Source organism: Bufo bufo, chromosome 2 (assembly GCF_905171765.1).
Source record: "Bufo bufo chromosome 2, aBufBuf1.1, whole genome shotgun sequence".
Classification (NCBI taxonomy): Eukaryota; Metazoa; Chordata; class Amphibia; order Anura; family Bufonidae; genus Bufo; species Bufo bufo.
The window spans coordinates 834,536,120-834,650,654 of NC_053390.1; the positions used below are offsets into that span (position 1 = coordinate 834,536,120).

General features: G+C 49.3%; 2 protein-coding genes across 6 annotated transcripts; both read left to right on the forward strand.

The window, feature by feature from the left end:
• The first annotated feature begins 21,664 nt into the window (after positions 1–21,664).
• Positions 21,665–89,500, forward strand: DCTN1 (dynactin subunit 1). Of its 2 annotated transcripts, XM_040419402.1 has the most exons (29): positions 21,665–21,794; positions 31,529–31,777; positions 36,951–37,029; positions 45,404–45,435; positions 66,347–66,538; positions 66,616–66,813; positions 66,887–67,091; positions 68,973–69,051; positions 69,129–69,288; positions 69,395–69,499; positions 71,798–71,989; positions 72,075–72,191; positions 72,290–72,442; positions 72,664–72,824; positions 78,553–78,721; positions 78,809–78,877; positions 80,339–80,401; positions 81,074–81,223; positions 81,337–81,498; positions 81,585–81,716; positions 84,109–84,237; positions 85,144–85,286; positions 85,377–85,543; positions 85,683–85,697; positions 86,297–86,430; positions 86,840–87,023; positions 87,118–87,191; positions 87,521–87,610; positions 88,555–89,500. In XM_040419402.1, exons 2-29 carry the CDS (start codon positions 31,550–31,552, stop codon positions 88,690–88,692), a joined length of 3,720 nt encoding a protein of 1,239 aa, XP_040275336.1. In that variant the 5' UTR covers positions 21,665–21,794; positions 31,529–31,549; the 3' UTR covers positions 88,693–89,500. The 2 variants fall into 2 exon arrangements, with proteins under 2 accessions (XP_040275336.1, XP_040275337.1); XM_040419403.1 differs by lacking the exon at positions 85,683–85,697.
• LOC120990536 lies at positions 63,328–66,335 on the forward strand. Of its 4 annotated transcripts, none has more exons than XM_040419404.1 (2): positions 63,328–64,317; positions 64,360–66,335. In XM_040419404.1, exons 1-2 carry the CDS (start codon positions 63,362–63,364, stop codon positions 64,448–64,450), a joined length of 1,047 nt encoding a protein of 348 aa, XP_040275338.1. In that variant the 5' UTR covers positions 63,328–63,361; the 3' UTR covers positions 64,451–66,335. The 4 variants fall into 4 exon arrangements, with proteins under 4 accessions (XP_040275338.1, XP_040275341.1, XP_040275340.1 ...); XM_040419407.1 differs by having other exon boundaries at positions 63,328–64,252; positions 64,354–66,335; XM_040419406.1 differs by having other exon boundaries at positions 63,328–64,174; positions 64,232–66,335.
• Positions 89,501–114,535: the final 25,035 nt, after the last annotated feature.

The following is a 114,535-nucleotide window of genomic DNA, read 5'->3' on the forward strand; positions in this document are numbered from 1 at the left end:
TCTTTCATCCCAGCATTCCTGTCTCATCCCAGCTCTCCTCTTTTATCCCAGCTCTCCTGTCTCATTCCAACTCTCCTGTCTCATCCCAGCTCTCCTGTCTCATCCCAGCTCTCCTGTCTCATCCCAGCTTTCCTGCCTCATCCCAGCTTTCCTGTCTCATCCCAGCTTTCCTGCCTCATTCCAGCTCTCCTGTCTCGTCCCAGCTCTCCTGGTTCATTCCAGCTCTCCCCTTTAATCCCAGTTTTCATGTCTCATCCCAGCTCTGCTCTCTCATCCCAGCTCTCCTGGCTCATCCCAGCTCTCCTGGCTCATTCCAGCTCTCCTCTCTCATCCCAGATCTGCTCTCTCATCCCAGCTCTCCTCTCTCATCCCAGCTCTCCTCTCTCATCTCAGGTCTCCTCTCTCATCCCAGATCTCCTCTTTTATCCCAGCTCTCCTCTCTCCTCCCAGCTCTCCTCTCTCATCCCAGCTCTCCTCTCTCATCCCAGCTCTCCTCTCTCATCCCAGATCTTCTCTCTTATCCCAGATCTCCTCTCTCATCCCAGCTCTCCTCTCTCATCCCAGCGTTCCTGTCTCATCCCAGCTATCCTGTCTCATCCCAGCTATCCTGTCTCATCCCAGATCTCCTCTCTCATCCCAGCTCTCCTCTCTCATCCCAGATCTTCTCTCTCATCCCAGATCTCCTCTCTCATCCCAGCTCTCCTGTCTCATCCCAGCATTCCTGTCTCATCCCAGCTATCCTGTCTCATCCCAGCTATCCTGTCTCATCCCAGCTCTCCTCTCTTATCCCAGCGCTCCTGTCTCATCCCAGCGCTCCTGTCTCATCCCAACTCTCCTGGCTCATTCCAGCTCTCCTCTCTCATCCCAGATCTCTTCTTTCATCCCAGCATTCCTGTCTCATCCCAGGTCTCCTCTCTCATCCCAGATCTCCTCTTTTATCCCAGCTCTCCTCTCTCCTCCCAGCTCTCCTGTCTCATTCCAACTCTCCTCTCTCATCCCAACACTCCTGTCTCATCCCAGATCTCCTCTCTCATCCCAGCTCTCCTGTCTCATCCCAGCGTTCCTGTCTCATCCCAGCTATCCTGTCTCATCCCAGCTATCCTGTCTCATCCCAGATCTCCTCTCTCATCCCAGCTCTCCTCTCTCATCCCAGATCTTCTCTCTCATCCCAGATCTCCTCTCTCATCCCAGCTCTCCTGTCTCATCCCAGCGTTCCTGTCTCATCCCAGCTATCCTGTCTCATCCCAGCTATCCTGTCTCATCCCAGCTCTCCTCTCTAATCCCAGCGCTCCTGTCTCATCCCAACTCTCCTGGCTCATTCCAGCTCTCCTCTCTCATCCCAGATCTCTTCTTTCATCCCAGCATTCCTGTCTCATCCCAGGTCTCCTCTCTCATCCCAGATCTCCTCTTTTATCCCAGCTCTCCTCTCTCCTCCCAGCTCTCCTGTCTCATTCCAACTCTCCTCTCTCATCCCAACACTCCTGTCTCATCCCAGATCTCCTCTCTCATCCCAGCTCTCCTGTCTCATCCCAGCTCTCCTGTCTCATCCCAGCTTTCCTGCATCATTCCAGCTCTCCTGTCTCATCCATGCTCTCCTGGTTCATTCCAGCTCTTCCCTTTAATCCCAGTTTTCATGTCTCATGCCAGCTCTCCTGGCTCATCCCAGCTCTCCTGGCTCATTCCAGCTCTGCTCTCTCATCCCAGATCTGCTCTCTCATCCCAGATCTGCTCTGTCATCCCAGGTCTCCTCTCTCATCCCAGGTCTCCTCTCTCATCCCAGATCTCCTCTTTTATCCCAGATCTCCTCTCTCCTCCCAGCTCTCCTCTCTCATTCCAGATCTCCTCTCTCATCCCAGCTCTCCTCTCTCATCCCAGATCTTCTCTCTCATCCCAGCTCTCCTGTCTCATCCCAGCGTTCCTGTCTCATCCCAGCGTTCCTGTCTCATCCCAGCGTTCCTGTCTCATCCCAGCTATCCTGTCTCATCCCAGCTATCCTGTCTTATCCCAGCTATCCTGTCTCATCCCAGCTCTTCTCTCTCATCCCAGCTCTCCTGTCTCATCCCAGGTCTCCTCTTTTATCCCAGCTCTCCTCTCTCCTCCCAGCTCTCCTCTCTCATCCCAGCTCTTCTCTCTAATCCCAGCTCTCCTGTGTCATTCCAGCTCTTCTCTCTCATCCCTGCTCTTCTCTTTTATTCCAGCTCTCTCATCCCACCTTTCCTGTTTCATCCCAGCTCTCCTGGCTCATCCCAGATCTCCTCTCTCATCCCAGATCTCCATACTCTTATCCCAGCTCTCCTCTCTCATCCCAGCTCTCCTCTTTCATCCCAGGTCTCCTCTCTCATCACAGATCCCCTCTTTTATCCCAGCTGTCCTCTCTCCTCCCAGCTCTCCTCTCTCCACCCAGCTCTCTTCTCTACACCCAGCTCTCCTCTCTCATCCCAGCTCTCCTCTCTCATCCCAGCTCTCCTCTCTCATCCCAGATCTCCTCTCTCATCCCAGCATTCCTGTCTCATCCCAGCTATCCTGTCTCATCCCAGCTCTTCTCTCTCATCCCAGCTCTTCTCTCTCATCCCAGCTCTTCTCTCTCATCCCAGCTCTCCTGTCTCATCCCAGGTCTCCTCTCTCATCCCAGATCTCCTCTTTAATCCCGACTCTCCTCTCTCCTCCCAGCTCTCCTCTCTCATCCCAGCTTTCCTGTCTCATCCCAGCTCTTCTCTTTTATTCCAGCTCTCCTCTCTCCTCCCAGCTCTCCTGTCTCATTCCAACTCTCCTCTCTCATCCCAACACTCCTGTCTCATCCCAGATCTCCTCTCTCATCCCAGCTCTCCTGCCTCATTCCAGCTCTCCTGTCTCATCCATGCTCTCCTGGTTCATTCCAGCTCTTCCCTTTAATCCCAGTTTTCATGTCTCATCCCAGCTCTGCTCTCTGATGCCAGCTCTCCTGGCTCATCCCAGCTCTCCTGGCTCATTCCAGCTCTGCTCTCTCATCCTAGATCTGCTCTCTCATCCCAGATCTGCTCTGTCATCCCAGGTCTCCTCTCTCATCCCAGGTCTCCTCTCTCATCCCAGATCTCCTCTTTTATCCCAGCTCTCCTCTCTCCTCCCAGCTCTCCTCTCTCATTCCAGATTTCCTCTCTCATCCCAGCTCTCCTCTCTCATCCCAGATCTTCTCTCTCATCCCAGCTCTCCTGTCTCATCCCAGCGTTCCTGTCTCATCCCAGCGTTCCTGTCTCATCCCAGCGTTCCTGTCTCATCCCAGCTATCCTGTCTCATCCCAGCTATCCTGTCTCATCCCAGCTATCCTGTCTCATCCCAGCTCTTCTCTCTCATCCCAGCTCTTCTCTCTCATCCCAGCTCTTCTCTCTCATCCCAGCTCTTCTCTCTCATCCCAGCTCTCCTGTCTCATCCCAGGTCTCCTCTCTCATCCCAGATCTCCTCTTTTATCCCAGCTCTCCTCTCTCCTCCCAGCTCTCCTCTCTCATCCCAGCTCTTCTCTCTAATCCCAGCTCTCCTGTGTCATTCCAGCTCTTCTCTCTCATCCCTGCTCTTCTCTTTTATTCCAGCTCTCTCATCCCACCTTTCCTGTTTCATCCCAGCTCTCCTGGCTCATCCCAGATCTCCTCTCTCATCCCAGATCTCCATACTCTTATCCCAGCTCTCCTCTCTCATCCCAGCTCTCCTCTTTCATCCCAGGTCTCCTCTCTCATCACAGATCCCCTCTTTTATCCCAGCTGTCCTCTCTCCTCCCAGCTCTCCTCTCTCCACCCAGCTCTCCTCTCTCCACCCAGCTCTCCTCTCTACACCCAGCTCTCCTCTCTCATCCCAGCTCTCCTCTCTCATCCCAGATCTCCTCTCTCATCCCAGCATTCCTGTCTCATCCCAGCTATCCTGTCTCATCCCAGCTATCCTGTCTCATCCCAGCTCTTCTCTCTCATCCCAGCTCTCCTGTCTCATCCCAGGTCTCCTCTCTCATCCCAGATCTCCTCTTTTATCCCGGCTCTCCTCTCTCCTCCCAGCTCTCCTCTCTCATCCCAGCTTTCCTGTCTCATCCCAGCTCTTCTCTTTTATTCCAGCTCTCCTCTCTCATCCCAGCTTTCCTGTCTCATCCCAGCTCTTCTCTTTTATTCCAGATCTCCTCTCTCATCCCAGATCTCCTCTCCCATCCCAGCTCTCCTCTCTCATCCCAGCTCTCCTCTCTCATCCCAGATCTCCTGTCTCATCCCAGATCTCCTCTCTCATCCCAGATCTCCTCTCTCATCCCAGCTTTCCTGTCTCATCCCACCTTTCCTGTTTCATCCCAGCTCTCCTGGCTCATCCCAGACCTCCTCTTTTATCCCAGCTCTCCTCTCTCATCCCAGCTCTCCTCTTTTATCCCAGCTCTCCTCTCTCATCCCAGCTCTTCTCTCTCATCCCAGCTCTCCTCTCTCATCTCAGCTCTCCACTCTCATCCTTGCTCTTCTCTTTTATTCCAGCTCTCCTCTCTCATCCCACCTTTCCTGTTTCATCCCAGCTCTCCTGGCTCATACCAGATCTCCTCTCTCATCCCAGATCTCCTCTCTCATCCCAGATCTCCTCTCTTACCCCAGCTCTCCTCTCTCATCCCAGCTCTCCTCTCTCATCCCAGATCTCCTCTCTCATCCTAGCTTTCCTGTCTCATCCCAGCTCTTCTCTTTTATTCCAGCTCTCCTCTCTCATCCCAGCTTTCCTGTCTCATCCCAGCTCTTCTCTTTTATTCCAGATCTCCTCTCTCATCCCAGCTCTCCTCTCTCATCCCAGCTCTCCTCTCTCATCGCAGATCTCCTCTCTCATCCCAGATCTCCTCTCTCATCCCAGATCTCCTCTCTCATCCCAGCTTTCCTGTCTCATCCCACCTTTCCTGTTTCATCCCAGCTCTCCTGGCTCATCCCAGATCTCCTCTTTTATCCCAGCTCTCCTGGCTCATCCCAGATCTCCTCTTTTATCCCAGCTCTCCTCTTGCATCCCAGCTCGACTCTTTCATCCCAGCTCTCCTCTCTCATCCCACCTTTCCTGTTTCATCCCAGCTCTCCTGGCTCATCCCAGATCTCCTCTCCCATCCCAGCTTTCCTGTCTCATCCCAGCTCTTCTCTTTTATTCCAGATCTCCTTTCTCATCCCAGCTTTCCTGTCTCATCCCAGCTCTTCTCTTTTATTCCAGATCTCCTCTCTCATCCCAGATCTCCTCTCTCATCCCAGCTCTCCTCTCTCATCCCAGATCTCCTCTCTCATCCCAGATCTCCTCTCTCATCCCAGCTCTCCTCTCTCATCCCAGTTCTTCTCTTTTATTCCAGATCTCCTCTCTCATCCCAGCTCTCCTCTCTCATCCCAGATCTCCTCTCTCATCCCAGATCTCCTCTCTCATCCCAGATCTCCTCTCTCATCCCAGATCTCCTCTCTCATCCCAGCTCTCCTCTCTTATCCCAGCTCTCCTCTGTCATCCCAGATCTCCTCTCTCATCCCAGCTTTCCTGTCTCATCCCACCTTTCCTGTTTCATCACAGCTCTCCTGGCTCATTCCAGATCTCCTCTCTCATCCCAGATCTCCTCTCTCATCCCAGATCTCCTCTCTTACCCCAGCTCTCCTCTCTCATCCCAGATCTCCTCTCTCATCCCAGCTCTCCTCTCTCATCCCAGCTCTCCTCTCTCATCCCAGCTTTCCTGTCTCATCCCAGTTCTTCTCTTTTATTCCAGATCTCCTCTCTCATCCCAGCTCTCCTCTCTCATCCCAGATCTCCTCTCTTATCCCAGATCTCCTCTCTCATCCCAGATCTCCTCTCTCATCCCAGATCTCCTCTCTCATCCCAGCTCTCCTCTCTTATCCCAGCTCTCCTCTGTCATTCCAGATCTCCTCTCTCATCCCAGCTTTCCTGTCTCATCCCAGCTCTTCTCTTTTATTCCAGATCTCCTCTCTCATCCCAGCTCTCCTCTCTCATCCCAGATCTCCTCTCTCATCCCAGATCTCCTCTCTCATCCCAGATCTCCTCTCTCATCCCAGATCTCCTCTCTTACCCCAGCTCTCCTCTCTCATCCCAGATCTCCTGTCTCATCCCAGCTCTCCTCTCTCATCCCAGCTCTCCTCTCTCATCCCAGCTTTCCTGTCTCATCCCAGTTCTTCTCTTTTATTCCAGATCTCCTCTCTCATCCCAGCTCTCCTCTCTCATCCCAGATCTCCTCTCTCATCCCAGATCTCCTCTCTCATCCCAGATCTCCTCTCTCATCCCAGATCTCCTCTCTCATCCCAGCTCTCCTCTCTTATCCCAGCTCTCCTCTGTCATCCCAGATCTCCTCTCTCATCCCAGCTTTCCTGTCTCATCCCAGCTCTTCTCTTTTATTCCAGCTCTCCTCTCTCATCCCACCTTTCCTGTTTCATCCCAGCTCTCCTGGCTCATCCCAGATCTCCTCTCTCATCCCAGCTTTCCTGTCTCATCCCAGCTCTCCTCTCTTATCCCAGCTCTCCTCTCTCATCCCAGCTCTCCTCTCTTATCCCAGCTCTCCTCTCTCATCCCAGCTCTCCTCTGTCATCCCAGCTCTCCTCTCTCATCCCAGCTCTCCTCTCTCATCCCAGATCTCCTCTCTCATCCCAGCTCTCCTCTCTTATCCCAGCTCTCCTCTCTCATCCCAGCTCTCCTCTGTCATCCCAGATCTCCTCTCTCATCCCAGCTTTCCTGTCTCATCCCAGCTCTTCTCTTTTATTCCAGCTCTCCTCCCTCATCCCATCTTTTCATAGCTCTGTAATATACAAATAATGGTGCCACATAATGCTACTTTGCTGTAAACTGAAGAGTTACCCGCCAGCTGTGATATGTGACGTGACATCTAGACGATCCATTAATTATGGATAATCTGCACCGGGAGACTTCTCTGGTTTATCACCGCCCTGTAATCATTGTGGTAAATAAAAAGGACCATAAATCATGTGGATAAAAGTGGAGATCTCATCTCCATCCATTATGTGCCACCGCCCGACAAACTGTAATTTACCAGAGACAATTCATTATCAGAGGAAATCTGATACTTACACTGTCACTTACCTACTGCACAGTCGCCATCACTCCCTCTGCTGTGTCCACTGGGCTGACAATCTAATCTCCATTTCAACCTGTCAGTCTGTGTAAGGAGGGGGTGAGGAAACACCAGAGAACATATTAACTCCATGCAGTGTCATACATGGTCAACCCCAGGACCCAGCGCTAACAGTGCTGACCACTGAGCCACCCGTCACCGGGTCCACTAACCCATCCCCCATCAGACGCCGCGTCCCTCAGTCCATCTGTAACCTATAAACCTTCATAAATCACTGTACAACACGCAGGGACTACTCAGTGAGGAGCCGCAAGGACCCCATTATATAAAGAACACCCCCATTATACAAGGACTCCTCCATTATACAAGGACTCCCCCATTATACAAGGACTCCCCCATTATACAAGGACTCCCCCATTATACAAGAACTCCCCCGTTATACAAGGACTCCCCCATTATACAAGAACTCCTCCATTATACAAGGACCCCCATTATACAAGAACTCCCCCATTATACAAGGACTCCTCCATTATACAAGGACCCCCATTATACAAGAACTCCCCCATTATACAAGGACTCCTCCATTATACAAGGACTCCCCCATTATACAAGGACCCCCATTATACAAGGACCCCCATTATACAAGAACTCCTCCATTATACAAGAACTCCCCCATTATACAAGGACCCCCATTATACAAGAACTCCTCCATTATACAAGGACTCCTCCATTATACAAGGACTCCCCCATTATACAAGGACTCCTCCATTATACAAGGACTCCCCCATTATACAAGGACTCCTCCATTATACAAGAACTCCCCCATTATACAAGAACTCCCCAATTATACAAGGACCCCCATTATACAAGGACTCCTCCATTATACAAGGACTCCCCCATTATACAAGAACTCCCCAATTATACAAGGACCCCCATTATACAAGGACTCCCCCATTATACAAGGACTCCCCCATTATACAAGGACTCCCCCATTATACAAGAACTCCCCTGTTATACAAGGACCCCCATTATACAAGGACTCCTCCATTATACAAGGACTCCCCCATTATACAAGGACTCCCCCATTATACAAGGACCCCCATTATACAAGGACTCCCCCATTATACAAGGACTCCCCCATTATACAAGGACCCCCATTATACAAGGACTCCCCCATTATACAAGAACTCCCCCGTTATACAAGGACTCCCCCATTATACAAGGACTCCCCCATTATACAAGGACCCCCATTATACAAGGACTCCCCCATTATACAAGGACTCCCCCATTATACAAGGACCCCCATTATACAAGGACTCCCCCATTATACAAGAACTCCCCCGTTATACAAGGACTCCCCCATTATACAAGGACTCCCCCATTATACAAGAACTCCCCCATTATAAAAGAACTTCCATTATACAAGGACTCCCCCATTATACAAGGACTCCCCCATTATACAAGGACTCCCCCATTATACAAGGACCCCCATTATACAAGGACTCCTCCATTATACAAGGACTCCCCCATTATACAAGGACTCCCCCATTATACAAGGACTCCCCCATTATACAAGAACTCCCCCGTTATACAAGGACTCCCCCATTATACAAGAACTCCCCCATTATACAAGGACCCCCATTATACAAGAACTCCCCCATTATACAAGGACTCCCCCATTATACAAGGACTCCCCCATTATACAAGGACTCCCCCATTATACAAGAACTCCCCCATTATAAAAGAACTTCCATTATACAAGGACTCCCCCATTATACAAGGACTCCCCCATTATACAAGGACCCCCATTATACAAGGACCCCCATTATACAAGGACTCCCCCATTATACAAGAACTCCCCCATTATACAAGGACCCCCCATTATACAAGAACTCCCCCATTATACAAGGACTCCCCCATTATACAAGAACTCCCCCATTATACAAGGACTCCCCCATTATACAAGAACTCCCCCATTATACAAGGACTCCCCCGTTATACAAGAACTCCTCCATTATACAAGAACTCCCCCATTATACAAGAACTCCCCAATTATACAAGGACTCCCCCATTATACAAGCACCCCCATTATACAAGGACTCCCCCATTATACAAGGACTCCTCCATTATACAAGGACCCCCATTATACAAGAACTCCCCCATTATACAAGGACTCCCCCATTATACAAGAACTCCCCCATTATACAAGGACTCCCCCATTATACAAGGACCCCCAATTACACAAGAACTCCCCCATTATACAAGGACTCCCCCATTATACAAGGACTCCCCCATTATACAAGAACTCCTCCATTATACAAGGACTCCCTCATTATACAAGGACTCCCCCATTATACAAGGACCCCCAATTACACAAGAACTCCCCCATTATACAAGAACTCCCCCATTATACAAGGACTCCCCCATTATACAAGAACTCCCCCATTATACAAGGACCCCCATTATACAAGGACTCCTCCATTATACAAGGACCCCCATTATACAAGAACTCCCCCATTATACAAGGACCCCCAATTACACAAGAACTCCCCCATTATACAAGAACTCCCCCATTATACAAGGACTCCCCCATTATACAAGAACTCCCCCATTATACAAGGACCCCCATTATACAAGGGCTCCTCCATTATACAAGAACTCCTCCATTATACAAGGACTCCCATTATACAAGAACTCCCCCATTATACAAGGACTCCCCCATTATACAAGAACTCCTCCATTATACAAGGACTCCCCCGTTATACAAGGACTCCCCCATTATACAAGGACTCCTCCATTATACAAGGACTCCCATTATACAAGAACTCCCCCATTATACAAGGACTCCCCCATTATACAAGAACTCCCCCATTATACAAGGACTCCCCCATTATACAAGAACTCCCCCATTAAACAAGAACTCCTCCATTATACAAGGACTCCCATTATACAAGAACTCCCCCATTATACAAGGACCCCCATTATACAAGGACTCCCCCATTATACAAGAACGCCCCATTATACAAAGACTCCTCCATTATACAAGGACTCCCCCATTAAACAAGAACTCCTCCATTATACAAGGACTCCCATTATACAAGAACTCCCCCATTATACAAGGACCCCCAATTACACAAGGACTCCCCCATTATACAAGGACTCCCCAATTACACAAGAACTCCCCCATTATACAAGGACTCCCCCATTATACAAGGACCCCCATTATACAAGGACCCCCATTATACAAGAACTCCCCCATTATACAAGAACTCCCCCATTATACAAGAACTCCCCCATTATACAAGGACTCCCCCATTATACAAGGACCCCCAATTACACAAGAACTCCCCCATTATACAAGAACTCCCCCATTATACAAGAACTCCCCCATTATACAAGGACCCCCCATTATACAAGGACTCACCCATTATACAAGGACTCCCCCATTATACAAGCACTCCCATTATACAAGGACCCCCATTATACAAGAACTCCCCCATTATACAAGAATTCCCCCATTATACAAGGACTCCCCCATTATACAAGAACTCCCCCATTATACAAGAACTCCCCCATTATACAAGGACTCCCCATTATACAAGGACTCCCCCATTATACAAGGACCCCCAATTACACAAGGACTCCCCCATTATACAAGGACTCCCCAATTATACAAGAACTCCCCCATTATACAAGGACTCCCCCGTTATACAAGAACTCCCCCATTATACAAGAACTCCCCCATTATACAAGGACTCCCCCATTATACAAGGACCCCCAATTACACAAGAACTCCCCCATTATACAAGAACTCCCCCATTATACAAGAACTCCCCCATTATACAAGGACCCTCCATTATACAAGGACTCACCCATTATACAAGGACTCCCCCATTATACAAGCACTCCCATTATACAAGGACCCCCATTATACAAGAACTCCCCCATTATACAATAACTTCCCCATTATACAAGGACCCTCCATTATACAAGGACTCACCCATTATACAAGGACTCCCCCATTATACAAGCACTCCCATTATACAAGGACCCCCATTATACAAGAACTCCCCCATTATACAAGAACTCCCCCATTATACAAGGACTCCCCCATTATACAAGAACTCCCCCATTATACAAGAACTCCCCCATTATACAAGAACTCCCCCATTATACAAGGACTCCCCCATTATACAAGGAATCCCCCATTATACAAGGACTCCCCCATTATACAAGGATTCCCCCATTATACAAGGACTCCTCCATTATACAAGAACTCCCCCATTATACAAGGACTCCCCCATTATACAAGGACCCCCATTATACAAGGACTCCACCATTATACAAGGACTCCCCCATTATACAAGGACCCCCATTATACAAGGACTCCTCCATTATACAAGAACTCCCCCATTATACAAGGACTCCCCCATTATACAAGCACCCCCATTATACAAGGACTCCTCCATTATACAAGAACTCCCCCATTATACAAGAACTCCCCCATTATACAAGGACTCCCCCATTATACAAGGACTCCTCAATTATACAAGGACTCCCATTATACAAGAACTCCCCCATTATACAAGGACTCCCCCATTATACAAGAACTCCCATTATACAAGGACTCCCCCATTATACAAGGACTCCTCCATTATACAAGGACTCCCATTATACAAGGACTCCCCCATTATACAAGGACTCCCCCATTATACAAGGACTCCCCCATTATACAAGGACCCCCATTATACAAGAACTCCTCCATTATACAAGGACTCCCCCATTATACAAGAACTCCTCCATTATACAAGGACTCCCCCATTATACAAGGACTCCTCCATTATACAAGGACTCCCCCATCATACAAGGACTCCCCCATTATACAAGGACTCCCCCATTATACAAGGACTCCCCCATTATACAAGAACTCAACCATTATACAAGCACCCCCATTATACAAGGACTCCTCCATTATACAAGAACTCCCCCATTATACAAGAACTCCCCCATAATACAAGGACTCCCCCATAATACAAGGACTCCCCCATTATACACGCACCCCCATTATACAAGAACTCCCCCATTATACAAGGACTCCCCCATTATACAAGGACTCCCCATTATACAAGGACTCCCCCATTATACAAGAACTCAACCATTATACAAGCACCCCCATTATACAAGGACTCCTCCATTATACAAGGACTCCCCCACTATACAAGAACTCCCCCATTATACAAGGACTCCCCCATTATACAAGAACTCCCCCATTATACAAGGACTCCCCCATTATACAAGGACTCCCCCATTATACAAGGACTCCCCCATTATACAAGGACTCCCCCATTATACAAGCACCCCCATTATACAAGGACCCCATTATACAAGAACTCCCCCATTTTACAAGGACCCCCATTATACAAGGACTCCCCCATTATACAAGGAGCCCCATTATACAAGGACTCCCCCATTATACAAGGACTCCCCCATTATACAAGGACCCCCATTATACAAGGACCCCATTATACAAGAACTCCCCCATTTTACAAGGACCCCTTTTATACAAGGAGACCCCCATTATACAAGGACCCCCATTATACAAGAACTAATGTGTGTCCTCCCAGTAATACATGCCGGATCTGTGTGTTCCCCAGTAATACATGCTGGATCTGTGTGTCCCCCAGTAATACATGCTGGATCTGTGTGTCCCCCAGTAATACATGCTGGATCTGTGTGTCCCCCAGTAATACATGCTGGATCTGTGTGTCCCCCAGTAATTCATGCTGGATCTGTGTGTCCCCCAGTAATACATGCTGGATCTGTGTGTCCCCCAGTAATACATGCTGGATTTGTTTGTTCCCCAGTAATACATGCTGGATCTGTGTGTCCCCCCAGTAATAGATGTTGGATCTGTGTGTCCTCCCAGTAATAGATGCTGGATCTGTGTGTCCTCCCAGTAATCAGATGCTGGATCTGTGTGTCCCCCAGTAATACATGCTGGATCTGTGTCTTCCCCAGTTATACATGCTGGATCTGTGTGTCCTCCCAGTAAAACATGCTGGATCTGTGTGTCCCCCAGTAATACATGCTGGATCTGTGTGTCCCCCAGTAATACATACTGGATCTGTGCCCCCCAGTAATACATGCTGGATTTGTGTGTGTCCCCAGTAATACATGCTGGATCTGTGTGTCCTCCCAGTAAAACATGCTGGATCTGTGTGTCCCCCAGTAATACATGCTGGATCTGTGTGTCCTCCCAGTAATATATGCTGGATCTGTGTATCCCCCAGTAATACATGCTGGATCTGTGTGTCCCCCAGTAATACATGCTGGATCTGTGTGTCCCCCAGTAATACATGCTGGATCTGTGTGTCCCCCAGTACTACATGCTGGATCTGTGTGTCATCCAGTAATACATGCTGGATCTGTGTGTCCCCCCAGTAATACATGCTGGATCTGTGTGTCCTCCCAGTAATACATGCTGGATCTGTGTGTCCCCCCAGTAATACATGCTGGATCTGTGTCCCCCCCCCCCCCCCTAGTAATACACGCTGGATCTGTGTGTCCCCCAGTAAAACATTCTGGATCTGTGTGTCCCCCCAGTAGTACCTGATGGATCTTTGTGTTCCTCCCAGCAATACATGCTGGATCTGTGTGTCCTCCCAGTAATTCATGCTGGATCTGTGTGTCCCCCATTAATACATGCTGGATCTGTGTGTCCCCCCAGTAATACATGCTGGATCTGTGTGTGTCCCAGTAATTAATGCTGGATCTGTGTGTGTCCCAGTAATTCATGCTGGATCTGTGTGTCCCCCCCCCCTCCCCCAGTAATACATGCTGGATCTGTGTGTCCTCCCAGTAATACATGCTGGATCTGTGTGTCCTCCCAGTAATACATGCTGGATCTGTGTGTCCTCCCAGTAATACATGCTGGATCTGTGTGTTCCTCCAGTAATACATGCTGGATCTGTGTGTGTCCAAGTAATTAATGCTGGATCTGTGTGTGTCCCAGTAATTCATGCTGGATCTGTGTGTCCCCCCAGTAATACATGCTGGATCTGTTTGTCCTTCCAGTAATACATGCTGGATCTGGGTGTCCCCCAGTAAAACATTCTGGATCTGGGTGTCCCCCAGTAATACATGCTGGATCTGTGTGTCCCCCAGTAATACATGCTAGATCTGTGTGTCCCCCAGTAATGCATGCTGGATCTGTGTGTCCCCCAGTAATACATGCTGGATTTGTTTGTTCCCCAGTAATACATGCTGGATCTGTGTGTCCCCCCAGTAATAGATGCTGGATCTGTGTGTCCTCCCAGTAATAGATGCTGGATCTGTGTGTCCTCCCAGTAATCAGATGCTGGATCTGTGTGTCCCCCAGTAATACATGCTGGATCTGTGTGTTCCCCAGTAATACATGCTGGATCTGTGTGTCCTCCCAGTAAAACATGCTGGATCTGTGTGTCCCCCAGTAATACATGCTGGATCTGTGTGTCCCCCAGTAATACATACTGGATCTGTGCCCCCCAGTAATACATGCTGGATTTGTGTGTGTCCCCAGTAATACATGCTGGATCTGTGTGTACTCCCAGTAATACATGCTGGATCTGTGTATCCCCCAGTAATACATGCTGGATCTGTGTGTCCCCCAGTAATACATGCTGGATCTGTGTGTCCCCCAGTAATACATGCTGGATCTGTGTGTCCCCCAGTACTACATGCTGGATCTGTGTGTCATCCAGTAATACATGCTGGATCTGTGTGTCCCCCCAGTAATACATGCTGGATCTGTGTGTCCTCCCAGTAATAAATGCTGGATCTGTGTGTCCTCCCAGTAATTCATGCTGGATCTGTGTGTCCCCCATTAATACATGCTGGATCTGTGTGTCCTCCCAGTAATACATGCTGGATCTGTGTGTCCTCCCAGTAATACATGCTGGATCTGTGTGTTCCTCCAGTAATTTATGCTGGATCTGTGTGTGTCCCAGTAATTTATGCTGGATCTGTGTGTGTCCCAGTAATTAATGCTGGATCTGTGTGTGTCCCAGTAATTCATGCTGGATCTGTGTGTCCCCCCAGTAATACATGCTGGATCTGTTTGTCCTTCCAGTAATACATGCTGGATCTGGGTGTCCCCCAGTAAAACATTCTGGATCTGGGTGTCCCTTAGTAATACATGCTGGATCTGTGTGTCCTCCCAGTAATACATGCTGGATCTGTGTGTCCTCCCAGTAATACATGCTGGATCTGTGTGTCCACCCAGTAATACATGCTGGATCTGTGTGTCCTCCCAGTAATACATGCTGGATCTGTGAGTCCCCCAGTAATACCTGATGTATCTGTTTGTTCCTCCCAGCAATACATGCTGGATCTGTTTGTCCTTCCAGTAATACATGCTGGATCTGTTTGTCCTTCCCAGTAATACATGCTGGATCTGTGTCCCTCCCAGTAATACATGCTGGATCTGTGTGTCCCTCCCAGTAATACATGCTTGATCTGTGTGTCCTTCCAGTAATTCATGCTGGATCTGTGTGTCCCCCATTAATACATGCTGGATCTGTGTGTCCTCCCAGAAATACATGCTGGATCTGTGTGTCCTCCCAGTAATACATGCTAGATCTGTGTGTTCCTCCAGTAATTTATGCTGGATCTGTGTGTGTCCTAGTAATTCATGCTGGATCTGTGTCCCCCCCAGTAATACATGCTGGATCTGTGTGTCCTCCCAGTAATTCATGCTGGATCTATGTGTCCTCCCAGTAATACATGCTGGATCTGTGTGTTCCTCCATTAATACATGCTGGATCTGTGTGTGTCCCAGTAATTAATGCTGGATCTGTGTGTGTCCCAGTAATTCATGCTGGATCTGTGTGTGTCCCAGTAATACATGCTGGATCTGTTTGTCCTTCCAGTAATACATGCTGGATCTGTGTGTCCCCCATTAAAACATTCTGGATCTGTGTGTCCCCCAGTAAAACATTCTGGATCTGTGTGTCCCCCAGTAATACATGCTGGATCTGTGTGTCCTCCCAGTAATACATGCTGGATCTGTGTGTTCTCCCAGTAATACATGCTGGATCTGTGTGTCCTCCCAGTAATACATGCTGGATCTGTGTGTCCCCCAGTAATAGATGCTGGATCTGTGTGTCCCCCAGTAATACATGCTGGATCTGTGTGTCTCCCATGTAATACATGCTGGATCTGTGTGTCTCCCATGTAATACATGCTGGATCTGTGTGTCTCCCATGTAATACATGCTGGATCTGTGTGTCTCCCATGTAATACATGCTGGATCTGTGTGTCTCCCATGTAATACATGCAGTACCTGTGTGTCCCCCAGTAATACATGCTGGATCTGTGTGTGTCCCAGTACTACATGCTGGATCTGTGTGTCCTCCCAGTAATAGATGCTGGATCTGTGTGTCCCCCAGTAATACCTGATGTATCTGTTTGTTCCTCCCAGCAATACATGCTGGATCTGTTTGTCCTTCCAGTAATACATGCTGGATCTGTTTGTCCTTCCCAGTAATACATGCTGGATCTGTGTCCCTCCCAGTAATACATGCTGGATCTGTGTGTCCCTCCCAGTAATACATGCTTGATCTGTGTGTCCTTCCAGTAATTCATGCTGGATCTGTGTGTCCCCCATTAATACATGCTGGATCTGTGTGTCCTCCCAGAAATTCATGCTGGATCTGTGTGTCCTCCCAGTAATACATGCTGGATCTGTGTGTCCACCCAGTAATACATGCTGGATCTGTGTGTCCTCCCAGTAATACATGCTGGATCTGTGAGTCCCCCAGTAATACCTGATGTATCTGTTTGTTCCTCCCAGCAATACATGCTGGATCTGTTTGTCCTTCCAGTAATACATGCTGGATCTGTTTGTCCTTCCCAGTAATACATGCTGGATCTGTGTCCCTCCCAGTAATACATGCTGGATCTGTGTGTCCCTCCCAGTAATACATGCTGGATCTGTGTGTCTCCCATGTAATACATGCTGGATCTGTGTGTCTCCCATGTAATACATGCTGGATCTGTGTGTCTCCCATGTAATACATGCAGTACCTGTGTGTCCCCCAGTAATACATGCTGGATCTGTGTGTGTCCCAGTACTACATGCTGGATCTGTGTGTCCTCCCAGTAATAGATGCTGGATCTGTGTGTCCCCCAGTAATACATGCTGGATCTGTGTGTCTCCCAGAAATACATGCTGGATCTGTGTGTCTCCCATGTAATACATGCTGGATCTGTGTGTCTCCCATGTAATACATGCTGGATCTGTGTGTCTCCCATGTAATACATGCAGTACCTGTGTGTCCCCCAGTAATACATGCTGGATCTGTGTCCCCCCCAGTAATACAAGTTGGATCTGTGTGTCCTCCCAGTAATAGATGCTGGATCTGTGTGTCCCCCAGTAATACATGCAGGACCTGTGTGTCTCCCATGTAATACATGCTGGATCTGTGTGTCCCCCAGTAATTCATGCTGGATCTGTGTGTCTCCCATGTAATACATGCTGGATCTGTGTGTCCCCCAGTAATACATGCTGGATCTGTGTGTCTCCCATGTAATACATGCTGGATCTGTGTGTCCCCCAGTAATACATGCTGGATCTGTGTGTCTCCCATGTAATACATGCTGGATCTGTGTGTCCTCCCAGTAATAGATGCTGGATCTGTGTGTCCCCCAGTAATACATGCTGGATCTGTGTGTCTCCCATGTAATACATGCTGGATCTGTGTGTCTCCCATGTAATACATGCTGGATCTGTGTGTCCTCCCAGTAATACATGCTGGATCTGTGTGTCCTCCCAGTAATACATGCTGGATCTGTGTGTCCCCCAGTAATACATGCTGGATCTGTGTGTCCCCCAGTAATACATGCTGGATCTGTGTGTCCTCCCAGTAATTCATGCTGGATCTGTGTGTCCCCCAGTAATACATGCTGGATCTGTGTGTCCCCCAGTAATACATGCTGGATCTGTGTGTCCCCCAGTAATTCATGCTGGATCTATGTGTCCTCCCAGTAATACATGCTGGATCTGTGTGTTCCTCCATTAATACATGCTGGATCTGTGTGTGTCCCAGTAATTTATGCTGGATCTGTGTGTGTCCCAGTAATTCATGCTGGATCTGTGTGTGTCCCAGTAATACATGCTGGATCTGTTTGTCCTTCCAGTAATACATGCTGGATCTGTGTGTCCCCCAGTAAAACATTCTGGATCTGTGTGTCCCCCAGTAAAACATTCTGGATCTGTGTGTCCCCCAGTAAAACATTCTGGATCTGTGTGTCCCCCAGTAATACATGCTGGATCTGTGTGTCCTCCCAGTAATACATGCTGGATCTGTGTGTCCTCCCAGTAATACATGCTGGATCTGTGTGTGTCCCAGTACTACATGCTGCATCTGTGTGTCCCCCAGTAATAGATGCTGGATCTGTGTGTCCCCCAGTAATACATGCTGGATCTGTGTGTCTCCCATGTAATACATGCTGGATCTGTGTGTCTCCCATGTAATACATGCTGGATCTGTGTGTCTCCCATGTAATACATGCTGGATCTGTGTGTCTCCCATGTAATACATGCTGGATCTGTGTGTCTCCCATGTAATACATGCAGTACCTGTGTGTCCCCCAGTAATACATGCTGGATCTGTGTGTGTCCCAGTACTACATGCTGGATCTGTGTGTCCTCCCAGTAATAGATGCTGGATCTGTGTGTCCCCCAGTAATACATGCTGGATCTGTGTGTCTCCCAGAAATACATGCTGGATCTGTGTGTCTCCCATGTAATACATGCTGGATCTGTGTGTCTCCCATGTAATACATGCTGGATCTGTGTGTCTCCCATGTAATACATGCAGTACCTGTGTGTCCCCCAGTAATACATGCTGGATCTGTGTCCCCCCCAGTAATACATGCTGGATCTGTGTGTCCTCCCAGTAATAGATGCTGGATCTGTGTGTCCCCCAGTAATACATGCAGGACCTGTGTGTCTCCCATGTAATACATGCTGGATCTGTGTGTCCCCCAGTAATTCATGCTGGATCTGTGTGTCTCCCATGTAATACATGCTGGATCTGTGTGTCCCCCAGTAATACATGCTGGATCTGTGTGTCTCCCATGTAATACATGCTGGATCTGTGTGTCCCCCAGTAATACATGCTGGATCTGTGTGTCTCCCATGTAATACATGCTGGATCTGTGTGTCTCCCATGTAATACATGCTGGATCTGTGTGTCCTCCCAGTAATACATGCTGGATCTGTGTGTCCTCCCAGTAATACATGCTGGATCTGTGTGTCCCCCAGTAATACATGCTGGATCTGTGTGTCCCCCAGTAATACATGCTGGATCTGTGTGTCCTCCCAGTAATTCATGCTGGATCTGTGTGTCCCCCAGTAATACATGCTGGATCTGTGTGTCCCCCAGTAATACATGCTGGATCTGTGTGTCCCCCAGTAATACATGCTGGATCTGTGTGTCTCCCATGTAATACATGCTGGATCTGTGTGTCCTCCAGTAATACATGCTGGATTTGTGTGTCCCCCAGTAATACATGCTGGATCTGTGTGTCCTCCCAGTAATTCATGCTGGATCTGTGTGTCCCCCAGTAATACATGCTGGATCTGTGTGTCCCCCAGTAATACATGCTGGATCTGTGTGTCCCCCAGTAATACATGCTGGATCTGTGTGTCTCCCATGTAATACATGCTGGATCTGTGTGTCACCCAGTAATACATGCTGGATCTGTGTGTCCTCCAGTAATACATGCTGGATCTGTGTGTCCTCCAGTAATACATGCTGGATCTGTGTGTCTCCCATGTAATACATGATTGATCTGTGTCCCCCCCAGTAATACATGCTGGATCTGTGTGTCCCCCAGTAATACATGCTGGATCTGTGTGTCCCCCAGTAATACATGCTGGATCTGTGTGTCCTCCCAGTAATACATGCTGGATCTGTGTGTCTCCCAGTAATACATGCTGGATCTGTGTGTCCTCCCAGTAATACATGCTGGATCTGCGTGTCCCCCAGTAATACATGCTGGATCTGTGTGTCTCCCAGTAATACATGCTGGATCTGCGTGTCCCCCAGTAATACATGCAGGACCTGTGTGTCTCCCATGTAATACAAGATTGATCTGTGTGTCCAGGATGCTGCTGCCTTCCCTTCTGTCTGCTTTCCTTCATGTGTACAGCATGTCCCCCTCTCACACAATCTGTCATGTACAGCCTCCTGCTATCCCCAACACTGGAGAAGGGAGGGGGAGAGCAGAGAGAGTCAGGAGCAGAGCTCTGATATATAATGGAAGGTCCGGTGATGTCCGGCTGGCGCCTCAGGCTCTGCTCTCCTGGATTTAGGTCCAGCAGCTCTAGGACCTGGGTGATGGGAGAGGACCCAGAGGGCAGTGATCGCTCTCCAGCTGCGGTGGGATTATTCACTTCTGTACATAATCTGACAGAGATGTTATATTAGGAAAGGACTGTATATTGTTGTCACCTATTGGGTAGAGTGGAGCGTGATGTCATGGCTGCCTCTCTGGAGCGGCTGCTTCTGATCACCTCTGATCGGCCCACACTTTGAGCCTCCTGTGATAGGGGAGGGCACCATTAATATGGACTGGCAGCATGCCCAGAACCTAGGGCGCTTACATCAGCCATCTTTATGTGACCTGTGAACTATCTGTGACCGGACGCCGGGGGTAACTACCACTGGTCACCGCTCCCGACATGCCTGCATCCCCCAGGTAATAACCATTCTGGAGGATCTCTTCTTATCCGCCGTGTTGTGCTATTTGTTTATTATTCCTACCAGAAGATATGAATGAACTCCTAGCTGTTTGTAGGAAAGGTCCAGCTGGGTGCTACCATTTGGGGATGTGGCAGCCCTGATTGGATAGTGTCAGACTATACAGGGACACACCCCCAACTGGTGACACCCAGCTGGACTCTCCATGCAGACTGGAGGCAATTCATTGATACCTTGTAGCCGGAGTAACAGAGGAAAGACCCAACACAGAGTGATACTGATAGATGCTCCAGAGGGAGGGGGTGTCTGGAAGGTCAGGCAGAGTATCGTTATCAGCTTTGGGGTCCGTACGACTATGTGACCGCTTGTATTGCCTTTTGGGGGGTGGAGCGGTGACTACCCGAAGGATAGATGGGTCTGACTTTGGGTACCGCCAGCGATCAGCGGTCTGGGTGACCGGTGCGGCGCCATAGTGGGCACTGTTCACAGCACTGCAGTGGTCACAGATGGTGGGGCCCATGTCTGTGAGATGACATGGCTGTGATTAGAGGGGAGGTTCACATATAGAGTGTACAGTGTGGGGGACTCACAGGACCATCATACAGATGTTCTATACAAGTGTCATGTGGATATAATTCTATCTATACATTAGAATGGCCGTGTATTCCCGGCTCAGTGACCTGCATGGCATAGAAAGAATACGCATGCGCACTAGACAGCTCAGCGTCTCAAGCCTCATCTTGATTCCTTACCGTTGATTTGTGGATTTCTGTGTGAGACGACGTCTCCCGCCGTCTGATTGGTTGTTGTTTGGCGAGTGCTCTTCTCCTGCGGTGCTGATTGGAGGATGACGCAGGCGGCCCTTGTTTTCTACTCTGTGATTGGCTGCAAGAACGAGGCTTGGTTTTGCTGTCACCGGCTGATGTGAGCGGTGCCACAGCCCGTGCCCGGAACTGAGAGAGGGATAACGGCGAAGTGCGGGGGAATCCCGGGGGACAGTCTTAGGCGAGGTGAGTGTGGTGTACGGGAGAGGTGGCGGCTGTGTGCCCGGTGTGCAGACGGGAGGCGCCGGAACCCGCCCTGCCCTGTACTGTGCGCTCCTCCTCCATGTATCATGTTTTCCTATATGTGTAATGGTATCCCCCCCCCCCCTATATGTGTAATGGTATCCCCCCTATATGTGCAATAGTATCCCCCCCCCCCTATATGTGTAATGGTTGTCCCCCCCCCCACTATATGTGTAATGGTTGTTGTCCCCCCCCCCCTCTATATGTGTAATGGTTGTCCCCCCCCCCACTATATGTGTAATGGTTGTTGTCCCCCCCCCCCCTATATGTGTAATGGTTGTTGTCCCCCCCCTCTATATGTGTAATGGTTGCCCCCCCCCCCCACTATATGTGTAATGGTTATCCCCCCCCACTATATGTGTAATGGTTGTTGTCGTCCCCCCTATATGTGTAATGGTTGTTGTCCCCCCCCTCTATATGTGTAATGGTTGTTGTCCCCCCCCTCTATATGTGTAATGGTTGTCGTCCCCCCCCCCCTCTATATGTGTAATGGTTGTCGTCCCCCCCCCCTCTATATGTGTAATGGTTGTCCCCCCCCCCACCTATATGTGTAATGGTTGTCCCCCCCCCCCACCTATATGTGTAATGGTTGTCGTCCCCCCCTCTATATGTGTAATGGTTGTTGTCCCCCCCCTCTATATGTGTAATGGTTGTCGTCCCCCCCCCCTCTATATGTGTAATGGTTGTCGTCCCCCCCCCCTCTATATGTGTAATGGTTGTCCCCCCCCCCACCTATATGTGTAATGGTTGTCGTCCCCCCCTCTATATGTGTAATGGTTGTGTGTCCCCCCCCCCCCCCATATGTGTAATGGTTGTCCCCCTATATCAGGGGTAGGCAGACTGGCACTCCAGCTGTTATGAAACTACAACTCCCAGCATGCATACTTCCTCTGCTCTTCTCAGAACGCTCATAGAAATGAATGGAGCATGCTGGGAATTGTAGTTTCACAACAGCTGGAGTGCCGAATGTTGCTGATCCCTGATAGATATAATCCTCTATATTATGTCCCCTATGTATCGGAGGTGGATTGGCCATAGACCTTACAGGGAAATTTCCCGGTGGTCCGATGCCCAGGGGGCCGGCTGGATCCTCCTCACGGCCGGCAGTGGAAGGTTTTGGGGCAGTATTTTGTGATGCCCTGTGGTATATGGCTCTGTTGGGGCGGTATAATGTGCACATTATGGTATTGCTGGCCCTGACTTCCATCAATTCGGACCCACGGGGCCACTTTTAGTACTTTTTTTCCAGGGCCACTTTAAGTTCCCAGTCCGCCCCTGCTCTATATGTAATAGTGACCCCATATGTATAATGTGCCCCCTATATATCATGGTATCCTATTTATATTATATATTATATATATATATATATATATATATATATATATATATATATATATAAACCCCTATATGTGTATGTATAATAGTATCCTCCAATATATATACACTGCTCAAAAAAATAAAGAGAACACAAAAATACCACATCCTAGATCTGAGTTAATTAAATATTCTTCTGAAATACTTTGTTCTTTACATAGTTGAATGTGCTGACAACAAAATCACACAAAAGAAAAAATATGGAAATCAAATTTTTTAACCCATGGAGGTCTGGATTTGGAGTCACACTACAGGCTGATCCAACTTTGATGTAATGTCCTTAAAACAAGTCAAAATGAGGCTCAGTAGTGTGTGTGGCCTCCACGTGCCTGCATGACCTCCCTACAACGCCTGTGCATGCTCCTGATGAGGTGGCGGACGGTCTCCTGAGGGATCTCCTCCCAGACCTGGACTAAAGCATCTGCCAACTCCTGGACAGTCTGTGGTGCAACGTGACGTTGGTGGATAGAGCGAGACAGGATGTCCCAGATGTGCTCAATTGGATTCAGGTCTGGGGAACGGGCCGGCCAGTCCATAGCATCAATGCCTTCGTCTTGCAGGAACTGCTGACACACTCCAGCCACATGAGGTCTAGCATTGTCTTGCATTAGGAGGAACCCAGGGCCAACCGCACCAACATATGGTCTCACAAGGGGTCTGAGGATCTCATCTCGGTACCTAATGGCAGTCAGGCTACCTCTGGCGAGCACATGGAGGGCTGTGCGGCCCTCCAAAGAAATGCCACCCCACACCATTACTGACCCAATGCCAAACCGGTCATGCTGGAGGATGTTGCAGGCAGCAGAACGTTCTCCACGGCGTCTCAAGACTCTGTCACGTCTGTCACATGTGCTCAGTGTGAACCTGCTTTCATATGTGAAGAGCACAGGGCGCCAGTGGCGAATTTGCCAATCTTGGTGTTCTCTGGCAAATGCCAAACGTCCTGCACGGTGTTGGGCTGTAAGCACAACCCCCACCTGTGGACGTTGGGCCCTCATATCACCCTCATGGAGTCTGTTTCTGACTGTTTGAGCAGACACATGCACATTTGTGGCCTGCTGGAGGTCATTTTGCAGGGCTCTGGCAGTGCTCCTCCTGTTCCTCCTTGCACAAAGGCGGAGGTAGCGGTCCTGCTGCTGGGTTGTTGCCCTCCTACGGCCTCCTCCACGTCTCCTGATGTACTGGCCTGTCTCCTGGTAGCGCCTCCATGCTCTGGACACTACGCTGACAGACACAGCAAACCTTCTTGCCACAGCTCGCATTGATGTGCCATCCTGGATAAGCTGCACTACCTGAGCCACTTGTGTGGGTTGTAGACTCCGTCTCATGCTACCACTAGAGTGAAAGCACCGCCAGCATTCAAAAGTGACCAAAACATCAGCCAGGAAGCATAGGAACGGAGAAGTGGTCTGTGGTCACCACCTGCAGAACCACTCCTTTATTGGGGGTGTCTTGCTAATTGCCTATAATTTCCACCTGTTGTCTATCCCATTTGCACAACAACATGTGAAATTGATTGTCACTCAGTGTTGCTTCCTAAGTGGACAGTTTGATTTCACAGAAGTGTGATTGACTTGGAGTTACATTGTGTTGTTTAAGTGTTCCCTTTATTTTTTTGAGCAGTGTATTATCCCCTATATATTAAAAACCGGTATGTATATAATGTTATCTCCTGTGTGTGTTTATATATTCCCTATAAAATATCCCTTACATATAACGGTATTCCTGTATACAGACATAGTCAGGTGCATAAATATTGGGACATGGACACAATTCTCCCATTTTTGGCTCTATACACCACCACAATGGATTTGAAATTAAACGGACAAGATGTGCTTTACCTGCAGACCGTCAGCTGTAATCTGAGGGGATTTACATCCAAATCAGGTGAACGGTGCAGGAATTACAGCAGTTACATCTGTGCCTCCCACTTGTTAAGGGACCAAAAGTAATGGGACAGAATAATAATCATAAATCAAACTTTCCCTTTTTAATACTTGGTTGCAAATCCTTTGCAGTCAATTACAGCCTGAAGTCTGGAACGCATAGACATCACCAGACGCTGGTTCCATCCCTGGTGATGCTCTGCCAGGCCTCTACTGCAACTGTCTTCAGTTCCTGCTTGTTATTGGGGCATTTTCCCTTCAGTTTTGTCTTCAGCAAGTGAAATGCTCAATCGGATTCAGGTCCGGTGATTGACTCGGCCATTGCAGAACATTCCACTTCTTTCCCTTAGAAAACTCTTTGGTTGCTTTTGCAGTATGCTTTGGGTCATTGTCCACCTGCACTGTGAAGCGCCGTCCAATGAGTTCTGAAGCATTTGGCTGAATATGAGCAGATAATATTGCCTGAAACACTTCAGAATTCATCCTGCTGCTTTTGTCAGCAGTCACATCATCTATAAATACAAGAGAAGCAGTTCCATTGGCAGCCATACATGCCCAGGCCATGACACTGCCACCACCATGCTTCACTGATGAGGTGGTATGCTTAGGATCATGAGCAGATCCTTTCCTTCTCCATACTCTTCTCTTCCCATCACTCTGGTACAAGTTGATCTCAGTCTCATCTGTCCATAGGATGTTGTTCCAGAACTGTGAAGGCTTTTTTAGATGTCGTTTGGCAAACTCTAATCTGGCCTTCCTGTTTTTGAGGCTCACCAATGGTTTCCATCTTGTGGTGAACCCTCTGTATTCACTCTGGTGAAGTCTTCTCCTGATTGTTGACTTTGACACACATACACCTACCTCCTGGAGAGTGTTCTTGATCTGGCCAACTGTTGTGAAGGGGGTTTTATTCACCAGGGAAAGAATTCTTCGCTCATCCACCACAGTTGTTTTCCGTGGTCTTCCGGGTCTTTTGGTGTTGCTGAGCTCACCGGTGCGTTCCTTCTTATTAAGAATGTTCCAAACAGTTGTTTTGGCCACGCCTAATGTTTTTGTTATCTCTCTGATGGGTTTGTTGTGTTTTTCAGCCTAATGATGGCTTCACTGATAGTGACAGCTCTTTGGGTCTCATCTTGAGAGTTGACAGCAACAGATTCCAAATGCAAATAGCAGACTGGAAATGACCTCTGGACCTTTTATCTGCTCATTGTAATTGGGGTAATGAGGGAATAACACACACCGGCCATGGAACAGCTGAGAAGACAATTGTCCCATTACTTTTGGTCCCTTAACAAGTGGGAGGCACATATGGAAACTGCTGTAATTCCTGCACCGTTCACCTGATTTGGATGTAAATACCTGAAATTACAGCTGACAGTCTGCAGGTAAAGCACATCTTGTTTGTTTCATTTCACATCTATTGTGGTGGTGTATAGAGCCAAAAATGTTAGAATTGTGTCCATGTCCCAATATTTATGGACTTGACTATCTCCTCCCCCTCCTCTATCCTGTATACAGACACATCTCCCCCTCCTCTATCCTGTATACAGACACATCTCCTCCTCCTCCTCCTCCTCTATCCTGTATACAGACACATCTCCCCCTCCTCCTCCTCTATCCTGTATACAGACACATCTCCCCCTCCTCTATCCTGTATACAGACACATCTCCTCCTCCTCTATCCTGTATACAGACACATCTCCCCCTCCTCCTCTATCCTGTATACAGACACATCTCCCCCTCCTCTATCCTGTATACAGACACATCTCCTCCTCCTCTATCCTGTATACAGACACATCCCCCCCCTCCTCTATCCTGTATACAGACACATCTCCCCCTCCTCTATCCTGTATACAGACACATCTCCCCCTCCTCTATCCTGTATACAGACACATCTCCTCCTCCTCTATCCTGTATACAGACACATCCCCCCCCCCTCCTCTATCCTGTATACAGACACATCTCCCCCTCCTCTATCCTGTATACAGACACATCTCCCCCTCCTCCTCTATCCTGTATACAGACACATCTCCCCCTCCTCCTCTATCCTGTATACAGACACATCTCCCCCTCCTCTATCCTGTATACAGACACATCTCCTCCTCCTCTATCCTGTATACAGACACATCTCCCCCTCCTCTATCCTGTATACAGACACATCTCCCCCTCCTCTATCCTGTATACAGACACATCTCCCCCTCCTCCTCTATCCTGTATACAGACACATCTCCTCCTCCTCCTCTATCCTGTATACAGACACATCTCCTCCTCCTCCTCTATCCTGTATACAGACACATCTCCCCCTCCTCTATCCTGTATACAGACACATCTCCCCCTCCTCTATCCTGTATACAGACACATCTCCCCCTCCTCCTCTATCCTGTATACAGACACATCTCCCCCCTCCTCTATCCTGTATACAGACACATCTCCTCCCCCTCCTCTATCCTGTATACAGACACATCTCCCCCTCCTCCTCTATCCTGTATACAGACACATCTCCCCCTCCTCTATCCTGTATACAGACACATCTCCTCCTCCTCTATCCTGTATACAGACACATCTCCTCCTCCTCTATCCTGTATACAGACACATCTCCCCCTCCTCTATCCTGTATACAGACACATCTCCTCCTCCTCCTCTATCCTGTATACAGACACATCTCCCCCTCCTCTATCCTGTATACAGACACATCTCCCCCCTCCTCTATCCTGTATACAGACACATCTCCTCCCCCTCCTCTATCCTGTATACAGACACATCTCCCCCTCCTCTATCCTGTATACAGACACATCTCCTCCTCCTCTATCCTGTATACAGACACATCTCCCCCTCCTCTATCCTGTATACAGACACATCTCCTCCTCCTCTATCCTGTATACAGACACATCTCCCCCTCCTCTATCCTGTATACAGACACATCTCCTCCCCCTCCTCTATCCTGTATACAGACACATCTCCCCCCCCTCCTCTATCCTGTATACAGACACATCTCCTCCTCCTCCTCTATCCTGTATACAGACACATCTCCTCCCCCTCCTCTATCCTGTATACAGACACATCTCCCCCTCCTCCTCTATCCTGTATACAGACACATCTCCCTCTCCTCTATCCTGTATACAGACACATCTCCTCCCCCTCCTCTATCCTGTATACAGACACATCTCCTCCCCCTCCTCTATCCTGTATACAGACACATCTCCCCCTCCTCTATCCTGTATACAGACACATCTCCTCCTCCTCCTCCTCCTCCTCTATCCTGTATACAGACACATCTCCCCCTCCTCTATCCTGTATACAGACACATCTCCTCCTCCTCTATCCTGTATACAGACACATCTCCCCCCTCCTCTATCCTGTATACAGACACATCTCCCCCTCCTCTATCCTGTATACAGACACATCTCCTCCTCCTCTATCCTGTATACAGACACATCTCCCCCTCCTCTATCCTGTATACAGACACATCTCCTCCTCCCCCTCCTCTATCCTGTATACAGACACATCTCCTCCTCCCCCTCCTCTATCCTGTATACAGACACATCTCCTCCTCCCCCTCCTCTATCCTGTATACAGACACATCTCCTCCTCCTCTATCCTGTATACAGACACATCTCCCCCTCCTCTATCCTGTATACAGACACATCTCCCCCTCCTCTATCCTGTGTACAGACACATCTCCTCCTCCTCTATCCTGTATACAGACACATCTCCCCCTCCTCTATCCTGTATACAGACACATCTCCCCCTCCTCTATCCTGTATACAGACACATCTCCTCCTCCTCTATCCTGTATACAGACACATCTCCTCCTCCTCTATCCTGTATACAGACACATCTCCTCCTCCTCTATCCTGTATACAGACACATCTCCCCCTCCTCTATCCTGTATACAGACACATCTCCTCCTCCTCTATCCTGTATACAGACACATCTCCTCCTCCTCTATCCTGTATACAGACACATCTCCTCCTCCTCCTCTATCCTGTATACAGACACATCTCCTCCTCCTCTATCCTGTATACAGACACATCTCCTCCTCCTCTATCCTGTATACAGACACATCTCCCCCTCCTCTATCCTGTGTACAGACACATCTCCCCCTCCTCTATCCTGTGTACAGACACATCTCCCCCCTCCTCTATCCTGTATACAGACACATCTCCCCCTCCTCTATCCTGTATACAGACACATCTCCCCCTCCTCTATCCTGTATACAGACACATCTCCCCCTCCTCCTCTATCCTGTATACAGACACATCTCCCCCTCCTCTATCCTGTATACAGACACATCTCCTCCCCCTCCTCTATCCTGTATACAGACACATCTCCTCCTCCTCCTCTATCCTGTATACAGACACATCTCCTCCCCCTCCTCTATCCTGTATACAGACACATCTCCTCCTCCTCCTCTATCCTGTATACAGACACATCTCCCCCTCCTCTATCCTGTATACAGACACATCTCCCCCTCCTCTATCCTGTATACAGACACATCTCCCCCTCCTCCTCTATCCTGTATACAGACACATCTCCCCCTCCTCTATCCTGTATACAGACACATCTCCTCCTCCTCTATCCTGTATACAGACACATCTCCCCCTCCTCTATCCTGTATACAGACACATCTCCCCCTCCTCCTCTATCCTGTATACAGACACATCTCCCCCTCCTCTATCCTGTATACAGACACATCTCCCCCTCCTCTATCCTGTATACAGACACATCTCCCCCTCCTCCTCTATCCTGTATACAGACACATCTCCCCCTCCTCTATCCTGTATACAGACACATCTCCTCCTCCTCTATCCTGTATACAGACACATCTCCTCCTCCTCTATCCTGTATACAGACACATCTCCCCCTCCTCTATCCTGTATACAGACACATCTCCCCCTCCTCTATCCTGTATACAGACACATCTCCCCCTCCTCTATCCTGTATACAGACACATCTCCCCCTCCTCCTCCTCTATCCTGTATACAGACACATCTCCCCCTCCTCCTCCTCTATCCTGTATACAGACACATCTCCTCCTCCTCTATCCTGTATACAGACACATCTCCCCCTCCTCTATCCTGTATACAGACACATCTCCCTCCTCCTCTATCCTGTATACAGACACATCTCCCCCTCCTCTATCCTGTATACAGACACATCTCCCCCTCCTCCTCTATCCTGTATACAGACACATCTCCCCCTCCTCTATCCTGTATACAGACACATCTCCCCCTCCTCTATCCTGTATACAGACACATCTCCCCCTCCTCTATCCTGTATACAGACACATCTCCCCCTCCTCTATCCTGTATACAGACACATCTCCCCCTCCTCTATCCTGTATACAGACACATCTCCCCCTCCTCTATCCTGTATACAGACACATCTCCTCCTCCTCTATCCTGTATACAGACACATCTCCCCCTCCTCTATCCTGTATACAGACACATCTCCCCCTCCTCCTCTATCCTGTATACAGACACATCTCCTCCTCCTCTATCCTGTATACAGACACATCTCCCTCTCCTCTATCCTGTATACAGACACATCTCCCCCTCCTCCTCTATCCTGTATACAGACACATCTCCCCCTCCTCCTCTATCCTGTATACAGACACATCTCCCCCTCCTCTATCCTGTATACAGACACATCTCCCCCTCCTCCTCTATCCTGTATACAGACACATCTCCTCCTCCTCTATCCTGTATACAGACACATCTCCCCCTCCTCCTCTATCCTGTATACAGACACATCTCCCCCTCCTCCTCTATCCTGTATACAGACACATCTCCCCCTCCTCTATCCTGTATACAGACACATCTCCCCCCCCCCCCCCCCCTCCCTCTGGGTTGGTCGGGTGGGGTCCTGTCTCCCCCCAGGGGGTCTTGTGACCGTCATTCCCAGATATAGTTTCCCGGATCCCATAGACTTCGCCGTCTGCTCCACGTAGAAGTTCTCTTGGCGCCAGCTGCAGACGGTGCCCGGCCGCTTGTACAGGCCGTACATGTCACCAGGCAGAAGGCCACGTCCGTAAACTGGAGCACGGTGAGCTTCTATAGTAGTACACAACCCCCATCATCCTCAGTACTCCTCCTTTATAGCAGGGACCTTCCTCCAGTCTGCTGCACTGCATTGTGGGAGATAATGTATGGTGGCCAGTGTGGCCTGGTTAGGACTGGTCATGGCCGGGTGTGCAGACTGTCAGCAGAATCGTGCATGCAGCTCTGCAGGTAATTAGAGTATAGAAAATGAAGGAAGTCTGGATGTATACAAGATAAGTAAGTTGGAGGGTTGCGAGAAGCTGGGAAGAAGCAGCGATGGCGGCCATGTTGATTGTCGCTCGGCCGCGCACAGGGCCTGTATTTACTGCCAGAACTCTAATCCGTGTTGACTTACTGTGTGGTTTTTCTCCCTCAGACCCCGAGCTCCGTGGCCAGGATGAGCGTGGAGGCCACCGGCAAGCCCCTGAAGGTGGGCTCTCGAGTGGAGGTGATCGGGAAGGGACACCGCGGCACTGTGGCTTTTGTGGGGGCCACGCTGTTTGCCACAGGGAAATGGGTGGGAGTCATCCTGGACGAGGCCAAGGGGAAGAATGATGGCACGGTGCAGGGCAGGAGGTACTTCACCTGCGAAGAGAACCACGGCATATTTGTGCGTCAGTCACAGGTAGGAGACATAGAAATGTGCTAATACATCTCTCTGGGGGGCTGCGTCTGCCACTAGGGGGCGCTCACTGGATGGATATGGAAGCAGACCGAAGAGTGTCGGTGTGTTTCTTGGTCCTTGCCTCTGAACCCTAAAGACTGGACATGTCCTTTCTATCCCCGTGGTCTGCACCGCTCTGACATGTTCGTATGATTGCGGCCTTATCCTGTGATAGAGGTTAAGTTGTAATGGGACAACTCCTTTAAAGGGGTCCTCTCACTTCACAAGGGGCATTTATCATGTAGAGAAAGTTAATACAAGGCACGTCCTAATGTATTGTGATTCTCCATATTGCTTCCTTAGCTGGCTGGATTCATTTTCCCATCGCTCGTTTCCATGGTTACGACCACCCTGCAATCCTGTGTGGTCATGCTTACACACTGGAAAAAGCACCAGCGTATGTGCGTTCCCGCGGTCCTGGCCACCAGGGAGGCCAGCGCTTTTCCCTATATTGTGCAAGCGCGACCACCGCTGCTGAATTACAGGGTGGTCGTAACCATGGAAACGAGAAGTGTATAACCTTGATGCAGAAATGAATGTCCATATCACTTCCTTTGCTGGCTTCAATCACAATACATTAGTAAGTGCCTTGTATTAAAGGGGTTTTCCAGTTACCCAAAATAAATTAAAAACACCAGCATTCAACCAGATGATGGCGCTCTGAGTGACTTTACATCCCAGCGCAAGGCTGACGGCGAGTGTCTGTAGCTTCTCTGCTCTCAGCTGGAACATCACACATCCAAGCAGGGTCAGCAGCCCCATTAGTAATGCAGCCGTGTTGGATATGAGTTGGGGGAGGGGCCCTATTCTATGTGACCGGTCTCCATCAGGATTGGAACTGCTGGCTCTTCTGTATGTCAGGCAGGACAGTTACCAGTACACCACAGACCTGCTGACTCTTCTGTGTGTCAGGCAGGACAGTTACCAGTACACCACAGACCTGCTGACTCTTCTGTATGTCAGGCAGGACAGTTACCAGTACACCACAGACCTGCTGACTCTTCTGTGTGTCAGACAGGACAGTTACCAGTACACCACAGACCTGCTGACTCTTCTGTGTGTCAGGCAGGACAGTTACCAGTACACCACAGACCTGCTGACTCTTCTGTATATCAGGCAGGACAGTTACCAGTACACCACAGACCTGCTGACTCTTCTGTATATCAGGCAGGACAGTTACCAGTACACCACAGACCTGCTGACTCTTCTGTATGTCAGACAGGACAGTTACCAGTACACCACAGACCTGCTGACTCTTCTGTATATCAGGCAGGACAGTTACCAGTACACTACAGACCTGCTGACTCTTCTGTGTGTCAGACAGGACAGTTACCAGTACACCACAGACCTGCTGACTCTTCTGTGTGTCAGACAGGACAGTTACCAGTACACCACAGACCTGCTGACTTCTCTGTGTGTCAGGCAGGACAGTTACCAGTACACCACAGACCTGCTGACTTCTCTGTGTGTCAGGCAGGACAGTTACCAGTACACCACAGACCGGCTGACTCTTCTGTGTGTCAGGCAGGACAGTTACCAGTACACCACAGACCTGCAGACTCTTCTGTATGTCAGGCAGGACAGTTACCAGTACACCACAGACCTGCAGACTCTTCTGTATGTCAGACAGGACAGTTACCAGTACACCACAGACCTGTATGTCAGGCAGGACAGTTACCAGTACACCACAGACCTGCTGACTCTTCTGTATGTCAGGCAGGACAGTTACCAGTACACCACAGACCTGCTGACTTCTCTGTGTGTCAGGCAGGACAGTTACCAGTACACCACAGACCTGCAGACTCTTCTGTATGTCAGGCAGGACAGTTACCAGTACACCACAGACCTGTATGTCAGGCAGGACAGTTACCAGTACACCACAGACCTGTATGTCAGGCAGGACAGTTACCAGTACACCACAGACCTGCTGACTCTTCTGTATGTCAGGCAGGACAGTTACCAGTACACCACAGACCTGCTGACTCTTCTGTATATCAGGCAGGACAGTTACCAGTACACCACAGACCTGCTGACTCTTCTGTATGTCAGGCAGGACAGTTACCAGTACACCACAGACCTGCAGACTCTTCTGTATGTCAGGCAGGACAGTTACCAGTACACCACAGACCTGCTGACTCTTCTGTATATCAGGCAGGACAGTTACCAGTACACCACAGACCTGCTGACTTCTCTGTGTGTCAGGCAGGACAGTTACCAGTACACCACAGACCTGCAGACTCTTCTGTATGTCAGGCAGGACAGTTACCAGTACACCACAGACCTGCTGACTCTTCTGTATGTCAGGCAGGACAGTTACCAGTACACCACAGACCTGCTGACTCTTCTGTGTGTCAGGCAGGACAGTTACCAGTACACTACAGACCTGCTGACTCTTCTGTATGTCAGGCAGGACAGTTACCAGTACACCACAGACCTGCTGACTCTTCTGTATATCAGGCAGGACAGTTACCAGTACACCACAGACCTGCTGACTTCTCTGTGTGTCAGGCAGGACAGTTACCAGTACACCACAGACCTGCAGACTCTTCTGTATGTCAGGCAGGACAGTTACCAGTACACCACAGACCTGCTGACTCTTCTGTATGTCAGGCAGGACAGTTACCAGTACACCACAGACCTGCTGACTCTTCTGTGTGTCAGGCAGGACAGTTACCAGTACACTACAGACCTGCGGACTCTTCTGTGTGTCAGGCAGGACAGTTACCAGTACACCACAGACCTGCAGACTCTTCTGTATGTCAGGCAGGACAGTTACCAGTACACCACAGACCTGCTGACTCTTCTGTATGTCAGGCAGGACAGTTACCAGTACACCACAGACCTGCTGACTCTTCTGTATGTCAGACAGGACAGTTACCAGTACACCACAGACCTGCTGACTCTTCTGTATGTCAGACAGGACAGTTACCAGTACACCACAGACCTGCGGACTCTTCTGTATGTCAGGCAGGACAGTTACCAGTACACCACAGACCTGTATGTCAGACAGGACAGTTACCAGTACACTACAGACCTGCTGACTCTTCTGTGTGTCAGGCAGGACAGTTACCAGTACACCACAGACCTGCAGACTCTTCTGTATGTCAGGCAGGACAGTTACCAGTACACCACAGACCTGCTGACTCTTCTGTATGTCAGGCAGGACAGTTACCAGTACACCACAGACCTGCTGACTCTTCTGTATGTCAGACAGGACAGTTACCAGTACACCACAGACCTGCTGACTCTTCTGTGTGTCAGACAGGACAGTTACCAGTACACCACAGACCTGCTGACTCTTCTGTGTGTCAGGCAGGACAGTTACCAGTACACCACAGACCTGCTGACTCTTCTGTATGTCAGGCAGGACAGTTACCAGTACACCACAGACCTGCTGACTCTTCTGTATGTCAGACAGGACAGTTACCAGTACACCACAGACCTGCTGACTCTTCTGTATGTCAGACAGGACAGTTACCAGTACACTACAGACCTGCTGACTCTTCTGTGTGTCAGACAGGACAGTTACCAGTACACCACAGACCTGCTGACTCTTCTGTATATCAGGCAGGACAGTTACCAGTACACCACAGACCTGCTGACTCTTCTGTGTGTCAGACAGGACAGTTACCAGTACACCACAGACCTGCTGACTCTTCTGTATGTCAGACAGGACAGTTACCAGTACACCACAGACCTGCTGACTTCTCTGTGTGTCAGGCAGGACAGTTACCAGTACACCACAGACCTGTATGTCAGACAGGACAGTTACCAGTACACTACAGACCTGCTGACTCTTCTGTATGTCAGGCAGGACAGTTACCAGTACACCACAGACCTGGGGACTCTTCTGTGTGTCAGACAGGACAGTTACCAGTACACCACAGACCTGCAGACTCTTCTGTGCTGAGGAAGCTATTTTCTTCACAGGTGTAACACTAAATAAATAGTGTATTACTGATAGGAAAGGTAAAATAAATTGCGCCTTGCGCCATCTTGTCTCTTGCGGAGCGGAAGCAAGGACCCCGCAGCCCATGGAATGGCTTCCCTGTGTTTCCATGGGCTTCCGGGTCCATGCCTGGGCTCAGTAAAAGATGGGACGTGTCCTCCATATCTTTTGCCGTGTCTTCGCATGGCCGCTTCCCATGTTTTGCGGACTCGTGGTTTGCAGTCCACAATGCTGGCCCGGCAGCGCTACGGCCGGGTGAATGAGCCATAAGACGCAGCATCACCGCTGAGATCACATCTACATGACGTAGCCGTACAAGCCTTGCCATGCCTCAGATGTAGACGTGATGTCATCGGAAAATGTCATGTGACCGCGATGGTGTGCAGGAAAACGGAGCCTTACAGATGCACCATCACTTAGTGAGTGATGTCATGTTCCCTGCTGAAAAGTGCTGTACCGGAATACCCCTTTAACTTTGTCTACTTCATGGGGGGAGCATCCACTTGTAATGTAATGTAATGTTTAATTATTCTATATTCAATTTCACACCATTTCCAAGATCTCTGCTTGCTGCGGTGAATGCAAACCTTTATCATTTGCACCCAGAGCCTGCACCTTGTCCTACAAAGCCAAAGACTGTGTTACATTGTACCAAATCTATAGAATGCTCTGATCTGTACAAGGCAGCGCCTGCACCCCTGTGAGATTACTGCGGTGTCTGTGTGCGCCCCCTGCTGGTCAGCTCACAGTGACACAGGGTGTGAAGCACCTCCTCGCCTGTAGTCTGCTTCATACAAGGTCCCTGAGGGGTAATAGGCCGGGGTCAGAGGTGACCCACTGCAGACCATGTCTTTGCCCTGTTGTTCTCTGGCTCTTGAGATCCTGTGCAGCAGAGCTGACAATCTACTTTCCCTGAGTCTATTTACAGAGTACACATGTCGGGGAGGTGCTGCATTGTGTGATGCGGGGCAGGTCCGGCCGCCGTGACCTCAGCGTCTGCTGCATTATTCTTCTTGTGTTTGTGATAGTATCGCAAATCACAGGAACCGTGACATCTCCGTGGGCTCGGCTCTGCTACATCAGTATGCCAGACTATGAATACTGGTCATGTGCTGTGGTGTCATAGGTCGCCTGTAGGGGGCGCAGATTCTGCGTTATCTTCAACATGGACTTCTTTCTCTATAGATCCAGGTTGCAGATGATGGAGCGGACACGACCTCCCCTGAAACCCCCGAACCGTCCACCACAAGGGTCCTCAAGAGAGGTAAGAATATTATACTGCTCATATACTGTGTGACCTCACCGCCTCATATACACCCATCACACAGGATCTAGGGTATATACTACACCCGGGTATAGAGAATACAGCCGTACTGACCTCACCGCCTCATATACACCCATCACACAGGATCTATAGTATATACTACACCCGGGTATAGAGAATACAGCCGTACTGACCTCACCGCCTCATATACCCATCACAAAGGATCTATGGTATATACTACACCCATCTATAGAGAATACAGCCGTACTGACCTCACCGCCTCATATACACCCATCACATAGGATCTATGGTATATACTACACCCATCTATAGAGAATACAGCCGTACTGACCTCACTGCCTCATATACACCCATCACACAGGATCTATGGTATATACTACACCCATCTATAGAGAATACAGCCGTACTGACCTCACCGCCTCATATACACCCATCACACAGGATCTATGGTATATACTACACCCGGATATAGAGAATACAGCCGTACTGACCTCACCGCCTCATATACACCCATCACACAGGATCTATAGTATATACTACACCCATCAACAGAGAATACAGCCGTACTGACCTCACCGCCTCATATATACCCATCACACAGGATCTATAGTATATACTACACCCATCTATAGAGAATACAGCCGTACTGACCTCACTGCCTCATATACACCCATCACACAGGATCTATGGTATATACTACACCCGGATATAGAGAATACAGCCGTACTGACCTCACCGCCTCATATATACCCATCACACAGGATCTATAGTATATACTACACCCATCTATAGAGAATACAGCCGTACTGACCTCACCGCCTCATATACACCCATCACACAGGATCTATAGTATATACTACACCCATCTATAGAGAATACAGCCGTACTGACCTCACCGCCTCATATATACCCATCACACAGGATCTATAGTATATACTACACCCATCTATAGAGAATACAGCCGTACTGACCTCACCGCCTCATATATACCCATCACACAGGATCTATAGTATATACTACACCCGGATATAGAGAATACAGCCGTACTGACCTCACCGCCTCATATACACCCATCACACAGGATCTATAGTATATACTACACCCGGATATAGAGAATACAGCCGTACTGACCTCACCGCCTCATATATACCCATCACACAGGATCTATGGTATATACTACACCCATCAACAGAGAATACAGCCGTACTGACCTCACCGCCTCATATATACCCATCACACAGGATCTATAGTATATACTACACCCATCTATAGAGAATACAGCCGTACTGACCTCACCGCCTCATATACACCCATCACACAGGATCTATAGTATATACTACACCCATCTATAGAGAATACAGCCGTACTGACCTCACCGCCTCATATACACCCATCACACAGGATCTATAGTATATACTACACCCGGATATAGAGAATACAGCCGTACTGACCTCACCGCCTCATATATACCCATCACACAGGATCTATAGTATATACTACACCCATCTATAGAGAATACAGCCGTACTGACCTCACCGCCTCATATATACCCATCACACAGGATCTATAGTATATACTACACCCATCTATAGAGAATACAGCCGTACTGACCTCACCGCCTCATATACACCCATCACACAGGATCTATAGTATATACTACACCCATCTATAGAGAATACAGCCGTACTGACCTCACCGCCTCATATACACCCATCACACAGGATCTATAGTATATACTACACCCATCTATAGAGAATACAGCCGTACTGACCTCACCGCCTCATATACACCCATCACACAGGATCTATGGTATATACTACACCCATCAACAGAGAATACAGCCGTACTGACCTCACCGCCTCATATATACCCATCACACAGGATCTATAGTATATACTACACCCATCTATAGAGAATACAGCCGTACTGACCTCACCGCCTCATATACACCCATCACACAGGATCTATAGTATATACTACACCCATCTATAGAGAATACAGCCGTACTGACCTCACCGCCTCATATACACCCATCACACAGGATCTATAGTATATACTACACCCATCTATAGAGAATACAGCCGTACTGACCTCACTGCCTCATATACACCCATCACACAGGATCTATGGTATATACTACACCCGGATATAGAGAATACAGCCGTACTGACCTCACCGCCTCATATACACCCATCACACAGGATCTATAGTATATACTACACCCATCTATAGAGAATACAGCCGTACTGACCTCACCGCCTCATATACACCCATCACACAGGATCTATGGTATATACTACACCCGGATATAGAGAATACAGCCGTACTGACCTCACCGCCTCATATATACCCATCACACAGGATCTATAGTATATACTACACCCATCTATAGAGAATACAGCCGTACTGACCTCACCGCCTCATATACACCCATCACACAGGATCTATAGTATATACTACACCCATCTATAGAGAATACAGCCGTACTGACCTCACCGCCTCATATACACCCATCACACAGGATCTATGGTATATACTACACCCGGATATAGAGAATACAGCCGTACTGACCTCACCGCCTCATATATACCCATCACACAGGATCTATAGTATATACTACACCCATCTATAGAGAATACAGCCGTACTGACCTCACCGCCTCATATATACCCATCACACAGGATCTATAGTATATACTACACCCATCTATAGAGAATACAGCCGTACTGACCTCACCACCTCATATACACCCATCACACAGGATCTATAGTATATACTACACCTGGATATAGAGAATACAGCCGTACTGACACACCGCCTCATATACACCCATCACACAGGATCTATGGTATATACTACACCCATCTATAGAGAATACAGCCGTACTGACCTCACCGCCTCATATACACCCATAACACAGGATCTATAGTATATACTACACCCGGGTATAGAGAATACAGCCGTACTGACCTCACCGCCTCATATACACCCATCACACAGGATCTATAGTATATACTACACCCATCAACAGAGAATACAGCCGTACTGACCTCACCGCCTCATATATACCCATCACACAGGATCTATAGTATATACTACACCCATCTATAGAGAATACAGCCGTACTGACCTCACCGCCTCATATACACCCATCACACAGGATCTATAGTATATACTACACCCATCTATAGAGAATACAGCCGTACTGACCTCACCGCCTCATATATACCCATCACACAGGATCTATAGTATATACTACACCCATCTATAGAAAATACAGCCGTACTGACCTCACCGCCTCATATATACCCATCACACAGGATCTATAGTATATACTACACCCATCAACAGAGAATACAGCCGTACTGACCTCACCGCCTCATATATACCCATCACACAGGATCTATAGTATATACTACACCCATCTATAGAGAATACAGCCGTACTGACCTCACCGCCTCATATACACCCATCACACAGGATCTATAGTATATACTACACCCATCTATAGAGAATACAGCCGTACTGACCTCACCGCCTCATATACACCCATCACACAGGATCTAGGGTATATACTACACCCGGATATAGAGAATACAGCCGTACTGACCTCACCGCCTCATATATACCCATCACACAGGATCTATAGTATATACTACACCCGGATATAGAGAATACAGCCGTACTGACCTCACCGCCTCATATATACCCATCACACAGGATCTATGGTATATACTACACCCATCAACAGAGAATACAGCCGTACTGACCTCACCGCCTCATATATACCCATCACACAGGATCTATAGTATATACTACACCCATCTATAGAGAATACAGCCGTACTGACCTCACCGCCTCATATACACCCATCACACAGGATCTATAGTATATACTACACCCATCTATAGAGAATACAGCCGTACTGACCTCACCGCCTCATATACACCCATCACACAGGATCTATAGTATATACTACACCCGGATATAGAGAATACAGCCGTACTGACCTCACCGCCTCATATATACCCATCACACAGGATCTAGGGTATATACTACACCCGGGTATAGAGAATACAGCCGTACTGACCTCACCACCTCATATACACCCATCACACAGGATCTATAGTATATACTACACCCATCTATAGAGAATACAGCCGTACTGACCTCACCGCCTCATATACACCCATAACACAGGATCTATAGTATATACTACACCCGGGTATAGAGAATACAGCCGTACTGACCTCACCGCCTCATATACACCCATCACACAGGATCTATGGTATATACTACACCCGGGTATAGAGAATACAGCCGTACTGACCTCACCGCCTCATATACACCCATCACACAGGATCTATGGTATATACTACACCCATCTATAGAGAATACAGCCGTACTGACCTCACCGCCTCATATACACCCATCACACAGGATCTATAGTATATACTACACCCGGGTATAGAGAATACAGCCGTACTGACCTCACCGCCTCATATACACCCATCACACAGGATCTATGGTATATACTACACCCGGATATAGAGAATACAGCCCTACTGACCTCACTGCCTCATATACACCCATCACACAGGATCTATAGTATATACTACACCCATCTATAGAGAATACAGCCGTACTGACCTCACCGCCTCATATATACCCATCACACAGGATCTATAGTATATACTACACCCGGGTATAGAGAATACAGCCGTACTGACCTCACCGCCTCATATACACCCATCACATAGGATCTATGGTATATACTACACCCATCTATAGAGAATACAGCCGTACTGACCTCACCGCCTCATATACACCCATCACACAGGATCTATAGTATATACTACACCCATCAACAGAGAATACAGCCGTACTGACCTCTGTCGGAACGATAAAGCAAATTTTTTATCTTTATATAAAAGAAAGGATCAAAGGAAAAATTTCAAAGGGAATTAATCCTAGAGGTGGACATATAAAGCACCTCAAAAAGAGTTTAATTTAATCATATTGTGCAATTAGTAAAACATGGTACAAGCGTCTATGCAAAAATATAAATGATTTATTATACAATAACTTAAAATACAATCAAAGCTTAATCAATATAAAACTCAATGGTATGCAATAATACACAGTGATATGCAGTGCCCTAAATTCGCCACTAGATGGCTCTAACACATAGTACCTCTCAAACATAAAATGTAATACAACCGTCTCAACCACAATTATGAGATATACTATCAGTCGACACAGTAACTTAATAGTGATAAAGATAGATGCGAACCCTTGCTCTGCTCAAACTATGACCAATCTCGGATATCGGGTAGTATTGTGACACAACTTATAAACACAACTTATAAATTATCAGGCCTGATATTGACTATGGAATGTGGATATTCCAATCAGAGAGTTTCTCTGATATCAATATTAGATATTTTATTCAGTAATATGCATCTTTACTGAGTAGTGATAATATTGATGTAGTACATCTAACATTACACATCCGCGCTAAAGCGGGGAGCTACTAAATATCAGGCCAATTATTTCAATCAATACTACACATAAGAAAGTTATACGTTACCCGAGAATGCAGATGATATGCAGAGTCTAAGGGAAGTCAGCACTAAAGTCATTGGGATTTTTCTCCTGGGGTGTCCCTCCTTTCTTTTTTTCTCTCTTCCCCCTTTCCCTCCTGTATGTAGTTTATTATCCAAAAACATATCAGTTAGACACACCTTCCTAGCTTGGAGTTTTCCAATCATGGTTGGTTAGGCGTGTACATATGATAATGACTGTGATGTCACTATTACCCAGAATGCATTTCTGCTGTTGGTGTAATGTTACTTATTTATACCTAGGTGGCACTATTGCATAAGCTATTAAAATCATACTAGTAAGGGTTAAATGTCCAGGTCTGACTTCATCTTAAATTCCATACATATAACATATGGAATCCTAAATCGGAGCTACAGGGATTAACTTTGACGCATGGACATTAAGGTACCAATTTAGACATCTCCCAAACTATCAAATTTATGATATTGATAAGAATATAATAGACCTTGTACTCTCACAGACATGGGTGTCTCCTCTGTCACTTCAACGGGTGATTGTTAGTTAAAATAACACCGCCTTCCCTGAACGGAGACTCATTAACAAAGTCTATACTTAAATTTCTTCTCATCATATTTTATTAGTACATGTGTTCCTAGTGAGAAATATAGAAGATAATCGATGCATTGATGTCTTTCATAATATTTAACAATATAAAACAATACATATGTCTTATTGAATATCTTTTACTAAAAAAAATACTAAGGTTCATTATATGTGTATACAGACACCACAGATTTTCTGCTTCACCAATAGACATCAACTGTAGGGGTAACTATAGGGGTAATTAGTACCAGATACGTCTAGAGAATATCCATCTCAGTGATAAATCTATAAGGAGACAAGAATGACTCTTCTCAGACTGGCACATCTATAGAGAAGAAACCTTATGAGCAGCGTCCTTTCCATCGACCTATTTCGGGGAACTTTAAATATACATACAAAAATGGTTACTATATCACAATATGGCTATATATATATTCCACATTAATTATGATATTTAGATATAAATGTTATATACCTATAAAGAAGCACAACACCTCACTGCCTCATATACACCCATCACACAGGATCTATGGTATATACTACACCCGGATATAGAGAATACAGCCGTACTGACCTCACCACCTCATATACACCCATCACACAGGTTCTATAGTATATACTACACCCGGATATAGAGAATACAGCCGTACTAACCTCACCGCCTCATATATACCCATCACACAGGATCTATGGTATATACTACACCCATCTATAGAGAATACAGCCGTACTGACCTCACCGCCTCATATACACCCATCACACAGGATCTATAGTATATACTACACCCATCTATAGAGAATACAGCGGTACTGACCTCACTGCCTCATATACGCCCATCACACAGGATCTATAGTATATACTACACCCATCAATAGAGAATACAGCCGTACTGACCTCACCGCCTCATATACGCCCATCACACAGGATCTATAGTATATACTACACCCATCTATAGAGAATACAGCCGTACTGACCTCACTGCCTCATATACACCCATCACACAGGATCTATAGTATATACTACACCCATCTATAGAGAATACAGCCGTACTGACCTCACTGCCTCATATACACCCATCACACAGGATCTATGGTATATACTACACCCGGATATAGAGAATACAGCCGTACTGACCTCACCGCCTCATATATACCCATCACACAGGATCTATAGTATATACTACACCCATCTATAGAGAATACAGCCGTACTGACCTCACCGCCTCATATACACCCATCACACAGGATCTATAGTATATACTACACCCATCTATAGAGAATACAGCCGTACTGACCTCACCGCCTCATATACACCCATCACACAGGATCTATAGTATATACTGCACCCATCTATAGAGAATACAGCCGTACTGACCTCACCGCCTCATATACACCCATCACACAGGATCTATGGTATATACTACACCCGGATATAGAGAATACAGCCGTACTGACCTCACCGCCTCATATACACCATCACACAGGATCTATAGGTATATACTACACCCATCTATAGAGAATACAGCCGTACTGACCTCACCGCCTCATATACACCCATCACACAGGATCTACAGTATATACTACACCCATCTATAGAGAATACAGCCGTACTGACCTCACCGCCTCATATACACCCATCACACAGGATCTACAGTATATACTACACCCATCTATAGAGAATACAGCCGTACTGACCTCACCGCCTCATATACACCCATCACACAGGATCTATGGTATATACTAGACCCGGGTATAGAGAATACAGCCGTACTGACCTCACCGCCTCATATACACCCATCACACAGGATCTATAGTATATACTACACCCATCTATAGAGGATACAGCCGTACTGACCTCACCGCCTCATATACACCCATCACACAGGATCTATAGTATATACTACACCCATCTATAGAGGATACAGCCGTACTGACCTCACCGCCTCATATACACCATCACACAGGATCTATAGGTATATACTACACCCGGGTATAGAGGATACAGCCGTACTGACCTCACCGCCTCATATACACCATCACACAGGATCTATAGGTATACATTCTCGGTATGTCCGGGTCCCCCGGTCTGGATGCAGTGTATATGATGTATACTATGTGTAACATGTACCTGCTGTCTTCTCCTTTATATATGTTGTATTATTACTGTTACATCTTATTTCTCGTAGACGCGTCGGACACCCAGAAGGCCAGTAAACTGGTGAGTCTTCCCCTATACGTTGTCCTGACCGTGTACAGGTGATATCTCTGGGGGTCGCCCAGCGGCAGACACATGGGACGGGGGCGTCCTGTGTAAATCACATGATACTTGGAATAGCGAAGTGAAGGACTAATGATACAGAATGCCGCACTTTACGTTAGACGCCAAAACCTACTGCCGAGCATACCGCCACGTAGTCCTGTATCGCTCTCCTGAGGTATTTCAGACAGGAAACCCTGGATCCTTATTGGTTTATTCTTCTTCAGTCTGGACTTCCGATGTCCGCACTGCTGATCCGATTTTTAGTATTCCGGGCGTCCATATGTCCATATACTGGCTGATAATGGATCGATATTAAAGGGATATTCCGGTAACATTAACCCCTTAAGTGCCAGTGATTTAAACTTAATGTTTTTTTTTTATTTGTATTATTTATTTTTATTTTGATCCATTAGGGTGAATAGTATTTTTACGTTCTCCATGCTGAGCTGTGCCTCGTGCCTCGCTCAGTATGGAGCTCTTCAGCAGCATCCAGGCTGCCATGGCAACTGATAGGGCCCCACAATTTCACTGTGGGGGCTCCAATCAGAAGGCAGACGGAGCCGCATCCCTCTGCCTTCACTCACAGGTGCCACGATCAGAGTTGAGGGGTTAAATGACGGGGGTGACGCAATCGCCGCTCTCCGTCAGTGCAGCCGGGTGCTGGCTATATGATACAGCCGCTGCCCGCCGTGTATGGAGCCGGCCCGCTGCATAGATACCCTTCACCACTGTGACTATCCACAGATCTGAAGATAGCCCAGTAAAGCTCTCAGCTATTTCCCATAGAAATCAATGGAGCGACCGTACGCATACCCAACTGGCTGCTCCGTGGATTTCAGGAAGTACGGGGCCGCCGTTCTAATGATCAGTGCGGGTCCAACCGCTGGGAAGGTGAGGACTTAATGTCGCTGATCATAAATAGCCCTTAGTAGAGCACCCCTGCAGTGTAAAGATTGGAGCAGGGACAGCTGCAGTGTAAAGCATAGAGGAGGGACAGAGCTGCTGGTGAGGCAGCCGGTGTCCTTCAAACTACCTGACACTCGTAGGCAAAGAAGACTAGTAATGAAGGAGATAAATAGCAGGTAAGTATATGATGGAGCATGTAACTCTAAGGGCCACGCTTCACCCCCCAGAGAACTCTTCATGAGGTCAGCAGACTGAGCTGCCACTGGGCCCCTGGAGGGTTGCGCTGCTGTGGAGGCCTCTGGGGGAAGGGGTGCTCTGCCGTGGAAGTCCTGGGCCCAGGGGGGGGGGGGGGGGTGTGCTGTTTTGGAGGCCATTGGCCCCTGGTGGGGGGGTGTGCTGCTGTGGAGGCCCTGAGCTCCTGGGGGGGGGGGGGTTGGGTGCACTGCCCTGAGCTCCTGGGGGGGGGGGGGGGATGCACTGCCCTGAGCTCCTGGGGGGGGCGAGGGAGGTACACTGCCCTGAGCTCCTGGGGGGGGCGAGGGAGGTACACTGCCCTGAGCTCCTGGGGGGGGCGAGGGAGGTACACTGCCCTGAGCTCCTGGGGGGGGGGGGGGGGGGGGGGGGGGGCGAGGGAGGTGCACTGCCCTGAGCTCCTGGGGGGGGGGGGGGGTTGGGTGCACTGCCCTGAGCTCCCGCATCTAATAGTCCAGCAGTGCAGTGTCCTGGAGATACAGTATTTTCAGCCCACAGTGCCACAGATCTGCCCGGGTATGTATCGCCCTCTACGCCCTCCTGTACATGGGTGCGTCCTTGTCCTGTACAGTGATGGTATGACTGTACGGCCATGTTCACCCATAGCCGGAATCCTGTGCTGGTTGCAGGTGCGGGCTGAGGAGAGCCCGGCAGATGTGGCACTGTATGACTGCTCCATAACATGGCACGTGCCGGAGTATGCGCCAGTGAATACTCCCCTCGTGTACCTTATCTGCTCTCTCCTTTTTAATCTTGGGGTTTTGGATCCAGTGACCAGTATCTGTACCTGGAGGGGGCGCTGGCGCTCTATCTGCTTGCAGAACTGTATCAGCGCCATCTGGTGGTCATACAGTCCTCTGCAGCTACTGATGGACTGTCTGTCTCAGGTGGTCTCTCCACCTTCCAGGGACCAGAGGCCGGGCCACCTCTCGGTGGGGATGACGTATGGGGATGTGTCACCGTCAGACGAGGGTTGTCACCATACCAATATTTTGATTCGATTTCAATACCATAAAGTATTGCGATACTTGATACCATCCGATACCACGCGAAAAAAGCTGCGTGCATTCTGCATTTGTCTGGAACGTCCGGAACATAATAGAACAGTCTTATCCTATGTTTTGGGGGGGACAAGGTGACTAAAAATGGCGAATCACGTGTCTTTTTTTATTTATTTTTCTGTTACGGCGTTCACCACATCAGAGATATTTTTTTTTTTTATATATATGTATTTTTTCGGATGTGGCGACATGTAATATATTTTATTTTTGTTTATATATTTTATATGTAAAATTGGGAAAGTAGGTGATTTAAACTTTAAAAAAATTTTTTTTTTTAATTTTCTTTACTTGTCCCATTCACCCTAATAGAGCTCTATTAATGTGACTAGGACTTAACCCTGTCCCTGCTGCCCTGGGCTTTGTGCACACAGCAGCACAGAGATCACCACGGCAGCCGTGAATGGCTTCAGCAGCGTCCTGGCTGCCATGGTAACTGATTGGTGGCCGCCTCCTCCGCTGTGCTGACTGATGAGAAGATGGCGCACGCTGAGGGCGGCGCGCAGCCTAGTATCGTAAAATAGCAAATCACAGTATCGGATCAATCCCGATGTGAAAGTATTGATTGGGTATTGAAAGTTCGATACCCGATGCAACCCTAAGTCAGAGATCGCAGTAACGTCTGTGTATTAATACTCCTGAGCCTTTTCCTGCTATTATAGGGGTTATCCTGGAATGAATATTGATGGCCTCTCCTCTGGTTACCAGTATCTGATCTGTGGGGCTCTGACGCCCAGTACCCCCACCGATCAGCTGTGCAGCAGCCTCTTCCTATGCCGGTGAATGGGGCTGAGCCGTAATACCAAGCACGGCCACTATCTAATGGACGGCGCTGTGGTCGGAGAGCTGCTGGCTCTGTGTCACAGCTGATCGGCCGGGGGGTCGTCATTACAATTCCTGGATAAGCGCAGGGACATCCCATAACGAAGCTCCGTACAGTGAGGCGCTATGCGATTTGTAAGGAAGCTCCTGATTGGTCCGGCAGCCGCTGCGGAGGGCGACCCGTGCGGGGCAGAGCGGCCATCTCTGCTGGTATAAGGTTATTTTCAGAACTGCTTCATTTTGCATCAGGAGGATGTGATTTTAGGTTATGATGTCCTCCGAGGTCTGAGCTCCTATGGCGGCTCGTCTCCCCCCTGGTCAGTCACCTGAACTGTTCCCTGTAGGGGGCACTCATCTCATGTCTGTGCCGTGGTTGGCACTCCTGCGGAAACTGTGGGTCTGTGGTCGCATCGGGGCATGAGAGAGGGTGTGTGAAAAACTCATGGGGTACGGGGCATATGATGTGGTGAAGGGGTGAAGAAGTGATAAAGTACAGAGGGGTCCGATACACTGAGACCGTGCTTCACCACAGGGCTATAACTGTCTAATAACCCTAGGCAGTGCCACCCAGGGGCATGATAGCCCTAGGCAGTGCCACCCAGGGGCATGATAGCCCTAGGCAGTGCCACCCAGGGGCATGATAGCCCTAGGCAGTGCCACCCAGGGGCATGATAGCCCTAGGCAGTGCCACCCAGGGGCATGATAGCCCTAGGCAGTGCCACCCAGGGGCATGATAGCCCTAGGCAGTGCCACCCAGGGGCATGATAGCCCTAGGCAGTGCCACCCAGGGGCATGATAGCCCTAGGCAGTGCCACCCAGGGGCATGATAGCCCTAGGCAGTGCCACCCAGGGGCATGATAGCACATACAGTGTGCTGCTCCTAGTGCCCTCCATGTGCAGCAGCAGGAGCGGCACAGCGCTATGTAGTAGGTGGGTGCCCATGAACACTGCTCCCAGTATAGGAGCGCATTCACACCTGAAGGGGCCACTCCTTCAAGACAAGTCAAACAAATCATGAAAAAAAGGGGATCCGAAACACCCTGCACGATATGATAGTAAATGAGCGGATGTGCGCGGCTGCACGTATAGTCACAGGACATAGCTGCATAACGGCATAGGCAGGGTTAGCGTAGGACCTGCCTGACCTGAGACCACCTTGGCGCTGGGTAGGTGGGCACAGATGTGTTTTGATCAAAATGTATTGGCTAAGAGTCTCAGATTTTATCATTAGAGTGAGGGATTAGTCCATATGTTATGTTTGCATCTATTACTATAGTGCGTTATTCTCTCTGAGTATAAATGTAGCCGCGCACATCCGCAACATCCACTATCGTGTCGTGCAGGGTGTCTTGTACCCGCTTTTTTCTCATGACTTATTAACCCTAGCCAGTGCCACCCAGGGCATTATTAACCCTAGCCAGTGCCACCCAGGGCCTTATTAACCCTAGCCAGTGCCACCCAGGGCCTTATTAACCCTAGCCAGTGCCACCCAGGGCCTTATTAACCCTAGCCAGTGCCACCCAGGGCCTTATTAACCCTAGCCAGTGCCACCCAGGGCCTTATTAACCCTAGCCAGTGCCACCCAGGGCCTTATTAACCCTAGCCAGTGCCACCCAGGGCCTTATTAACCCTAGCCAGTGCCACCCAGGGCCTTATTAACCCTAGCCAGTGCCACCCAGGGCCTTATTAACCCTAGCCAGTGCCACCCAGGGCCTTATTAACCCTAGCCAGTGCCACCCAGGGCCTTATTAACCCTAGCCAGTGCCACCCAGGGCCTTATTAACCCTAGCCAGTGCCACCCAGGGCCTTATTAACCCTAGCCAGTGCCACCCAGGGCCTTATTAACCCTAGCCAGTGCCACCCAGGGCCTTATTAACCCTAGCCAGTGCCACCCAGGGCCTTATTAACCCTAGCCAGTGCCACCCAGGGCCTTATTAACCCTAGCCAGTGCCACCCAGGGCCTTATTAACCCTAGCCAGTGCCACCCAGGGCCTTATTAACCCTAGCCAGTGCCACCCAGGGCCTTATTAACCCTAGCCAGTGCCACCCAGGGCCTTATTAACCCTAGCCAGTGCCACCCAGGGCCTTATTAACCCTAGCCAGTGCCACCCAGGGCCTTATTAACCCTAGCCAGTGCCACCCAGGGCCTTATTAACCCTAGCCAGTGCCACCCAGGGCCTTATTAACCCTAGCCAGTGCCACCCAGGGCCTTATTAACCCTAGCCAGTGCCACCCAGGGCCTTATTAACCCTAGCCAGTGCCACCCAGGGCCTTATTAACCCTAGCCAGTGCCACCCAGGGCCTTATTAACCCTAGCCAGTGCCACCCAGGGCCTTATTAACCCTAGCCAGTGCCACCCAGGGCCTTATTAACCCTAGCCAGTGCCACCCAGGGCCTTATTAACCCTAGCCAGTGCCACCCAGGGCCTTATTAACCCTAGCCAGTGCCACCCAGGGCCTTATTAACCCTAGCCAGTGCCACCCAGGGCCTTATTAACCCTAGCCAGTGCCACCCAGGGCCTTATTAACCCTAGCCAGTGCCACCCAGGGCCTTATTAACCCTAGCCAGTGCCACCCAGGGCCTTATTAACCCTAGCCAGTGCCACCCAGGGCCTTATTAACCCTAGCCAGTGCCACCCAGGGCCTTATTAACCCTAGCCAGTGCCACCCAGGGCCTTATTAACCCTAGCCAGTGCCACCCAGGGCCTTATTAACCCTAGCCAGTGCCACCCAGGGCCTTATTAACCCTAGCCAGTGCCACCCAGGGCCTTATTAACCCTAGCCAGTGCCACCCAGGGCCTTATTAACCCTAGCCAGTGCCACCCAGGGCCTTATTAACCCTAGCCAGTGCCACCCAGGGCCTTATTAACCCTAGCCAGTGCCACCCAGGGCCTTATTAACCCTAGCCAGTGCCACCCAGGGCCTTATTAACCCTAGCCAGTGCCACCCAGGGCCTTATTAACCCTAGCCAGTGCCACCCAGGGCCTTATTAACCCTAGCCAGTGCCACCCAGGGCCTTATTAACCCTAGCCAGTGCCACCCAGGGCCTTATTAACCCTAGCCAGTGCCACCCAGGGCCTTATTAACCCTAGCCAGTGCCACCCAGGGCCTTATTAACCCTAGCCAGTGCCACCCAGGGCCTTATTAACCCTAGCCAGTGCCACCCAGGGCCTTATTAACCCTAGCCAGTGCCACCCAGGGCCTTATTAACCCTAGCCAGTGCCACCCAGGGCCTTATTAACCCTAGCCAGTGCCACCCAGGGCCTTATTAACCCTAGCCAGTGCCACCCAGGGCCTTATTAACCCTAGCCAGTGCCACCCAGGGCCTTATTAACCCTAGCCAGTGCCACCCAGGGCCTTATTAACCCTAGCCAGTGCCACCCAGGGCCTTATTAACCCTAGCCAGTGCCACCCAGGGCCTTATTAACCCTAGCCAGTGCCACCCAGGGCCTTATTAACCCTAGCCAGTGCCACCCAGGGCCTTATTAACCCTAGCCAGTGCCACCCAGGGCCTTATTAACCCTAGCCAGTGCCACCCAGGGCCTTATTAACCCTAGCCAGTGCCACCCAGGGCCTTATTAACCCTAGCCAGTGCCACCCAGGGCCTTATTAACCCTAGCCAGTGCCACCCAGGGCCTTATTAACCCTAGCCAGTGCCACCCAGGGCCTTATTAACCCTAGCCAGTGCCACCCAGGGCCTTATTAACCCTAGCCAGTGCCACCCAGGGCCTTATTAACCCTAGCCAGTGCCACCCAGGGCCTTATTAACCCTAGCCAGTGCCACCCAGGGCCTTATTAACCCTAGCCAGTGCCACCCAGGGCCTTATTAACCCTAGCCAGTGCCACCCAGGGCCTTATTAACCCTAGCCAGTGCCACCCAGGGCCTTATTAACCCTAGCCAGTGCCACCCAGGGCCTTATTAACCCTAGCCAGTGCCACCCAGGGCCTTATTAACCCTAGCCAGTGCCACCCAGGGCCTTATTAACCCTAGCCAGTGCCACCCAGGGCCTTATTAACCCTAGCCAGTGCCACCCAGGGCCTTATTAACCCTAGCCAGTGCCACCCAGGGCCTTATTAACCCTAGCCAGTGCCACCCAGGGCCTTATTAACCCTAGCCAGTGCCACCCAGGGCCTTATTAACCCTAGCCAGTGCCACCCAGGGCCTTATTAACCCTAGCCAGTGCCACCCAGGGCCTTATTAACCCTAGCCAGTGCCACCCAGGGCCTTATTAACCCTAGCCAGTGCCACCCAGGGCCTTATTAGTGTGGGTGTAGTACGGCTGTAGTCTGGATATCTGGGTCGGTCTAGTACGGGGTGGATGTGGTTTTAGTATGGTTGTTGTGTTGATATCGGGGTGGATGTGGGTGTAGTGTGGGATGTGGGTGTAGTGTGGGATGTGGGTGTAGTGTGGGATGTGGGTGTAGTACGGCTGTGATCTGGATATCTGGGCGGATGTGGGTGTAGTACGTCTGTGGTCTGGATATATTGGGGTGGATGTGGGTGTAGTACGTCTGTGGTCTGGATGTATTGGGGTGGATGTGGGTGTAGTACGTCTGTGGTCTGGATGTATTGGGGTGGATGTGGGTGTAGTACGTCTGTGGTCTGGATATTTGGGTGGATGTGGGTGTAGTACAGCTGTTGGCTGGATATCTGGGTCGGTGTAGTACGGCTGTGGTCTGGATATCGGGGTCGGTGTAGTACGGCTGTGGTCTGGATATCGGGGTCGGTGTAGTACGGCTGTGGTCTGCATATTCGGGTAGATGTGGGTGTAGTACGGCTGTGGTCTGGATATATCGGGGTGGATGTGGGTGTAGTACGGCTGTGGTCTGGATATCGGGGTCGGTATAGTACGGCTGTGGTCTGGATATCTGGGTCGGTGTAGTACGGCTGTGGTCTGGGTGGATGTGGGTGTAGTACGGCTGTGGTCTGCATATTCGGGTGGATGTGGGTGTAGTGCGGCTGTGGTCTGGATATCAGGGTCGGTGTAGTACGGCTGTGGTCTGCATATTCGGGTAGATGTGGGTGTAGAACGGCTGATGCTCTGTGATGAAGTTGGTACCTGGGGTGTTATCCGCTCTAATACTTTCCTGCGTCTACTTACCTTGGAAGGAACTACTACTCCTCTAACCTGTCTGCCATTTCCCCTCTCTCCATGCAGGGTACTACTACTCCCCACAGATTATCAGACCTCTAACCTGTCTTCCCCTTTCTCCATGCAGCGTGGATTGAAGCCTAAGAAGGTGTAGTGCCTGTTTCTTTCTCCCTGAGCATGCCCCTCCATGTGCCCTCCATACCATGCATGCCCGCGGCCTGGCTCGCTCCATCTCTATGCACGGCCATCGTTAGTCTGGTATTTGTGCGTCCTGCATTGTGTTCCCAGGATTGTGTCAGGGGGAGGTTCTGTGCGGTGCCTACACAGTGATACACAGATTATAATCTCCAACTACAGTCGGTGTATAATACAATGTATACAGATTATAATCTCCAACTACAGTCAGTGTATAATACAGATTATAATCTCCAACTACAGTCGGTGTATAATACAATGTATACAGATTATAATCTCCTACTACAGTCAGTGTATAATACAGATTATAATCTCCAACTACAGTCGGTGTATAATACAATGTATACAGATTATAATCTCCTACTACAGTCAGTGTATAATACAGATTATAATCTCCAACTACAGTCGGTGTATAATACAATGTATACAGATTATAATCTCCTACTACAGTCAGTGTATAATACAATGTATACAGATTATAATCTCCTACTACAGTCGGTGTATAATACAATGTATGCAGAATATAATCTCCAACTACAGTCTGTGTATAATACAATGTATACAGATTATAATCTCCTACTACAGTCGGTGTATAATACAATGTATACAGATTATAATCTCCTACTACAGTCAGTGTATAATACAATGTATACAGATTATAATCTCCAACTACAGTCGGTGTATAATACAATGTATACAGATTATAATCTCCAACTACAGTCGGTGTATAATACAATGTATACAGATTATAATCTCCTACTACAGTCGGTGTATAATACAATGTATACAGATTATAATCTCCTACTACAGTCGGTGTATAATACAATGTATACAGATTATAATCTCCTACTACAGTCTGTGTATAATACAATGTATACAGATTATAATCTCCTACTACAGTCAGTATATAATACAATGTATACAGATTGTAAAACAAAACACGCAATGTAACAGCTCTCTGCAAACCAAATAATGTCCAAAAATGCATAATAATTGCCAGTGCTATACTTATAAGTTAGAGATGCTTGGCAAATCGTTTTGTACAAAATTATCTGAGCCCGTCTGCCGCACGTCAAGGCGATCTCTGTGAGACGGGAACCTAACACTAAATTCTACCTGTTATGTGCCATGACGGCTACCATACAATTCAGGGAGTGTAGGTACCACATGCATGCTGTATACAGATTATAATCTCCAACTACAGTCGGTGTATAATACAATGTATACAGACTATAATCTAATACTACAGTTGGTGTATAATACAATGTATACAGACTATAATCTAATACTACAGTTGGTGTATAATACAATGTATACAGACTATAATCTAATACTACAGTTGGTGTATAATACAATGTATACAGACTATAATCTAATACTACAGTCGGTGTATAATACAATGTATACAGACTATAATCTAATACTACAGTCGGTGTATAATACAATGTACACAGAATATAATCTCCTACTACAGTCGGTGTATAATACAATGTATACAGATTATAATCTCCAACTACAGTCGGTGTATAATACAATGTATACAGACTATAATCTAATACTACAGTCGGTGTATAATACAATGTATACAGACTATAATCTCCAACTACAGTCGGTGTATAATACAATGTATACAGATTATAATCTAATACTACAGTCGGTGTATAATAATGCTACAAACGGTAATATACAGATTACTATCTTCAGATTATTCTGTGTAGTAATTAGTAATGTACAGGTTATATTCCCCAGATACAGACGCTGATTACCTGGTAATTTACTGATTATCTGTGGATTATGACAGCACATTACCTCCTGGCGGTGATCAGACCGGATTCTATCGCTCTCGGATACTTATCTGGCGGCAGATGCTGGGGGTTGTTGTACTGACGGCGTGTGCTCTGTGCTGTACACATGCATGTGCTGGAGGCTGTGGACCGTCATGTGGAGGTAGACGTGTGATGCGTGTCCCCCTGTATTGCATGGTCACCAGTGTCTGTCTCCTCATACATGACTGTAAATAGACTGCAGCGCTCCGTACCCCCAACTATCCCTGGGGGCCCCTGCCCTTCCCCCATCAGGAGCCTTAATGATTACATCACCCCAGAGCTGTGTCACTCATTTCCTACATGGTCTGGAAATCCTCTGTGCTGCTGGGAGGACCCTGCTCTTTCCACTATATAACTCTCAGCCTGTGACCTTCGTAAGATCAGCACACTCCTCTCCTGAAATCCTCTGTGCTGCTGTAGGACCCTGCTCCTTCTACTATGTAACTCTCATCCTATGACCTCCACAAGATCAGCACACTCCTCTCCTGAAATCCTCTGTGCAGCTGGGAGGACCCTGCTCCTTCCACTATGTAACTCTCATCCTGTGACCTCCACAAGATCAGCACACTCCTCTCCTGAAATCCTCTGTGCTGCTGGGAGGACTCTGCTCCTTCCACTATGTAACTCTCATCCTATGACCTCCACAAGATGAGCACACTCCTCTCCTGAAATCCTCTGTGAAGCTGGGAGGACCCTGCTCCTTCCACTATGTAACTCTCATCCTGTGACCTCCACAAGATCAGCACACTCCTCTCCTGAAATCCTCTGTGAAGCTGGGAGGATCCTGCTCCTTCCACTATGTAACTCTCAGCCTGTGACCTCCACAAGATCAGCACAATCCTCTCCTGAAATCCTCTGTGCTGCTGAGATCCTTTTTAGCCATTAGTGTCTGACAGTATATAGTGGTGTCCCGGGGCCCCGGATCCAGTTACAGATGGTCCCCCGGGCTCCTGGTTGATGGCGGCTGCGCTCGCCCCGGGTGACTATTGGGATGGATGAGCTCATCTCCAGGAGCAGTGATCTCCCAGGGAATATTGTGTTACATCTGCACGGAGACTTCTGCCCCAACACACTGCACCAAAGCTCAGCTGCTGTGTTCAGACAGACGTGGGGGGAGCAGTGACACATTGTAACGACCCTCCAGCTCTTCTTCCTATCAGTTCTAGAAGTCTCCAGCGTCTTGTCTGCAGTCCTCGCAGCCGTCCCCCCACTGGATGAGCGCGGTGCCCGGGTAGTGCTGCTGTGCGCTGCCCGGGTAGTGCTGCTGTGCGGTGCCCGGGTAGTGCTGCTGTGCGGTGCCCGGGTAGTGCTGCTGTGCGGTGCCCGGGTAGTGCCGCTGTGCGGTGCCAAGCTATTAGTGCCTGGTTAGAGAGAGACCTAATATCTGTCTCCATATACTGCCATACAGTGACATGTCTTACCCTGGCTGTATAATGCTGCCACACTGTGCCCATGTAATAATGCCATGCAGTAAGGAGATCTGTTATATAGGCACAGAGTGGTGCCAGGTATCTCTCTACCATGTAGTGCCCACCTAATGCCGCCATACACTGGGGCGTGACTCTGCTCTTTACCAATCAGCACAGTAGATGTGCCCGCCTCAGCCCCCTGGTAAATGCCGTTGCTCACCCCTGTGCCGCCCGCTGAGTCTCACACGTTCCTCTCGCTGTTGGTCCTGGCAGAGATGGCGCTCTCCTGGTGCTCCTGGATTATAACCCCCACAGAGGACCATCACTCCCATCTGCTCCCTCATCTGCCACTAATCCCGTGAGGTGTGACGGCATTAACCCTTGCACTCCCGGGGGCAGATGCTGCTCTCTAATCTTCTTAGAGTATCGCTCAGCCACCATCTGTCTCCTCCATGTGCTGAGCCGGTGTGCGCCCTGTTATCGGCCTCCTCAGGGTGACTATAGGACGGGTGTATATAACCTATTCCTCCCTGTTATCGGCCTCCTCAGGGTGACTATAGGGCGGGTGTATATAAGTTATTCCTCCCTGTTATCGGCCTCCTCAGGGTGACTATAGGACGGGTGTATATAACCTATTCCTCCCTGTTATCGGCCTCCTCAGGGTGACTATAGGGCGGGTGTATATAAGTTATTCCTCCCTGTTATCGGCCTCCTCAGGGTGACTATAGGACGGGTGTATATAACCTATTCCTCCCTGTTATCGGCCTCCTCAGGGTGACTATAGGGCGGGTGTATATAAGCTATTCCTCCCTGTTATCGGCCTCCTCAGGGTGACTATAGGACGGGTGTATATAACCTATTCCTCCCTGTTATCGGCCTCCTCAGGGTGACTATAGGGCGGGTGTATATAAGTTATTCCTCCCTGTTATCGGCCTCCTCAGGGTGACTATAGGACGGGTGTATATAACCTATTCCTCCCTGTTATCGGCCTCCTCAGGGTGACTATAGGGCGGGTGTATATAAGTTATTCCTCCCTGTTATCGGCCTCCTCAGGGTGACTATAGGACGGGTGTATATAAGCTATTGCGCCCTGTTATCGGCCTCCTCAGGGTGACTATAGGGCGGGTGTATATAAGCTATTGTTCCCTGTTATCAGCCTCCTCAGGGTGACTATAGGGCGGGTGTATATAACCTATTCCTCCCTGTTATCGGCCTCCTCAGGGTGACTATAGGGCGGGTGTATATAAGTTATTCCTCCCTGTTATCGGCCTCCTCAGGGTGACTATAGGACGGGTGTATATAACCTATTCCTCCCTGTTATCGGCCTCCTCAGGGTGACTATAGGGCGGGTGTATATAAGTTATTCCTCCCTGTTATCGGCCTCCTCAGGGTGACTATAGGACGGGTGTATATAACCTATTCCTCCCTGTTATCGGCCTCCTCAGGGTGACTATAGGGCGGGTGTATATAAGTTATTCCTCCCTGTTATCGGCCTCCTCAGGGTGACTATAGGACGGGTGTATATAACCTATTCCTCCCTGTTATCGGCCTCCTCAGGGTGACTATAGGGCGGGTGTATATAAGCTATTGCTCCCTGTTATCGGCCTCCTCAGGGTGACTATAGGGCGGGTGTATATAAGCTATTCCTCCCGGTTATCGGCCTCCTCAGGGTGACTATAGGGCGGGTGTATATAAGCTATTCCTCCCTGTTATCGGCCTCCTCAGGGTGACTATAGGGCGGGTGTATATAAGCTATTCCTCCCTGTTATCAGCCTACTTAGGGTGACTATAGGGCGGGTGTATATAAGCTATTGCTCCCTGTTATTGGCCTCCTCAGGGTGACTATAGGGCGGGTGTATATAACCTATTCCGCCCTGTTATCAGCCTCCTCAGGGTGACTATAGGGCGGGTGTATATAAGCTATTCCTCCCTGTCATCGGCCTCCTCAGGGTGACTATAGGGCGGGTGTATATAAGCTATTCCTCCCTGTCATCGGCCTCCTCAGGGTGACTATAGGGCGGGTGTATATAAGCTATTGCTCCCAGTTATTGGCTTCCTCAGGGTGACTATAGGGCGGGTGTATATAAGCTATTGCTCCCAGTTATTGGCTTCCTCAGGGTGACTATAGGGCGGGTGTATATAAGCTATTCCTCCCTGTTATCAGCCTCCTCAGGGTGACTATAGGGCGGGTGTATATAAGCTATTGTTCCCTGTTATCAGCCTCCTCAGGGTGACTATAGGGTGGGTGTATATAAGCTATTCCGCCCTGTTATCGGCCTCCTCAGGGTGACTATAGGGCGGGTGTATATAAGCTATTGCTCCCTGTTATCGGCCTCCTCAGGGTGACTATAGGGCGGGTGTATCTAAGCTATTCCGCCCTGTTATCATACTGACACATCCCTGCCCCCATGATGACGACCCCTCTATATGTGACTGCTACCAACCGGTCTCCTTCTAGCCCCCCCCTGCTCTGTTGTAATTTGTGTTACTGTCCCTTTAAATGGGCTTCTTGGCCCCGGCTGGGATTAGACGGAATTTCTGAGCTCCTTTCTTTGCAAATCATCTTCTTCACGCTCCTCAGTGCATTGGCTTAACCCTTACAATTCCAGAGGGGTTAACCCTTGTGCTTCAGACAGGGGCCCAAAGTGACCGATCGAGTCCGGTGCACATCTGCCGCCCTGCTGGTGCAGCAGCGGCGCCTGCGCAGGGTGCCAGATAACAAGCGGCGCCTGCGCAGGGTGCCAGATAACAAGCGGCGCCTGCGCAGGGTGCCAGATAACAAGCGGCGCCTGCGCAGGGTGCCAGATAACAAGCGGCGCCTGCGCAGGGTGCCAGATAACAAGCGGCGCCTGCGCAGGGTGCCAGATAACAAGCGGCGCCTGCGCAGGGTGCCAGATAACAAGCGGCGCCTGCGCAGGGTGCCAGATAACAAGCGGCGCCTGCGCAGGGTGCCAGATAACAAGCGGCGCCTGCGCAGGGTGCCAGATAACAAGCGGCGCCTGCGCAGGGTGCCAGATAACAAGCGGCGCCTGCGCAGGGTGCCAGATAACAAGCGGCGCCTGCGCAGGGTGCCAGATAACAAGCGGCGCCTGCGCAGGGTGCCAGATAACAAGCGGCGCCTGCGCAGGGTGCCAGATAACAAGCGGCGCCTGCGCAGGGTGCCAGATAACAAGCGGCGCCTGCGCAGGGTGCCAGATAACAAGCGGCGCCTGCGCAGGGTGCCAGATAACAAGCGGCGCCTGCGCAGGGTGCCAGATAACAAGCGGCGCCTGCGCAGGGTGCCAGATAACAAGCGGCGCCTGCGCAGGGTGCCAGATAACAAGCGGCGCCTGCGCAGGGTGCCAGATAACAAGCGGCGCCTGCGCAGGGTGCCAGATAACAAGCGGCACCTGCGCAGGGTGCCAGATAACAAGCAGCGCCTGCGCAGGGTGGCGGTTACCTGTAGAAGTGTATGGAGGGTTGTAGTTTTGGGCAGTCGCCCCTGTATCGCCCGTTATTCACCTATTTGTATTTGTTGGGGTATGAATAGTACCTGGCGCCGCTGCTCTCTTGGCCGGTGGAGCGCCCGGCATTGCCAGGGTTAACCCCATGTGACGCCAGGCATAGAAGTGGTCCAGTGATGGGTTGTCAGGGCCGCTGACAGGCTGATGCTGCTGGTTGCTAGGTTACGGCGGCTCCTCCTTTGTGTCTCGCCTCCTCGCCCTCCCCTCCGCTCGGAAGCATCGGAGCCATTAAGCTGTACAGAAGGTCTTCCCAGGAGCGGCGAGCGCTGGTGATGTAATCCGTGCCCGGGGCGGTGGTTGCACAGAGGACGCGGTGCTGCAGCATCCCCGGAGGAGGGGGCGGCGGTGGCATGGACTGGCAGGATCTCCGCTGATGGATCCCTCTCCGTAGAGGAGCGCTGCAGCCATTTGCAGGGACTGTGTGGCAGCTGCGGCCGCTGATTTCTTGTCCTAACTCTTCTCCTTCTTCTCTTTATTCCTCACCTTGCCCTTGTGTGACCATGAAGCAGGCGCCGACGACCAGGAAGGTACCCGCTCCCCTCACTGCCCCTGTCTTGTGCCCGCTGTACCCGTGTTGCATGATGTGTCACTGAGGCCTCCGTGCTGGGGGCAGCCATGTTTACAGCCAGACCTTGGGCACTGCTCGTGTCCTGCTCCCTCACTGGACGTCCTTCAGGCTCTGCTCCTGGGAAAGCTGGGTGATGGGCAGAGCTGGAGTATGGGGATTCCCACCCAGATTTTCTAGCGTCCTGGTTGGCAGAGGTGCCTAGTTATTACTATTTGTTAATTGGGCAGCTAGGTATCAGGGAAGCCTCACATTGGGGTCACTCAGCTTTCCCAGGGTCAGATATCGCTTAGAATCTGCACAGAAGACGACAGGCCGGGGCAGCTCCTCCACGGCGGCCGTCTGCATGCATCTCAGGTGGGAGGTCCGGGGTGAGGTAGTAAGGACGAGGCGCCTCATTGTGGCCGCCATGTCCAGGGGCTGCACCCCACAATGAGCCGGGGTGAGGTAGTAAGGACGAGGCGCCATGTCCAGGGGCTGCACCCCACAATGAACCGGGGTGAGGTAGTAAGGACGAGGCACCATGTCCAGGGGCTGCACCCTACAATGAGCCGGGGTGAGGTAGTAAGGACGAGGCACCATGTCCAGGGGCTGCACCCCACAATGAGCCGGGGTGAGGTAGTAAGGACGAGGCACCATGTCCAGGGGCTGCACCCCACAATGAGCCGGGGTGAGGTAGTAAGGACGAGGCACCATGTCCAGGGGCTGCACCCCACAATGAGCCGGGGTGAGGTAGTAAGGACGAGGCGCCATGTCCAGGGGCTGCACCCCACAATGAACCGGGGTAAGGTAGTAAGGACGAGGCGCCATGTCCAGGGTCTACACCCCACAATGAGCCGGGGTGAGGTAGTAAGGACGAGGCACCATGTCCAGGGGCTGCACCCCACAATGAGCCGGGGTGAGGTAGTAAGGACGAGGCACCATGTCCAGGGGCTGCACCCCACAATGAACCGGGGTAAGGTAGTAAGGACGAGGCGCCATGTCCAGGGTCTACACCCCACAATGAGCCGGGGTGAGGTAGTAAGGACGAGGCACCATGTCCAGGGGCTGCACCCCACAATGAGCCGGGGTGAGGTAGTAAGGACGAGGCACCATGTCCAGGGGCTGCACCCCACAATGAGCCGGGGTGAGGTAGTAAGGACGAGGCGCCATGTCCAGGGGCTGCACCCCACAATGAACCGGGGTAAGGTAGTAAGGACGAGGCGCCATGTCCAGGGTCTACACCCCACAATGAGCCGGGGTGAGGTAGTAAGGACGAGGCGCCATGTCCAGGGGCTGCACCCTACAATGAGCCGGGGTGAGGTAGTAAGGATGAGGCACCATGTCCAGGGGCTGCACCCCACAATGAACCGGGGTAAGGTAGTAAGGACGAGGCGCCATGTCCAGGGGCTGCACCCCACAATGAACCGGGGTAAGGTAGTAAGGACGAGGCGCCGTGTCTGGGGGCTGCACCCCACAATGAGCCGGGGTGAGGTAGTAAGGACGAGGCGCCATGTCCAGGGGCTGCACCCTACAATGAGCCGGGGTGAGGTAGTAAGGACGAGGCGCCATGTCCAGGGTCTACACCCCACAATGAGCCGGGGTGAGGTAGTAAGGACGAGGCGCCATGTCCAGGGTCTACACCCCACAATGAGCCGGGGTGAGGTAGTAAGGACGAGGCGCCATGTCCAGGGGCTGCACCCTACAATGAGCCGGGGTGAGGTAGTAAGGACGAGGCGCCGTGTCTGGGGGCTGCACCCCACAATGAGCCGGGGTGAGGTAGTAAGGACGAGGCGCCGTGTCTAGGGGCTGCACCCTACAATGAGCCGGGGTGAGGTAGTAAGGACGAGGCGCCATGTCTAGGGGCTGCACCCTACAATGAGCCGGGGTGAGGTAGTAAGGACGAGGCGCCATGTCCAGGGGCTGCACCCCACAATGAGCCGGGGTGAGGTAGTAAGGACGAGGCGCCATGTCCAGGGGCTGCACCCCACAATGAGCCGGGGTGAGGTAGTAAGGACGAGGCGCCATGTCCAGGGGCTGCACCCCACAATGAGCCGGGGTGAGGTAGTAAGGACGAGGCGCCATGTCCAGGGGCTGCACCCTACAATGAGCCGGGGTGAGGTAGTAAGGACGAGGCGCCATGTCCAGGGTCTACACCCCACAATGAGCCGGGGTGAGGTAGTAAGGACGAGGCGCCATGTCCAGGGTCTACACCCCACAATGAGCCGGGTTGAGGTAGTAAGGACGAGGCACCGTGTCTGGGGGCTGCACCCCACAATGAGCCGGGGTGAGGTAGTAAGGACGAGGCGCCATGTCCAGGGGCTGCACCCTACAATGAGCCGGGGTGAGGTAGTAAGGACGAGGCGCCATGTCCAGGGTCTACACCCCACAATGAGCCGGGGTGAGGTAGTAAGGACGAGGCGCCATGTCCAGGGGCTGCACCCCACAATGAGCCGGGGTGAGGTAGTAAGGACGAGGCGCCATGTCCAGGGGCTGCACCCCACAATGAGCCGGGGTGAGGTAGTAAGGACGAGGCACCATGTCCAGGGTCTACACCCCACAATGAGCCGGGGTGAGGTAGTAAGGACGAGGCGCCATGTCCAGGGGCTGCACCCCACAATGAGCCGGGGTGAGGTAGTAAGGACGAGGCACCGTGTCTGGGGGCTGCACCCCACAATGAGCCGGGGTGAGGTAGTAAGGATGAGGCACCATGTCCAGGGGCTGCACCCCACAATGAGCCGGGGTGAGGTAGTAAGGACGAGGCGCCATGTCCAGGGTCTACACCCCACAATGAGCCGGGTTGAGGTAGTAAGGACGAGGCACCGTGTCTGGGGGCTGCACCCCACAATGAGCCGGGGTGAGGTAGTAAGGACGAGGCGCCATGTCCAGGGGCTGCACCCTACAATGAGCCGGGGTGAGGTAGTAAGGACGAGGCGCCATGTCCAGGGTCTACACCCCACAATGAGCCGGGGTGAGGTAGTAAGGACGAGGCGCCATGTCCAGGGGCTGCACCCCACAATGAGCCGGGGTGAGGTAGTAAGGACGAGGCGCCATGTCCAGGGGCTGCACCCCACAATGAGCCGGGGTGAGGTAGTAAGGACGAGGCACCATGTCCAGGGTCTACACCCCACAATGAGCCGGGGTGAGGTAGTAAGGACGAGGCGCCATGTCCAGGGGCTGCACCCCACAATGAGCCGGGGTGAGGTAGTAAGGACGAGGCACCGTGTCTGGGGGCTGCACCCCACAATGAGCCGGGGTGAGGTAGTAAGGATGAGGCACCATGTCCAGGGGCTGCACCCCACAATGAGCCGGGGTGAGGTAGTAAGGACGAGGCACCGCCTGCAGCAAACTGTGTACAGTGAATGAAATCTTTCATGTTTACCATGAGAGACTCTTCCCAGCGCTGAGGGTTTGTAGCAATGTGTCGCATTTCATTTGCACTGATACATTGTAACAAACTATCAGAGCAGGAGAGAGATTAGTTCCTCTGGTGTACGGACTGGAGGCAACGGTAGCAGTCCTTAAGCTGTGACAGGTATTCAGTCAGGGTTTGTAGGTAAATTAGGAAGTTTCCATTCACTTACAGCAGTCAGAGATCTTGATAGTGGTGCGGTGTAGAATTAAAACTCAGTCAGTTGGAAAGTTGCAGCCCCCCCCCCCCCCCCCCCCATGGTGCCCTGATACATTGTGCTGGTTACAATGTGTCAGTGGGGGGCGTGGCCTGCTGCTCTGCCCCTCAGGTCTGGGGACCCCCAGGCTCAGACCCCTGTACAGATTGTCCTGGGGGCGTGCACTCCATGTGAAAGAGGCCTCTGTGCAGCCCCTGACTGGCATGCCAAGTGTGCCCCCGTCTGGTGCCATGATGTAACCTGTGCATGTGATTATCTGCAGAAGTCTCCATTTAATGCCCAGTCACTACCACATCTCCAGTCACTCCCAGAGCTGCATTCACGTGTGTGGATGTTCATTTAAAGGGATTGTCCTGTACACACACATTAATAGCAGAATAGTGACTGCAGCTCTGGATGTGACTGGAGTATAAGACACATAGTAGCAGAATAGTGACCGCAGCTCTGGAAGTGACTGGAGTTTAAGACACATAGTAGCAGAATAGTGACTGCAGCTCTGGATGTGACTGGAGTATAAGACACATAGTAGCAGAATAGTGACTGCAGCTCTGGATGTGACTGAAGTATAAGACTATGTAATAGCAGAATAGTGACTGCAGCTCTGGATGTGACTGGAGTATATATGTCGAGGCGCTGAGGTTTGGCTCTATTAACCCCTGTCTTGCTGTCTTCTCTCCCGCCTGCCGCTGCCGCTTCTCCTGTCTGTCTGTCTCTTCCTGCCTCTTCTCCACAGATCACCACCCGCCGCACCAAGGTGAGCGCAGCCGCAGCGCGAACGTCCAGTGTCTGTGTGCATTGTGGGGGCGGGGGGGTCCTGATGTCAGTGGCTGTTACACTGTGACGACTGTGCAGCGCCGTGCACTCTGCAGCCGCTCCAATGCTTGTGTATTGACGCCTGCGGTTGTTTCTTGCTTTCTCATCTCTGACCATCAGCGCCGTCTCCTCTGTCCTGCAGGGCGCTCTGCTACACGGGGCGACGATACAGGCTCGGCCTCGTCTACACCCTGCCAGCCTTACCTGAAGACCCTTCATCAGCGCCCATAGGGGTGTGAAGTATACACATGTAGCAGAGCTGAGTTTGGCATTTGGCACAGCTTATGGCATGGATCGGTGTCTTCTCGTGAAGTACAGAAATGGGTAAACTTATTCGGCTCTGCTACATCTGTTTGTGCAGTGCACACCCCTGCGCCTCTTTGTATTCAAGAAACTCATTGACAGCAATGTGCCGGTTTTCCTTTTTACAAGATCTCTGCTTACTGTGACTGAATTGAGCAATTGTTTTTGAGCTGGACTAGATCGGGGGATTTCAGTTAATAGTTACTGACAGCAAACGGAGATCTTGAAAATGTGGGTGACGTCGGTTAGAGCGGAGGGTCCGTCTGTCCTCAATGTCGGACACGCTGATCAGTGAGGGATAAGCAGCTACCTCTGCCGCCATATGTCCCTGTACTGACCCTGATCTCTGTTCACATCCGAAGCAGAGGCAAGAATTCTGCTTTCTGTCTGAACAGAGATAATCTGCAGGATGCGTCCCCTCGGTGGTGCCGTGTGACGGTAGAGAGGACCGCAGCAGCACTCCGTACCAGCCCGCATGTATACTGATATCCATTAATGATGTTTGTCCTGCCTGCAGCCCACCCGCCCGTCCAGCTCTGCTGCATCCAGCGGCACCGCCGGGGCCTCCGGATCTGCATCGGCATCATGCGGAGAGATCAGCAGCAGCGAGCCCAGCACTCCAGCCCAGACCCCACTGGCGGCTCCCATCATCCCGTCGCCCTCGCTGACCTCTCCAGTGGCCCCGCTGCCCGCCCTGGGGCCCTCCAAGGTAAGGAGAGAGATTGGCCCTTCTCCCGTTCTAGGGGTCACTTGCACCCCAGCCTTATTCCTGTGCTGACTCCGCAGGAGGAGGAGAACCTGAGGGCCCAGGTGAAAGATCTGGAGGAGAAGCTGGAGACTCTGAAGATGAAGAGAGCCGAGGACAAGGCCAAGCTGAAGGAGCTGGAGAAGTCCAAGCTGCAGTTGGAGCAGCTCCAAGAGTGGAAGAGCAAGATGCAGGAGCAGCAGGCCGACGTCCAGCGCCAGCTCAAGGAGGCCAAGAAGGTGGGTGACCCGTGAGGAGGAGGAGCCACCGCAAGGGCGCCCGAGTAGTAACCCAGTTATGTCCCCCATGCAGGAAGCCAAGGAAGCGCTGGAGGCTCAGGAGCGCTACATGGAGGAGATGGCGGACACCGCCGACGCTATAGAGATGGCCACACTGGACAAGGAGATGGCGGAGGAGCGAGCAGAGTCCTTACAGCAGGAGGTGGAGACCTTAAAGGAGAAGGCGGAGGAGCTGACCATGGACCTAGAGATTCTAAAACATGAGATAGAAGAGAAAGGTATGTCAGGCCGGGTTCTGGGGGAGGGGGGGGCGCGAAGGGTGGTGTATATCAGGACATGGTGGAGTAATGTACAGGGGGTGCAGTGTATATCAGGACGTGGTGGAGTAATGTACAGGGGGTGCGGTGTATATCAGGACATGGGGGAGTAATGTACAGGGGGTGCGGTGTATATCAGGACATGGAGTAATGTACAGGGGGTGTGGTGTATATCAGGACATGGAGTAATGTACAGGGGTGCGGTGTATATCAGGACATGTAGTAATGTACAGGAGGTGCGGTGTATATCAGGACATGGAGTAATGTACAGGGGGTGCGGTGTATATCAGGACATGTAGTAATGTACAGGAGGTGCGGTGTATATCAGGACATGGTGGAGTAATGTACAGGAGGTGCGGTGTATATCAGGACGTGGTGGAGTAATGTACAGGGGGTGCGGTGTATATCAGGACGTGGTGGAGTAATGTACAGGGGGTGCGGTGTATATCAGGACATGGGGGAGTAATGTACAGGGGGTGCGGTGTATATCAGGACATGGAGTAATGTACAGGGGGTGTGGTGTATATCAGGACATGGAGTAATGTACAGGGGTGCGGTGTATATCAGGACATGGAGTAATGTACAGGAGGTGCGGTGTATATCAGGACATGGAGTAATGTACAGGGGGTGCGGTGTATATCAGGACGTGGTGGAGTAATGTACAGGGGTGCGGTGTATATCAGGACATGGAGTAATGTACAGGGGTGCGGTGTATATCAGGACATGGGGGAGTAATGTACAGGGGGTGCGGTGTATATCAGGACATGGAGTAATGTACAGGGGGTGCGGTGTATATCAGGACATGTAGTAATGTACAGGGGTGCGGTGTATATCAGGACATGGAGTAATGTACAGGGGTGCGGTGTATATCAGGACATGGAGTAATGTACAGGGGGTGCGGTGTATATCAGGACATGTAGTAATGTACAGGGGTGCGGTGTATATCAGGACATGGAGTAATGTACAGGGGTGCGGTGTATATCAGGACATGGAGTAATGTACAGGGGTGCGGTGTATATCAGGACATGTAGTAATGTACAGGGGTGCGGTGTATATCAGGACATGGAGTAATGTACAGGAGGTGCGGTGTATATCAGGACATGGAGTAATGTACAGGGGGTGCGGTGTATATCAGGACGTGGTGGAGTAATGTACAGGGGTGCGGTGTATATCAGGACGTGGTGGAGTAATGTACAGGGGGTGCGGTGTATATCAGGACATGTAGTAATGTACAGGGGGTGCGGTGTATATCAGGACGTGGTGGAGTAATGTACAGGGGTGCGGTGTATATCAGGACGTGGTGGAGTAATGTACAGGGGGTGCGGTGTATATCAGGACATGTAGTAATGTACAGGGGGTGTGGTGTATATCAGGACATGTAGTAATGTACAGGGGGTACGGTGTATATCAGGACGTGGTGGAGTAATGTACAGGGGGTGCGGTGTATATCAGGACGTGGTGGAGTAATGTACAGGGGGTGCGGTGTATATCAGGACGTGGTGGAGTAATGTACAGGGGGTGCGGTGTGTATCAGGACATGTAGTAATGTACAGGGGGTGCGGTGTATATCAGGACATGTAGTAATGTACAGGGGGTGCGGTGTATATCAGGACATGGTGGAGTAATGTACAGGGGGTGCGGTGTATATCAGGACATGGAGTAATGTACAGGGGGTGCGGTGTATATCGGGACATGTGTACGGCATATACCCCTCTTTAGCGCCACCTTGTCAGTATTTGGGCTGCATTCGGTGGCTGCTGCCCCCCTGTGGCTCGGTGTCAGTATTACATCGGTCTTGGTGACCCCCTGTACTGACGGCTGTTATGTCTTCTGTATCTGTAGGGTCTGACGGAGCAGCATCCAGCTACCAGGTGAAGCAGCTGGAAGAACAGAACGGCAGACTGAAGGAGGCGCTGGTGAGGTAAGTGTCCCCTGTGCCTCATGCCTCCTGCTAGCCAGCAGACGGAGAACCTGAATCGTGCCCCCCCCATCTTCTAGAATGAGGGATCTGTCCGCCTCGGAGAAGCAGGAGCACGTCAGGGTGCAGAAGCAGCTGGAGAAGAAGAACGCGGAGCTGGAGAGTCTGCGGCAGCAGAAGGAGAAGCTGCAGGAGGAGGCGTCACTGATGGAGAAGACTGTAGATGAGCTGAAGGAACAGGTGAGGTTACTCCACGCTCCACCCGTTACCGACCACCGATTGCCTTTGGTCACTGCTTCCTTTCTAGTTCACATGTGTGACAGAGGATATGGATTTACTTGTTTAGGTCGATGCTGCTCTAGGAGCTGAAGAAATGGTGGAAACCCTGACCGAGAGGAACCTGGACCTGGAGGAGAAGGTCCGAGAACTGCGTGAGACCGTGACTGACCTGGTATGTAATTATCCGTTTACATAATGAGTGAGAGCTCTGTCCTGGTGATATGTCTCCTGGTGGGTCGGTGCAGAGCTCTGTCCTGGTTATATGTCTCCTGGTGGGTCGGTGCAGAGCTGTCCTGGTTATATGTCTCCTGGTGGGTCAGTGCAGAGCTCTGTCCTGGTTATGTCTCCTGGTGGGTCGGTGCAGAGCTCTGTCCTGGTTATATGTCTCCTGGTGGGTCGGTGCAGAGCTCTGTCCTGGTTATGTCTCCTGGTGGGTCAGTGCAGACCTGTCCTGGTTATATGCCCCCTGGTGGGTCAGTGCAGAGCTCTGTCCTGGTTATATGCCCCCTGGTGGGTCAGTGCAGAGCTCTGTCCTGGTTATATGCCCCCTGGTGGGTCGGTGCAGAGCTCTGTCCTGGTTATATGCCCCCTGGTGGGTCGGTGCAGAGCTCTGTCCTGGTTATATGTCTCCTGGTGGGTCAGTGCAGAGCTCTGTCCTGGTTATATGTCTCCTGGTGGGTCAGTGCAGAGCTCTGTCCTGGTTATATGTCTCCTGGTGGGTCAGTGCAGAGCTCTGTCCTGGTTATATGTCTCCTGGTGGGTCGGTGCAGAGCTCTGTCCTGGTTATATGTCTCCTGGTGGGTCGGTGCAGAGCTCTGTCCTGGTTATATGCCCCCTGGTGGGTCAGTGCAGAGCTCTGTCCTGGTTATATGTCTCCTGGTGGGTCAGTGAAGACCTGTCCTGGTTATATGTCTCCTGGTGGGTCAGTGCAGAGCTCTGTCCTGGTGATATGTCTCCTGGTGGGTCAGTGCAGAGCTCTGTTCTGGTTATATGCCTCCTGGTGGGTCAGTGCAGACCTGTCCTGGTTATATGCCCCCTGGTGGGTCAGTGCAGAGCTCTGTCCTGGTTATATGCCCCCTGGTGGGTCAGTGCAGAGCTCTGTCCTGGTTATATGCCCCCTGGTGGGTCAGTGCAGAGCTCTGTCCTGGTTATATGCCCCCTGGTGGGTCGGTGCAGAGCTCTGTCCTGGTTATATGCCCCCTGGTGGGTTGGTGCAGAGCTCTGTCCTGGTTATATGTCTCCTGGTGGGTCAGTGCAGAGCTCTGTCCTGGTTATATGTCTCCTGGTGGGTCAGTGCAGAGCTCTGTCCTGGTTATATGTCTCCTGGTGGGTCAGTGCTGAGCTCTGTCCTGGTTATATGTCTCCTGGTGGGTCAGTGAAGACCTGTCCTGGTTATATGTCTCCTGGTGGGTCGGTGAAGACCTGTCCTGGTTATATGTCTCCTGGTGGGTCAGTGCAGACCTGTCCTGGTTATATGTCTCCTGGTGGGTCAGTGAAGACCTGTCCTGGTTATATGTCCCCTGGTGGGTCAGTGCAGAGCTCTGTCCTGGTTATATGTCTCCTGGTGGGTCAGTGCAGAGCTCTATCCTGGTTATATGTCTCCTGGTGGGTCGGTGCAGAGCTCTGTCCTGGTTATATGTCTCCTGGTGGGTCAGTGAAGACCTGTCCTGGTTATATGTCTCCTGGTGGGTCGGTGCAGAGCTCTGTCCTGGTTATATGCCCCCTGGTGGGTCAGTGCAGAGCTTTGTCCTGGTTATATGCCCCCTGGTGGGTCGGTGCAGCGCTCTGTCCTGGTTATATGTCCCCTGGTGGGTCAGTGCAGAGCTCTGTCCTGGTTATATGCCCCCTGGTGGGTCGGTGCAGAGCTCTGTCCTGGTTATATGCCCCCTGGTGGGTCAGTGCAGAGCTTTGTCCTGGTTATATGCCCCCTGGTGGGTCAGTGCAGAGCTTTGTCCTGGTTATATGCCCCCTGGTGGGTCGGTGCAGAGCTCTGTCCTGGTTATATGTCTCCTGGTGGGTCAGTGCAGAGCTCTGTCCTGGTTATGACCCCTGGTGGGTCAGTGCAGAGCTCTGTCCTGGTTATGCCCCCTGGTGGGTCGGTGCAGAGCTCTGTCCTGGTTATATGTCTCCTGGTGGGTCGGTGCAGAGCTCTGTCCTGGTGATATATCTCCTGGTGGGTCGGTGCAGAGCTCTGTCCTGGTTATATGTCTCCTGGTGGGTCAGTGCAGCGCTCTGTCCTGGTTATGCCCCCTGGTGGGTCAGTGCAGAGCTCTGTCCTGGTTATGCCCCCTGGTGGGTCAGTGCAGAGCTCTGTCCTGGTTATATGTCCCCTGGTGGGTCAGTGCAGAGCTTTGTCCTGGTTATGCCCCCTGGTGGGTCAGTGCAGAGCTCTGTCCTGGTTATATGACCCCTGGTGGGTCAGTGCAGAGCTCTGTTCTTCTATTTCACCCTCCTTTCTTCACCTCTCCAGGAAGCCATCAATGAGATGAACGATGAGCTGCAGGAGAACGCCCGCGAGACAGAGCTGGAGTTGCGGGAGCAGCTGGACATGGCAGGTGCCCGAGTGCGGGAGGCCGACAAGCGCGTGGAAGCCGCTCAGGAGACGGTGGCGGACTACCAGCAGACCATCAAGAAGTACCGGGACCTGACGGCGCACCTGCAGGTGACAGTGATGGTCCTCTGCACAGACACCATGGTGGCGCACACCTTGAGGGGCGTTCACCACAACATGGCGTCCTCTATTGCAGGAAGTGAACCGAGAACTCCGCAGCCAGCAGGAGGCCAGCGTGGAGAAGGAGCAGCAGCCGTCACTGGAGATGTTTGACTTTAAGATCAAGTTTGCCGAGACTAAAGCCCACGCCAAGGTAGGAGGGGCGTGCCAGGGGAGGGGGTGTGCTGGGAGGGGGCGTGCCAGGGGGTGCTGGACTTTTAGGACTCAACGTTCAATGTTCTCCTTCTTCAGGCCATCGAGATGGAGCTGCGCAAGATGGAGGTCAACCAAGCCAACCGCCACGTCTCCCTCCTCACCTCCTTCATGCCAGACAGCTTCCTGCGCCACGGAGGAGACCACGACTGCATCCTGGTGCTGCTGCTCATCCCAAGGCTCATCTGCAAGGTCAGACCCGCTTACATAGACAGCAGGGTCAGGGGACGAGGCGGTGGAGCCGCCACGGTCAGGAGTCCGCCTCTGTGGAGAGGTGTGGTGCGGCCACACTGGTGTCACCCAGGCCTCCAGGAACCTGTCCTCTGATTTGTGGGTCATCGTGTGATGTAAAGGAGCGGTGGGGCGTGCCCTGCTCTTCATACAGGGGTCCCAATATGTCCATGTCTCCTCAGGCGGAGCTCATCAGTAAGCAGGCTCAGGAGAAGTTTGAGCTGTCCGAGGCCAAGGAAGAGAAGACTGGCATCAGAGGAGCTGTGGGGGAGCAGATGAGCTTTGCTGCTGGTCTGGTGTATTCCCTCAGCCTCCTGCAGGCGACGCTGCACAAATACGAGCAGTAAGTGGGCGTCACACCCCGAGCGGCAGTGGTCTGTCTGACCTACCTACCCACCCAGACAGAGCGGCAGACTCCTCACAGTATAATACTGGATGTAATAAGTAATGTATGTACACAGTGAGTGCACCAGCAGAATAGTGAGTGCAGCTCTGGAGTATAATACAGGATGTAACTCAGGATCAGTACAGGATAAGTAATGTATGTACACAGTGACTGCACCAGCAGAATAGTGAGTGCAGCTCTGGAGTATAATACAGGATGTAACTCAGGATCAGTAATGTATGTACACAGTGACTGCACCAGCAGAATAGTGAGTGCTGCTCTGGAGTATAATACAGGATGCAACTCAGGATCAGTACAGGATAAGTAATGTATGTACACAGTGACTCCACCAGCAGAATAGTGAGTACAGCTCTGGAGTATAATACAGGATGTAACTCAGGATCAGTACAGGATAAGTAATGTATGTACACAGTGACTGCACCAGCAGAATAGTGAGTGCAGCTCCGGAGTATAATACAGGATGTAACTCAGGATCAGTACAGGATAAGTAATGTATGTACACAGTGACTGCACTAGCAGAATAGTGAGTGCAGCTCTGGAATATAATACAGGATGTAACTCAGGATCAGTACAGGATAAGTAATGTATGTACACAGTGACTGCACCAGCAGAATAGTGAGTGCAGCTCTGGAGTATAATACAGAATGTAACTCAGGATCAGTACAGGATAAGTAATGTATGAACACAGTGACTGCACCAGCAGAATAGTGAGTGCAGCTCTGGAGTATAATACATGATGTAACTCAGGATCAGTACAGGATAAGTAATGTATGTACACAGTGACTGCACCAGCAGAATAGTGAGTGCAGCTCTGGAGTATAATACAGGATGTAACTCAGGATCAGTACAGGATAAGTAATGTATGAACACAGTGACTGCACCAGCAGAATAGTGAGTGCAGCTCTGGAGTATAATACAGAATGTAACTCAGGATCAGTACAGGATAAGTAATGTATGAACACAGTGACTGCACCAGCAGAATAGTGAGTGCAGCTCTGGAGTATAATACATGATGTAACTCAGGATCAGTACAGGATAAGTAATGTATGTACACAGTGACTGCACCAGCAGAATAGTGAGTGCAGCTCTGGAGTATAATACAGGATGTAACTCAGGATCAGTACAGGATAAGTAATGTATGTACACAGTGACTGCACCAGCAGAATAGTGAGTGCAGCTCTGGAGTATAATACAGGATGTAACTCAGGATCAGTACAGGATAAGTAATGTATGTACACAGTGACTGCACTAGCAGAATAGTGAGTGCAGCTCTGGAATATAATACAGGATGTAACTCAGGATCAGTACAGGATAAGTAATGTATGTACACAGTGACTGCACCAGCAGAATAGTGAGTGCAGCTCTGGAGTATAATACAGAATGTAACTCAGGATCAGTACAGGATAAGTAATGTATGAACACAGTGACTGCACCAGCAGAATAGTGAGTGCAGCTCTGGAGTATAATACATGATGTAACTCAGGATCAGTACAGGATAAGTAATGTATGTACACAGTGACTGCACCAGCAGAATAGTGAGTGCAGCTCTGGAGTATAATACAGGATGTAACTCAGGATCAGTACAGGATAAGTAATGTATGAACACAGTGACTGCACCAGCAGAATAGTGAGTGCAGCTCTGGAGTATAATACAGGATGTAACTCAGGATCAGTACAGGATAAGTAATGTATGAACACAGTGACTGCACCAGCAGAATAGTGAGTGCAGCTCTGGAGTATAATACATGATGTAACTCAGGATCAGTACAGGATAAGTAATGTATGTACACAGTGACTGCACCAGCAGAATAGTGAGTGCAGCTCTGGAGTATAATACAGGATGTAACTCAGGATCAGTACAGGATAAGTAATGTATGTACACAGTGACTGCACCAGCAGAATAGTGAGTGCAGCTCTGGAGTATAATACAGGATGTAACTCAGGATCAGTACAGGATAAGTAATGTATGTACACAGTGACTGCACCAGCAGAATAGTGAGTGCAGCTCTGGAGTATAATACAGGATGTAACTCAGGATCAGTACCGGATAAGTAATGTATGTACACAGTGACTGCACCAGCAGAATAGTGAGTGCAGCTCTGGAGTATAATACAGGATGTAACTCAGGATCAGTACAGGATAAGTAATGTATGTACACAGTGACTCCACCAGCAGAATAGTGAGTACAGCTCTGGAGTATAATACAGGATGTAACTCAGGATCAGTACAGGATAAGTAATGTATGTACACAGTGACTGCACCAGCAGAATAGTGAGTGCAGCTCTGGAGTATAATACAGGATGTAACTCAGGATCAGTACCGGATAAGTAATGTATGTACACAGTGACTGCACCAGCAGAATAGTGAGTACAGCTCTGGAGTATAATACAGGATGTAACTCAGGATCAGTACAGGATAAGTAATGTATGTACACAGTGACTGCACCAGCAGAATAGTGAGTGCAGCTCTAGAGTATAATACAGGATGCAACTCAGGATCAGTACAGGATAAGTAATGTATGTACACAGTGACTGCACCAGCAGAATAGTGAGTGCAGCTCTGGGGTATAATACAGGATGTAACTCAGGATCAGTACAGGATAAGTAATGTATGTACACAGTAACTGCACCAGCAGAATAGTGAGTGCAGCTCTGGAGTATAATACAGGATGTAACTCAGGATCAGTACAGGATAAGTAATGTATGTACACAGTGACTCCACCAGCAGAATAGTGAGTGCAGCTCTGAAGTATAATACAGGATGGAACTCGGGATAAGTAATGTATGTACACAGTGACTCCACCAGCAGAATAGTGAGTACAGCTCTGGAGTATAATACAGGATGTAACTCAGGATCAGGACAGGATAAGTAATGTATGTACACAGTGACTGCACCAGCAGAATAGTGAGTGCAGCTCTAGAGTATAATACAGGATGCAACTCAGGATCAGTACAGGATAAGTAATGTATGTACACAGTGACTGCACCAGCAGAATAGTGAGTGCAGCTCTGGGGTATAATACAGGATGTAACTCAGGATCAGTACAGGATAAGTAATGTATGTACACAGTAACTGCACCAGCAGAATAGTGAGTGCAGCTCTGGAGTATAATACAGGATGTAACTCAGGATCAGTACAGGATAAGTAATGTATGTACACAGTGACTCCACCAGCAGAATAGTGAGTGCAGCTCTGAAGTATAATACAGGATGGAACTCGGGATAAGTAATGTATGTACACAGTGACTCCACCAGCAGAATAGTGAGTACAGCTCTGGAGTATAATACAGGATGTAACTCAGGATCAGTACAGGATAAGTAATGTATGTACACAGTAACTGCACCAGCAGAATAGTGAGTGCAGCTCTGGAGTATAATACAGGATCAGTACAGGATAAGTAATGTGAGATACATACAGTGAGGGACAGAAGTATTTGAACACCCTGCTATTTTGCACGTTCTCCCACTTAGAAATCATGGAGGGGTCTCCAATTCACATTGTAGGTTCCTTCCCACTCTGAGAGACAGAATTTAAAAAACAAAATTCAGGAAATCACATTGTATGATTTTTAAAGAATGTCTTTGTCTTGCTGCTGAACATAAGTATCTGAACACCTGAGAAAATCAGAGTTAAAGGGTTTCTATCACTTCGTATGCCATAATTAGCTGTCAGACACTAGCGATCTGCTAGTGTCTGCTCTGGCCAACCATCCTAATATAAGAGCTTTTTGGGCAGCGGTTTTGCTAAAAAACTAACTTTTCTAAATATGCTAATGAGCCTCTAGGTGCTATGTGGGCGTCATTAGCACCTAGAGGCTCCGTCTACCTTCATACACAGCGGCCGCCCAGCGCGTCCCTCCAGCCCGCCCATGTCCTCCTCCGTGTGACGCAGCGGCCGAATTCTCGCGCATGCGCCGTGCGCGGCTGTATTCGGCGCATTTGAGATGTCTGAGCTCGGAGCGGTCAGACATTCAATGCGCATGCGCCGAATACAGCCGCGCACGGCGCATGCGCGAGAATTCGGCCGCTGCGTCACACGGAGGAGGACATGGGCGGGCTGGAGGGACGCGCTGGGCGGCCGCTGTGTATGAAGGTAGACGGAGCCTCTAGGTGCTAATGACGCCCACATAGCACCTAGAGGCTCATTAGCATATTTAGAAAAGTTAGTTTTTTAGCAAAACCGCTGCCCCACAAGTGATTATAGTAGGATGGTTGGCCAGAGCAGACACTAGCAGATCGCTAGTGTCTGACAGCTAATTATGTCATACGAAGTGATAGAAACCCTTTAATATTTGGTACAGAAGCTTTTGGTCAGACGTCTCCTGTAGTTCTTGACCAGGTTTGCAGACCCTGCAGCAGGGATGTTGTCCCGCTCCTCCACACAGATCTCCTCTAGATCGGTCAGGTTTCGGGGCTGTCGCTGAGCAACACAGAGTTTCAGCTCCCTCCAAAGATGTTCTATTGGATTTAGGCCTGGAGACCGGCTAGGCCACTCCAGAACCTTGATATGCTTCTTACGGAGCCGCTCCTTGGCTATCCTGGCTGTGTGCTTCGGGTCGTTGTCATGTTGGAAGACCCAGCCACGACCCATCTTCAATGCTCTGACTGAGGGAATCTCACAATGCTTCACAGTAGGGATGGTGTTCTTGGGATGCAACTCATCCTACTTTTTCCTCCAAACACGATGAGTGAAGTTTAGACCAAAAAGTTCTCCTTTGGTCTCCTCTGGCCACATGACTTTCTCCCCGGCCTCCTCTGGATCATCCAGATGGTCATTGGCAAACTTCAGACGGGCCTGGACCTGTGATGACTTGAGCCGGGGAACCTTCCGTGCAATGCATGATCTGAAACCATGACGGGGGCATAGTGTTCCACCGACAGTGACCTCTGAAGCTGTGGTCCCAGCTCTCCTCATGTCATTGACCAGCTCCTCCCTTGTAGTTCTGGGCTGATTCCTCACCTTTCTTATCATCCGTGGTACCCCACGAGGTGAGATCTTGCATGGAGTCCCAGTCCGAGGGAGACTTTTCCATTTTCTAACAATTGCTCCAACAGTTGATCTATTTTCACCGAGCTGCTTGGCCATTGCCCCGTAGCCCTTCCCAATCTTGTGGAGGTCCGCAATTCTGTCTCTGGTGACTTCTGACAGCTCTTTGGTCTTGCCCATGGTAGTAGTTGGCGTCTGACTGACTGTGGGGTGGACAGGGGTCTGTAAAGAGCTCAGACAGGTGCTACTAAGTTAGATGAATGAGTGGAGTAGAGGTGGACTTTTTAAAGGCGCAGTAACAGGCCTTTGAGAGGCAGAATTCTTGCTGTTTCTCAGGTGTTCAGATACTTCTGTTCAGCAGCAAGACAAAGACATTCTTTACAAATCATTCAATGTGATTTCCTGAATTGTTTTTAAAAATTCTGTCTCAGATGGGAATGCACCTACAATGTGAATGTCAGACCCTCCATGATTTCTAAGTGGGAGAACGTGCAAAATCTTAGGGTGTCCAAATACTTCTGTTCCTCACTGTATGTAGACTGTGTCGGGGATCATAGACGGAGATCCAGTGATGTGCTCATGTTATCACATGTACTGTGCAGTTCCCACCACTAGGTGGCAGGGCTGTCTTGCTCTCAGCGGCTGGCACATGGCAGTGACTTTGGGCTTTGCTCCTCAGGGCTCTCGGTAAATGTAGTGTGGAGGTCTACAAGAAGGTGGGGATGCTGTACCCGGAGATGAGCGTGCACGAGCGCTCCCTGGACTTCCTCATTGAATTGATGCACAAGGATCAGCTGGATGAGACGGTCAACGTGGAGCCGCTCACCAAGGCCATAAAGTATTACCAGGTACCTGGCGTGTGAGTCTGTGCAGGGTCTCCCCCGGCCTGACCTGTGCAGCTTCTGCATCTGACTCTTGTCTTTGCCCCTTGGCAGCACTTGTACAGCATCCACCTGGCTGACCAGACCGAGGACTGCACCATGCAGCTGTCCGACCACATCAAGGTAAGTGATCGCAGACGTCGGGGGAGGGTTTCTGGTCTCACAGCTGCTGTATATAATCCGTGCCTCCCCTGTCCTGTGTGTGGTATAGTCCATGCCTCCCCTGTCCTGTGTGTGGTATAGTCCATGCCTCCCCTGTCCTGTGTGTGGTATAGTCCATGCCTCCCCTGTCCTGTGTGTGGTATAGTCCATGCCTCCCCTGTCCTGTGTGTGGTATGACCTATGTAGTGATGTCATGTCTCCCTTGTCCTGTGTGTGGTATGATCTGTGTAGTGATGTCATGTCTCCCTTGTCCTGTGTGTGGTATGATCTGTGTAGTGATGTCATGTCTCCCTTGTCCTGTGTGTGGTATGATCTGTGTAGTGATGTCATGTCGCCCCTGTCCTGTGTGTGGTATGATCTGTGTAGTGATGTCATGTCTCCCCTGTCCTGTGTGTGTTATTATCCATGCAGTGATGCCATGCCTCCCCTGTCCTGTGTGTGGTATGGTCTATGTAGTGATGATATGCCTCCCCTGTCCTGTGTGTGGTATGGTCTATGTAGTGATGTCATGTCTCCCCTGTCCTGTGTGTGTTATTATCCATGCAGTGATGTCATGTCTCCCCTGTCCTGTGTGTGGTATGGTCTGTGTAGTGATGTCATGTCTCCCCTGTCCTGTGTGTGGTATGGTCTGTGTAGTGATGTCATGTCTCCCCTGTCCTGTGTGTGGTATGGTCTGTGTAGTGATGTCATGTCTCCCCTGTCCTGTGTGTGTGGTATGACCTATGTAGTGATGTCATGTCTCCCCTGTCCTGTGTGTGTGGTATGACCTATGTAGTGATGTCATGTCTCCCCTCTCCTGTGTGTGGTATGACCTATGTAGTGATGCCATTTCTCCCCTGTCCTGTGTGTGGTATTATCTGTGCAGTGATGTCATGTCTCCCCTGTCCTGTGTGTGGTATGGTCTATGTAGTGATGTCATGCCTCCCCTGTCCTGTGTGTGGTATGATCTGTGCAGTGATGTCATGCCGCCCCTGTCCTGTGTGTGGTATGGTCTATGTAGTGATGTCATGCCTCCCCTGTCCTGTGTGTGGTATGATCTGTGCAGTGATGTCATGCCGCCCCTGTCCTGTGTGTGGTATGGTCTATGTAGTGATGTCATGCCTCCCCTGTCCTGTGTGTGGTATGATCTGTGTAGTGATGTCATGTCTCCCCTGTCCTGTGTGTGGTATGGTCTATGTAGTGATGTCATGCCTCCCCTGTCCTGTGTGTGGTATGATCTGTGCAGTGATGTCATGCCGCCCCTGTCCTGTGTGTGGTATGGTCTATGTAGTGATGTCATGCCTCCCCTGTCCTGTGTGTGGTATGTTCTGTGCAGTGATGTCATGCCTCCCCTGTTATGGATATGGTATGGTCTATTGTGGCAGTGTTGTCTTCCGTCCTGGGTGTAGTAGTCCTGCTGACTGTCTCCCTTCTCTCCACCAGTTTACACAGGGCGCCCTGGACTGTATGGGGGTAGAAGCGAGCAGACTGCGCTCCTTCCTACATGTGAGTCCCACCACCACTATACCGCTGCTGCCGCTAGTACTACTACCACCACCATCATTGTTATCATCTACACTTAATACAGTTACTTTTACCACTACCATCATTAGTATCATCTCTATTACTACTACTACCATCATCATTACAATGTCCATTACTAGTACTACCACCATCATTACTATCACCTGTATTACTGTTACTACCAAAACCATTACAATCTCCTCTATTATTACTTCCATTACCATAACTACTACCTCCACCATTAGTCTTTTTATTACTACTACGATCACCTTTATTATTACTCTCATCATCCTTACTATAACCTCTATTACAACTACTACCATCACCACTTCAATCTCTGTTACTACTGCTATCACCTCTATTATTACTACCACCACCATTACTGTCTTTCATTACTACTACTATCACCTCTATTATTACTACCACCACCATTACTGTCTTTCATTACTACTACTACTACTACCACCACCATTACAGTCTTTTTTTATTACTAGTACTATCACCTCTATTATTTCTCCCACCATCATTAGTATAACCTCTATTACATCGCCACCATTACAATCTCTTCTATTACTACTACTATCCCTTCTATTACTACTCCCCCCCCCCCCACCACCACAGTACTACTGACCCTGTGTGTTCTGTGCCGTTCAGCCTGGACAGGAGGCCTCGGACTTCGCCATCCTCCTGAAGGACCTGGAGACTTCGTGTAGCGACATCCGGCAGTTCTGTAAGAAGATTCGGCGCAGGATGCCTGGCACAGAGGCGGCCGGGATCCCCGCGGCGCTCGGCTTCGGTCAGCAGGTGCGTGCAGTCCTCTCCAGGATTAGAGCGCCCCCTTGTGCATGTGTTAGGGTGGCCAGATACACCCTCCTTCAGGCGTGCTGGTATAACCCTCATCATTGCTGTCTCTGCAGGTTTCCGAGACGCTCTTAGACTGCCGTAAACACCTGAAGTGGGTGGTAGCGGTCTTCCAGGAGGTGGCGGCTGCAGGGGCCCAGATGATTGCCCCTCTAGGAGAGAATGAGGGTCTTCAGGCTGTAAAACTGGAGGACGTGGCCTTCAAAGCCGCAGATCAGGTGAGGGGCGAACCCTGGGCCGCCGGAGACCAGAATAACTTTATTTACATCTGTCCTCTAACGACACTCGCCTATCACTCTTGTAGATTTACGGCACACAGGGCAGCAACCCGTACGAGTGTCTGCGCCAATCCTGTGCCATCCTGATCGCCACCATGAACAAGATGGCCACCGCCATGCAGGAGGGAGAGTATGACTCCGAGAAGCCTCAGAGCAAGGTGACTGCTGGGAGGGGCTTATCAAGGGGCAAGGTGTCTGCTGGGAGGGGCTTATCAAGGGGCAGGATGTCTGCTGGGAGGGGCTTATCAAGGGGCAAGGTGTCTGCTGGGAGGGGCTTATCAAGGGGCAGGATGTCTGCTGGGAGGGGCTTATCAAGGGGCAGATGTCTGCTGGGAGGGGCTTATCAAGGGCAGGATGTCTGCTGGGAGGGGCTTATCAAGGGGCAAGGTGTCTGCTGGGAGGGGCTTATCAAGGGGCAGGATCTCTGCTGGGAGGGGCTTATCAAGGGGCAAGGTGTCTGCTGGGAGGGGCTTATCAAGGGGCAAGGTGTCTGCTGGGAGGGGCTTATCAAGGGGCAAGGTGTCTGCTGGGAGGGGCTTATCAAGGGGCACGGTGACTGCTGGGAGGGGCTTATCAAGGGGCAGGGTGTCTGCTGGGAGGGGCTTATCAAGGGGCAGGGTGTCTGCTGGGAGGAGCCTATCATGGGGTACACCAATACACACCAGAAGGATAGTGATATATGAAGGAACTAAGGTAGGTTATATGGTATATGAGGGTGTGCTACCCCAGTAGGATTTCATAGATTAGAGAGAGAACCTTATCCAGCGCTGAACATCAGATTAAGAAGGAGTACTAAGAGCCTGAGCATGCCCGGTGAGAACAAGGTTAGCATAACCAGCACCAAGTCCGGACGCATGCGCATAGAAAATTGAAGGAAAGCCGCACCGATCACTAAGTTCGGGAGCATGCGCAAAGAGGATGCAGTATCAATGACCGACATCTAGTCCCGACGCAGGCGCATTACCAGCAAACAATGAAGGTAGCATCAAAGAGCCTGCGCATGCGGACTGAGGGTTAACAAGTGACAGTAGCGGTATGCGCTAAGTCTGTACGCACAGACGAGCGGCGCAGCCGTATGCCGATTGGAGGAGAGAGAAGTGGGAGGATCCCATTACGGAACAAAGTATCTAACGACAGTATGGATTGGTTAGATGTGAACTGAGCACAGCAAGAGAGACGCACATAGGGCAATAGGATTATGACACTGAATGGGAGGTGTTAAAAGCCGAGTTCCGCCCCCAACACAAACACTGCCCGTTCCCCTGAAGACGCCAAGAGAGCTTGGTGAAACATGTCGGGGGGCAGAGTGTGAGACTAGTGTGTATTTAGGCAGCGTGTGCCATGCCCAGCACACTGGGAAGTAGCCCGCTGCTCAGAGTAGTGCACGGTGGAAATACCAGGGCACTTAGAGACAACAGCGATCACTGCTGAACTGAGATAGCAGGAATTACTAAAGGGAATAGTCTGAGGGCCCCCACAGTGGTCAAGAAGTATATTATAAGAAGACACATATAAGATACATTGCAACAGGGCAGGCACCACTGATAGTTTTAATGTGTGAGTTCAAAGTATATTATTTTAAGAGTATCAAATAAACGTTAAATTTTATATATAAATAATTTATACATTTAGTAGCACGTATTAACCCAGAGACAAACTGTGGTCTCCCTGACCAATTAAAAAGTTTCGTATGTAGTCTCAATATGTGCTAGTGGGTTGTATGTAATTTTCATATCTACTGGGAGGAGCTTATCAAGGGGAAAGGTGTCTGCTGGGAGGGGCTTATCAAGGGGCAGGATGTCTGCTGGGAGGAGCTTATCAAGGGGAAAGGTGTCTGCTGGGAGGGGCTTATCAAGGGGCAGGATGTCTGCTGGGAGGGGCTTATCAAGGGGCAGGCTGTCTGCTGGGAGGGGCCTATCATGTGGTCATATCTACTGGGAGGGGCTTAATGATGAGGGGTCGACTGCTGGGAGGGGCTTAATGATGAGGGGTCGACTGCTGGGAGGGGCTTATTGATGAGGGGTCGACTGCTGGGATGGGCTTATTGATGAGGGGTCGACTGCTGGGATGGGCTTATTGATGAGGGGTCGACTGCTGGGATGGGCTTATTGATGAGGGGTCGACTGCTGGGAGGGGCTTTTCATTGATGAGGATGAACTGCTGGGAGGGGCTTATCATTGATGAGGAGGCAGGCTACTGGGAGGGGCTTATGAGGAGGCAGGCTACTGGGAGGGGCTTATGAGGAGGCAGGCTACTGGGAGGGGCTTATGAGGAGGCAGGCTACTGGGAGGGGCTTATGAGGAGGCAGGCTACTGGGAGGGGCTTTTCATGAGGCAGGCTACTGGGAGGGGCTTATGAGGAGGCAGGCTACTGGGAGGGGCTTATGAGGAGGCAGGCTACTGGGAGGGGCTTTTCATGAGGCATTCTTGGATGGGGTTTATTATGCGGCCAGTTAACTCGGCTGGGAGGGGCTTATCATGGGGCGGGGTGGCGGTAGTAGTTGTTGATCATGTAGGGTGTCTCTCACACAAGTCTCTCCTTCTCTCATAGTCTCCGCCTCCTGTAGAGCAGCGAGCAGCCGCTCTGCGAGCCGAGATTATGGATGCTGAGGGGTTGGGCTTGAAGTTAGAAGACAGGGAAACGGTCATTAAAGAGTTAAAGAAGTCTCTGAAGATAAAGGTGAGTCCTGGATGACATCAGCAACAACACTCCACCTCCCGCAGTACAGCACAGCGCTAGGAAACACTCCACCTCCCGCAGTACAGCGCAGCGCTAGGAAACACTCCACCTCCCGCAGTACAGCACAGCGCTAGGAAACACTCCACCTCCCGCAGTACAGCGCAGCGCTAGGAAACACTCCACCTCCCGCAGTACAGCGCAGCGCTAGGAAACACTACACCTCCAGCAGTACAGCGCAGCGCCAGGAAACACTCCACCTCCCGCAGTACAGCGCAGCGCCAGGAAACAACTCCAACCTCCCGCAGTACAGCGCAGCGCCAGGAAACACTCCACCTCCCGCAGTACAGCGCAGCGCCAGGAAACACTCCACCTCCCGCAGTACAGCGCAGCGCCAGGAAACACTACACCTCCCGCAGTACAGCGCAGCGCCAGGAAACACTACACCTCCCGCAGTACAGCGCAGCGCCAGGAAACACTACACCTCCCGCAGTACAGCGCAGCGCCAGGAAACACTACACCTCCCGCAGTACAGCGCAGCGCCAGGAAACACTCCACCTCCCGCAGTACAGCGCAGCGCCAGGAAACACTCCACCTCCCGCAGTACAGCGCAGCGCCAGGAAACGCTCCACCTCCCGCAGTACAGCGCAGCGCCAGGAAACGCTCCACCTCCTGCAGTACAGCGCAGCGCCAGGAAACACTCCACCTCCCGTAGTACAGCGCAGCGCCAGGAAACACTACACCTCCCGCAGTACAGCGCAGCGCCAGGAAACACTCCACCTCCCGCAGTACAGCGCAGCGCTAGGAAACACTCCACCTCCCGCAGTACAGCGCAGCGCCAGGAAACACTACACCTCCCGCAGTACAGCGCAGCGCCAGGTGACAGTATTTTCCATGTGCCGCTCTTAGGGCGAGGAGCTGAGTGAAGCCCACGTGCGGCTGAGTCTTTTGGAGAAGAAATTGGACAGCGCCTCAAAAGAAGCCGACGACCGGGTGGAGAAGATCCAGACGAAACTGGAGGAAACTCAGACCCTGCTGAAGAAGAAGGAGAAGTAAGTCTGACCATATAGGCTGCCACCCAGCTTTACCAGGAGCAGATTAGTCATGGAGTCCAGGGCACTGACTGATGATATTGTGTGTAGGGAATTTGAGGAGACCATGGACGCCCTGCAGGCCGACATCGACCAGCTGGAGTCTGAGAAGGCGGAGCTCCGCCAGCGGCTGACCAATCAGTCCAAGCGTACCATCGAGGGGCTGCGCGGATCCCCGGGGTCGGGGGTAGCGTCCATCGTGTCCGGGATTGCTGGAGGTAAGCTCGATTTCCTGAAGGGGAGGGGATTGTGGATGACTCCGCCTCTTCTTTTCTTAATGCCCGCCCCTTTCTCTCCTTCTGTCGCCCTCGGACCTCCTCCTGGGCGACGCTCTCTTTCCTTCCTTGCACATGACAGAGGAAGAGCAGAGAGGTACAGTACTGCACGCCGCGCATGCGTCTTGTATCTCATCCCCGCGCAGGTGGGGCAGGATTCATTGTAACCAGAGGAGCTCGGGGATCCGGATCGTCAGCGCCACAGACGGCGAGCAAAATACTACATTATATCCAGAGCTGTACTTCCTATTCTACTCCAGTCACATCCAGAGCTGCATTCATAGTCTTCCTAGTTTTCAGAATGCTTTCTGAGATTCTGCTGTTGCTTTGGATGTGACTTGTGTATGAGACACAATGCAGTTACTAAATGTAAAGAATTAGTACAGACTGGGCATAATGCAGCTTTTGATGTGACTGGATTATAAGACACAGTAGCTGCAGTATTTTGACTGCAGCTTTGGGTGTGTCTGGAGCAGAAGACCTATTGTAATGCGTTTTGTGGAGCTTCTTGTAGCAGGAGTATCTTCCATTGCGTCCGTTTTGTGCATGCAGCACCCCTGCCGAGTCCAGTATATCCATCCTGTGTGCTGCGGCCTGCGTTGTACCTGCTCGTGCTCTCCACTTGTGCTTGATGCCTGCCCCTCCTCCACCCTGCCTCCTGATGACGGTTTCCTTTGCACCTCCCCCCTGTACCAGGTGTGCCCGCCAACCAGTCCATGCTGAACGGTTCTGGCCCGGTCCAAGTGAAGGACTCCCCCCTGCTGCTGCAGCAGATCGACACCCTGCGCCTGTCCATGAAGCACCTGAAGCACGAGAACAACCGGCTGAAGGTGAGGCCTGAGCATGTGTTTGTTGCAGTGTGTCAGTCAGTGGCGTACATAAGGGCCCCATAGCAAGGATCAACCCCCGCAGGACAGAAGGGTTTCCGTCGATACCCCTCCAATGACCCTTGGGCTATTTATTCCACTGCCTCATTTGCTAAAAGCTGTTCCTTTAGAGCAGAGAGTCCTGACCAAGGTTTCACCCCCAGTAAAAGAGGGGATGATCCCAACTGGGCCCCCTCTTGCCCTGGGCCCCATAGCAGTCGCATGGTCTGCCGCTATGGTAGTTACGCCCCTGGTGTCAGTGGGAGTCTGGTCACAGCCCTGGGCCGCACACTCTGCTCTGCATCATCTGTGGTTGGATCACTGAGCCTGTAATAGCATTATAATGGAGGCGCTCTCTGTCCCCTCCCCCCAGGCTAAGCGCATGAAGGACGAGCTGGCGACGCTTCCTCCTCTAAACATCGCCAAACTGGCTCTACCCAAGGAGCGGCAGGAGGCCATGACTGGCACACTGTACCGCAAGACCAGCCAGCTGCTGGACACCCTGCAGCAGATGAGCGCCAACTCCAAGGTGGTGAACATCACACACAAGAAGGGCGGTAAGTGCTTGTGTGCTGGACGGGGGGGGGGGGGTGGCGGCGCTATCTGGGGGGTCATAGAGTCATATCGGTGTGTTCTCCTCTCCACGTACAGGTAACCCCGCATCCCAGCTCCTGGAGCAGACTGCCCGGCTGCAGGCTCTGAGCGACACCATCGACAAGCTCAAGGTGGGTGTAAGAGGGTGGCGTCGCGCCTGGGCGGTGTAAGAGGGTGGCGTCGCGCCTGGGCGGTGTAAGAGGGTGGCGTCGCGCCTGGGCGGTGTAAGAGGGTGGCGTCGCGCCTGGGCGGTGTAAGAGGGTGGCGTCGCGCCTGGGCGGTGTAAGAGGGTGGCGGCGCGGTGTAAGAGGGTGGCGTCGTGCCGGCGCGGTGTAAGAGGGTGGCGTCGTGCCGGCGCGGTGTAAGAGGGTGGCGGCGCGGTGTAAGAGGGTGGCGCCGTGCCGGGTGATGACACAATGGCTGTACTACTCGCAACACTGTTTTTCTCTCCCGTTGATAGGATGAAGTCTTGAAGGAGACGGTCTCCCAGTGCCCCGGGGCAAATGTCCCAACAGATTTTGCTACGTTCCCATCAACAGACTTTATAAAGGTGAGAATCTTCTGACAATATAGGAATGGTACATACATGTTATGTTTACATGGTACTCTGGGGGCTGGGGGAGAATGCATGCATGTTCTGGGGGCGGGGGAGAATGCAGAAATGTTCTGGGGGCGGGGGAGAATGCAGAAATGTTCTGGGGGGCTGGGGGAGAATGCAGAAATGTTCTGGGGGGCTGGGGGAGAATGCAGAAATGTTCTGGGGGGCTGGGGGAGAATGCAGAAATGTTCTGGGGGGCTGGGGGAGAATGCAGAAATGTTCTGGGGGCGGGGGAGAATGCATACATGTTCTGGGGGCGGGGGAGAATGCATACATGTTCTGGGGGCTGGGGGAGAATGCATGCATGTTCTGGGGGCTGGGGGAGAATGCATGCATGTTCTGGGGGGCTGGGGGAGAATGCATGTTCTGGGGGGCTGGGGGAGAATGCATGCATGTTCTGGGGGGCTGGGGGAGAATGCATGCATGTTCTGGGGGGCTGGGGGAGAATGCATGCATGTTCTGGGGGAGAATGCATGCATGTTCTGGGGGGCTGGGGGAGAATGCATGCATGTTCTGGGGGGCTGGGGGAGAATGCATGCATGTTCTGGGGGGCTGGGGGAGAATGCATGCATGTTTTGGGGGCTGGGGAGAATACATGTTCTGGGGGGTGGCTGGGGGAGAATGCATGCATGTTCTGGGGGGTGGCTGGGGGAGAATGCATGCATGTTCTGGGGGGGCTGGGGGAGAATGCATGCATGTTCTGGGGGGGGGGGGGGCGGGGGAGAATGCATACATGTATGTTCTGGGGGGGCTGGGGAGAATGCATGCATGTTCTGGGGGGGGGGCGGGGGAGAATGCATACATGCATGTTCTGGGGGGGCTGGGGAGAATGCATGCATGTTCTGCCCCCTGTGGCTCTTCCACCAGAGGGTTCTCATCTTCTGTTCTTTCTTCAGGCCAAGGAGGAGAAGAGAGAAGACACCGTGTACTTCGGCCGGGTGACCCTCCCCTGCCAGCCGGGTCAGGGCAAGATCCACCGCCTCGTCCTGTCCCCCGAGCAGCTGTGCCAGCTACATGAGCGGCTGATCTGCTGAGAAGACTTCTGTGTCCTGGCCGGGGCCCCCTGTATTGCACGTCCTCCCTCCTAATGCCGGCCGCTCCATTACTTACTATTTATGGGTTTCTATAAAATTCCTGTTCTATCACTGGGCCCTGAACCACTAAGGATGTGGACGCCGCGGGCCGACCACTGGATGATGCCCGGGCCTGTGGTGTATGAACACTAGGGGGCGCTAGAAGATAAACGCTGAATGGTCTCCTTATTTACTCCCGGGCTGCAGCTGTCCCCGCATGCGCTGTCGTATCCTTCATACAGGCACATAGCAGTGACCCATGTCACCTTAAAGGGGAACTCCACACACTGAAGAGTCCATTCTGGTTGGTATTTTTAATAAAATGCCTAGCAGAATGGAAGCGGGGTGCACCATCTGCTTATGGCCGATGGTCACATTGTATCTTCTTCAGTATTTGGGCGGAGATTTCTCTTAAAGGGCTTCTTCACCTTGGGCTGTTTCCACCAGTGAGGAAGGAGGTGAAGTCCATGGATGATGCAGGTTGGGTTGCTCCACCTGGTCATTGTAGTTTTACCTCCAGCCTTTTGGGCAGAGACAGCTGAAGGCGGAGTGCCCCTTTAATACCTGGAGTTTTCCCTCTTGACCGTTCTTAAAGTGCCTTTCTGTGTTCTCTCGTGTGACCGCCGCTGGGGGTCTCCTCCTCCAGGATCGGTGGTCACATGACAGAGGGTTCTGGCAGGGTGGGGTCAGCTTGTGTTGGGGCCCTTTCCTGGGTGAAGCATCCACTCTGCTGTATCTGTTCTACTGGGGAATAAACTCTGAGCTCACACTGTGCCTCGCGCCTCCTTCTGTGCATTCAGCGGCCATCACCCAGCTTTCCCAAGCTCCTGTCTACACTGTATTAGCTGCTGTTTTGGTGGTCACCCAGTAAGAGTGAGACCACGGACGGGCGACCCTTAGGGGTTGTCGCCCAGCTTTTCCGCACTTCTGCCCGGACAGTCATGGGTATAGTGTTCCTCTGATGTGGAGTCTGGGAAAGCTGGGTTGGCCGGGCAGGTTTGGAATCGGGGAGTCCGTATGAGTGAGCGGGAATCTCCGCCAGCGCCTGACAGCTCCACCAGCCGCCAGCGAGAAGAAGCAGACGGTGGACGGATTCCAGCTCCTCCGCTGTAAATATTTACCGGGGTCAGGAATACTTCCGAGGAAAGAGGCAAATGGTTTATACCACCCGGTCAGAACAATACACTGTGACAAACCCTCTGCCACAAGCAGTCTGTACAGGTTCTCTGCCTGTAAGGAAGAGTAGTAGGCAGCAGCTGGCATCTCCAATAATTCTAGCCTGCGTTGATACATTGTAACAAACCTCAGCTGTGAGACGCTTTAGCTCTGTAGTTTCTCTGAATGCTGAGTGGTAGGCGCCCTGTGTTCTTGCCTGACAATTATTATCTGCCCTGATACATTGTAGCGAAATCAGGACAGGCTGGAGTTTTTCAATAGTGGAGTGTCTACAGATACATTGTGACGAACACTCACCTCTGAGCAGTCTGTATTGGTGTTCAGCCTCTTACGTCATAAAGTAGTTCAGCATCTGTCCTGGATGATAACTCTTACCTGCACTGATACATTGCAACAACCTTCAGCTCTGCACAGGGTCTCAGCCTCTGGTCCTGGCTGATAACTCTTACCTGCACTGATACATTGTAACAACCTTTAGCTCTGCACAGGGTCTCAGCCTCTGGTGTTGTCCTCCTGGCTGATAACTCTGACCTGCACTGATACATTGTAACAACCTTTAGCTCTGCACAGGGTCTCAGCCTCTGGTGTTGTCCTCCTGGCTGATAACTCTGACCTGCACTGATACATTGTAACAACCTTTAGCTCTGCACAAGGTCTCAGCCTCCCATGGATCCATTGAAGTCAATGGATCTGCCAAATAAAATGCAGACCGCATCTGTATGCGTAAAACGGATGCGCTCGTGTGCATGAGAGAGAAAAGTCCTCCTGCCAAAGCGCTGAGCGTCACCGCGGAGGGTCTGTCTCCAGCCGCCTGTTGTCTCTCCCCCAGTCCCTGACTATGACCATGTGCCCTCTCGCTGCCTGTCTGTCTCACAAAGGCGTCTTCAGTGCTCAGTAGACCGCTGAAGACCAAGGACGCTCTCTCCTTTGCTAAGGAGGTTCTTTACACCGTTTTCTAATGCACTATATTATAAACCAAAACCGTCACACAAGACGGCGCGCTGGCCCTTTAAATAATTTGCATTCGGTCCCGATAGATTCATGGCCGTGTTTTGTGGAAAGTAAATATGGCTATGGGAACGTAAAGTGTAAGTTTCGCGTGCCGCTGACCAGAAGCGCTGCAGTCTTGCATAATCTCCAGCCGGAATGTTACACAACGCGTTTCATCATCTTACACAACTTCTCGAGGACAGTGGCCGTTCTGCCCGCGTCAGTCTGCGGCGTAAAGCCGGACATAAATGTCATCCAAAATAGAGATGAGCGGATTTAATTCAGGTCCGAATGTATTCTACCTGATTAGGGCTATAGGACTCTCGGAGGCCGCTAGGACTAAGATCCCAGCGCACAAGACGGGCAATTTACCATGAAGCCGGCTTTTACACCACGACTACACTGATTATTAAACAGAAAAATTGGGAGTTTTTATTTTTTTTGGTAATAAACAGGCGCAATAAACGCCTGTAAGGGAGAGATCACATCACTGTCTGGAGAAAGATTATTTAAAGAGACAGTAGTCCTTTTGTGCAAAAGCCAAACTCCCCCCCCCCCCCCCATTTGACCTGTTAGAAAGCTTCTACAGTACATAAGTGTATTATAGGCGTATTTCCAGCACCACCAGCAGCATATAGTTTGCTGTATACGCTCCACAATTGTGCCTTTTTCCTTCCAAAAACCCGTATGGCTATTTCAGTGTTTTGCGGTCCTTTTTTCACGGATCCATTGTTCCGTTTTTTTGTTTCTGTTCCATTTTTCCGTATGGCGTATACAGTAATTACATAGAAAAAATTGGGCTGGTCATAAGATTTTCAATAGATGGTTCCGCAAAAACGGAACGGATACGGAAGACATACGGATGCATTTCTGTATGTGTTCCGTTTTTTGCGGACCCATTGACTTGAATGGACCCACGGAACGTGATTTGCGGGCAATAATAGGACATGTTCTATCTTTCAACGGAACGGTAATACGGAAACGGAATGCATACGGAGTACATTCCGTTTTTTTAGCAGAACCATTGAAATGAATGGTTCCGTATACGGAACGCAAAAAACGGCACGCAAAATGGCAAAAGAAAACGGTAGTGTGAAAGAGGCCTTACTGGAATAAACTCTAATCAGGGAACAATCTTCCAAACTCTATCTTGGTTATCAGCAGGCTTTGGCATAGGTTTTGGCAGGCAAACACATTCTGCTCTGCTACATCTGAACCTCTTTAGCTCTGCTGTGCTGTCAGATTAAATAGAAACTTTTCCTTTCTGCCCTCCTTATCTTTCTGTAGTCTGACTCTGTCTTTATCTTAGTCTGGATCTCTTATCTTTGTCTTGCTCTCTCTTTATCCAGGGAACCTTTCTTCTGAGGCTCTTTACTTCTTTTCTCTTGTTCCAGCAGAGTTGCAGATACTCCTGGCTGGCATTGGCACGGCCCACCCAGCAGGGACAGGAGGGCCGGCTTCTTCCCCTTACAGGGGGTAAGCTAGACACAACCTGTCCCCAAGGAGGGGCAGGCTGCTAGACTGACTTACTGTAACTCAAACTCCTCCCTCTCTAGAGAGGGCTAGAATGGAAAGCAGGCTCCACTCCAGACAAACTAGCTCTGCCATCTGCTGGTGAACCAGGCACATTACACTTTAACAGTTGCAAAATAGGAAATACATTTTTTTCCTTATGCCGGATCAGGAATAAATACACAGGATCAACCAGAAGAGATAGAGCTGGGGCAAAAAGAGTGGTAATGCCCCCTAGAGGGGCCGTTACATCATTATCACCTCTTTCATTTTTTTATGTTTTTTCTTTTTCTTCATGAAATATTTCTTTAATGCTAATCTCCTCATGAATTTTCGTATCCCTATGAACGCCTCTAATTTTTTTTAAAAATATTGTCGGCACAAAATTCAAACCTTTCTCTAATACTTTTAGTTCTCCTTACTTGAGTGTATATTTACTCAAATGATGATGCACCTTTTGTCCCGATTGGTTCATTTGATGATGACTTCCTCTTTTTGGTGAGTTTCCCTCCCCCCCTACTTCCCCTTTTGTATTTCCTTTCTATCTGGCCTGAACCCCCCCCCTGTTTTACTGTTTTTCTTCCCACTGCCCTCTTCACCCTCCATCTCCTTCTCTGTCCCCATATTCCTATTATTCCTTGCTCTTTTTTTGTACAGTTTTTTCTCGTCTTCTTCCTCATCATCGTTACCATTTTTCCGAGTATCATTTTGTCATCTTTGATGTTGTTGCTGGACTACATCCCCAATACTCTCCTCACTACAATCCGTTAACACGTCTAATCGATGAAAGCGCCAGTGTAATATGGTTTTTATTTTTCGGAATAATAATAATGCTGATTTGAACTCTAAAGAAAAAGACCAGATCCCATCCATCAGTTCTGCACATTTGGCATCCGTCTGAGCCATTTCCGTCTGAAATCCGCAAAAAAAAAATTCTGCTTTCTGTTGCAAATGGCTCAAATAGAAGCCAAATGTGCAGAACTTATGCACGGGATCCTTTTATGTTTTGTTTTGTTTTTGTTTTTTTTTGTTTTTTTTACAGGATCTGTTTTTTTTTTTCTTTATTTTTCTGTTCCGATGGAACAGAAGAACGGAAAAATAATGGTGATGTGAACTCTCCCTTACGAACTTCTCCAACAGTAGCAAAAAATGCAACTGGGTTTTTGGGAGGAAAAAGGAGCAATTGTGGAGCGTATCCAGGGAACTATATGCTGCCGGTGGTGCTGGGAATGTGCCTATAAGACACTTACTGTAGAAGCTGGAGTAAAAAGTTTGGCTTCTACACAACTGTCTCTTTACAAGATCTTTCTCCAGACAGTTTACACCACAGCCGATTGTCATTAGATTGCTGTTTGGACCCCTCTGGGGTCCCCCCCCCCCGTAAAGATAATGGCTGTGTTTGCACGAACGGATCACCCGATGAATGAGCGCCTTGCTTGCTCATCAGGTGTTTTGGGTCATTCGCCCCCGAAGTGAGTCACCAAAACACATTTTTGTGAAAGTCATGATGAATCCAATTAGTTTAGAATCAATTTGCTCATCTCTAATCTGATAAGCAATCAGACTTTCTCCTCTGTCCCTTCCCTATGCTTTACACTACAGCTGTGCTCTTTTATGGCACGGTTATGAGCAGTGACTCCAACTCAGCTGCTTTGTCTATTGGAATCTGATGTAGTCTGAAATCTGCCTCCTAACTCAGGCTCCTGTTCTAGCCCTCCATGCTTCACAGTGCAGCTCTGCTCCTTTATGGCACTGCTGCAATATCTTAGCTGCATTGAGGGAGGAGCCTGCATAATGGGAGGAGTCTGGAGAGCGGTTTTGGGTTACACAGCAGTTCCGCTGACAGGATGATAGAGGTTTTGAGGAGTTTTCTACGGAAATTGTCTAGAAATGGAGTAAACATCATCCGCTTTCTTCATATTTTCTTTGTAAGACGTGGGGGAGGGGAGCTGGGTCACTTAAAGGGAACTTCATTCTGTAGAAAGAGAAGTTTTAGAATTGTTACTGTGTCCAAGATGCAGTCATAGCAGAGCGAGCTGGTGAATCCGAGACTGTATCGCACGAGAGGCTTAGATACGAGGCTCAGCAGAAAGTATCACACAGGAGAAGCTTAGATACGAGGCTCAGCAGACTGTATCACACAGGAGAAGCTTAGATACGAGGCTCAGCAGACTGTATCACACATGAGAGGCTTAGATACGAGGCTCAGCAGACTGTATCACACATGAGAGGCTTAGATACGAGGCTCAGCAGACTGGATCACACATGAGAGGCTTAGATACGAGGCTCAGCAGACTGGATCACACATGAGAGGCTTAGATACGAGGCTCAGCAGACTGGATCACACATGAGAGGCTTAGATACGAGGCTCAGCAGACTGGATCACACATGAGAGGCTTCGATACGAGGCTCAGCAGACTGTATCACACATGAGAGGCTTAGATACGAGGCTCAGCAGACTGTATCACACATGAGAGGCTTAGATACGAGGCTCAGCAGAAAGTATCACACATGAGAGGCTTAGATACGAGGCTCAGCAGACTGGATCACACATGAGAGGCTTCGATACGAGGCTCAGCAGACTGTATCACACATGAGAGGCTTCGATACGAGGCTCAGCAGACTGTATCACACATGAGAGGCTTAGATACGAGGCTCAGCAGACAGTATCACACATGAGAGGCTTCGATACGAGGCTCAGCAGACTGTATCACACATGAGAGGCTTAGATACAAGGCTCAGCAGACTGTATCGCACGAGAGGCTTAGATACGAGGCTCAGCAGACTGTATCGCACGAGAGGCTTAGATACGAGGCTCAGCAGAAAGTATCACACATGAGAGGCTTAGATATGAGGCTCAGCAGACTGTATCACACGAGAGGTTAGATACGAGGCTCAGCAGACTGTATCACACATGAGAGGCTTAGATATGAGGCTCAGCAGACTGTATCACACATGAGAGGCTTAGATACGAGGCTCAGCAGACAGTATCACACATGAGAAGCTTAGATACGAGGCTCAGCAGACTGGATCACACATGAGAGGCTTAGATACGAGGCTCAGCAGCCAGTATCACACATGAGAGGCTTAGATACGAGGCTCAGCAGACTGGATCACACATGAGAGGCTTAGATACAAGGCTCAGCAGACTGTATCGCACGAGAGGCTTAGATACGAGGCTCAGCAGAAAGTATCACACATGAGAGGCTTAGATATGAGGCTCAGCAGACTGTATCACACGAGAGGTTAGATACGAGGCTCAGCAGACTGTATCACACATGAGAGGCTTAGATATGAGGCTCAGCAGACTGTATCACACATGAGAGGCTTAGATACGAGGCTCAGCAGACAGTATCACACATGAGAAGCTTAGATACGAGGCTCAGCAGACTGGATCACACATGAGAGGCTTAGATACGAGGCTCAGCAGCCAGTATCACACATGAGAGGCTTAGATACGAGGCTCAGCAGACTGTATCACACATGAGAAGCTTAGATACGAGGCTCAGCAGAAAGTATCACACATGAGAGGCTTAGATACGAGGCTCGGCAGACTGTATCACACATGAGAGGCTTAGATACGAGGCTCAGCAGACTGTATCACACATGAGAGGCTTAGATACGAGGCTCAGCAGACTGGATCACACATGAGAGGCTTAGATACGAGGCTCAGCAGACTGGATCACACATGAGAGGCTTAGATACGAGGCTCAGCAGACTGGATCACACATGAGAGGCTTAGATACGAGGCTCAGCAGACTGTATCACACATGAGAGGCTTAGATACGAGGCTCAGCAGACTGTATCACACATGAGAGGCTTAGATACGAGGCTCAGCAGACTGTATCACACATGAGAGGCTTAGATACGAGGCTCAGCAGACTGGATCACACATGAGAGGCTTAGATACGAGGCTCAGCAGACTGGATCACACATGAGAGGCTTAGATACGAGGCTCAGCAGACTGTATCACACATGAGAGGCTTAGATACAAGGCTCAGCAGACTGTATCACACATGAGAGGCTTCGATACGAGGCTCAGCAGACTGGATCACACATGAGAGGCTTAGATACGAGGCTCAGCAGACTGGATCACACATGAGAGGCTTAGATACGAGGCTCAGCAGACTGGATCACACATGAGGCTTAGATACGAGGCTCAGCAGACTGTATCACACATGAGAGGCTTAGATACGAGGCTCAGCAGACTGTATCACACATGAGAGGCTTAGATACGAGGCTCAGCAGACTGTATCACACATGAGAGGCTTAGATACGAGGCTCAGCAGACTGGATCACACATGAGAGGCTTAGATACGAGGCTCAGCAGACTGGATCACACATGAGAGGCTTAGATACGAGGCTGATCTGGCAGGGTTGAGCAAAAACGCTTCCGTTACAATAATACAACCGAATGCATCCATCGTGATTTGAACGGATCCGGTTGTATTATGTCTTCTATAGCCATGACGGATCCGTCATGAACTCCATTGAAAGTCAATGGGGGAAGGATCCTTTTGCAGCACATAGACCATTATGACGGAATGAATAATGGAATTCCTCTAAAGGCCTTCCATCATAGAAGTGCGTTATGGTCCGTCGTAACGGAATCCATAACACAATTCTGATTTTAAATCCAAACGAAGCGTGAACGGATTTCAAAATATGGTGGTCATCCTCGGTGATCCGGATGTACAGAGGTCAGTTCTGGTGATTCGGTGGTCATCCTCGGTGATCCGGATGTACAGAGGTCAGTTCTGGTGATTCGGTGGTCATCCTCGGTGATCCGGATGTACAGAGGTCAGTTCTGGTGATTCGGTGGTCATCCTCGGTGATCCGGATATACAGAGGTCAGTTCTGGTGATTCAGTGGTCATCCCCGATGATCGAGTTGTTCGACGTAATGATCTTTGAGGAAGGAGAATTTTTCTGTGTGTTCCTTATATCCAGATAAATCACGGTCTCTCTCTTTTGAGTTATTAGTCACTTTATGCTTCACATTGTCACCGTTCTCTTGTCTGAATCCCCCACAAGGGCAGCAGCACAGAGTACTTCAGGAGAGGAGTGTGCTGACTGGGAGGATATGTGATGATGTCACTGAGGACAGGACTGCTTGTGACCTCTGTGTGGCATCCACATGAAGGGAGACATTGTGATTGAATCTTCTGTAAACATTTCCTGCCCAGATCCTCAGACATCTGGAATAACAGGATCACATGACTCACCTCCGCCCGCTGCGTCAAACATCTGCAGCCACTGTATCTAATCCAAGCATGTGTGATACCGCCTGCTGAGCTGTGTATCTAATCCTATCCTGTGTGATACTGCCTGCTGAGCTGTGTATCTAATCCTATCCTGTGTGATACTGTCTGCTGAGCTGTGTATCTAATCCTATTCTGTGTGATACTGCCTGCTGAGCTGTGTATCTAATCCTATCCTGTGTGATACTGCCTGCTGAGCTGTGTATCTAATCCTATCCTGTGTGATACTGCCTGCTGAGCTGTGTATCTAATCCTATCCTGTGTGATACCGCCTGCTGAGCTGTAAATCTAATCCGAGCATGTGTGATACTGCCTGCTGAGCTGTGTATCTAATCCAAGCATGTGTGATACTGCCTGCTGAGCTGTGTATCTAATCCTATCCTGTGTGATACTGCCTGCTGAGCTGTGTATCTAATCCGAGCATATGTGATACTGCCTGTTGAGCTGTGTATCTAATCCAAGCATGTGTGATACTGCCTTTCCGAGATGTGTATCTAATCCAAGCATGTGTGATACTGCCTGCTGAGATGTGTATCTAATCCCATGCTACGCTTAATAGTCATGTATCTATTCCTATTGTGTGATACTGTCTGTTGTGCTGTGTATCTAATCCTATCATATATGATATTATTTGCTGAGCTGTGTATCTGATTCGAGCATGGGTGATACTGTCTGCTGAACTGAGTACCATCTGCTCAGGTACGTGTTACACCCCACTTGGGTTTCAGTACCCTGTGTGCTCAGGTACGTGTTACACCCCCCCCCTTTTGGTTTCAGTACCCTGTGTGCTCAGGTACGTTTTACACCCCCCCTTTGGTTTCAGTACCCTGTGTGCTCAGGTACGTGTTACACCCCCCCTTTGGTTTCAGTACCCTGTGTGCTCAGGTACGTGTTACACCCCCCCTTTGGTTTCAGTACCCTGTGTGCTCAGGTACGTGTTACACCCCCCCTTGCGTTTCAGTACCCTGTGTGCTCAGGTACGTGTTACACCCCCCCTTTGGTTTCAGTACCCTGTGTGCTCAGGTACGTGTTACACCCCCCCTTTGGTTTCAGTACCCTGTGTGCTCAGGTACGTGTTACACCCCCCTTTGGTTTCAGTACCCTTTGTGCTCAGGTACGTGTTACACCCCCCCTTGCGTTTCAGTACCCTGTGTGCTCAGGTACGTGTTACACCCCCCCTTAGGTTTCAGTACCCTGTGTGCTCAGGTACGTGTTACACCCCACTTGGGTTTCAGTACCCTGTGTGCTCAGGTACGTGTTACACCCCCCCTTAGGTTTCAGTACCCTGTGTGCTCAGGTACGTGTTACACCCCCCCCCTTGGGTTTCAGTACCCTGTGTGCTCAGGTACGTGTTACACCCCCCCTTGCGTTTCAGTACCCTGTGTGCTCAGGTACGTGTTACACCACTCCTTGGGTTTCAATACCCTGTGTGCTTAGGTACGTGTTACACCCCCCCTTAGGTTTCAGTACCGTGTGTGCTCAGGTACGTTTTACACCCCCCTTGGGTTTCAGTACCCTGTGTGCTCAGGTACGTGTTACACCCCCCCACTTAGGTTTCAGTACCCTGTGTGCTCAGGTACGTGTTACACCCCCCCTTGGGTTTCAGTACCCTGTGTGCTCAGGTACGTGTTACACCCCCCCCTCCCTTGGGTTTCAGTACTCCGGGTACTCGTTACCTGTATTACACCAATGAAGCACTCGTAGTGCTTCAGTGGGGTTCCGATCCGTGCTTCCGCACCGCATCTCCGGGTTTGCGGACCCATTCAAGTGAATTTGTCCGCATCTGTGATGCGAGGTGCACACGGCCGGTGCCCCATGTATTGCGGACCCGCCGTATGCGGGCAGCAATACGGCCACGGCAGGGCAATGGCCGTGTGCATGAGCCCTAAAAGTGAGCGCAGATGTGAGGATGCTCGTCATCGGTCACCGTTCACTTCAGGGGTCACACTTGTCTAATATTAACCACTGCGCAATCTCCACTCGGAGTCTGCTGGATCATCCAGACTGAGGTCACATAGACTGGGGCAGTCTATGTGTACCAGAAATCCACGTGGGACTGCGGTCACTGCCTCGCCCATTACCTATGTCCCAGGAATGGGGTATTCCAGCGAATACAGAAGACAGGGAAATCAATCTGCCAGACTTCTCCTGTGCTGCGCCTCTTTTCTGGAATGTTCTTCCTTCGGCAGTCACCCTTTTTAACAATACCTGAGAGGTCATCACAATACAGATGAAAGGGGTGCGACGCCCCCACGGGGCTGTAACATTCACTTTTTGGCCATAAAAGGAGAGGAAGTTACTGTTGCACAAGCATACTGGTTGCAGTCTCTAGAAGAGGTACACAAGCTTGACAGTTTCTCTCACACTTGGTGAATGCACTTGAGAACAGTTGCAGAAAGTCCAAAATCTCTATTGAGGGCTATTGGTGAAATGTCCTCCAAGACGGCTGACAGCTCTTGGTAGACCCTTCCGTGTCACAGTTGGTCTCCTACCACAACCTGCCATTGCTTGGGGAGGTTGCACCAGTTTCTTGTATATGATCCCCTGGCACCTCCGAGGTCTCTGTGACCGGTAAGCCACTATCTATTTCCATAATCATTTAGAGCAGCCTCATTACACACCAACAGCGCTGGTGTCTGACCCAGTCTGGTCCCTGTTCACACAGTCCATATGCACTAATAGCTACATCCAGCTTCATGTGAGAGAAAGTACCAGTTCTGTAGGATCGTGGAAAACATCTGACTGGGAGAAAGTGCACATGTAATCTGCTTATCTACATCCACTTTGTTGTCATCCTGCTGATGATAATGAGATGACTGTTGACTTTACAGTAGCCATAAAGTGAGATGTTTCTGTTTTTGCAGGCATCTGTCTGTTGTCCTGACATCTAGTGGCAAATATGAAAACTGCATGATTGGATAATCTATATTTGTATGAATAGAATATATAGAAACTCATTCCAAAAAATATAAAATAAAATACAATGCGAACATGTGCTGATAACTGAGGATTTATAACCTCACACTGAAACTGTGTAAATTTATTTACCATTTTAAGTCCTTGCACTTTTTTGCATTTAGGATTGTATGCAGAATAAAAGAGAGGAAGACGTGTGAGCTGCTATAATGTACGCCCGGCGGGTGATATATCTAATACACTGGATCCTGCTGCACCTGCGTGTGAGAGGGTAAAGCCGACCACAGGCACCCATACAGGATAGTAGTACAATTCTTCTGTGTGTTCTGGGAAACAGTGAGTTATCCCATTATACATGTGTAGATTAACAGGAAGAGAGCCCTTCCCTATGTATGACTATACAGGACACTGTTTACGGTCAGTATGTGCCAGTCCGCATGTACAGTTATAGATCCCTCTATAGAGCTACAGATCCCACAGTCCAGTTATAAATCCCTCTATAGAGCTACAGATCCCACAGTCCAGTTATAGATCCCTCTATAGAGCTACAGATCACACAGTCCAGTTATAGATCCCTCTATAGAGCTACAGATCCCACAGTCCAGTTATAGATCCCTCTATAGAGCTACAGATCACACAGTCCAGTTATAGATCCCTCTATAGAGCTACAGATCCCACAGTCCAGTTATAAATCCCTCTATAGAGCTACAGATCCCACAGTACAGTTATAGATCCCTCTATAGAGCTACAGATCCCACAGTCCAGTTATAGATCCCTCTATAGAGTTACAGATTCCACAGTCCAGTTATAGATCCCTCTATAGAGTTACAGATCCCACAGTCCAGTTATAAATCCCTCTATAAAGCTACAGATCCCACAGTCCAGTTATAGATCCCTCTATAGAGTTACAGATCCCACAGTCCAGTTATAAATCCCTCTATAGAGCTACAGATCACACAGTACAGTTATGGATCCCTCTATAAAGCTACAGATCCCACAGTCCAGTTATAGATCCCTCTATAGAGTTACAGATCCCACAGTCCAGTTATAGATACCTCTATAGAGTTACAGATCACACAGTCCAGTTATAGATCCCTCTATAGAGCTACAGATCCCACAGTCCAGTTATAGATCCCTCTATAGAGCTACAGATCCCACAGTCCAGTTATAGATCCCTCTATAGAGCTACAGATCCCACAGTCCAGTTATAGATCCCTCTATAGAGCTACAGATCCCACAGTCCAGTTATAAATCCCTCTATAGAGCTACAGATCCCACAGTACAGTTATAGATCCCTCTATAGAGCTACAGATCCCACAGTCCAGTTATAGATCCCTCTATAGAGCTACAGATCCCACAGTCCAGTTATAGATCCCTCTATAGAGCTACAGATCCCACAGTCCAGTTATAGATCCCTCTATAGAGCTACAGATCCCACAGTCCAGTTATAAATCCCTCTATAGAGCTACAGATCCCACAGTACAGTTATAGATCCCTCTATAGAGCTACAGATCCCACAGTACAGTTATAGATCCCTCTATAGAGTTACAGATTCCACAGTCCAGTTATAGATCCCTCTATAGAGTTACAGATCCCACAGTCCAGTTATAAATCCCTCTATAGAGCTACAGATCCCACAGTACAGTTATAGATCCCTCTATAAAGCTACAGATCCTACAGTCCAGTTATAGATCCCTCTATAGAGTTACAGATCCCACAGTCCAGTTATAGATCCCTCTATAGAGCTACAGATCCCACAGTCCAGTTATAGATACCTCTATAGAGCTACAGATCCCACAGTCCAGTTATAGATACCTCTATAGAGCTACAGATCACACAGTCCAGTTATAGATCCGTCTATAGAGCTACAGATCCCACAGCCCAGTTATAGATCCCTCTATAGAGCTACAGATCCCACAGTCCAGTTGTAGATCCCTCTATAGAGCTACAGATCCCACAGTCCAGTTATAGATCCCTCTATAGAGCTACAGATCCCACAGTCCAGTTATAGATCCCTCTATAGAGCTACAGATCCCACAGTCCAGTTATAGATCCCTCTATAGAGCTACAGATCCCACAGTCCAATTATAGATCCCTCTATAGAGCTACAGATCACACAGTCCAGTTATAGATCCCTCTATAGAGCTAGAGATCACACAGTCCAGTTATAGATCCCTCTATAGAATTACAGATCCCACAGTCCAGTTATAGATCCCTCTATAGAGCTACAGATCCCACAGTCCAGTTATAGATACCTCTATAGAGCTACAGATCACACAGTCCAGTTATAGATCCTTCTATAGAGCTACAGATCCCACAGTCCAGTTATAGATCCCTCTATAGAGCTACAGATCACACAGTCCAGTTATAGATCCCTCTATAGAGCTAGAGATCCCACAGTCCAGTTATAGATCCCTCTATAGAATTACAGATCCCACAGTCCAGTTATAGATCCCTCTATAGAGCTACAGATCCCACAGTCCAGTTATAGATACCTCTATAGAGCTACAGATCACACAGTCCAGTTATAGATCCCTCTATAGACCTACAGATCCCACAGTCCAGTTATAGATCCCTCTATAGACCTACAGATCCCACAGTCCAGTTATAGATCCCTCTATAGAGCTACAGATCCCACAGTCCAGTTATAGATCCTTCTATAGAGCTACAGATCCCACAGTCCAGTTATAGATCCCTCTATAGACCTACAGATCCCACAGTCCAGTTATAGATCCCTCAGTACCCTAAGTACCCCAGTCCGACACTGTACTATGGGATCTATAGCTCTATACAGGAATCTACACTGCCTTTCCACACTCTAATATTCCATTGGACCGCCTTTAGCTTTGATTACAGCACGCATTCGCTGTGGCATTGTTCCGATAAGCTTCTGTAATGTCACAAGATTTATTTCCATCCAGTGTTGCATTAATTTTTCACCAAGATCTTGCATTGATGATGGTAGAGTCTGACTGCTGCGCAAAGCCTTCTCCAGCACATCCCAAAGATTCTCCATGGGGTTTAGGTCTGGACTCTGTGGTGGCCAATCCATCTGTGACAATGATGTCTCCTGCTCCCTGAACCACTCTTTCACAATTTGAGCCCGATGAATCCTGGCATTGTCATCTTGGAATATGCCCGTGCCATCAGGAAAGAACAAATCCATTGATGGAATAACCTGGTCATTCAGTATGTTCAGGTAGTCGGCTGACCTCATTCTTGGAGCACATACTGTTGCTGAACCTAGACCTGACCAACTGCAGCAACCCCAGATCCTAGCACTGCCCCCACAGGCTGGTACAGGAGGCACTGGGCATGATGGGGGCATCACTTCATCTGCCTCTCTTCCCACCCTGATGCCCCCATCACTCTGGAACAGGGTAAATCTGGACTCATCAGACCACATCACCTTCTTCCATTGCTCCAGAGTCCAATCTTTATGCTCCCGAGCAAATTGAAGCCTTTTTTTCTGGTTTCCTCACTGATTAGTGGTTTTCTTACGGCCACACAGCTGTTCAGTCCCAATCCCTTGAGTTCCCTTCGCATTGTGCGTGTGGAAGTGCTCTTACTTTCACTATTAAACATAGCCCCGAGTTCTACTGTTGTTTTTCTTTGATTTGATTTCACCAAACGTTTAAGTGATCGCCGATCACCATCATTCAGGATTTTTTTCCCGCCACATTTCTTCCTCGAATACGATAGGTCCCCACTATCCTTCCAGTTTTAAATAATTTTAGTCGTTTCTGCAATCTCCTTAGATGTTTTCTCTGCTTGATGCATGCCAATGATCTGACCCTTCTCAAACAGACTAACATCTTTTCCACGACCACGAGATGTGGCTTTCGACATGGTTGTTTAAGAAATGAGAAGCAACTCATTGCACCAGTTGGGGTTAAATAACTTATTGCAGCTGAAAGATAATCTCCAATGCAGTAATTATCCAATAGGAGGCTCAAAACTATCTGCTTAGTTACATCCAGGTGGTGACTATTTTTTTGGACAGGCAGTGTATATATAATGTTCCACCATAGTGCCAGTATGTATATAATCTCCTCCATTCCTCCCCAGTAGTGCCAAGTATATATATAAAGTCCTCTGTGCCCCCTCCATAGTAATAAAGTCCTCTGTGCCCCCTCCATAGTAATAAAGTCCTCTGTGCCCCCTCCATAGTAATAAAGCCCTCTGTGCCCCCTCCATAGTAATAAAGACCTCTGTGCCCCTCCATAGTAATAAAGTCCTCTGTGCCCCCTCCATAGTAATAAAGTCCTCTGTGCCCCCTCCATAGTAATAAAGCCCTCTGTGCCCCCTCCATAGTAATAAAGTCCTCTGTGCCCCCTCCATAGTAATAAAGTCCTCTGTGCCCCTCCATTGTAATAAAGTCCTCTGTGCCCCCTCCATAGTAATAAAGCCCTCTGTGCCCCTCCATAGTAATAAAGCCCTCTGTGCCTCCCCAGTAGTGCCGGTATGTATATAATCTCCTCCATTCCTCCCCAGTAGTGCCAAGTATATATATATAAAGTCCTCTGTGCCCCCTCCAGAGTAATAAAGTCCTCTGTGCCCCCTCCATAGTAATAAAGCCCTCTGTGCCTCCCCAGTAGTGCCGGTATGTATATAATCTCCTCCATTCCTCCCAGTAGTGCCAAGTATATATATATAAAGTCCTCTGTGCCCCCTCCAGAGTAATAAAGTCCTCTGTGCCCCCTCCAGAGTAATAAAGTCCTCTGTGCCCCCTCCAGAGTAATAAAGTCCTCTGTGCCCCCTCCAGAGTAATAAAGTTCTCTGTGCCCCCTCCAGAGTAATAAAGTCCTCTGTGCCCCCTCCAGAGTAATAAAGTCCTCTGTGCCCCCTCCAGAGTAATAAAGTTCTCTGTGCCCCCTCCAGAGTAATAAAGTTCTCTGTGCCCCCTCCATAGTAATAAAGCCCTCTGTGCTCCTCTTTATTTAAAAAAATCACAGTAACTACTCACCTTGTCCCGTTCCTGAAGCTCACAGTCCTCTCTCCCCTGCAGACACAGATCGCTCTGCAGCAATGTGTGGGCGGAGCTTATGCAGATTTCCGGGCTCCGCCCACACAGGCCGGCAGCGTGATCTGTGCCTGCAGACTGAATGGTGGAGCGGGAGAAGTCTTCCTGCTTCACCATTCTGTGCGCCGACAGCCTGAGGGAGTGGAGGAGCGCGGGAAACTCAGAGGTGAGTGACAGGACCGCAGCTCCTGTATTGATGGAAGCGCTCATCGCTTCTGGCACCCCCCTGAGAGCTGGCACCTGGGGAGGACCTCCCCCCATGCCCCCCCCTTTAATACGCCACTGGGACAATACACTGCATTGTCCACCCGTTTGCTTCCTCGGACGTTCAGCTGAACAGCAGCACTGAAGCAGGGGGCCCCTTAGACAATGGGGGCCCTGGCCAATTGCCCAGTTTGCCCCCCCCCCCCCCCCTAAAGCCGGCCCTGCGCCTATCTACAGGATAGGTGATAAATATCAGATTGCTGGGGTCTGACTGCTGGAACACAGTTTAGATCCTTCCACAGTTATAGATCCCCTTCCACTGTTTCAGATCCCCTTCCACAGTTACAGATCCCACTCTACAGTTACAGATCCCCTTCCACAGTTACAGATCCCACTCTACAGTTACAGATCCCCTTCCACAGTTATAGATCCCCTTCTACAGTTATAGATCCCACTCTACAGTTACAGATCCCCTTCCACAGTTATAGATCCCACTCTACAGTTACAGATCCCACTCTACAGTTACAGATCCCCTTCCACAGTTATAGATCCCACTCTACAGTTAGAGATCCCCCTTCCACAGTTATAGATCCCACTCTACAGTTACAGATCCCACTCTACAGTTACAGATCCCACTCTACAGTTACAGATCCCCTTCCACAGTTATATATCCCACTCTACAGTTAGAGATCCCCCTTCCACAGTTAGAGATCCCACTCTACAGTTACAGATCCCACTCTACAGTTACAGATCCCACTATACAGTTACAGATCCCCTTCCACAGTTACAGATCCCCTTCCACAGTTATAGATCCCCTTCCACAGTTATAGATCCCCTTCTACAGTTATAGATCCCACTCTACAGTTACAGATCCCCTTCCACAGTTATAGATCCCACTCTACAGTTACAGATCCCACTCTACAGTTACAGATCCCCTTCCACAGTTATAGATCCCACTCTACAGTTAGAGATCCCCTTTCCACAGTTATAGATCCCACTCTACAGTTACAGATCCCACTCTACAGTTACAGATCCCACTCTACAGTTACAGATCCCCTTCCACAGTTATAGATCCCACTCTACAGTTAGAGATCCCCCTTCCACAGTTATAGATCCCACTCTACAGTTACAGATCCCACTCTACAGTTACAGATCCCACTCTACAGTTACAGATCCCCTTCTAAGCTATAGATCCCCCTCTACAGTTATAGATCCTGCTCTACAGTTATAGATCCCACTCTACAGTTATAGATCCTGCTCTACAGTTATAGATCCCACTCTACAGTTACAGATCCCACTCTACAGTTACAGATCCCACTCTACAGTTACAGATCCCCTTCTAAGCTATAGATCCCACTCTACAGTTATAGATCCCGCTCTACAGTTATAGATCCTGCTCTACAGTTATAGATCCCACTCTACAGTTATAGATCCCGCTCTACAGTTATAGATCCCACTCTACAGTTATAGATCCTGCTCTACAGTTATAGATCCCGCTCTACAGTTATAGATCCCGCTCTACAGTTATAGATCCTGCTCTACAGTTATAGATCCCGCTCTACAGTTATAGATCCTGCTCTACAGTTATAGATCCTGCTCTACAGTTATAGATCCCTCTCTACAGTTACAGATCCCGCTCTACAGTTACAGATCCCACTCTACAGTTATAGATCCCACTCTAAAGTTACAGATCGCACTCTACAGTTATAGATCCTGCTCTACAGTTATAGATCCCGCTCTACAGTTATAGATCCCGCTCTACAGTTATAGATCCTGCTCTACAGTTATAGATCCTGCTCTACAGTTATAGATCCTGCTCTACAGTTATAGATCCCGCTCTACAGTTATAGATCCCGCTCTACAGTTATAGATCCCGCTCTACAGTTATAGATCCCGCTCTACAGTTATAGATCCTGCTCTACAGTTATAGATCCTGCTCTACAGTTATAGATCCCTCTCTACAGTTACAGATCCCGCTCTACAGTTACAGATCCCACTCTACAGTTATAGATCCCACTCTAAAGTTACAGATCGCACTCTACAGTTATAGATCCTGCTCTACAGTTAAAGATCCCGCTCTACAGTTATAGATCCTGCTCTACAGTTATATATCCCCTTTTAAGCTATAGATCCCCTTCTACAGTTATATATCCTGCTCTACAGTTATATATCCTGCTCTACAGTTATATATCCTGCTCTACAGTTATATATCCTGCTCTACAGTTATATATCCTGCTCTACAGTTATAGATCCTGCTCTACAGTTATAGATCCCGCTCTACAGTTATAGATCCCGCTCTACAGTTATAGATCCCGCTCTACAGTTATAAATCCCGCTCTACAGTTATAGATCCCGCTCTATAGTTATAGATCCCGCTCTACAGTTATAGATCCCACTCTACAGTTATAGATCCCCTTCTACAGTTATATATCCTGCTCTACAGTTATATATCCTGCTCTACAGTTATAGATCCCGCTCTACAGTTATAGATCCCACTCTACAGTTATAGATCCTGCTCTACAGTTATAGATCCCGCTCTACAGTTATAGATCCCACTCTACAGTTATAGATCCTGCTCTACAGTTATATATCCTGTTCTACAGTTATAGATCCCGCTCTACAGTTATAGATCCCGCTCTACAGTTATAGATCCCGCTCTACAGTTATAGATCCTGCTCTACAGTTATAGATCCTGCTCTACAGTTATAGATCCCGCTCTACAGTTATAGATCCCGCTCTACAGTTATAGACCCCACTCTACAGTTATAGATCCTGCTCTACAGTTATAGATCCCGCTCTACAGTTATAGATCCTGCTCTACAGTTATAGATCCCGCTCTACAGTTATAGATCCCACTCTACAGTTACAGATCCCACTCTACAGTTACAGATCTGCTCTACAGTTATAGATCCTGCTCTACAGTTATAGATCCCTCTCTACAGTTACAGATCCCGCTCTACAGTTACAGATCCCACTCTACAGTTACAGATCGCACTCTACAGTTATAGATCCTGCTCTACAGTTATAGATCCTGCTCTACAGTTATAGATCCTGCTCTACAGTTATATATCCCCTTTTAAGCTATAGATCCCCTTCTACAGTTATATATCCTGCTCTACAGTTATATATCCTGCTCTACAGTTATAGATCCCACTCTACAGTTATATATCCTGCTCTACAGTTATATATCCTGCTCTACAGTTATATATCCTGCTCTACAGTTATAGATCCTGCTCTACAGTTATAGATCCCGCTCTACAGTTATAGATCCCACTCTACAGTTATAGATCCCGCTCTACAGTTAAAGATCCCACTCTACAGTTATAGATTCTGCTCTACAGTTATAGATCCCGCTCTACAGTTATAGATCCCGCTCTACAGTTATAGATCCCACTCTACAGTTATAGATCCCGCTCTACAGTTATAGATCCTGCTCTACAGTTATAGATCCCGCTCTACAGTTATAGATCCTGCTCTACAGTTATAGATCCTGCTCTACAGTTATAGATCCCACTCTACAGTTATAGATCCCTCTCTACAGTTATAGATCCTGCTCTACAGTTATAGATCCCGCTCTACAGTTATAGATCCCACTCTACAGTTATAGATCCTGCTCTACAGTTATATATCCTGTTCTACAGTTATAGATCCCGCTCTACAGTTATAGATCCCGCTCTACAGTTATAGATCCCGCTCTACAGTTATAGATCCTGCTCTACAGTTATAGATCCTGCTCTACAGTTATAGATCCCGCTCTACAGTTATAGATCCCGCTCTACAGTTATAGACCCCACTCTACAGTTATAGATCCTGCTCTACAGTTATAGATCCCGCTCTACAGTTATAGATCCTGCTCTACAGTTATAGATCCCGCTCTACAGTTATAGATCCCACTCTACAGTTACAGATCCCACTCTACAGTTACAGATCTGCTCTACAGTTATAGATCCTGCTCTACAGTTATAGATCCCTCTCTACAGTTACAGATCCCGCTCTACAGTTACAGATCCCACTCTACAGTTACAGATCGCACTCTACAGTTATAGATCCTGCTCTACAGTTATAGATCCTGCTCTACAGTTATAGATCCTGCTCTACAGTTATATATCCCCTTTTAAGCTATAGATCCCCTTCTACAGTTATAGATCCTGCTCTACAGTTATAGATCCTGCTCTACAGTTATAGATCCTGCTCTACAGTTATAGATCCTGCTCTACAGTTATATATCCCCTTTTAAGCTATAGATCCCCTTCTACAGTTATATATCCTGCTCTACAGTTATATATCCTGCTCTACAGCTATAGATCCTGCTCTACAATTATAGATCCCACTCTACAGTTATAGATCCCCTTGTGCGTTTATAGAAGCTTATGTCACAGTTACTGACAAAGCTACAGAGCTATATGTACACTTCTAGATCCCTATGTGCAGTTATAAATAAATATGTGCAGTTTTAGATCCCTATCTGGAGATATAGATTCCTATATGTAGATATAAATCCCTATGTCCAGTGATAGATCTACATATACACTGCACTCATACATACACACTACAGTCATACATATACACTGCACTCATATGTACACACTACAGTCATACATATACACTGCACTCATACATACACACTACAGTCATACATATACACTGCACTCATACGTACACACTACAGTCATACATATACACTGCACTCATACATACACACTACAGTCATACATATACACTGCACTCATACATACACACTACAGTCATACATATACACTGCACTCATATGTACACACTACAGTCATACATATACACTGCACTCATATATGCACACTACAGTCATACATATACACGGCACTCATACATACACACTACAGTCATACATATGCACTCATTGCACTGCACTCATACAAACATACTATGATCATACATATATACTGCACTCATACATACATACTACATTCATACATATACATTGCACTTATATATATACTGCACTTATAGATACACACTACGATCATACATATATACTGCACTCATAAATACACATCAAAGTCATACATATACACTGCACTCATACATACAGACTACAGTCATACATATACACTGCACTCATATATACACGTCACAGTCATACATATACACTGCACTCATACATACACACTACAGTCATACATATACACTACATTCATACATACACACTACAGTCATACATATACACTACAGTCATACATATACACTGCACTCATACATACACACTGCACTCATACATACACACTACAGTCGTACATATACACTACATTCATACATACACACTATACTCATACATACACACTATACTCATACATACACACTACACTCATACATACACACTACAGTCATACATCCCCTCTGCACATAAACACTGCACTCATACATACACACTACAGTCATACATAAACACTGCACATATACATAAACACTGCACTCATACATACACACTACATTCATACATATACACTACATTCATACATATACACTACATTCATACATACATACACACTACAGTCATACATATACACTGCACTCATACATACACACTGCACTCATACATACACACTACAGTCATACATATACACTACATTCATACATACACACTACACTCATACATACACACTACACTCATACGAAAGTATATCATCCGGTGGAAACATATGCACAGTTGGTACTTAAAGAGATAAGAGAGCACTGTGACAAGATAAAGCATGGTGGACTGTACATGACTCCAAACATTACTGGAGAAGAGAAAGGAGCGATCAGGGCTCTTATGGAGGACAATACTCTTATGATAAAACCTGCTGATAAGGGGGGCTCGATTGTAGTGATGGACAGGGAGAAATACCTTAATGAGGTCATGAGATAGCTGTCTGACCTGCAAACATATGAATGGCTTGACAGAGATCAGGTTTGGAGAATTAAAGAGAAAATCATCACCCTGGTCAAGCGTTTTGAAACAGCTGGGACTATTGACTCAGATATGAGTAGATTCTTGATTAAGCAATCACCCATCACTCCGGTATTATATATTTTGCCGAAAGTGCATAAGACCCTTATAGACCCCCCAGGAGGTCCTATTGTGTCCTCAGTAGATTCCATCTCTAGTCCATTGGCCATGGTATTAGAGAAAGCCCTGACGCCACTGGTGAAAGATACCAAGTCCTTTTTGTTAGATACACCTCACTTTCTAAGAATAATGATCTATGATTTGGGTCATGTTCCTGAGGACAGCCTCCTGGTGACCACCAACGTTGTGAGTCTTTACGCGTCGATCGGTCACAGGGAGGGGATTCGGGCAGTTTCTGAGATTTTAAGAACCAGTGAATTTACATCATCTACACGTGATTTTCTTTTACATCTGTTGGACATTGTTCTGAGGGACAATTACTTTTTATTTGGGGATAGCTATTATCTTCAGAAGCGTGGGACCGCGATGGGGTCGAACGTGCCCCCCCCCCTATGCAAATATATTCATGGCTGCATTCGAGGAAGCATACGTCTATACTAATGAGTTACACGGTGAGAACACCCTAATATGGAAAAGATTTATCAATGATATTTTTTGCATATGGGCGGGGCCACGTGAGACCCTATTGGCGTTTATGGATCATTTAAATGTAGCATGTGAGGGTCTGCAGTTTACCATGTCATGTGATAGAGACAAAGTCAATTATCCACTGACCTCTATAGGAAGGAAACGGATCGAAATAGTATTTTACACTATTCTAGTGCACACCCCCCATCTTTAAAAAGATCCATACCTAAATCTCAATAGCAGCGGGTGAAGCGGATTGTTTCGGATCCGCTTATACAGAATCAGAGGCTGGGGGAAATGACTACCAGATTGAAAGAACGAGGATACCCATCAGATATATTATCCAATAGTGGTGCTGACCAATCGATGGTGAGAGTAAAACCCCAGAAAAGGGATGATGCTAGAGTCGCATTTATACACAAATTTCACCCTTTCAATATACAGATCGATAATATTGTCAGAAAACACTGGCATTTGTTGGGTAAGGCCTATCAGAGGTCTTGGAATTTAAAAGTCCACCCCTTATCTGCAATAGGAAGAATCCTAGTTATAGGGACATGTTAGTTAAAGCAGACATAGGGGGCACCAAACATCGGTTGCGCCAAAGTGTATTATCGACACCACGTAGAGGTACGTTCCCCTCTGCCTGCACTGTCTCCAATGTTCGCATATCATAAAGGGCCCCACATATCATCATCCACATACTGGACATCCGTTTGAAGTAAAAGGTTTTTTTACATGTGAGTCCTCAAACGTCATTTATCTTATTAAATGCCCTTGTGGTCTGCTGTACGTTGGTGAGACAATGCAGGCAGTGAGGGACAGGATTCATAGACACAAATCAACTATTAGAACCAAAAATCTGCTATTACCCATACCAAGCCACTTTGAAAAATGTAGACATTCTATTTCCCAGCTGAAATTTCAGGTTCTAGAGCAGGTGACCAGACCACGGAGGGGGGGAGACATTAGGAAAATTCTGTTGGATCCACACGTTGGACACATTACACCCTAGAGGCCTCAATAGGGAACATGAGGTCATGTATTTATAAAGAAACAATTCTGTTACATGTTTACAATCTATGTATCATTTATTTTTCAGACGTTGAATATCTGAACATGCACAAGAAAACTGTCTACAAACATGTAAGATAGAAAATGTATCCAAGTGTTTGCTGCTTTTTGGTTTGATTGCACCGGTCTTTATGTGGTCACTCCCTTTATGGGATGGACCTGCTGTTCCTGTGGGTGGTGACTATGGTGTATATAGCTTGTTACAATCACGTTGGATGTACTTGTTGGTGAAGGCACATTCGCCGAAACGCCTCCCTAGGACTACTTCTGTTTATGGAATAAAAAGATACTTTATTCGCATCAAGACACGACTGCTGGGATTCCTTCCTTATACAGTCATACATATACACTGCACTCATACATACATACATAAATACATACACTACAGTCATACATACACTACATGTAGTAAGAAGACCAGCACTCCGTAATTCCAATAATCTCATTATTGGAATTACGGAGTGCTGGTCTTCTTACTACAAGTACCTGGGGAATCAACCTATTGACCGTGCACCTGGACCCCTATTTGAAGCACAGTGCCACCCATTTGCCTTTGATACATACACTACAGTCATACATATACACTGCACTCATACATACATACATACACTACAGTCATACATACACTACAGTCATACATACACTACAGTCATACATATGCACTGCACTCATACATACATACATACATACATACACTACAGTCATACATACATTACAGTCATACATACACTACAGTCATACATATGCACTGCACTCATACATACATACATACATACACTACAGTCATACATATACACTGTATTCATACATACACTACAGTCATACATATACACTGCACTCATACATACATACATACATACACTACAGTCATACATACATACATACACTACAGTCATACATACATACATACACTACAGTCATACATACACTACAGTCATACATATACACGGCACTCATACATACATACATACATACACTACAGTCATACATACATTACAGTCATACATACACTACAGTCATACATATGCACTGCACTCATACATACATACATACATACACTACAGTCATACATATACACTGTATTCATACATACACT

Coding starts and splice junctions, on each gene's coding strand:
- DCTN1 (XM_040419402.1), top strand. CDS start 31,550: ATGAGCGTGGAGGCCACCGGCAAGCCCCTGAAGGTGGGCTCTCGAGTG. Junction 81,717..84,108: donor CCGAGAAGCCTCAGAGCAAG/GTGACTGCTGGG, acceptor CTTCTCTCATAG/TCTCCGCCTCCTGTAGAGCA. Junction 87,611..88,554: donor CATCAACAGACTTTATAAAG/GTGAGAATCTTC, acceptor TTCTTTCTTCAG/GCCAAGGAGGAGAAGAGAGA.
- LOC120990536 (XM_040419404.1), top strand. CDS start 63,362: ATGAGCCGGGGTGAGGTAGTAAGGACGAGGCGCCATGTCCAGGGGCTG. Junction 64,318..64,359: donor ACGAGGCACCGTGTCTGGGG/GCTGCACCCCAC, acceptor AGTAAGGATGAG/GCACCATGTCCAGGGGCTGC.